Source organism: Sus scrofa, chromosome 8 (genome assembly GCF_054392235.1).
Source record: "Sus scrofa isolate SSC_HxYL_T2T_F1_AM1 chromosome 8, Sscrofa_HxYL_maternal_Yorkshire_Landrace_v2.0, whole genome shotgun sequence".
NCBI classification, from domain to species: Eukaryota; Metazoa; Chordata; class Mammalia; order Artiodactyla; family Suidae; genus Sus; species Sus scrofa.
The window spans coordinates 54,238,877-54,378,397 of NC_139390.1; the positions used below are offsets into that span (position 1 = coordinate 54,238,877).

The 139,521-nt window shown below is 40.7% G+C and overlaps 2 long non-coding RNA genes, 1 other non-coding gene and 1 pseudogene across 4 annotated transcripts; 1 reads left to right on the forward strand and 3 right to left on the reverse strand.

Annotated features, from left to right (window-relative positions):
- Nucleotides 1-38,083: 38,083 nt before the first annotated feature.
- On the reverse strand, nt 38,084-45,690 carry LOC146400473 (mitoferrin-1-like; annotated as a pseudogene).
- Nucleotides 45,691-50,716: 5,026 nt separating this feature from the next.
- Nucleotides 50,717-111,027, forward strand: LOC100519499 (uncharacterized). Its single transcript, XR_304874.4, has 3 exons — nt 50,717-50,961; nt 76,994-77,127; nt 110,795-111,027. It is a non-coding gene; the product is annotated as an uncharacterized LOC100519499 (long non-coding RNA).
- Nucleotides 69,931-101,677, reverse strand: LOC106504662 (uncharacterized). 2 transcript variants are annotated; one of them, XR_014812542.1, is made up of 6 exons: nt 101,611-101,677; nt 97,075-97,119; nt 85,754-86,019; nt 85,394-85,452; nt 84,277-84,356; nt 69,931-73,078 (listed from the first exon to the last, which is right to left on the reverse strand). It is a non-coding gene; the product is annotated as an uncharacterized LOC106504662 (long non-coding RNA). The 2 variants fall into 2 exon arrangements; XR_002346655.2 differs by lacking the exons at nt 69,931-73,078; nt 84,277-84,356; nt 85,394-85,452; nt 85,754-86,019; nt 101,611-101,677 and adding exons at nt 95,393-95,530; nt 100,935-101,020.
- On the reverse strand, nt 94,596-94,664 carry LOC146400474 (small nucleolar RNA SNORD2). The gene has a single exon (XR_014814199.1). It is a non-coding gene; the product is annotated as a small nucleolar RNA SNORD2 (small nucleolar RNA).
- Nucleotides 111,028-139,521: the final 28,494 nt, after the last annotated feature.

Sequence of the window (139,521 nt, forward strand, 5' to 3'; positions counted from 1 at the left end):
CTTGGGGATTCCTTCTCTTGAAGAAAAAGAGTTCTATCAAGATTTAAACACTCCTGCCTCAACAAACACAGACAACCAAGCAAAATTTAGCTCCCCAAAATTTAAATTGATGCCCTAGGGAGAAATAGCTCATGCTAACAGATGTTCAGTCATTTTAGTAATTTTTAGAATATTGGAATTTAACAGCAGTATATTATCTTCACCAATAACAACAAAAACGATGGGACCATAGGTCTAGGCATTAAAACAAAATTATCCCTAGTACATTATCCATAATATGACAATTGCAAAGAACTCATCAAGATGAAGCAAGGAGTGTTTTCTAATGAACGTAGCTATCGCATTAAATGAGGCTAATATGGGCCTTGAATTTTAGAACCGTTGAATTAAGCACCAGGTAATGAAAAGTGATTATCCTAATTAAGCAGAAGGAAAAAAAATAGAAGTATGACTATGGTTTTCTCCTTCACCCCTGAGATGCCCCAGTGTGTAAGCTTCAGAACTCATCCTATGGGAATTCTACCCCCAGAAAGAGCAAGTACTTCCTTTAATTCCCTGTAATATCAAATAGCACCTTCTCCTCTCTTAACTGCCTCAATTCTGCAAACCAAAGGAGGCCATAAATTATAAAGTTCCCTCATGGTAATGCTATGGATTCTTTTTTTGTTTTTTTTCTCCTCCCCTGAGGCATATGGAGTTCCTGGGCCAGGGATCAGATCTGAGATGCAGTTGTGATCTATGGTTCAGCTGCAGCAATGCCAGATCCTTACCCAACTGTGCCAGGCTGGGGATTGAACCTGTGTCCCAGAACTCCCAAGACATATCCCATACTGTTGCACCACAGTGGGAATTCCATGTGTGGATTCTTAAGAAGAAAGACCATACAGAGGCATACCAATCTTAAAGGAATCAAAAATGTGAGTTTGGGTCTCTGACTCAAAAGTCAACCTCCTCAAGACAAGCAGTGGGCTACATACTGGCTGGTGAGTTTCCGGCAGGACGATGCAGACCAGCTGCCTTGCCTCCCATTTTATCCCCATCTGCAAAGTCACTGAAGTCGTTTGGGTAAACCTCCAAAGTAAACAAGGAGGTATGGTCATCAAATAGAGATGTTGTATATTTCATTCTGGAACCTTTTTATGTGGTTAGTACATGAAAAATAGTCCTAGAAACAGTTCTCTCTCTCCTTCTATCTCTCTCTCTCTCTCTCTTTTTTTAAGAGAAGACAACTAAAATTTTCTAGCTCTTGTATATGTCAGCCACTATGCTAAGTGCTTTGACATTTGACATCTTATCTAATGTAATCCTCATAACCCTGTACAGTAGTGTTTCATTTTAATTTTACAAGTGAAAAAAAAAATAGAACCTCAGAGAATAGAAAAGGATAGAAGGTTGGTAATGATTTCTTGAGTTGCAGTTTGAATATCTCACCAACATCTATAAAAACAGCTGTATCAAGTATAAATGAATGGAAGATTTTTATTTTTTACATCAGGACTAGTGGGAAGTATCCCTCTAAGAGCAGCAGGCTGCCCCACCCTGTCCAGAGCTGGTGACATTCTCAGGACTCCTTAGCTCCTGGTCGCCATGGTTAACAGCTCCATCCCTTGGACTAGGCTGTATTTGAATCCTAGCAATAAACTTAGCTGGCTGCATTTTCTCAGGCAAACCACTCAACATGGAGTTTCTTTTTTTATTTTATTTTTTTACCACTGTATAGCATGGGGACCAAGTTACACTTACATGTATATTTTTTTTTCCTCCCTTTGTTCTGTTGTGGTATAAGTATCTAGACATAGTTCTCAGTGCTACTCAACAGGATCTCATTGTAAATCCATTCCAAGAGCAATAGTTTGCATCTGATAACCCCAAGCTCCCCATCCCTCCCACTCCCTCCCTCTCCCCCTGGGCAGCCACAAGTCTATTCTCCAAGTCCACGATTTTCTTTTCTGTGGAAATGTTCATTTGCTCTGTATATTAGATTCCAGTTATAAGTGATATATATGGTATTTGTCTTTGTCTTTCTGACTTATTTCACTCAGTATGAGAGTCTCTAGTTGCATCCATGTTGCTGTAAATGGCATTATGTCATTCTTTGTTATGGCTGAGTAGTATTCCACTGTGTATATATACCAAATCGTCCTAATCCAATCATCTGCCAATGGACATTTGGATTGTTTCCATGTCTTGGCTGTTGTGAACAGTGCTGCAATGAACATGCGGGTTCATGTGTCTTTTGCAAGGAAACTTTTGTCCAGATATATGCCCACGAGTGCAATTGCGGGCTAATGGGCCATTTACAGAGGTGGAGGGGGGATAGTATCCACATGGATGGTCTAGATACAGCCTGACATTGTTCTGCAAAATTGATCTCGGAGAGACAGCAGTGAGCAATGGCTTGGAGCGAGATCTTATTTTTCTGCTCAGGAATTGAACCTGGGCAGCCTGGATGAAAAACCAGGAATCCTAGCCACTAGACCAGCTAGAGGCTAGAAGCAGAATTGCCCTGATTCTTGCTCCCTGTTGAAAGCAAGAATGTTTCAAGGAGGCAAAGACTATAAAAACAGGTATAAAGTTTATTGTTAGAAACACAATACATGGAGTTCCCATCGTGGTGCAGTGGTTAACGAATCCGACTAGGAACCATGAGGTTGCGGGTTCGGTCCCTGCCCTTGCTTAGTGGGTTAACGATCCGGCGTTGCCGTGAGCTGTGGTGTAGGTTGCAGATGCGGCTCGGATCCCGCGTTGCTGTGGCTCTGGCATAGGCTGGTGGCTACAGCTCCAATTCGACCCCTAGCCTGGGAACCTCCATATGCCGTGGGAGCAGCCCAAAGAAATAGCAAAAAAAAAAAAAAGAAAGAAAGAAAAAGAAACAATACAACATGTGGGAGAGCACATAGAAAAGTAGTTTACTTATTTAAGTCAGAAACAAGGCAGTTATACACAACCTAAAGAGGATTGAGGGCGCAAGCATCGCCCTGAGTGAGGAGCATACCAGAAAATTATGTAGCACAGTTCTTCCAGGTATTTATTTACCTTTAGCTGATTCCTTTGTTTTATTTCTCACACTTGACTGGACACAGAACCCTCCCTGATATGCGTGTGCATATTTTGGCAAAGATGGATTCCAGAGCAAAGTGTTCTGGGATGTTATCATGACTTATTATGGCCTGGCACCCCCTCCCTTTTTGACTCCTGAGGAGTCTTATTGCACACGTGTAATTGGGGAGCTCTCCTTGACCCTAGGACTGATTGAGGTGGTCATCTTATTTTTCTACTCCCGCAGAACTCAGCTCCTGCCATTAACTTTCTCCTTGATGTGTCAGAGAGAGGCAAAGCCCAATTTGCTCAGCCTGACAAGTCCTAGCTATCCTCAGTCTAGGAGCTCATCTACCTTCTACCTCAAAATGACCAGTGAGCACTGTGTTATGTCAGCAGCTAGTCCCAAAAGGACCCCAGGGACAGGTGGGTGCCCCAGCCCTTTACACAGGCAATGGTCAGACACCCTCATCACAAAGTCAGTCGTCCTCAGGGCATTAGTTGGGTTTCCATCATTGACCAGTCCCCCAACCTGACCTTGGGCTGGTCCAGGGCTGTCTGAGGGGTGGCAACCCCAGTCTGTCTTGTGTCACCACTGTCAATGTGTTTATCTACCTCTGCCTTTGGGTGCTCTATGGGCCCACAACTGTTTGGCTGTTCCCCTGTGCACTTCGTGCCCCATGCTGAACATGCACCCTTTCTTGTTCTTTGTCCTCCTTTCATCACATCCCTTCCCTGTCTTGGCGCACTTTGGGGGAAGGACACTGGGAGAAAGAAGAACTCAAGTAATATCTGAAGATATGCTCTCAGTTCAGAAGTGTATGTAACAGGCTGAAATTAGAGTTATTTCTAACATTATAGGGGCAAGGAAAAAGGGAGTGCCAAATTCACTGAAGGATGATCACCACACCCTGGCAGTTCTCTTCTGTCTCCTGTACTTTGTGGTTAGTGCCCTCTAAGGAGGCTACTCTGAAATGAGTCTTTTATAGGTAAATGAATGACGTCATCACTCATTTAGAGCAACTGAATGACACCTAATTCTCAGGACAGACCCTACCATCAGGTCCCACCCCACCCCCAACACGACTACCCTCATTCATTTTTAATATCTGGTCAATGTTTTTCAATTTCTCATGACTGTATCAAATGATACTGGGAAATATGCTTTGCAAACCAAGTGCAAGCAAGATCTAAATTCCATCAAAAGAAATTGCCTCAAATAATGAAAATAGGAGCGTTCCCCTATGTAAGGAAGTGCTAGAAGCCCCATTACACCAGGGAGTTAGTAAAAGGCAGCAGATAGCCCATGGCAGTTCTTTGCTAACGAAATGCTGACGGCAATGGTGACTTGGATGATGATGATGTAAAGCAGGGTGGCAATAAAGGAATCAGCATTTCTGATCCTCATCACTGAACCAGGCCGAGCACTTCCTTTAAAACTCAACTCAGATGAAGGAAACCTTCTTATACCATTGGTAGGAATGTAAGTTGGTACAATCGCTATGGAAAACAGTATGGAGGTTCCTTAAAAAAATAAAAATAGAACAGTCACATGGTCCAGCGATCCCACTCCTGGGCCTATATCTGGACAAAGTTACAATTTGAAAAGATATGTGCACCCCTGTGTTCATAGCAGCACTATTACAATAAGAAACAATCTAAGTGTCCATTAACAAAGGAATGAATTAAAAAGATGTGGTCCATGTATACAGTGGAATACTCTCAGCCATAAAAAAGAACAAAATAACACCATTTACAGCTACATGGGTGCAACTAAAAGATTCTTATACTAAGTGAAGTAAGTCAGAAAGAGAAATACAAGTACTACATGACCACTTATATGTGAAATCCAAAATATGACATAAATGAACTTATCTATTAAACAGATTCACAGACATAGAGAACAGACTCGTGGTTGCCAAGAGGAAGAGGGGAGAGAGCGGGATGGTTGGGAAGTTTGGGGTTAGTAGATGCAAATCATTACATTTAAAATGGATAAGCCAAGAGGTCCTACCGTACAGAACAGGGAACTATATCCAATGAGATAGAGCATGATGGAAGACAATATGAGAAAAAGTATGTGTGTATATATATATATATATATATGACTGGGTCTCTTTGCTGTACAATATGAGAAAAAGTATGTGTATAGGACTGGGTCTCTTTGCTGTATTGCAGAAAGTAGCAAAACACTGCAAACTAACTATAATTAAAAAAAAAAAAAAAAAAGGAGCTCAGACTATATCCCTAAGTAGCCACCTTTGTTCTAAGTGCGCGTTGCCTTGGCATTCATGGATTCTATGTCTACTCCACCACTTTGTGACTTTTCTAAAGTTATTGCAGTTCTGCATATGTCCTGGCAAACAGGAAACTATGAGCAATATTTTTTAATCCTGCCAGTTAAACCTGGTTCAGGGTCTCTCAATCATAGGTGCTGCTTAGTAATAAAATCACCTTTGCAAATAGATGCGCATTGAGCACAAGTCTGATGTGAATAACAGCAGGCTGTGGAAGGTGCAAAGAGGAAGAAGACTTCATCTTCCCTGCACTCAGAAACTAACACAGAGGAGGTAAGAGTTTTGTGAATAATGAAGAGTCTTGCCATATGGGATGCGTGAGTGGTCATGCAAGAGGTTTGCTACAGTGATTACAAAGAAGACCCTTCCTTCACATTTGAAGGGCCAGAGAAAACTTCTCAGTGAATGAGTTAGAGTGTCTCTGAAGAACAAAGATGAGTTTGTTCCAAACTGAGCCTGAACACATGCGTGGGAGCCAAGAGTACATAGAGGCTCAAAAATATAGAGAAGTGTCATGCGGTGATGTACTCTGCAAGTGAGGAAAAAGTGTGGTGAAAGGTGGAATTTTAGGTGAAGTTATCATGGAAGATGTCAGAAGTCATACTAGAGAGTTGGGTTTTATTCTCTAAGACTCCATTCCCCAAAATTACTATCCAAGGAAACCTAGTCCCCCAAAATTGCTGTTACCCAACAGTTTTGTGGTGAGAAATTGGGGGAAAATAAGTATATTATGCTCCCTTCTTGAATGTTCTTTATGCATATTAGACCATTATAAAAATTCTGAGATGACTCATGGTAAAGATGTACTTATAAGTATATTTAACTCACAGTTTCTCAAGCACCAAAATTTTCTTAATTATTTTTTCCATGACATTTAGCACTTTATGGATCTAATTTTCAGGGCAATAAGTTTTGTGAAATGCTGCTAGGCCAAGAGGACCAATTATTTCCCCAAATGGAAATGAGTGATGGATTCTGATCAGTGTTTAATAAACTGCCATAGATGGACCATTTTACAAAAGGAATTTCAAGCAATAGACGATTATTAAGGAGATCTCTGAAACCAAGCAACCAACAGATGAGAACTGTAGGGGGTGGGCTGAGGGGTGTGGGTAAGGTAAGTTAGTATGACTTTTTCAAGCAGGATAAAATATACATAAAATGAAGCTGTCGTTATACCCATTTTAAGTGATGGTTTAGCGACCTCAAGCACATTATGACATTGTGTGATCATAACCACTAGGCAGCTCCAGACCTGAAACTCCAGACCTCTTCAATGTACCCTCCATCTCCTCAACCCACCAGCCCTTGGCAACCATTCCTCTGTCTCCATCTTTATGAATCCGACTGCTCTAAGTCACTTGCGCAAGCAGATTCACACAATACCTGTCCTTTTATGTCTGACTTATTTCATTTCATATGAGGTTTCAGGGTGACTCATTTTGAAAGGAGGTGGCCTAAGGTCCATGAAAAAACAAAGCAAAACAAAGAACCACACTCGACAATAGGCCTATGTAAGAATCACTAGCAAACACTCAAGAGATACAAGGCTAAATATAAAGCATTAAAGGGTATAAAGGCACAGAAACTTCCCTCAAGATCCCTTAACATCAGGACAGAAATGGGGGGGGGGCCTTCAGATGCTTCCCCACCTGTCACCCAGCTCCTTGGGAGAGCGGGTCACATTTGTTGTTTTCTGGAGACCTGTGGCCATCATCCAGGCCTTCAAAAGGCTCCACTTCTGTTTAAACATCCACAAGATGTCAAAAATCACAAAAGCTGTTGAAGGAGCCGAACGTCATCTGTTGTCAGAGACACAGACTGAGGGTCAGGCTTTCACTCGAGGTCACTTTTCAGGTCAGAAGCAGCAGAACAGAGTCTACTGAGCCTCAGATATTGGAGGAAAATGTAAATGCGTGCCCTGGGAAATTCTCATAGGGGAAGAAAACCAAACAACTGAAAACAAGAAGGAAGCTGAAGAAAAGGGAAGGGATTAAGGTTTATCATTTTTCTCTTCTCCTTGTCTCCTGAAATCATATTGTCTCAAACTCAGATCACTGCATATGGAGACAATGGCCAGACTGGTCCTAAAGCCTCTCTCCTCGGTCCTAACCCCTCATCCCACACCTGGTACTTGTGCTGGATCCCCACCCCCACCCCAAGGCAGGCAAATACTCCACTTACCTAAAACATCACCATGGGAGCTTTCCTGTTTTGCTGCAGCATCCCTAGTCCTCAGCTGGGTCCCTGTTGTCTGACAGTTGCAACATTTCCATCTGAGGCTGGTAATCAGCGGCACACTCCCTCCCTGGGGAAAACCACCCTTTTGGTGCAAATCACCAACTGCTGTCCATAAGTTGTCCTGGACACTTATAACCTTGGGGAGGGAGGAAAGGAAAAGGAGAGGACTCAGGGTCTGCATGCTCAGCTTCATATCTCACTTCCTCCCCAGGAGGACCCGGTACTGGTGGCTGAATTCTCTATGCCTCAATGTCCTTACCAGAACAGGACAATGACAGTGACTGGAGGTGTGTGTGGATGAACTGAGTGGGCAGTCCAGGCACTCAGAGCAACTGTGACCCCATGACACAGTGAGCAGCACCTGGCCTGGGCTAATGCCCACTCAGGAGCATGCATATCAAGATGTGGGTCACTCAGCAACATCTTGTGAGTGAACCACCAGTCAGTGCAAATGAAATAGTGATATCGCTAAAAGAAAGATTCTTGTGTTCAAACACAAGAGAGTTTATGAGAATGGAAAACTTCTGGGAGTTCCCATAATGGCTCAGCAGTCACAAACCCGACTAGTATCCATGAAGATGCACGTTCGATCCCTGGTCTCCCTCAGTGGGTTAAGGATCTGGCATTGCTGTGACTTGTGGTGTAGGTCACAGACATGGCCCAGATCTGGCATTGCTGTGAGTTGTGGTGTAGGTCACAGACATGGCTCAGATCTGGCATTGCTGTGGCTGTGGTGTAGGCCAGCACCAATTCAACTCCTAGTCTGGGAACTTTCATATGCCACAGGTTCGGCCCTAAAAACAAAAAAAGAAAAAAGAAAAGAAAAAAGAAAGAAAGGAAAATTCCCAAAATGTTTAAGGATGTCTATCATGTTTATGAACTACGAGAAGATATAAAGTTCTAATCCGCTCACTTTTTCTTCTAGTAATAAAATTGAGCCAAACAGAAGAAGAAAGAAAAGAAAAGAAAAGAAAAGAAAAGAAAAGAAAAGAAAAGAAAAGAAAAGAAAAGAAAAGAAAAGAAAAGAAAAGAAAAGAGATTGATGGGAAAGAAAGGTCAGGCATCCAGGGACAGCTCTTTTGTTTATTTGCTTTCTTGTGTAAACCCCACGTGGCCTCCCTGCAGATCCTTGCATCACAGGATTGTAAACAACACTCCTCTGAAGGTCAGTCCCGGTGCTTCCTCATCTTAGATGAAGCCCGGCTTTTCCCTGTGGACACAGCATCCCTTTCAAACTCTTTCAGGGAAAGTGGGCGGGCCCCAGAGCTGGTGATCAATTCAAAGAGATTCACACACACTCTGGTGCTGTTTGGTAAGCAATCACCTCCCCTTACCTGTCCCTGGCTTCTGTAAATGCTGCTGTTTTGTTTAGGTTCATTCAGTCTTTCCATGAATTTATGCCAACCTCTCCCATCTTGGCTGCTCTATCCCTTCCTCTCTCACTTGTCTGGACTGTCTTGTGCATGTCTCCAAGCCAGCCTTGTATTTCACTCTCTGATCTTCGCTAATATAGCTAAAACTACCATTGGGCCTGGGAAGTAGAAAAGAGCGATCTGCACAAAAAAGAAGAGTAAAACAGATGCACAGAGTGGGCCCTTGGGGTCTCCCAGCCCTCCATCCATCACTGACGCCAAAGGTAGTGCAGTATCTCCTCTCTCAGTGTCCAGAAGAGACCTCCATATCGTCCTTTAATGGTCCAAATTGAGTTCCTATTCTAACAGGAGGACACTCACAGGGGTTATTTACCTAAACATAAGGTGGCCTTTATTTATGGTGTGAAATCAGGTCTTAAAAAGTTTTTGTCTCACTGTGTTCCTTGGCAAAATGAGACTCTGGATTTACCTGCTTCCTGGAGCCATCAGAGAGAATAATTGATCAGAATGCTGAGTCTTGAAGAAGAAACTCAGGGCACTTCCCCTCACCATGTGGCCCGTGGTCTTTCACGAACACCAATGACTCTGCCACTTCTCACCAGCTCTTGAATGTAGGGTTGGGAAATTCCACTAGTGCTGGATTCAGGTTGACTCTTTCCTAACCTAAGTATCCCAGAGGGTTCAGGGACAATCTGAGCAATTCATGTGACATCTTGTGTGATTGAACCTGGATTGGGATGTGGGGTGTTAGAGACCCAAGTAATTGCATGTCACAGGCCTCTCAGACTTGGCCACAGGGTCTCAGCTGGAGTAAACACCTTATTTTAAGTATTCTCTCCATTACTTTCTAGTCCCTCTTATTGCTGATGCATCTATTTTCTTTCTAATTTTAAGAATTTAGCCTAAATTCTCTAACATTCATGTATTTATTTTTAAATTCTTCAAATAAACACTTTACAGATGGCGTAAACCTTGAATTTCTTCTTGTTTTCTTAAATGCTAGATTCTGTAATGGTCCCACCTCAGTAAGATCACTGCAGTATTTGACAAAGGATATTTTTGTGTGGCTTCTCTCCAAAGTTGATTCAATGATAATCCAGCCGCTGATAAAGAGTCAAAGCAGGAGTTCCATCATGGTGCAGTGGAAATGAATCCAACTAGGAAACATGAGGTTACAAGTTTGATCCCTGGCTTCGCTCAGTGGGTTGGGGATCCAGCGTTGCCGTGAGCTGTGGTATAGGTCACAGATGCAGCTCGGATCTGGCATTGCTGTGGCTCTGGCGCAGGCTGGTGGCTACAGCTCCAATTAGACCCCTAGCCTGGGAAACTCCATATGCCGGGGGGGTTGGGCCCTAAAAGGACAAAAAGACCAAAAAAAAGGAGAGAGTCAAAGTAGCACCAGAAAAGAACCAATCAAATTAAAGCCTCTATGTTCCCTTTCTCTGCTTCATCTTCCAAAGAGGACTTGACTCTCTTGGTGAAACAACCACTAACTTAGATTTTGTCTCATTTAAGAGTCTCCATATGTCATTTAAGAGTTTCTGAAATGACAGGGACATATGATCTTTGGATACTCATTCGAAAAGAAAAAAATTCAGTATAAACAAATTTTGATTGAGCTTGTGAAATCGTGCTCACTGCTGGAGGATGTCTTCCGCAGGACTCATCCCATCTCTTCTCTTACTGATTTCGTAGACCCTGGAACCCACCTCCAGTTTCACTCTTGCTCTCTGTCCACCTATGAGTGGCCATGTGTTTGAGGCCAGAGTGTGGTGATGGTTGTGTCACCACCAGATGCTACTTTGGGGGCCGGATGCCTGGGATCTGTCTTTACCTGCAAAACTGCTTCTCACTGGATATGGCAAAGATTACTAAGGAAAATGAAGTTTCACATTGTTTTATTTTCTGTTTTAAGTAACCCAGTGGGTAGCCAGTTAGAATTGGGGACGGGCATCATGAGACCCAGTTCAGTCCATGAGTTTTGGAAAGGAGGCAGCAGGGCCCCTCTCTGCCCTGCTCCCGCCTTTCTCTAGATTTTCACATACTCAGTGGTACCTAAAAAAACACATAAGGCCATCTGACTTCAATGGTATCTCAAGTTTGTTCACTTCACACTTGAGCCCTTGACCTTGCCCCATCCCCCAGCTAACCCAGGTCCTGGTCCAGAGACAGTTTCTGGATTCGTGCAGCTGATGTGCTTTCATCTCCGCAGGGCCCCAGGGGGACACCCGCTCTGCCTACCTTATCTGCAGAGAATATCAAATCATATTTCAGCATCTAACAATGGGAAAGACTATCAGTTTTATGAAAGTTGTAAATATTTTTTTAAAACCTGCCAAAGCCCATGCTCCCAGAACCCTCTGAGAGCAAATTAACCCATTCCTCCTTTTTCCTCTGCAGCAGCCTCCAGCTGGTCAGATCCCGAGACACTCCATACGGAGCCCACGTGGAAAGTGCCCTATGCTTCAAGTTAGCAGCTTCTGTCAGGATGAATCTTTCTGTTTATTCTCACTGGATTCATACTTGGCTCCATGCTAGAGGTCAAAGAGGAAATGACAGGTCTCAGGCTCAACCAGGAGGGCTGTGGCTGTGGGTAGCCCTGCCTGGCAGACACGCAAAGGCTACTCTGCGTTGTTTAGAGGTCTCTACCTGGGACCCAGAGGTACCTTCTGTCCCCACCCTAGTCAAGACCCCCTTCTCCACCCTCTGCAGCTTCCTCTGCCCCCAGCCCAGCTGCAGCCCTGTTCCTGTCCCTTCCACATCTCGCCCCCTGATGAGAGCCCCACAGATACAAAATGCCTCTCAGGAGTTCCCGTCGTGGCGCAGTGGTTAACGAATCCGACTAGGAACCATGAGGTTGCGGGTTCGGTCCCTGCCCTTGCTCAGTGGGTTAACGATCCGGCGTTGCCGTGAGCTGTGGTGTAGGTTGCAGACGCGGCTCGGATCCTGCGTTGCTGTGCCTCTGGCGTAGGCTGGCGGCTACAGCTCCGATTCAACCCCTAGCCTGGGAATCTCCATATGCCGCGGGAGCGGCCCAAGAAATAGCAACAACAACAACAACAAAAGACAAAAAAAAAAGACAAAAGACAAAAAAAAAAAAAAATGCCTCTCAACACAAGATGTTTCCTCACACCAAGTGTGAATATGCCACCCATCTGGAACTCTCTTCATCTTTTCTGCCTGGGAAACCTACATATTTTTAAGGACCAGGTCAAACACATGTGCACTCATCTCCCCCACGGGATCTCAGCCTTTCCTCCCTTCTCCACCCTCCTTAGCAGTCTGAATCCTGTCCCTGATCTGCCTTCCTCTCTCCATTAATGCTCATGATCACCCTGACTCTCCTTGCATCTTGACCCTCTCTCTGCAACAGTCAGTGCACAGTAAAATGTGCCAAAGGAGCCCACTTAGAATGTGAAGGAAGGGCTGATGGTGCCCTGGGAGGGGGGTGCAGCTTGGAGTCTGCATGCAGATTTTGGGACAGAAGGAAATCTGAGGCATGCACAAGGGGACACTGAGTGAAAGCCTCCCTCACAGTGATGCTTGGAGGTTGCCCAATTTAATCTTTTATTCATCCAACTGGTCAAATATCCACCCTTTGGGGACTTGAGGTCATGTTGCAGATCTGAACAATACCTTTACCACTGACAGTAGGAGGCTCTATCATGAAAAACAAAATAAAGCCCACAAGACTTGCTCATACTTGCATCTTCAATACTACTAAAAAATATAGAAGACAAATTAGAAGATTGGACCACTGGTGGTGGCATAAATGCTGGTCATGGAGATATTTACTTTTCCTGCCCCAGTGATGAATGATAGCCCTGGGACAAAGACCAGAAGCTGTGTCCCCACCACACCTACAACAGTTCCTGGGACACAACAGGTGTTAGGTGCAACTGGAAGAACCGATGGGTGTGAGGAGTCAGGCTTGCAGAGTCACACCCAGTAGTCCTGTGGGCAGAGATGTTGCCTGTTTTGTTCCTTGCTGTGGATTAGAGATTAAAGTTTAAGATGAGCCTGCTTAAGTAAATATTTGTCAAGTGAAGGACTGAATGGGGCCAGATATTGGAGGCCCCATAAACCAGGTTAGACTTTGGACTCCATCCTAATAGCACCTGGAAGCCATTAAAAGGCTTTAAGCTGGGAAGTTACATGACCAGACTTCAGGCTAAGAGATGGCACCAGTGGGGGAGGGAGGAAGGGCAAGTAGAGAAGGTCAGGGAGCTGTGGCCCAGAGCAGAGGCAGCATGAGTTAGTGGTGGTGGAAAGATGTGGACTAGTTCCCCAAGTTTGAAGAAGACTTAGAAGGGGATTACCGAGCAGCTGTGTGTGGCCAGGTAGAGGGCTCTAGGGCAGCTGCTGATTTGGAGCACGGGACCGCTGAGCGGGCAGGATGCTGTGGGTCAGATGCAGGATTGCAGAAGAGGGTTTTGCAGGGAAGACCATAGTTAAGTCATACATAGATGGTGAACTTCGGAGAGCTGTAAACATCTCTGTGGAGAAGTCTGGTGGGTGAAGATGACTCTGGTCAGAAAGTTATAACACAGATCTTTCCCAGAAATCCTGGCACAGCTAAGTGGCTGCCAGCCTGTGGCCTTGCAGGCCAAATTCTACCCCCAGACTTAGCCAGCCCAATTAAAACGTTTTTGTGTTAGCTGAAACCTTAAACATGAGAGGACTGAAACTAAAAATCCATATTTTCAACTTTTCTTCAAGAAGTTGAAAATCTGGTAAGATTGAAACCACATTCCTTCCAGTTGGGTGAGAAGAGGCTCCCCTCAGGTGGGTAGGTCCATCCAAATCATGGGAACCCTACCATGCCCCATGTTCTGGGCACTGCTGTCCCGCTGTGTGTGCTGTTTTTAGAGCAGAGCTAAGAGAAAAGTGCATCTCTCTTACCCTACAGTCTCTGTTGAAAGTTGGAAAACAAATGTTATTAAGAGGTCTGAGTATTTTATGGAGAAAACAAACCCTTATATTCATTCCTCATCACCCTTGGGTTATGTGTCTAGCACCTTCTGGCATTTGACACAGTGACCTCTGACATGGTTTCTAAAGATAATTTGAGCTACTGTCACCATATTCAGCTTGGAGGTTCATTGCCCAGAGACTCTGCAGCAGATGGTCCACTTTTAAGGCTGCAGTAGTCTGGGGGTCAGATCCTATTCTTCATTCATCTCTTCTTGGATGCCCTAGCAAGCTGCTTTAACACCCTTGTTCATCGGTGGCGAGTAATTTATTTATAATGTAATTGTATATATAGTCTTTTCTGATGAATACAGATTAAGCTGTTACTTTTGTGAGGAAGTACTCTCTGGGAGCCAAAATTTGGTCATGCTTATTCTAGCAATTATAGGGCTTGAGAATTCTCGAGAAATGTGGCATAGGTTTGTTTACAGAATTCTAAAACCTCCTCAGGTTGAACAGTGAAGCACAATTGTATATGAGGGTGAAGCATCGAATAGCACTATGAATCAAAAAACAAAACAAACAAACTAAAAAACCACCAAGAACTTACTCTACCTGGGCTCAGGTCCTAATTCTGCCACAAACTTGTCGTTGTTAGTCTTTGGACCAGTTATTCAACTTTTCTAAATCTTTCTATAAAATAGGGTTAAAAAATAGCTGAATAACCTACTTCTTGAAACAGTAAGGAACTAATATGTAAAATATTTTATAAGACCATATGTAACATTTTACAGATTTTAGTGGCAATTATATTTTATGATGACAATATAAAATATGTTAAATATGCCTCATATTCAATCCAAACTTTCATCAGCTTTCTTCTTGTTTATTAACAATCCATTGGTCGCTGAACTCACTGGTAAAAACCAAGGCATCTCATTGGTGGTTGATAAAAACTATATGTAGATATTGGAAAGAAGTATTTTCATGCTAAATTGTCCTTTGATAGGCATCACTTTTTGTCTTACCTTAATATTGACTTTACATCTAATAATTTGATACAGTTTTCTGGAAAGCCTGCCCCTCAAAGATTGGGAGATTGTGAAATTTACTAACAGATTGCAAACAACAACTAGCACTGCAAATAAAGCCTCTGCTGTCACAGCCATGCGAGCAGAGCAAGGGTGCCCCCTTGCGAGGATATCTGGCCAGTGCACCTCGCTGTGAATGTAGCACAGCTCAACTTCTTGGAGGGCTGTTCTCAACTCTGATTTGAGTGGATGAATTCTGCTGCTCTTAGTTTCACATGAAACTCGTGAGAGTCTTTGACCATGATCCTAGCTTGCCAGCAAGGCAATAAGAGGTTGACTTTTAACGGTAGTATTACCGGAGTTTACTTTGTATCCTCCACTGTATCTGAAATTTGTTGTTGGAAAAGCCAGGTTTTTGAAATTATAGTTTGTTGTTATTTAGAAAAATTTTATTAAATGAAAGATTCTTTAAATTCTATTGTGCTTTACAATTTTCAAAAGCTTCACACACGTGAGTTCATGTAATCCCATGATAACCCTTTTCCCCTCCTCTACCCCTTTGTTTCCCTCCCCCTTCCCTCTCCTGACAGATGAATGCCAGTTTGTTCTCTATATCTGTGAGTCTGCTTCTATTTTGCTATTCAGTAGTGTGTTGTATTTTTTAGAGTCCACATAGAAGTGATAGCATTTGTTTTTCTATAGAGAGAAATTTATTTAACTGATTTATTTCAGTTAGCATAAAATTTTCTAGGTCCACCTACATTGTTGAAAATGGCAGAATTTTATTCTTTTTTATGGCTGAGTAGTATTCCTGTGTGTGTGTGTGTGTGTGTGTGTGTGTGTGTGTGTGTGTGTGTGTGTGTTTACCACATCTTTATTTATTAGTATGAGGATGGACACTTAGATTGTTTCCATACCTTGGCAATTATAAATAATGCTTCTATGAGCATTGAGGTACCTGTATCTTTTCCAGTTAGCGTCTTTGGGTTTTGCTGGATATATGCCTAGGAGTGGAATTGCTGGGTAATATGAAAGTTCTATTTTTAGTTTTCTTGAGAAACCTCCATACTATTTTCCACAGTGGCTGAACCAATTTACATTCTGGTTCAACAGTGTAGGAGGGCTAACTATATTTTGGTTTGAGTTTCATTTAGGTTTAATAAATATATATACATGAATCATCATTGTTACTTTTAAGAAAAGATGTTAGGAACTAATACTTATATACTTACTAAATGCACGGCAATGGGCTTTATTTAAGTTTCTTATTATTTATTACACCAACCAGATATTAACGTCCCCATTTTACTTAGGAAAATGAGGGCTAGAGAGATTATTACTCGAACTCATGTAAATAGTAAATAATAAAACTGGAATTTAATAAATCTTTTGATCTTTTGAGTCTATTACTTTTTCAGCCTTATAAGGTAAATATATGCATGTATGCCTATATACTATTTCTGCCCTCAAAAGATTTCATCATCTAAGAGGAGTGATAATCTATAAACCAAGAATTCCAGCACATCAAGTTGATTGGTTTGTATAAGGTACTTTGGAAGCCCTTGACCCAGACTGAGGAAAGCAAGTACAGCTTCTGGGTGCAGGTGACACCTGAGTTCAGATGTGAAGGGGGAGTAAAGGTTCACCAGGTAAGGAAGCAAAAAGGTAGGATGTTCCTTTCACAGGCAAAATCCCAGATTCTATTCTGTGACTATTAAGATTATGTACAGGTACATCAAATAAACCAAAACATTAGTCCTTTCAAGAAGGTAAGGAATTCCTGTCATGGCTCAGCAGTAACGAACCTGACTAGTATCCATAAGGATGTGGGTTCAATCCCTGGCCTCGCTCAGTGGGTTAAAGATCCAGCGTTGCCATGACCTGTGGTGTATGTCACAGACACGGCTCAGATCTCACATTGCTGTGGCTGTGGTATAGGTTGCAGCTGCAGCTCCAATTTGATCCCTAGCCTGGGAACTTCCTATGCTGCAGGAGTGGCCCTAAAAAAAAAAAAAGAAGAAAGAAAAGTCTTGTTTCTCTCTCTTGCAAGAGAAACTAGGGCTTAATAGATTGTGGCTGTTATGGCAGATCTGTGGTGTCAAGACAGACAAGTTTCCACCTTTCTGCCCCACTCTCGTGGGTCAGGACTTTCCCGTCCAAGACAGCTCCTGGGAATTCATGGGCTACCCTACCACCTGAGCATTTATGAGAAGGAAAGGGGAAGAGGCACAAAAGGACACCTTCATTTGGTCTGCACCCTTTCCAATATCTTCTCATACATCACAGGAGACTGTAGACATAGGACCACAGCTAGCCATGGGGCAGGTGAAAATGCCTATTACTCTGTCCTGCAATGTGTGTGATTAAAGTACAGGGTCTGTCCAGGGAGGAAGGAGAAAATGAATCAGTGGGCTAGCAGCTTCTCCTAGACTCTGGTACCATCCTGGTGAAACCTTTTGGGGAGTTAATACAGGAGAATCAATGGATTTGCATGAAGGAAATAAAAGTCAAAGGGGCAGGGATATTGTTCAATGACCAAATGAAATTCTTAGAACATGTGTACATTTGTTCCAACTAATAATACCAGAACTGAGTACATGAAATATGATATTTGCTTAAAAATTAACAACTCTTACACATAGGCATTTGCTAGTAAACACAACCCCCTTCATTATCCACTATGAGGAAACATCCAGCCAAAGCAATTATTAGAATCCTGTTGATGTGAGGTTAAGACAGTGTGATTGACTCACAAAATAGCAAATCTTTAGATTGATACAGCTGCTTTAGTTTAAAAAAAAAAATCACTTTCATGTACTCTTTTTTTTTCATTTTCAAAGAATTTTCAGTGAGTTCCCCTCATGGCACTGCAGAAACAGATCTGACTAGGAACCATGAGGTTGCAGGTTTGATCCCTGGCCTCGCTCAGTGGGTTAAGGATCCGGTGTAGCCATGAGCTGTGGTGTAGGAGGCAGACACGGCTCAGATCTCAGATCCCGGAGTTGCGGTGCTGTGCTGTAAGCCTGCAGCTGTAGCTCTGATTGGACCCCTAGCCTAGGAACCTCCATATGCCATGGGCGTGGCCCTAAAAAGCAAAAAAAAAAAAAAAATCAGGATATGACACTAATCACAAATTTTAAGCATTTTATTTATTTTTTATTTTTTAAATTTTTTAACTTTTATTATAGTTGATTTACAATGTTCTGCCAATTTCTGCTATACAACAAAGTGACCCAATTATACATATATATACATTCTTTTTCTCACATTATCCTCTATCCTGATCCATCACAAGCGGTTGGATATAGTTAAATACATACTTAACAATATCTAAAGGAAAAGTCCAGACCTGCTAGTAATTTGTCTGGAACAATATATTTATACTTTCAGGATGACAACCCAACTACTAAGTCATTCTTTTTTTCTTTCTTTTTTTCTTATTTGTTCTTTGTTTGTTTTTTTCTTTTTTTTAATTTGTTTTTAGCTAAGTCATTCTTGATGTTGAATTACACCTAAAGCACCCAATCTGAAACCACAGACTGAGAGCAGCACTGCCTGGGAGACCTGGAAAACTGCTCCCCCAAGTTCGAGGCTCTGCACACAACCTGGCTGAAGGGTGAGGCCCTAGGCACAGCCTTATCACTCTCTGGGAGGCTGTGACACCCTCAGCCCAGCCATCTTCCTCAAGTGAGTGATGTCAGGTGGCCTATGAATCAAGCTACTAAAACATTGTCCTTTTTTTGTTAGACACAGACACTTTTAATAAAGCAAAAATGGATAAAGCCCTTGTAGTCACTTTCTACTGCTGGATAAAAATTACCTGAAAGTCAGTAGCTTAAAACAGGTTTTAGTTGCTGAAACCCTGTCACTTGCTGCAACATGGATGAACCAGTCACCAAATGACCAGGGGTGTGCAGTTCCACCTAGAGAGAGATTTAGAGCTGCCAGAGGATGGAAACAGAAAGTAGAGTGATGGTTATCAGGGCTGGAAGGAAGGGCAAAGGGTTGTTCAATGACTGTAAGTTTTCAGATTTGCAAGAGGAAACAGTTCCGGAAGTCAGTTTCACAACAATGTGAATGCATGTAACACTATTGAGCTGTTCACTTAAAAATCCTTAATGTGGTGAATTTTACACTATAGGGTTTTTTTTACAAGATTTTTTTTTTTAAAGAAACAACTTTTTAAAAAAGACTTCATGTACATATGGCAAAGATGATCTGAGTGATGACTAACCTAGTCTTCTGAATCTCCTTGTAGGTCTGAATTAAATTTTGTATTTGAATTTTTTGAAGAAATAAAAAAATAGAAGGAAAAAAATACCACCAATGTATTAGCCCCCATAACAGGTCAGAGCTTGGCGTGGCAAGACTGGACTCTTTCTGCAAGGCTGGAATCAGCCATTAGCTGAATGGAGTTCTCCCATGGGTACTACTCTGGGCAAAGTCCCCTGCTGTTCATTCTTTGTTTTTATTTAAAGCATCGTTGTTTTACAGAGTTGTGCCAATTTCTGCTGTACAGCAAAGTGACCCAGTCATACATGTATGTATGTTCTTTTTTTAAAAAAATTTTGTTCTTTTTACAGCCATACCTGAGGCATGCAGAATTTCCCAGGCTAGGGGTCGAACCAGAACTGCAGCTGAAGCCTATGCCACAGCCACAGCAAGACCAGGTCTGAGCCTCATCTGTGACCTATGTCATAGCTTGCAGCAAAGCCAGATCCTTAACCCATTGAGTGAAGCCAGGGATTGAACCTGAATCCTCACAGAGACAGCGTCAGGTCTGTAACCTATTGAGCCACAGTGGGAACTCCAACATTCTCTTTCTCACATTATCTTCCATCATGTTCTATCTCAAGAGACTGGATATAGTTCTCAGTGCTGTACAGTAGGACTTCATGCTTATCCATTCTAAATGTAGTAGTCTCCATAATTCTTGATCTGGATAGAATTCGGTGGCTACTCCCAGTTGCAGGTCGGGGCCCCATTTCCTCCAGGGTCTCAGTCATGGTCCTCTCTCATTCTGTATCACATGGTTCCCTCCATCCTTGAGCTGGAAGTGGTATGTCAAACACTTCTGATCCTTGGCCTTTCTGACTTCCTTTCTGTGATCAGCTGTGAACTGCTTTCAATGGACCCATGATTAGTCAGGGAACCGAGTGTCCCCAGTTTAAGGCCAACAGATAATCTAATCTCAGGAGCAAAACCCATCACACTCACAGTCCCAGGCATCACCCATCAGTGAGTGGGGGTGTCGGAATTCTGCCCCAGAGATCATCCGTTCTGAACTTGGTTAGGGAGGGAAAGGCAAAAATTTCTTCTGATAATAATTCTACAATGAACAGCAAATGGTTTAAGGCTGACTTTCCTAGGCAATCCATTACTGAAATGTCTCATTCCCAAAGACGCAAATATCTTTCTTTACTTTCCAGGCCTCTCTATTAAATGAAGTTTGAAATACCCTGGAAGAACTGGAGGAGGTGGCTTGAGACTTGTCACTTGGGGTTTTGTCTAATAAAGCAGGAGATTGAATTATTTATTGCATATTTTCAGACAGTGCCTTGAAGAACAGTTAAATATCTAATTATTGGATAAATGTCATTCTCAGAGTCCTCATATGATACCACTTGATAAGCCTGAAGAGGAGGTAGAAGAAATATTCTTGTTTTTGTTCCTTAAGACCCACCAGGTCTCTGACATTAAGCTTCCTCACACTGAAGCCAGTCCCTTCATAAGCCTCAGTTTCTGTTCCTTTGTCATTTTTATTCACTGTTAATGTATCAAACATACACACCTATAAAACACTCAACTTGATAAATGCAAAATGCTCCTTTTCTTAAAAAAAAATACATTTCAAAAGACAAAGATTAACTTTAAATATAATGGTAAAATAGCAATAAAATATTGATTCAATTAAAAGAAGAAGTTTGAATAAAAATGGCAGTGAACAGGCCATCTCAAACTTAAGGTGTTTTGTATCACATGGTAATTTCTATTGCTCTGGTATACTAGACATTGTGTCTTTAATCTGTTGTATTTGCAATGCAAGATAGCCTCAACATTATAATAATTAGTCAGTTTTCCCAAGGATTGAAAAGTGTTGCATTTTTCAATAGTACATTTTTTTTCTGTTAATAGTTGTGCTTATTTTTCACTCTTTATATTGGTTACAATATATATACTATTTTAATAATTTTTAAACAAAAAAATCTTTAAAAATATGTTGTTTAAATTAGTTCAAACTTTAAAAGTAGAAATATATCTAGAGGAGTTCCCGTCGTGGCGCAGTGGTTAACGAATCCGACTAGGAACCATGAGGTTGTGGGTTCGGTCCCTGCCCTTGCTCAGTGGGTTAACGATCTGGCGTTGCCGTGAGCTGTGGTGTAGGTTGCAGACGCGGCTCGAATCCTGCGTTGCTGTGGCTCTGGCGTAGGCCGGTGGCTACATCTCCGATTCAACCCCTAGCCTGGGAACCTCCATATGCCGCGGGAGCGGCCCAAGAAATAGCAACAACAACAACAACAAAAGACAAAAGACAAAAAAAAAAAAAAAGAAAAAAGAAAGAAATATATCTAGAAAGGAAACATATAGAAATATTTTCAATCTTACTGGTAATAAAATTCAAAAACAGTTAAGAAGGTGGTGCTAGAGTTCCGATTGTGGTGCAGCAGAAATGGATGCAACTAGTATCCATGAGGATGCAGGTTCGATCCCCGGCCTTACTCAGTGGCTCCAGGATCTGGTGCTGCGGTGGCTATGGAAGGCAGCTACCGCTCTGATTCCATCCCTAGACTGGGAACTTCCATGCCCCACAGGTGCAGCTCTAAAAAGAGGAGGAGGAGGAGCCACCTTTTTATTAAACAACTTAGTAGAGATATAATTCACATACCCTACAGTTCACCACTTAAATTTTACAATTCAATGGCTTTTGATATGTTCATAAAATTGTATAATGAGCTCCACAGTCAATTTTCAAATTTTCACCACTCCAAAAAGAAACCTCATATTTTTCACCAAACCACCCTGCCCTAGGCCACCACTAATTTACCTTCTATCTCTATAGATTTGCCAATTATAGACATTTGATATAAATGGAATCATATGATACATGGGTTTTTGTGACTAACCTCTTTAATTGAACAATATTTTCAAGTTCATCCATATATGAGCAGTAGTCATGTGAGAGTAGTGCAGGTGGTATTAATTTTATCCAATAAATTTTTTTGTCTTTTTAGGTCCACACCTGTGGCATATAGAAGTTCCCAGGCTAAGGGTTGAATCAGAGCTATAACTGCAGGCCTACACCACAGCCATGGCAACACCAGATCCTTAACCCACTGAGTGAGGCCAGGGCTCGAACCCACATACTCATGGATACTAGTCGGGTTTGTTACCACTGAGCCAACGGGAACTCCTTACCTTCTTGAAAAGACTAATATTTTAGTTTATTCAATGTACCTGTACCCTAATCTTAATTATCACAGAATAGAATCTGGGCTTTAGCATGTAAAAGGAACATCCTACCTTTTTCCTTCTTCATCTGGTGAACCTCTACTCATCCTCATTAACCACTGAGCCATGACAGGAACTTCCAATAAATTATTTTTTTAAGTTTACTGATGTGATGTTGGTGGAATGGCCTCTCTCTATGTCTAGTTTTACAAAGAATTTGATGATATGCACCAAGAGGTAAAGTAATTCATCCTTAACCTAATTTTATCAAGGTTCCTCTGAGCTACTTCTTTGTTTTCACAGAGATATTTTCATTTTATTTTTTGTTTATTTAAATGCACTTCTTTATTTTATTTTCAGTGTGACTGACCTACAGCACTATGTTAATTCTGGGGCACAACACAGATTTGATCTTTCTATATACTGCAAAATGATCACCATGATACATCTAGTTACTCTTGTCATTATACAAGGTTATTATAATATTTTTTACTGTATTCCTCACACTGTACATTTCATCCACAGGTAACTGCAAGTTTGTGCCTCTTTATGTCCCTCTCTTATTTCACTCTGTCTCAACTCTGGCAACTACCTGTTTGTTCTCTGAATTTGACTGTTTCTGTTTATTACATTTGTTCATTTGCTTAGCATTTTACTTTCCACATAGAACAGAACTCATATGGTTTATCTCTCTGTCTGACTTATTTTACTTAAGATAAGTACCCTGCAGGTCCAACTATGTTGTAGCTAATGCCATTATTTCATTCTTTTTTATGGTTGAGTATTCCATTGTATACATGTACCACATCTTTATTCATTCATCTATCGTTGGACATTTAGGTTACTTCCATGTCTTAGCTGTTGTAAGTAGTGCTGTGATGAACCAGGGCTGTACATCTCTTTTTGAATTAGCATTTTAATTTTCTTAATAAAAATACCTGAAAGCACAATTAATGAATTTTATAAAAGTTTTATTTTTAACTTTTTGAGGAAACTTTACACTGTTTTCCAGAGTGGTTGCACCAATTTACTTTCCCACTAACAGTGTAGGACATCCTCACTGATACTTGTAATTTCTTGTCTTTTTGATAATATCCATTCCGAAAGGTGCGAGGTGATACTTCCCTGTGATTTTGTTATGCATATCCCTGATTATTAGTGATGTTCAACATCTTTGCATGTGTCTCTTGGCCATCTGTATGTCTTCTTTGGAAAAATGTCTATTCAGGTCTTGATCTTTTAATCAAGTTACTTGTATTTTTTTAAATGTTGCATTGTATGAGTTCTTTATATATTTTGGATATTAACCCCATAATGTATATATCAGTGCAAACATCTCCCATTCAGTGGGCTGCCTTTTTATTTTGTTGATAGTTTCCTTCATTGTACAAAGGTCTTTAATTCCCATTTTTGCTTTTGTTTCCCTTGCCTGAGGAGACAGATACAAATACATATATGTGTGTATATATATATATAAATATATGTGTGTGTGATAATATGTAATGAAATATATATACATATTTCTACAAACATTATAAGAGAGTGCACTATGTTTTCTTCTGGAAGTTTATGTTTTCAAGTATTTAATCCACTGTGAGTTTATTTTTGTGTGTGGTGTGATATGAAAAAGTATTCAAGTTTGATTTTCTTCATGTACCTGCCCACTTTTCCCAGCACCATTTATTGAAAAGACTGCCTTTTCTCCATTGTATATTCTTGCCTCCTTTGTCATAGTTTAATTGACCATATAAGTACAGGTTTATTTCTGGGCTTTCTATCCTGTTCCACTGATATATACTTCTGTTTTCATGCCAGTACTATACTGTTTTGATTATTGCAGCTTTGTTATAATCAAAAGTTAAGGAGCATGATTACTCCAGCTCTGTTTTTCTTTCTCAAGGTTATTTTGGCTATTCAGGGTCTTTTGTGTTTCCATATACATTTTAAAATTATTTGTTCTAGTTCTGTGAAAAATGCCATTGGAATTTTGCAATGAACAGCATAAAATCTGTAGATTGTCTTGGGTGGTACAGTCATTTTAACAATATTAATTCTTCCAACCCAAGAACATGGTATATCTTCCTATCTGTGTTATCTTCAATTTCTTTCATCAGTGTCATAGTTTTCACTAGTGCAGGTCTTTTACCTTCTTAGATAGTTTTATTCCTAGCTATTTTACTCTTTTAATGTAATAGGATTATTTCCTTCATTTCTCTTTCTGATATTTTGTTTTTTATTTATTTACTTTATTTTCATTTTTATGTTTGCTTTTTAGGACTGTACCTGTGGCATATAGAAGTTCAGGCTGGGGTCATGTTAGGAGCTGCAGCTTCTGCCTATGTCATAGCCACAGCAACACTAGATCCAAGCCACCTCTGTGACCTACACTGCAGCTCATGGCAATGCCAGATCCTCAATCACTGAGTGAGGCCAGGGATCAAACCTGCATCCTAATAGACACTAGTTGGATTTGTTACCACTGAGTCACAATAGAAACTTCCTGATTTTTTTTTTTTTAGTGTATAGAAATGCTCAAATTTTTGTATATTAATTTTTTATTCTATATTATTACTAAATTCATTGATGAGCTCTAGTAGTTTTCTCATATCATCTTTAGGATTTTCTATGTGTAGTATCACGTCATCGGCAAACAGTGACAGTTTTACATCTTTCTTTTCAATTCGGACTCCTTTTATCTCTTTTTCTTTTATGATTTTCATGGCTAGGACTTCCAGTACTATGTTGAATAAAAGTGATGAGAGTGGACTCCTTGTCTTGTTCCCTATCTAAAAGGAAATGCTTTCCACTCAATTTTTTTTTTTTAACAAGTGGCCGCACCTGCAGCATATGGAAGTTCCCAGGCTAGGGGTCGAGCCACAGCCACTGTAGAAGCAACGCCGAGTAGTTATGTTGTGAGCCACACGGGAAGTCCATCAATTTTTTCTTGAGTATTTTTGCAACTATGTTCTTTTTTGACCTGTAATTTTCTTTCGTCTGTGTGTGTGTTGTCTTTGTGTGGTTTTAGTATCAGCATGATGCTAGTCTTGTAGAATAAGTTCAGAAGAATTCTTTCCTCTTCAATTTTTTTGAATAGTTTGAGAAGGATCAATGTTAACTCTCCCTTATATATTTTGATAGCATTCAATTGTGAAGTTGGTCCTGGACTTTTATTTGCTTTTTAGTTGTTGATTCAATTCATTACTGGTAATTAATACTCTTTCATATTTTCCATTTTCTTCCTAATTCAGTCATGGGAGATTATAAATTTCTAGGAGTTTATCCATTTCTTCTAGGTTCTTAAATTTATTGGTGTATAATTTTCCACATAATTCTCTTTTTTTGCTTTTTCCTTTATGATTTTTTTTTTTTTTTTTGTCTTTTGACCTTTTAGGGCCAAAGCCGCAGCTTATGGAGTTTCCCAGGCTAGGGGTCTAATCAGAGCTGTTGCCACTGGCCTACGCCACAGCCACAGCAATGCCAGATCTGAGCCATGTCTGTGACCTGCACCACAGCTCATGGCAATGCCAGATCTTTAACCCACTGAGTGAGGCCAGGGATTGACCCCACAACCTCATGGTTCCTAGTCAGATTTGTTTCTGCTGCACAATGATAGGAACTCCTCCTTTATGATTTGATGACTACCTTAGTACTATATTTGAATTCCTTTTCTTTTTTTTTTTGTTTTTGTCTCTATTATAAATTTTGGGGGGTTGCCATGAGGTTTATGTATAAATATTTATTATTTATATTTATATGATTATTTCAAGTTGATGATATCTTAATGTTTGACTGCATTCTAGCACCTCTACATTTTCACTCTCCTCCTCCACATTTAATGTTTTGATGTCATATTTTATATCTCTTTGTTTTGTGTATCCCTACTTATTGTGGATACAGATGGCCTTAGGATCATTGCCTTTTAATTTCCCCACTAGCTTTATAAGTGGTTGATCTACTACTTTTACTGTATATTTGTCTTTACAAATAAGATTATTCCTTTCATAATTTTAATATTTCTACTTTGGTCTTTTTTTTTTTCTTTCTACTTTGGTCTTTTGTTTTCCTCTTAGAGAAGTCTCTTTAACAATTCTTATAAATCCAATTTAACGGTTCTGAACTATGTTAGCTTTTGCTTGTTTATAAAACTCTTGAATTTTCCAACTCTGAATGAAAGCATTGCTGGGTAGAGTATTCTTAGTCATAGTTTTTTTTTTCCTTCCTTCACTTTAAATATATTGTATGACTCCAGAATTCCTGTTGTAGCTCAGCACGTTAAGAACCTGATATAGTCTCCATGAGGATGTAGATGTAATCCCTGGCCTTGCTCAGTAAGTTAAGGATCCAGAGTTTCTGCAAGCTACAGTGTAGGTCACAGAAGCAGCTCAAATCCAGCATTTCTGTGTGGAATAGGTCTGCAACTGCAGCTCCAATTCGACCCCTAGCCCAGGAACTACCATATGCCACAGGTGCAGCCATAAAAAGAATAAATAAATAAATAAATAAATAAATAAATAAATAAATAAATAGTGCCACTCCCTCTGACCTGCAGAGTTCCTGCTGTAAATTTAGCTCATAGTCTTAAGGAGCTCTGTTGTACGAAACTGGCTGCTTTTCACTTATTGCTTTTAAAATTCTTTATCTCTAATTTTTGCCATTATAATTACAATGTTTCAGAGTTCCCACTGTGGCACAGTGGATTAATGATCCAGCTTGTCTCTGTGGCAGCACAGGTTCAAACCCCGATCTGGTTCAATGAGTTAACGGATCCAGCATTACCACAGCTGCAGCTAAGATTCAATCCCTGGTCCAGGAACTTCCCTGTCCCCAGGTATGATGGAAATAAGAAAAAAAATTACAATGTTTCTTACTGTAGACTGTTTGGGATGATTCTGTTTGGGACTCTGTGCTTCCTGGACCTGGATGTCTGGTTAGGGAACATTCAGCTATTTTCTAACTAAAAAAATTTCTCTGACTCCTCTCTCTCTTTTCCTTCTGGGACCCCTATAATGTGAACATTAGTGCACTTTATGTTGTCCCAGACATCTCCTAAACTATCTTGTGTGTGTGTGTGTGTGTGTGTGTGTGTGTGTGTGTGTGTGTGTGTGTGTGTGTGTGTGTATCTTTTCAGGGTCACGCCTAAGAGCATATGGAAGTTTCCAAGCTAGGGGTCAAATCAGAACTGTAGATGCTGGCTTATGCTGCATTTGCGACCTACACCACAACTCACAGCAATGCCAGATCCTTAACTCACTGAGCAAAGCCAGGGATCAAACCTGGTGGATACTAGTCAGGTTCCTTACCACTGAGCCACAATGGGAACTCCTATCCTCATTTTTAAATTACTTTTCTTCTTTTTGTTCATCTTGGGGTCCTGGAATGGCTAGCTGTGGAGCTTGGGGGTCCTGGAGATGGTCTTAGCCCACTGAGGGGGAATGTCATGTCCTGGGGCACCTTGCTGGGAGGGCTGTTGGAGCACAGGACTGGTGCCAGCCTGAAGGTGGCTAGGAATAAGGACCCTGACTGCTTGGCGGGGGGGTCCTGGAATTGGTGCCAACTGACTGGGTTGCAGTGCTTATTGTCTAGAGAAAGAACTCCAAAATGGGCCTTATGAGCATTAGTGTCCACATGGTAGAACAGGCTCCCAGACTGGCTCCCTCAGCATCTGTTCCCCCAGGTGAATCCCAGTAGCTTCTTTCCTCTCTGAGAGCCTCCCTAAGATCCAGGTGGTTCTGACCCAGGCAGCCTCTGGGCTGGGAATCAGATCATGTGAGATTTTGTGTGGGCCCTTTAACAGCAGTCTCTCTTTCCCTAACCCCTCACCACCTCCACCAGCTCTCTGTACCCAAGCCCCAATGGTCTTAAAAGCCAGGACTTCTAGGGAGCCCAATGTGGGGCTCAGACCACTGGCTTCTTGGTGAGAAGCTCTGCTTTGTAAATATCCTTCTGTTTGTGGGTCACCTGCCAAATGTGTATTTGATATTACAGTCTATCCGCCCCTTCTACACATCTCACAATAGTTCCTTCTTTAGCTATTCGGTTATAGAAATCTTTTCTGCTCATTTTCAGGCCACTCTGATCAATAGTTGCTCTATAAATAGCTATAATTTCAGTGTGCCCAAAGAAGGAGGTGAGTGCAGGGTCCTCCTACTTCACTACCTTGGTCACAACTTCCTGATTCAACTTTTTCCCTGGCTTGTGGTTCCTGAACTGCTGAGCCCAGTTTAGCAAGAATCCCCCTACCAATTCTATGTAACCAAGCCCCTCAACCCTCCACTACCAATATGTATCAGATTCTCTTTCTCTCTTCCTTGATGTTTAATCAAGTTTCTCTCAGTGATTTTCCATCCACCAATTCCTTCCCTCTGCCCATTGGCTATAAATCCCCAGCTGAGGAGGGGAAATTGTCCTTAATTTTTAGGAATATACAATTAACTAAGGGTGAAATATTACAACATTTGAGATTTGCCCTAAAATTCTTTTAAAATTTGCTTTAAATTTTAAGGAGTTCCCATCGTGGCACAGTGGTTAACAAATCCAACTAGGAACCATGAGGTTGTGGGTTCGATCCCTGGCCTTGCTCAGTGGGTTAAGGATCCAGCGTTGCCATGAGCTGTGGTGTAGGTTGCAGATGTGGCTCAGATCCTGGGTTGCTGTGGCTCTGGCATAGGCTGGTAGCTACAGCTCCAATTCAACCCCTAGCCTGGGAACCTCCATATGCCGCAGGAGCTTCCCAAGAAATCACGAAAAGACAAAAATAAATAAGTAAATAAATAAATAAATATAAAATAAAATTTGCTTTAAATTTTAAAAGAAAAAATAGATGAACACATTTGGAACTCTGTTAATAATTTTATATATAGGTGCTCCAGTTATCTATTGTTTTTCAACAAACCATCTAAAAACAAGATCTTAAAGTAAGAGCCACCAATATTTTACTCACAGATTTGGCAGTTGCATCAAATCAACTGGAGGTCTCACCAGGGTCCATCCTGCAGTTATAGTTTGATGATGGCCTTGGGTCTGTCTTTGGGCAAATAGATGTAGTCAGATGGTGGCTGTACCTGGGTGGGTCTTCACGCAAGCATATGGGGGCTGGAAGAGGGGGACTCTTCTTCTCTCCTGCCCCCACCCCTTCTCTCTCTCTATCTCTATCTCTAGTGGTTTCCATCTTTGGTGGCCTCAGAGAAAACAGGTTTCTTCCATGGTAGCTGAGGCTCCCAGAGCGAGGTCCCAGAAGAAACCAGCATGAACTTGTGTTCTTTTCCACCATCTGGAAGTTACACACTTCACTTCTACTCCAGACAACTGGTCTCCTCAGGTCAAGTGGAAGGATCATAGCTTCCACCATTTGATGGTGGAGTGGTAAAATCACATAGTAAGAATAACATGGAAGATAGAAAATACTGTCCCATTAGCAACATGGATGGACCTAGAAATTATCATGTTAAGTGAAGTCAGACTTACAATGAGACATCAATATCAAATGCTTTCACTGACATGTGGAATCTGAAAAAAGGACAGACTGAACTTCTTTGCAGAACAGATGCTGACTCACAAACATTGAAAAACTTATGGTCTCCAGAGGAGACAGTTTGGGGGGTGGGGGGATGTGATTGGGTTGTGGGATGGAAATCCTGTTAAATTGGATCATGATGATCATTATGCAACTACAGAGGTGATAAATTCATTTGAGTAATAAAAAAAATTAATTAAAAAAAAAGAAAATACTGTCCCAAACATCTTAAAAATAACATCTGCCACACTAGGTGAAGGACACTGGAAATTGGTCATCATATTCTCTTTACTTTATAGATTTTTAAATTGTTGCTTTTTGATTTGAGAAAAAAACTAAAAAGAAATGCATCAAAATGTGAGCAAGAAATCTGTTAAATAATTTCCCATCCTCTTAAATTGCCTATAATGTATTAATTCTATAACTGAATAAAAATATAACTTAAAAGAAAATTTTCTCTTAATCCCCTACCAATAGCCCAAAATAGTCAGGATGTTCTAATATTCTAAAATTAAGACATAATAAATATTATCATTTAAAGTTACAGTCATTTCCTTATTTTTTTTTAATTTTTTTTTTTTTTGTCTTTTGTCTTTTTAGGGCTGCACCCACAGCATGTGGAAGTTCAGAGGCTAGGGATCTAATAGGAGCTGTAGCTGCCAGCCTACACCACAACCACAGCAATGTGGGATCTGAGCCATGTCTGCAACCTACACCACAGCTCACGGCAACACCAGATCCTTAACCCACTGAGCAAAGCCAGGGATCAAACCCGTAACCTCATAGTTCCTAGTTGGATTCGTTTCTTCTGCACCATGATGGGAACTCCCCCATCTCCTTATTTTTTAAATGCCTTTTTCTTTTTTATTGTTGTTTATTTTTACTATTACCTCTCTGGAGCAGAGAGGGTAAGATTTATATCCCAGCTTGGATGATTATAAGACTTTATTTAAAACAAGCATACAGGGACACTGGATGAATTAATTAATATGTAAATCATCTAGAAAATGGTGTGCAAAATTCGTGGATATGCTTCAATATATCTCATAGGGGAGAGTATACACAGGTTTTCTCAAATTCTCCATTGTGACTCAGAGGGTTATGAATCTGACATAGTGTTCATGAGGATGCAGGTTAGATCTCTGGCCTCACTCAGGGGGTTAAGGATCTGGCATTGCCATGATCTGCAGCATAGGTCACAGATGGGGCTTAGATCAGGTGTTGCTGTGGCTGTGGCATAGGCCTCAGCTGCAGCTCCAATTCAACTCCTGGCCCAGGAACTTCCATATGCCACAGGTGCAGCCATGAAAAGAAAACAAAAAGTTTAAGGATCACAATTATTGTTGCTGCTGAAAGAAAAAAAAAAAAAAAGCATAACTTTTTTTTTTCTAGTTACATCTATTCGCTGAAAACATAGATCACATTTCTACCTCTCTGATCAGTTATTTTCTCTTTATCACCAGCACTATATTCACACCCACCTGCATAAATTATACTCTCCATCTTTTCCCCAAAGCCATGAGATAAGAGATGACATCAAGTTCTAGCCATCCTTTTACTAAAACCCAGTGTATATTCTTAGGTATGTGATGCTGTCTTTAAATCTGAGTGTTTGAGGAAGCCTATTTCTGGATGCTATAACCCTCTACCCAATGACAGATTATCCTATATTTAACAGTAGATGCTACTAAAAAAATCACCAAATTGGCATTTTTTACCAGGTTCTCTATGGTTTTTTTTGTTGTTGTTGTTTTGCCAAGAGAATTTTAGTCATATTCTAAATCAGTTTTTTTCTTCTCAAGTTTTTGATACTCTGTTCAAATCATTGGCTCTACATCCTACTAGGTTTTCTAGGTTGAGCAGCATTTTGCAACAAAGGACTTCAGTCATTGATTTTAGTTATTAGTTTTCTCTTGTTTTGGAAAAAACAATCTCATTAGGGATAGGAAAATGAAACCATTGAGAAAAAAATGCAAGCATGCAGTTTCTGGAAATGAGTTCTAAGAGGCTCAGAAAGATGTCTCCCACTCACTTTGAGGAACTTCTTGAGCAAGACCATTCACTTTCTGCATTCCGACTGCTAAATTACCAATGCTTTGGGGGCTTCAAAGAAGAGGTTATTGATGCATAACACAAAGAATTCAAACACAAAGAGAGTGTGCTGGTCTACAATCTCGTAAATGCAATAGCAAAATCCAACAGTCTGAAAATTAAATGTTTTTTCCATAACTCATCTGGCACTGAAACATGACCTGACTTGGATTCATTTGGAAGTAAAACTTAACCTGTAGTATTGCGAGATTACTTTTAGTCATTTTTCATCCCTCTTGGTATAGTGTAAATTGTCCTAAGTTTTACTGTAGAAGGGCTAATATTGGATAATGGGGCCTGTCTTAGCCCTCCTCTGACAGTGTATATCACACAGGTATCTGTCTAAAACAGAGGATTCTGGGTGAAAAGCATTTCTAAATACATGAGCTTTCTCTAAAGAATTGTAGATCTAAGCTAACATTCATTTAATATATTTAATTTAAATAATTTCAAACATTAAAGCACTCCAATAACAATTTAACAATATAATATAGGAAAACATATAAGTTAACATCATAGAGGGTATGTTTTAATGAAATAACACTCTCTACTGAAGTTTTTTTTGGTTTAATTTGGGAGTTTATCATTTTTCCTATGATTTTTATGTTTCAATAGTAAGGGAATTTTTAGTTTTTTTTAAATTTTTTTTCTAGGTCAGTGTTTTTTGTTGTTATTTTTTTAACTTTTTTATTATTTTTTTTCAGCTGTACATGGTGACCCAGTTACACATACATGTATACATTCTTTTTTCTCACATTACATGTTCCATCATAAGTGCCTAGACAGAGTTCCCAGTGCTACACAGCAGGATCCCATTGCTAATCCATCCCAAGGCAACAGTCTGCATCTATTAACTCCAAGCTCCCAGTCCATCCCACTCCCTCCCCTTCCCACTTGGCAATGACAAGTCTATTCTCCAAGTCCATGATTTTCTTTTCTGTGGAAAGGTTCCTTTGTGCCTTATATTAAATTCCAGATATAAGTGATGTCATATGGTATTTTTCTTTCTCTTTCTGACTTACTTCACTCAGTATGAGAATCTCTAGTTCCACCCATGTTGCTGCAAATGGCATTATTTCGTTCTTTTTATGGCTGAGTAGTATTCCATCGTGTATATATTCCACATCTTCCTACTCCAATCATCTATCAGTGGGCATTTGGGTTGATTCCATGTCTTGGCTATTGTGAGTAGTGCTGCAAAGAATATGTGGGTGCATGTGTCTCTTTTAAGTTGAGTTTTCTCTGGCCCAAGAGTGGGATTGCTGGGTCATATGGTAGTTCTACATATAGATTTCTAAGGTACATCGATATTGTTCTCCATAGTGGTTGTACCAGCTTACATTCCCACCAACAGTGCAGGAGGGTTCCCTTTTTTCCACACCCCCTCCAGGCCTTGTTATTTGTGGACTTATTAACGATGGCCATTCTGACTGGTGTGAGGTGGTTATCTCATGGTAGTTTTGATTTGCATTTCTCTAATAATCAGTGATGTTGACCATTTTTTCATGTGCTTGTTGGCCATCTTTATATCTTCCTTGAAGAAATGTGTATTCAGGTCTTTTGCCCATTTTTCAATTGGGTTGGTGGCTTTTTTGCTGTTGAGTTGTATAAGTCCTTTGTATATTTTAGAGATTAAGCCCTTGTCAGTTGCATCACTTGAAACTATTTTCTCCCATTCTGTAAGTTGTCTTTTTGTTTTCTTTTTGGTTTCTTTTGCCATGCAAAATCTTGTCAGTTTGCTTAGGTCCCATTGGCTTATTTTTGCTTTTATTTCTGTTGCTTTGGGAGACTGACCTGATAAAACATTTGTAAGGTTGATGTCAGAGAATGTTTTGCCTATGTTCTCTTCCAGGAGTCTGATGGTATCTTGTCTTATATTTAAGTCTTTCAGCCATTTTGAGTTTATTTTTGTGCATGGCGTGAGGGTGTGTTCTAGTTTCATCGATTTGCATGTAGCTGTCCAGGTTTCCCAGCAATGCTTGCTGAAAAGACTTTTCCCCATTTTATGTTCTTGCCTCCTTTGTCAAAGATTAATTGACCGTAGGTGTCTGAGTTTACTTCTGGGTTCTCTCTTCTGTTCCATTGGTCTCTATGTCAGTTTTGGTACCAGTACCACACTGTCTTGATGACTGTGGCTTTGTAATAGTGCCTGAAGTCTGGGAGAGTTATGCCTCCTGCTTGGTTTTTGTTCCTCAAAATTGCCTTGGAAATTCTGGGTCTTTTGTTGTTCCATATAAATTTTTGGATTTTTTGTTGTAGATCTGTGAAAAATGTCATGGGTAATTTGATAGGTATTGCATTGGATCTGTAGATCGCTTTGGGTAGTACGGCCATTTTGACAATATTAATTTTTCCAACCCAAGAATATGGAATATCTTTCCGTTTCTTTGAATCCTCTTTAATTTCCTTGATTAATGTTTTATAGTTCTCGGCATATAAGTCCTTGCCTCCTTGGTCAGGTGTATCCCCAGGTTTTTGATTTTTTGTGGTGCAATTTTAAAAGGTATTGTATTTTTGTATTCCTTTTCTAATATTTCATTGTTATTATACAGAAATGCAGGTGATTTCTGAATATTAGTCTTATATTATGCTACTTTGCTGAATTTTTTGATCAGTTCAAGTAGTTTTGGGGTTGAGTCCTTAGGGTTTTCTATGTATAGTATCATGTCATCTTCATACAGTGACAGTTTTACCTCTTCTCTTCCTATTTGGATGCCTTTAATTCCTTTCGTTTGTCTGATTGCTGTGGCTAGGACTTCCAATACTATGTTGAATAACAGTGGTGAGAGTGGGCATCCTTGTCTTGCTCCAGATTTCAGTGGGAAGGCTTTCAGCTTTTCTCCTTTGAGTATTATATTTTCTGGGGTTTATCATAAATGGCTTTTTTTAAGTTAAGGTATGTTCCCTCTATACCCACTTGGGTAAGAATTTTTATCATGAATGGATGTTGGACTTTGTCAAATGCTTTTTCTGCATCTATTGATGATCATGTGGTTTTTGACTTTTCTTTTGTTAATGTGATATATGATGTTGATTGATTTGTGTATGTTGAACCATCCTTGTGCACCTGGGATGAATCCCACCTTGTTGTGCTGTAAAATCTTTTTGATATGTTGTTGGATTCAGTTGGCTAAAATTTTGTTGAGAATTTTTGTGTCTATATTCATCAAAGATATTGGCTGATAGTTTTCTTTTTTGGTGGTATATTTGTCTGGTTTTGGAATTAGGAGATAGTGGCATCATAGAATGCCTTTGGGAGTGTTCCTTTTACTTCAAATTTTTGGAGAAGTTTAGGGAGGATGGGCATAAGTTTCTCTTTGTATTTTTGGTAGAATTCACCTGTGAAGCCATCTGGTCCTGGACTTTTATTTGTAGAGAGTGTTTTTATGACATATTCAATTTCATTTCTAGTGATCAGTCTGTTCAGTTGATCTATTTCTTCTTGATTCAGTTTTGGCAGGCTGTAAGTCTCTAGAAAGATGCCCATTTCTTCTTGGGTTGTTGAATTTGTTGGCATATAATTGTTGATAGTATTCTCTCATGGTTTTTTGTATTTCTGCAGTATCCATTGTGACTTATTTTTCATTTCTGATTTTGTTTATTTGGGTTTTCTTTCTACTCTTCTTCGTGAGTCTAACCAGAGGTTTGTCAATTTTGGTTACCTTTTCAAAGAGCCAGCTGTTGGTTTGATTGATTTTGTCTATTGTTTCTTGAGTATCTATTTTATTGATTTCCTCTTTGATCTTTATGATTTCCTTCCTTCTGCTGACCTTAGGTTTTGTTTGTCCTTCTTTTTCTAATTCATTTGGGTGTTGGGTTAAGTTGTCCATTTGAGATTTTTCTTCTTTTTTGAGGAAGGCCTGTATTGCTATGAACTTCCCTCTAAGCAATGCTTTTGGGGCATCCCATGGATTTTGAGTGGTTGTGTCTTCATTATCATTTGTCTCAAGGTATTTTTTAATTTCCTTCTTGATTTCCTCATTGACCCATTGGTTTTTTAGTAGCATGTTGATTAGTCTCCATGTAGTCATTTTTTTCTCATTTCTTTTCCTGTGGTTGATTTCTAGTTTCATGCCATTGTGGTCAGAGAAGATACTTGAAATAATTTCTATACTCTTAAATTGGTAGATGTTAGATTTGTGCCCTAATATGTGATCAATTCTTGAGAATGTTCCATGCACACTTGAAAAGAATGTGTATTCTGATTTTTTTGGATGTAATGTCCTGAAAATGTGAATTAAGTCTACTTTTCTATTGTTTCCTTTAGGATCTCTGTTGCTTTATTAATTTTCTCTCTAGAGGATCTGTCCCTTAATGTGAATGGGGTGTTATAATCTCCTACTATGATTGTATTCCCATCAATTTCTCTATTTATGTCTGTTAGTATTTGTTGTACATATCTGGGTTCTCCTATGTTAGGGGTATATACATTGATGATTGTAATATCCTCTTCTTGAATGGATCCTTTAAGCATTAAGTAGTGTCCTTCTTTGTCTTTCTTGATGGCCTTTGTTTTAAAGTCTATTTTGTCTGATATGAGTATGTAACTCCTGCTTTCCTGTCTTGACCATTGGCATGAAATATCTTTTCCTATCCCCTCACTTTCAATCTACATATTTCCTTTGCCCTAAGGTCAGTTTCTTGTAGGCAGCAGATTGAATGTTTTTAGTTCCTTATCCAATCTGCCACTCTGTGTCTTTCGATTGGAACATTCAGTCCATTGAAATTTAAGGTGATTATTGATAGATGTTTATTTATTGCTATTTTAAACCTTGTTTTCCAGTTGATTCTATGTTTCCTTTTTTTTTTTTTTTTTTTGTCTTTTTGCCATTTCTTGGGCCGCTCCCGTGGCATATGGAGGTTCCCAGGCTAGGGGTCAAATCGGAGCTGTAGCCACCAGCCTACGCCAGAGCCACAGCAATGCAGGATCCGAGCCGCATCTGCGAGCTACACCACAGCTCACGGCAATGCCAGATCGTTAACCCACTGAGCAAGGGCAGGGATCGAACCCACAACCTCATGGTTCCTAGTTGGTTTTTTTAACCACTGCGCCACAACGGGAACTCCTATGTTTCTCTTTTCTTCTTTTTGTTTTTTTGTTTGGATGGTTTCTATTTATTTTATGCTTGAGTACTTTTCTTTTCAGTTTTTGTGAATGTAATGTTTGGTTTTGATTTGTGGTTGCCCTGTGTTTTAAGTATGTTAACCCCTTCCTATATCTGCTTGCTTTAGCCTGATAGTCATATAGGCTCAAACACATCATTAAAATAAAAAAATAGTCTATTTTTTTCTTATTTCCCTTGCCCACATTGTGTGATTTTGATATCTTTTTTTTAACATCTTAATGATTAGATATGTATGCTGGCTTATTTAAGTGACAGCTTTCTGATTGTGGTTTCCTCAATCCTAGTTCTTCCTCTCCTTTTTCTTTTTAAACTTAGAGAAGCCCTTTCAGTATTTCTTTTAGAATGGGTTTAGTATTGCCATACTCTTTTAGCTTTTGTTTGTTGGAGAAATTCTTTATTTCCCCTTCTATTTTAAATGATATTCTTGCTTGTTAGAGTATTCTAGGTTGCATATTTTTCTCCTTTCAGTGCTTTAAATATATCTTGCCATTCCCTCCTTGCCTGAAGAGTTTCTGTAGAGAAATCAGCTGATAGCCTTAGTGGGGTTGCCTTATAATTAACTCTTTGCTTTTCTCTTGCTGTCTTTAGAATCCTCCCTTTATCTTTAACTTTTGCCATTTTTTTAAAAAGATCATCCATCTATTTTATACTGTGTACTGGAACTTTTATATACATAATTTTTTCTCCTCTTTAATGTTTTCAGTCACTGCCCATTTTCTTCCTTCCTTTGTGATCTGATTCTAGGGGAGGAGCTGCTACACAGAAACAGAGAAGCCACTACACTCTCAGAAGGGGAGGAAGAGAAAAAGAAATTTCTCTATCCTCTTCCAAAATCTTTCCCCACCTTTCACCAGCTGGGATATCACTGCAAACGGCCCTTGGGGAAGCAGCTGTCCCATCCCCTACTCTTTCTAGGGCATCAGGGAGCAGAAGCCCCGTCCTACACATACACTGCCCCAATAATCTTGGTGCCAGGGTGAGGGAAATGGAAGCAGGCTGGGAGAGCCTCTGCACAATCCGAGCTTCCAGAATCACTGCTCACAGCCTGCTTCTTTAGTACAGAGTTCGATTCTCCAGCTTGTGCTTGGTAAGGAAGTACTTGAAGAACCCATAGATGGACCAGGAGATGGCCATGGAGAGCATCTGGTAGATGACCTGGGCCTGTATGCCTCTGAAGTAGCCAGGCAGCCCATTGAACTGGTACACTGTCCGGAAGGCATTAGCCATGCCCAACAGCTGACCGCTAATATTGGCCAGACTGAGGGCCATGTTCTACTGAGTTGGAGAGGAGGGTTGAGGAGGGTCTTGCAGATGTCCAGGGTGGTAGTGGCAGCTGCAGCCAGGGCCCCAACCAGCCTACCTGAGATGATGTGGGACTTTGGGTTGTAGCCCTGGTAAGGGTTGATCTGCTCCTGCAGGAACTCATAGGTGATGAAGCAGATGGACTGGAAGGGAATGTTCATGGTCAGCTTCATGGTGTAACTCTGGTAGAAGGCCCCCAAGCCCTCAGTCCCCCAAACTGTCCTGATGCAGCTAAGGGCTGACCAGTGCAGCGAGTGGTACATCTTCATGTGCTGTTTCACCACTTCTGCTGGATTCATTACTGCATCATGGAGCAGGGTGGCCATACTCCCAGCTATCCCTTTTAAAGCTTAGTTAGATGTTGCCATTGTAGAGACCTGTTGGACCAGTTTTTTAAAAAATAGTCTCAAGGAAGCTGCCCAGATAACTTTTTTTTTTGGAATCCAGCATTCAAAAGTTTTGTTTCTATTCAGGATTTTTTTTTCCCCTAGATCTGATAATGAATTGCTTTTGAGGGTAAAAAAAACAAAAACAAAAACAAAAAAAAACCCGGCAAAACCCATTCAACAATGAAACACCTCTGTCACTGATTTCCCCCCCACCACCACTTCAGAAAGCCAAAGAGGGGAATGAAAAAAGCACACGCGTATGTGTGTGCGTGTGTTTGGGTGTGTGTGCACACACGACTCTAGAGTCCTTGATTCATAAGCAAGCACAGCGGAGATGAGTCCTCAGGCTGCTGCGTCACGAGAGCCCTGGGGAAGGGTCTGTTGAAGGAGAGACCTTTCTAACTCCAGACAAATGCTTGCAAATACCATTTGCTAGGTGGCTATTCCCTTGATGGTGGAAAGCAGCATTTAAAGTCCTTTTCATGTTTTCATAGAAGGCAAAATACATGGCGTGTGCCAGACCCTCACCCATTATCATCACGTTGAAGCCTCACAAGGGTCTCCAGAAGCCTTCAGTCCATAAGATTTTCTTGAGGGCTCCGTAGACCCTTGTGTAACGGGCTTTGGGATCTGGATTCAAACTCTGCATTCATGTCTTCACTGAGTCTACCGGGTATATGACCCAGCGTTCTAGGATCCTTGCCATCGCTCCAGCTGTCATGTGGGTGGATAAGGAGGCTCTGAACAGCAGGTTCTTGCAGTCCTCTGACCTGGCGTCCCTGCAGCCGCCAATGACTCAGGTGTCCCCATCCATCCTGGGCCCCCCAGCCTGGCTCCAACCTCCAGCTCCCAGGGCGCTGGCACCAGAGGCTGCAGGAGGCAAGTGCTGAGGGGGAGGAAGTGAAAAACTTCACTTCTTTAAAGTGGGAACCACCTCCCCTGGTGCTGCGGTGCCTGACATGATGGTGGGCTGGGGTGGATCCTGCCATTTTTATTATAATATATCTTGTTGTGGGCCTGTTTGGGTTCAACTTGTTTAGGGCCCTCTGTGCTTCCTGTATCTTGATATAAGTATCCTTTAGATTTGGAAAGTTTTCAGTCATAATTTCTTCAAATATATTTTCAATCACCTTTTCTTTTTCTTCTCCTTCTGGATTTCCCATTATATGAAGATTGTCCTGCTTTATGTTATCCCACAGGTCTCTTATATTGCTTTCCTGTTTTTTGATTTGGTTTTCTGTCTGCTGTCCTGTTTGGGTGATTACCATTAGTCTATCTTCCACATCACTAGTTTGTTCCTCTGCATCATTCATTCTGGTCTTTACTGCCTTTAGCTCAGTTTGTATCTCTGCAAATGAATTTTCTAGTTTTCCTTGGCTCCTCCTTATATTTTCTAGTTCCTTTCTGAGGGTATCTGCATTACTGTTCATATCCTCTCTTAACTCCTTCAGTATTTTCACTATCTCCCTTTTGAACTCAAAGTCTGTCAAACTGCAGAGGTCTGTTTCATTGTTGACTGCTTTAGGTGAATTCTTCTGTTGCTTTAACCGGGAATGGTTCCTGAGCTTCTTCCTCTTGCTTGTGTTTTTCTTTTTCTCCAGAGCCTAAATGTCAGTGCCCAGCCCCCAGCCAAGCATCTCAGGCTGTGGTGTCTGTGCCAGTGGTTCAGATGATCTGTGCATCTCTCACTCTACTTTTAGGTTCTCAGACCTGCTACTGCACTTTCTTCTCCAGTGTCTTGGAGATCCCTCCGACTTGGCTGATCTTTCTGTGGGTTAGTTAGGTGGCTTCCCAGGGTGTGGGTTCCCTTTCTCTTTCAAAGCTCCCTCTCAGGAATGTTAGTTCCATCATGATTCCTTTTCTCTCTCTCTTTTTCTTTTGTTCTACCCAGTTATGTCAAGAGTTTCTTGCCCTTTTTGGAGGTTTAAGTTCTGCCAGCATTCAGTTGATGTTCTGTGTGAGTTATTTTACATGTAAATGTGTTTTTTTTATGTGTTTGTGAGAGAGGGTTAGTGCATCCTCTTACTCTTCCACCATCTTGTCTTCTCCTTTTTTCAAGATTATTTTTATTACGATCTAAAAATAGGATTTCCCATCATGGTTCAGTGGTAATCAACCTGATGAGTATCCATGGGTACTAATGGGTTCAATCCTTAGCCTCACTCAGTGAGTTAAGATTTCAGCATTGCCATGAGCTGTTGTGTCGGTCGCAGGTGTGGCTGGAATCTAACATTGCTGTGGCTGCAGCCTAGGCTGGCAGCTACAGCTCCTGTTTGACCCCTAGCCTGTGAACCACCATATGTCATGGGTGCGGCCCTGAAAAAAAAAAAGTGAAAAGAATAAAAACATCTGAAAAAGAAGAGTAATAATCATAGCTAACATTTATTGCACCCTGAAGACTTGCTAGGTGCTATTAAGCAATTTACATACATTATAAGTAATTCCTCTACAAAGCCAAAAAATAGGATTTTTATTGTACTTAATAAATAAGGAAGCTAAGGCACATACTGATTAAATAACACTCAAGGATACATTTACAAGAGGTTAAGAAGGAATCTGAATCTAATTGACCCAACTCTGGAGCCTATACATGAAACCCAATGGTTCTGTAATGATGAGAAGCTGACCCTGAGATGTATTATAGTATAATGTTGAGTAGTTTTGTCTCAAAAATAAACAGGCATGCTAAAACTGATGAGCAAAACCATGATAAGTGTTCAATTTTATAGCAACACAAAAGAGCATACAATTTAGTGGCTTAGAAAATTACTATCTCTAATAGATTTTATGACTTGACAGGGCTCAGCTGGCTAGTCCTTGGTGGGGTTTTTCATACAATTCCAGCTCAATAGTGACTGGAGCTGGAATCATCTGAAGGTCCATCTAGGCACATGTCCAAGGTGGTCCATTCATGCAGTTGACACCTGCTACTGACTGTTAACTGGGGGCTGTAACTGGAGCACTTACACTGCACCCTCCACATGACTTGGAATTTTCATGGGATTGTTACTATGTTCTGAAATGGAAGGTTCCTAGAAAAAGTGTTGTAAGAAACTGTAAGACATGACTTGGCTTCAGAAGTTCCAGAACATCTCTTCTTTTCTTTGTCTTTTGTCCTTTTAGGGCTGCACCAGCAGCATATGGAGGTTCTCAGGCTAGGGGTCTAATTGGAGCTGTAGCCGTCAGCCTACACCACAGCCACAGCAATGCCAGATCCAAGCTGTGTCTACAACCTACCACAGCTCATGGCAATGCCAGATCCTTAACCCACTGAGTGAGGTCAAGGATCGAACCTGCAACCTCATGGTTCCTAGTTAGATTCGTTTCCACTGTGCCACAATGGGAACTCCCCAGAACATCTCTTCTGCTGCATTCTATTCAGCACACAGGTCACTGAGTCCAGTCCAGAGTCAGGACAAGAGTAATGTGAACCCACCTCTTGATGTGACGAGCAACATATGCACCAAGAGGAAAGTAGTCAATGGGAGACATCTCTGGATACTATTTTCCTCTGATCACCTGCTGGTCACCACAATTTACATCTTTCTCCAGTAAAAGTGGACTTGCCACTACTCCCAAGGTCCCCAACAGTCTTCATTACTATGACATCAGTTGAAAGCTTGAGATCTTCTTATTTAAATTACATTCAGGTACAGATGACATAGTTCCTTGGGTACACACATATCTCATTTTATTGCATTTTGCTTTACTGAGCTTAAAGATATTGCATTTTTATAACAAATTGAAAGTTTGTGGTAACTCTGCATCAAGCAAATCTATTGGTGCCATTTTTCCAGTGGCATTCACTCACTTTGTGTCTCTGTGTCACATTTTGGTAATTCTTGAGATATTTCATGATTTTTCATTATTATTATATTTGTTAAGGTGATCTGTGATCAGTGATCTCTGATGTTACAATTGTAATTGTTTTGGCATTTCTGGCAATAAAGTATTTTTTTAAGATATGTACTTGTGGAAGTTCTCTGATGTCCTAGTGGGTTGAGGCTCCTGTGTTCTCACCACTGAGGCTCTGGTTGCTGCTGTGTGTTGTAGGTTCTATCCCTGGCCCAGGAACTTCCACATACTACCAGTGTGGCAAAAAAAGAAAAAAAAATCCAAAAAAAAAAAAAAGAGAGAGAGAGAGAGAGAGAGAAAATGAAAGAGAGAACCTGAAATAAACATTGCAACTATCTTTAAAAAAAAAAAAGATATGTACTTTTTTTAGGCATAGTGCCATTGCTCACTTAATAGACTAGAGTATAACATACTTCTAAACATAAGTTTTATGGCCACTGGGAAACCAAAAAAATCTATGTGATCCACTTTATTGCAAAATCTGCTTGGCTGTGGCTATCTGTAATTGAATCTGCAATATCTCCAAGGTGAGCCTGCAAAGTATGTTTTTCCTCAATCTGGAGACCTGTGCACTAAAGAGACAAGCTTTCTTCCCCTCCCCCCACGCAGCAGCATCCCTGCATGAGGTCATGATACAGGAATGGGAAAACCACAATAAATGTCCTCCTTAAAAACAGCAGGATGGGTATGGCTAAACTAGTCAGCATCTGGTCCAAAACAATTCTGAAATCCTGGCAGGTACCAGAGTCCATCCACTCCTTGGCAGTGGTTCTTCAGGACCTTGGGTTGTACCCTCTGGACTCTTTGCTCTTCATTTTGAGCCCATCTTCCTTTTCTATAAGAAATCATCCACATTTTACTGCTGAGTAGTTTCCTCAAAATGCCTCCTGCCTAAAGAAATTCGGGGACTTTTAGGTCCTTTTGAAACTTTTAATCCAAGAAGACTGTGCTTCTAACAATGCCTCTTAAAAACTTAACATGTTTCCCATTTCTTATGGGGGTTCATTCTTTTATGCAAAAGCCATGGCCAAAGCTCTTTGGGATAAACCTACTTCTCCACCTTGGCCTGAGAGTCAGGGCACTGTGGGAAAATGCCCATAAGATTCTCAGAAGTGCTACATTCCTGCCCAGGGTCTGCAAGGCACACCCATAAGTCCTTCTGAGAGCCAACTGCTGGGTGTAATGGCTACACCCTTGACTGCATTTCCACCCTTAGCAACAGTTTCGCCCTGACACGAGAGTTACTAGTAATGTCCTTGATGTGATTTTTACCCAGGTACTTCCTTACCTAGAGTAAATGTCACTCCCTGGGAAACTGGCCCATAATTTAAAGAGTACCTCTTTTTAGCTCATCTCTCCTAGCTAAGAGAAAAAAAGAGGCAGTTTTGGCATGGACTCTCCTTGGCCAAATCCATGAGTTCTTTTTCACTGGCGGCATTTCTGTAGGCAACATTGTTGCCAAATTTGCTAGAGCTCTCTTTCTCCAGCTTCAATAGAAATTTCCTAACTGTCCCTCAGGTTTTATTAACAGTGCCCCCAAGACCCTTCAGTATTTAGCTGCTGCGTGGTCCCAAAGCCAATGCCACCATTTTAGGTCTTTGTTACAACAGAATCCTAGTTACAGAGCATCTTTGTTGCATGTATCTAGTACTGTGTAACAGTTTAACCTAAACTTACAGGCTCAAGACAGAAATTTATTGTTACTTCTACTGGTCCTGTGGTTTCACAGGGCTCAGCTGTATGTTCTACTTAGGGTCACTCATATGGTTGCAGTAGACAGTGTCTAGTGTTGGACTTTTATATATATATATATATATATATATATATATATATATATATATATGTGTGTGTATGTGTATACATATTCATATATATTTTTAAAAAGATGTGACAGCACAGACAACATCAGATCCTTAACCTTTTGAGCTACAACAGGAACTCTGATAGGAATTCTTGAAAGAGAAAAAAATAAAAGAGAGGGGAGGAAATTATCAAAGAACTAATACAAAAACATTTTCCAGAATAGAAGAACATATAAGTTTCCAGACTGAAAAGTCTCCCTGAGGGCCCAAAACGATATTTGAGAGAAAAGAATGGCAGCCAGGAACATTGTCCAGAGTGTTCAGAAGGAATGATTCTTAAAGCTGAGAAGGAGAGCAGGATGGGCAGAGAGAATAGATCAGATTCAAAGGGATTAAATGGAATCAAGAATGAGAATGGCCTGTTTAACTGCTCAACTGCAAAACTAGGAGCCTTAATTCATGGGAGGTCAAGATTCTAAAGTCTGAGAGATGATAAGGCCAACATGGATGTCTACGGCGAGTGCACCAGGATAAGTGCATGAGGATGATTGCTGCACTACTGTTTGTATAAGCAAAAATTCAGAAGAACCTAAAATCTATTAGTAGCTGTGAAATCAATTATAGCTAATATATATGACTTTAAGTAATTATAACAATTACACAAACAAATATACAAAATTATAACACTTTACAATGTTCTGACTATTTTTATTTTATTTTTTAAACTATTTTTTGTTTGTTTTATTTTTTTTTGTTTTGTTTTGTTTTTTTTTTTGTCTTTTTGCCTTTTCTAGGACTGCTCCCTCAGCATATGGAGGTTCCCAGGCTAGGGGTCTAATCGGAGCTGCATCTGTGACTTACACCACAGCTCACAGCAATGCCAGATCCTTAACCCACTGAGCAAAGCCAGGGATTGAATCTGAAACCTCATGGTTCCTAATCAGATTCGTTAAGCACTGAGCCACGACTGGAACTCCTAAACTTTATTTTTTTTATTAAAGTATAGTTGATTTACAGTGTGTTGTGTCAATTTCTGCTATACAGCATAGTGACCCAGTCATATATATACATATATATACATTCTTTTTCTCATACTATCTTTCATCATGTTCTATCCAAAGAGATTGGATGCAGTTCCCTGTTCTATTTATTCATTTTGCTTTTTTAGGACTGCACCCACAGCATATGAAATTTCCCAGGCTAGGGGTTGAATCAGAGTTGCAGCTGCTGGGTTATGCCCCTGACACAGCAATGCCACATCTGAGTTGCATCTGAGACCTACACCGCAGCTCACAGCAATGCCAGATCCTTTAACCCACTGAGCGAGGTCAGGGATCAAACCTGCCTCCTCATGGATACTAGTCAGATTCTTAACCCACTGAACCACAATGGGAACTCCTGTTCCAACTATTTAAAACAATTTACTCAACAAATGTTATTAAAGGATGAAATTAATTATATGTACTGACATGGAAAGAATTACATTATATATTATTACGTTTCAAAAAGTAATCTTCCAAATAATAATGTATGTATGAGATAATTTTTATTAAAGAATACATAGATAAGGGATAAATGAACTTATAGATGTACAATCATGGATAAAATAACTGGAAAGAAAGAAAGATCTCCATGTTATCAGTGACTATTTTGGAGAATAGTACTTAGAAGTTTACCTTTTATTATTACCTTGTATAGTTTCATGGTAGTTGGGTTTTTCCTTATAATGTGCAAATTAATTTTAAAAGACTATGTATTTCACTTATTTGTGATGATAGTACCATCTAGTGGTCTATGTCAAGTTAACTTTCTAAATAACTTTAAAATAATGTGATTTTTAATATTTTAATATCAAAATAAAAGCTAATAACTGCAGCACAGGAAAAACTTCTTTTAATGTGACACTTAAAAATAACAAACCTTGGAGTTCCCATCATGGCGCAGCGGTTAATGAATCTGACTAGGAACCTTGAGGTTGCAGGTTTGATCCCTGGCCTTGCTCAGTGGGTTAAGGATCCAGCGTTGCCGTGAGCTGTGGTGTAGGTCTCAGATGTGGTTCAGATCCCGTGTTGCTATGGCTCTGGCATAGGCCAGTGGCTACAGCTCTGATTAGACTCCTAGCCTGAGAACCTCCATATGCCGAGGGACCAGCCCTAGAAAAAGGCAAAAAGACAAAAAAAAAAAAAAAAAAAAAAAAAAAAAAAACCTTCAGAATTCCCATTGTGGCTCAGCAGAAACAAACCTGACAAGTATCCATGAGGATGCAGTTTTGATCCCTGGCCTTGCTCAGTGGGTTAAGGATCTGGCATTGCTGTGAACTGTGGTGTAGGCCAGGAGATACAGCTCCAATTCAACCCCTAGCCTGGGATTCTCCATGTACCATGGATACAGCCCTTAAAAAAAAAAAAAAAAAAAAAAAAAAAAGACAAACCACCCCCCAAAACCTCATGTTATGCTAAGTGAAATAAGTCAGACATAGAAAGATAAATACTGTATTTCACTTACATGTGGAATCTAAAAAAAAAAAAAACAAAAGAAAACAAAACAGAAACAGACTCATGGCTACAGAGCTTAAACTGGTAGCTGGCGGTTGCTTGTGGGAACAGACTAAAGAGGTGAAGGAGATTAAGAGGTAAAAACTTCCAATTACATAAGAAATAAGTCATGGGGATGTAATGTACATACGGAAGCATAATTAATATTCGTGTAACAACTTTGACGGTTTCAAATGATAACTGACATCGTGGTGATCATTTCATAAAGTAGAAAATTGTCAAATCATTACGTTGTACATCTGAAACTAACAATATACTGTATGTTAATTATAACTCAGTTATGGAGTTCCCATCGTGGCGCAGTGGTTAACCAATCCGACTAGGAACCATGAGGTTTCGGGTTCGATCCCTGCTCTTGCTCAGTGGGTTAACGATCCGGCGTTGCCGTGAGCTGTGGTGTAGGTTGCAGACGCGGCTTGGATCCCGCGTTGCTGAGGCTCTGGCGTAGGCCAGTGGCTACAGCTCCGATTCAACCCCTAGCCTGGGAACCTCCATATGCCGTGGGAGAGGCCCAAAGAAATACCAAAAAGACAAAAAATTAAAATAAAAAATAAAAAATAAAAAAATGATTAAAAAAAATAACTCAGTTACTTTTCAAAGAAAAGGGGTGAATGGCCTTGAATTGATAATAGGTTTGAGCTGTAAACTGATCTTGAGTTGTTAATTGTCGAAGCTGGATAACTATACCTTGGTACCTGTTTGAGTATATATTTTAATTTCTCAGCTATCGAGTTAATAATAATTTTAAAAAATAAAAAGAAAAAACATTATAACTTCATTTAAAAGATTTTATATCTTATGGAGTTCCTGTCATGGCTCAGTGGTTAATGAATCCAACTAGGAACCATGAGGTTGCTGGTTCGATCCCTGACCTTACTCAGTGGGTTAAGAACCCGGCGTTGCCGTGAGCTGTGGTGTAGGTTGCAGACGCAGCTCCGGATCCCGAGTTGCTGTGGCTCTGGCATAGGCTGGCAGCTACAGCTCTGATTAGACCCCTAGCCTGGGAATCTCCATATGCTGTGGGTGCGGCCATAGAAAAGACAAAAAGACAAAAAAAAAATTATATCTTAGAGTAATCTATCTGCAAGATATATTAAATGGAAAAACGAAAATACATAAAAATATGTGTATGATAATCTAGCAAAGTATTTTTGCATATTTGATTGCATATGCATAAAATATCTCTGGAATCCTCATACACACCCTAGTGAATTTGGTCGTCTTTAGTGAAGGTAAGTAAGTGGCTAAAACAGCGATGAGAGCAAGAACTTTGTGTATGTTCCCTTTTGAACCTTTTGAATTTTAAACTTTTATGCAAAATGTAAATTAAAAACAAAGTCCAAATGAAGTCCGTATCTAAAGAGAATTTGCCCTGTGTCACTTTCAGAGTAACAATGTTATAAACACATTCCTAATCTTTATATGTCTTATCTACACCATGTGTTAGTAGGATTTTCCTTGAAATAAAATAAAGAGGTTCACAGAATCAAATAACCTCTTTATGGTCCAAGTCCAGAACCCAACTTAAACACTTTGAGAAAAGCCAAACCACAAGAATTTCTCTTCTCTGAGAAAAAGTCACAGTTTGCTTCCCACCCTACATCCTCACCAGGGTTTAAGGGGCCCAAGTTCTCCAGGTCCTAATAGGAGGCCAGGATTACCTCATCTTGAGAGAATGTTCACTACTAAAGGGAGCAAGTGTCAGCACCAGAAGAGAAGGCCCTGGTCCCTGAGATCAAGTTCATCTTCAAGAGCAGTGATCTTTGACCAATCTATTACTCAGAGTCAACTTAGAGGAATCAACAAAAGCTTACCTAGCTACCAGCAAGTCACAGTCAGTGTACCCATGATGTTCTCCAGGTACGCAAAGATGCTTAGTGATGGCAGTAACCTTCTGAGGGTTAAGAGCTGGGTGAACAGGAGTTCCTGTTGTGGCTCAGCAGGGTTAATATCCAGACAGAGTGTCCACGAGGTTTGATCCCTGGCCTCACTCTGTGGGTTAAGGATCCGGTGTTGCTGTGGCTGCGGTATAGGCCAGCAGCTGTAGCTCTGATTCAATGCCTAGCCTGGGAATTTCTGTATGCCACAGGTGCAGCATAAGAAAAACAAAAGAGAGAAAGAAAAGAAGAAAAGAAAAGGAAAGAAAAGAAAAGAAAAGAAAAGAAAAGAAAAGAAAAGAAAAGAAAAGGAAAGAAAAAGAGTTAGTGAACAACATGACAAGATTGATTAGTATATTTGAATCATCTTGCAGATTTCAAGTGCTATCTTCAGCCCATGCTTTTCAAGAGTTTTACCAGCAACCAGACAGAGGAAACAATATGCTTATCAAATCTGAGAAAGACTCAAAGCTGTGAGAGATGCTCCATCCGTTACACAACAAAACTAGAAACTAACAAGATAGAATTTAGGAGACAGAAATGTAAAGACTTACACCTATTTTCAAAGAAACCATCTCAGCTACTGCAGGATCTGGTGTTGCCATGGCTGTGGGGTAGTCCTCAGATACAGATCCCATTTGACCCCTGGCCTCGGAACTTCCATATGCTGCAGGTGCAGCCCCCCCCAAAAAAAGGAAGGGACTGCCTCCAGAAGCTGTATGTCCTTCCATGCCAGAGAGCCTGGGTGCAGCTGTCCGGCATGGAGATGTTTGCAGGTCACAGGTGGCCCTGGTGAGAGCTTCCAGTGCAATGTGGAAAGTGGCTGGGCTGCCATAGGAGAAAGCACTTAGCCTTCCCTCACAGTGTAATGGTTGCTCTAGGTTTTTATCAGTGCCTCTCAAACTGAGGAACATAACTCCTACCTGTAACTTGCTGGGGACTCTGGTGGTAAAAGTACAGCCGAGGAGGGAGGAGGCTGAATTGGAACCCCGCAAAACGTGGTTTGTGGGAGGGCCCTGAGTTGCCCTTGCCTTCTCAGACATCTGTATGGTACTCTTGACATTTTTTTTTCTTTCTTAGGGCCACACCTGTGGCATATGGAAGTTCCCAGGCTAGAGGTTAAATCAGAACTGCAGCTGCTGGCCTATACCACAGACCTACAGCTCACAGCAATGCCGGATCCTTAACCCACCGAGCAAGACCAGGAATTGAACCAGCATTCTCATGGATACTAGTCGGGTTTGTTATCAATGAACCACAGTGGGAACTCCCTATTCCTCGCATTTTGAGAGAGATCACAGACTTTCATTCACAGGACATATAAACTCTAGTGTCTCTTAGAATAACTCCCTCCACCCAAAGACCTCATTGTGGGAATACTTAAATGTTGCTGTAGTCTTCCCAGAAGCGTTGCTCTTATTCCTGCATTAATTTATTCATTCATGCTTTTAAAGTTAAAAAAAAAGTATATCAAATAAGAGAAAATAAAGGAATGAGACCTCCTGATGAAATAAACAGCAAAAGGGCTACTCAAAAGAGCAATAAATAGCAAGGCAAGCTGACAGCTATCTGTAAAGTCCCAAGATAAACAGTGGTTGGAAAGTTAATTGTTTACCAAACTCCTGTATGTTCAGCCTGGCTTATCCTTAAAAGAGGCTATAGAAATTGACCTGTGTTCAGTCACGTCACTCGTAAACTACCAGTTGCAGCTCTGGTGCGTGTCAGCCTCGGGCCGGCTCTGCTGGCTCAGAGCTGTATATATGGGTGGTGTTTGCAGAGGGTGTGATAGGAAAAGTCGATAACTGAATTTCATTCATACCATTTCCTGTTTCCTTCTTCAGACTTCAGAAGGTTCCCCCCCACCCCTTAGGAATACAGATTCTCCTTGGACAAATTCTAATGAAAACTCCCTGCTGGGAGATTACTAAACTTTGGTTTATGAAGTGGCATCAGGAAACGCCTGAGTTTCCATGGTCTGGTAGATAGAGTGCAGTGAAATATTTATTAACGGACACAACCTGTCCTGTCTTGACCCTGAGACACTGCAGCCTCTGTCTGATCAGGCTCATGGGTTTCTGCCTAGCCTCTGCCAGGGACAGAAATAATTCTGGTAAGTCTTTATAAAATCCTCATGCTTTTCATCTCAAAATGAAACTCCTTTTTTATTAGCCCTTACTGACCAGTATTATACTTTATCACCATAACTATCAGATTCCACATACTGTTCTTTCCTGGAGATATTTTTTAAGTAAAAGAAATCCAGCTTAAAAGAAGAAAACTACACTTTGTAGAACAGTCCCTCCGAATATTTTTCTCCTCCTTTGCTATGATTGGTTTCTTTGTGCTAGGTGTTTTGTTTTGTTTTTTTCCCCAAATTAGAAGATATGTATTTTTTCATTTAATTCCAAGGTGGAATTAAGCAAATTAAATGGAAACACAAGATTTCTCTCTGTTCTCCGACTTTACTAGTGTTGAAAGATGGTGCTGTATTTTGGTGAAGGCAAGAAATAATTTCAAGAGAAATATTTCTGAGGAACACAGTTAAGTAATGATTTATTTATTTTTAATTTAGACTGAAAGCAGAAAAACATCTCCTTCTGAGTATTTTAAAGGCTTTTTGTAAGCTAACTCTCATAACATAAATCTGTAACCAACATAATTTTGTTCTAGTTATTCAACCAGCATTCTGAGGTAAAATGCCATGGGATATGCCTCAAAATTCAGATTGGATCACACTGATATTGATGGCCTATTGTATAATAAGCCCAGAAAATCCACCTGGGCTCACAGAACAATTCTCTGTTGAGACTGAGTAGTAATTACATTATCAACAATAAAAACAAAAATTTTCTGGGATTCAATAGTCATAATTAATCTATACAAACACACACAAAATGCTGTTTTTCTTGTCTACAAGCCCAAGTCATTTTATCTAGGATTTAGCAGCAAAGACTCTTTATTATGAACATTTTCAAACATATAGGAAAAAAGAAATAATTACACTGAGAAAACCCAAATACCTACCATACAGATCCCTGCAGATTCCACAATGAACATTTTCCTATATTGGTTCTTTATATATTATCCAGTATCTATATATCTATCCACAAGTTTATCTTTACTTTCATGATGCATTTTAAAATTGCAGATCTCAAAGTTCTTGTTGTTGCACATTTGGTTAAGAACCAGACAAAGTACCCAGGAGGATGCAAATCTGATCCTTGGCCTTGCTCAGCGGGCTAAGGATTAGGCTTTGCCTCAAGGTATGGTGTAGGTCGCAGGTGCAGCTCAGATTCAACCCCTAGCCCAGGAACTTATAAAAAAATTAAAAATAAATTTGCAGATCTCAATTTATAGTGTTTAAACTGTACCCCTAAACACTCAGGGAAACATAGTGTTAACTTAGGTTTAACTAGTAAGAGTTGTTTTTCTTTTTCCTTGAGGTAACATTCATGTTCAGGGAAATGCACAAATCTTTAGTGTACCATTTGATGTGTTCTGATAAATACATACCTTGGTGTAATCCAAGCCCCTGTCAAGATGGAGAATGTATCCCTCATCCAAGATCTTAAAAGGCTTTCACCCCTGCCCAGTCAGTCTCCCCCCACCCCTAGGGGCAAACATTCTTCTTCTCTGTACAGTACATGAACATGCTTTTTTTTTTTTTTTAGATTAATTCATGTTTTCGCTTGAATCAGTAAGTCAGCTTTTTCACTTGTGGGTATCCACAATGGTATCCATCGCATGAATGCACCACAATTTGTTTATCCATCTTTTGCTGATGGACACTCAACAACCCATTTAGGGCTTTTAAAAACAAGTCTGCTGTGGACATTCTTACATGCATCTTTCTCTGGACCTTCGTTTGCAGCCTCTTGTGTAAACACCTAGGAGTAGCATTGCTGAGTCGTCATGTACTAATAATTTCAGTTTTCCAAAACACTATCAGAGCCTTTCCAAAGTGAACACATCACATGATCTTCCTCACTTCAGTTATTTCACATCCCTGCTCATTTTCAGGTGGTCAGCCCTTGTAATTTGCGTTATTCTGGTGGTTGGTGAATGCTGTCTTGTTTTGACTTTATTGGGTTGACCTGATGACTAACTCCGCTTAGCAATTTCCCACGGACTTACTGGTCATCTGTGTATCTTCCTTTATTTAACATCTATTCAAATATTTGGCTCATTTTTTTAAAAATTACGGTGTTTTTTTTTTTTTGATTACTGAGTTAGAGGAATTTTTATAAGTATATATTGCAGCTGCAAGTCCTGTGTCAGGTATATATCATGAATATATGCTTTCCCACTCTGTGGATTGCCCTTCATTCTCTTATGGGGGTAGTTTGATGAGTACTAGTTTTCATTTTGGTGACGTCTAATTACCTATATTATGTATGGTTATTAATTTTTGTGTGCTATATAAAGTCTCCTTTGATTCCCAAATTGCAAAGATATCTTCTAGGTTCTTTTTTCCTAGAAGTGTTATCATCCTACTTTTTTAGATTTATTTTTATTGAGGTAACATTGGTTTATAGCATTATATGTTTCATGTGTACAACATCATGTTTCTTCTATGTACCCTGCAGTGTGCTCACCATGGTAAACTTAGTTTTCATCTGTCATCATACAATTGACCTCCTTTACCCTTTTACCCGCTTAAGCCCTTCCCGCTCCCCTCTCCCTTTGGTAATCACTACTCTATTCTCTGTATTTATGCATTTGTGTTTCTTTGGCTTGGTTTGTTTATTTATTTTGGAGTTTTTGTTTGTTTATTTACATTCCACACATCAGTGAAATCATAGAGTATTTGTCTTCCTCCATCAGAGAAGTGTCCATCCATGCTATAACAAATGGTATTATTTCATCCTCTTTATGGCTGAGTAATATTCTCTTGTGTATGTGTATACAGACAGACACACACACACACACACACACAATCTCACTTTTTTATTCATCTCTTGATGAATGCTTAGGTTGTATCCATGTCCTGGCTATTGGAAATAATGTGTTGAACATGAAAATGCATATATATTTTTGAATTAGTGTTTTTATATTTTTTGCATAAATACCCAAAAGTGGGATAACTGGAACTGATGATAGTTCTATTCTTAATTTCTTGAGGAACCTCCATACGGTTCTCCACAGTGGCTGCACTACTTTACGTTCCCACCAATAGTGAATGAGAATTCCCTTGTCTCTACATCCAACATTTATTATTCCTTGTCTTTTTGACAGCAGCCATTCTGATAGGGGGTAGAAACTATCTCATTATTGTTCTTATTTGCATTTCCCTGATGATTAGTGATGTTTAAAACCTTTTCACTTGTCTGTTGGCTATCTGCATGTCTTCTTCAGAAAAACATCTATTCAGTGTCTCTGCATTGAGTTGTATTTTTAGTTGTTGAGTTGTATGAGTTTGTACGTATTTTGGATATGAATCCTTTATCAGATATATTGTTTAAAAATATATTCTCCCATTCAGTAAATTTTTGTTGTTGTTGATGGTTTTCTTGCTGTGCAAAAGCCTTTTAGTTTGATGTAGTCCCATTTGTTTATTCTTGCCTTTGTTTCCCTTGCCTGAGGGGATAAGTCTAGAAAGATATTGCTAAGACTGGTGTCAAAGAGAGGATTGCCAAAGGTCTTTTCTATGAGTTTTATGTTTTCAGGTCTTAGCTTCAAGTTTTTAATCCATTTTGAGTTAATTTTTTGTATATTGTGAGACAGTGGTCTAGTTTGATTTTCCTGCATGTGGCTCTCTGGTTTTCCCAACACCATTTATGGAAGAACTGTTTTTTCTCCAAAAAATGGCAAATTTTTCTCTTTGTCATAGACTAATTGTCTAGATACATGTGGGTTTATTTCTGGGCTCTCTATTCTGTTCTCTTGATCTATGTATATTTCTGCCACTACCATGCCATGTATTATAGCTTAGTGATATAGTCTGAAATCAGGGAATGTGATACTTCCAAGTTCGTTCTTTTTGATTCAGGATTGCTCTGGCTATTCAGGATTTTTTATAATTCCATAAATTTTTAGATTTTTCAATTCTATTTCTGTGAAAATGTCCTTTGGATTTTTATAGGGATTGCATTGAATCTGCAGATTGCTTGAGGTAATATGGATACTTTAGCAATGTAAATTGTTCCAATTCATGAGCATGGAATGTCTTTCCACCTATTTGTATCTTCTTCAATTTCTTTCAAAAATGTCTTCTAGTTTTCAGTGTACAGGTCTCTTACCTCCTTGGTTAGATTTATTCCTTGGTATTTTATTCTTTTATGATTGTAAATGGAATTTTTTTCTTAATTTCTCTTTCTGCTAGCTCTTTCTTAGCACATAGAAATGCAACAGTTTATGTGTTGATTTTGTATTCTGAAACTTTATTTTTTTATTATTTTTACTAGTTTTTGGTTGGGCATTTAAGGTTTTCCATACATAAAATTATTTCTTCTGCAAATAGTGACACTTTTACTTCTTCCTTTATAATTTGGACTCTTTTTTTCTTTTTCTTGCCTAATTTCTCTGGCTAGGACTTCTAATACTATGTCGAATAAGAGTAGTAAAAGGTGAAATCCTTGTCTTGTTTCTGATTTTAAAGGGATAGCTTTCAATTTTTCACTGCTTAGTATGATGTTAGCCATGGGTTTGTCATATTTTGCCTTTAATGTGTTAAAGTATATTCCTTTTATAAGCACTTTATTGAGAGATTTTATTGTAAATGAGCGTTGAATCTTGTCTAATGCTTTTTTTGTATCTATTTAGAAGATCATATAGTTTTTATCCTTCATTATGTTAATGTAGTATATTACAATTATTGATTTGTGGTTGTGGAACCACTGGAATAAATCCCACTTGATCATGGTGTATTATCCTTTTAATGTATTTTTGTATTCAGTTTGCTAATAATAATAATAATTCAGATTTTTGCATCTATGTTCATCAGATACATCAACCTTTAATTTTCCTTTTTGTGTTGTCTTTGGTTTTGATAATCAGTGTGATGTTAGCCTCACAAATGAGAGGACATGTCCTCTTCTCTCCAATTTTTTAAAACAGTTTGAGAAGGAAAGGTTTTAAATCTTCTTTGAATGTTTGGTAGAATTCATCTGTGAAAACTTCTGGTCCTGGACTTTTGTTTTTGGGAGATTTTTGATTACTGTTTCAATCTCTGTACTAGTGATCATTCTATTCATATTTTCTATTTCTTCATGATTCAGTCTTGGGAGGGTGTAAGAGTCTAAGAATTTGTCCATTTCTTCCAGGTTGTCTAATTTGTTGACACATAGCTGTTCATAATAGTCTTAATCCTTTATATTTCTCTGCTATCCACTGTTATTTCCTCTTTCATTTCTGATTTTACCATATCCTTCTCTTTTTTTCTTGATGAGTCTAGCTAAAGATTTGTCAATTTTATTTATCTTTTCATATTTCTTAGTTTCATTGATCTTTATCTTTTTAATCTCTGTTTATTTCACCTCTGATATCTATTTATTCCTGTGCTTCTACTGACTTTGGGCTTCACTTTTTCTGACTTTTCTAGTTCTTTTAGGTATTTATTTGAAATTTTTCTAGTTTCTTGAGGTAGGCTTATATTGCTATAAACTTACCACTTATACTGCTTTTGCTATACCCATAGATTTTAGTATGTTGTATATTCATTTTCATTTGCCTTTAATTTTTTATTTCTCCTGTAATATGTTCATTGACCTAGTAGTTGTTTAATAGAATGTTGTTCAGTCTTCACATATTTGTAATTTTTCCAGTTTTCTTCTTGTAGTTGACTTCTAAGTTCATACTATTGTGATCAGAAAATATGCCTAGGAGTTCCCTTGGTGGCGCAGTGGTTAATAAATCCGACTAGGAACCATGAGGTTGCAAGTTCAATCCATGGCCTTGCTCAGTGGGTTAAGGATCTGGTGTTGCCATGAGCTGTGGTCTAGACGTGGCTCAGATCCCATGTTGCTGTGACTGTAGTGTAGGATGGTGGCTATAGCTCCAATTCGACCCCTAGCCTGGGAACCTCCTTATGCCGCAGGAGCAGCCTAGAAGTGGCAAAAAGACAAAAAAAAAAGAAAAGAAAAGAAAATATGCATGGTAGGATTTCAGTCTTCTTAAATGTATTGTTTTATGTCCCAGCATATGGTCTATCCTTGAGAAAGTTCAATGGGCACTTGAGAAGAATGTGTATTCTGCTGCATTTGGATGGAATGACCTGTACAATTCTATCAAGGCCATATAGTCTAGTATTTTATTTAAGGTTGCTGTTTTTGGGAGTTCCCATCATGGCGCAGTGGTTAGCAAATCCGACTAGGAACCATGAGGTTGCGGGTTCACTCCCCTGGGCTTGCTCAGTGGGTTAAGGACCTGGCGTTGCCATGAGCTATGGTGTAGGTCGCAGATGCGGCTTGGATCCCACGTTGCTGTCACTCTGTCAAAGGCTGGAGGCTACAGCTCCTACTAGACCCCTAGCCTGGGAACCTCCATATGCCCTGGGAGAGGCCTTAGAAAAGGTAGAAAAAAATACAAAAAAAAAAAAAAAAAAGGTTGCTGTTTTCTTGACTTTCTGTCTGTATGATATACCCATTGATGTAAATGGGGTGTACATGGAATGCAGTGAGTGAGGGGAAGAGAAGTAGGAGAGAAAATCACAGACAAAAGGGAACCAGACTACATAAAGTCTTCTAAGAGGCTGATATAAGGATGGTAGTTTTTTGCCTGAGTAGAATGAGAAGTTATAATAGAACTTTGAGCTGATAAATGTAATATGATGATTTTTCTAATGCTGTTTTAAAAAGAGACTTAAGAAAAGCAAGGGAAGAATGTAAGAGATCAGTTAGGAGCCTAGTTCATTAAACCTGACAAGACCTAAAAGTGCCTCACTTCAGGGTGGTTGCAATAGAAGTGATGGAATTCAAAATATACTTTCAAGATAAATCCAACAGGATTTCTTGATGGAAGAAGATATGGAGTGTGAAGGAAAGAGAAGAGTCAAGGATGACATTAAGAATTTTGTCTGAAGCAACCAGCAGCTATTATCAAATGAGAAAGGAAGTTCTGTGAATGGAAGTTGTAAGTGAGATAAAGCAGGAATTCAGTGTTTAACCTGTCGAGTTTGAGAAATGGTATACATAGTTCCAAGGATGAGTGAGATCGTTGTCTAATGAATTCCCTTTCTTTTTGTCTGTCTGTCTGTCTGTCTTTCTGTCTGTCTTTTTAGGGCCACACCCTCAGCATATGGAGGTTCCCAGGCCAGGGGTCAAATCAGAGCTGCAGCTACTGGCCTACACCACAGCCACAGCAAGGCAGGATCCAAGTTGTGTCTGTGACCTATACCACAGCTCACGGCAATGCTGGATCCTTAACCCACTGAGCAAGGCCAGGGATCAAACCTGTATCCTCACGGATACTAGTTGGGTTCATTACCACTGAGCCACATTGGGAACTCCTAATGAAATTTCTTGGGAGTTCCCATTGTGGCATAGTGGTTAATGACTCCGACTAGGAACCATGAGGTTGTGGGTTCGGTCCCTGGCCTTGCTCAGTGGGTTAAGGATCTGGGGTTGCCATGAGCTGTGGTGTAGGTTGCATACTCAGCTCGGATCCTGCGTTGTGGCTCTGGTGTAGGCTAGCATCTACAGTTCCGATTAGACCCCTAATCTGGGAACCTCCGTATGCTGAGGGAGCAGCCCTAGAAAAGGCAAAAAGACAAAAAAAAAAGAAAAAAGAAATTTCTTAAGTTCCTTGCAGCTTAGAAATATTGTTGTTACATATTTTCTCTAAGCATAATTGCTCAGCTATGATAAGTTTTTATTGCTATCCTAAGCCAGAGGGTTAAAGTGCTTTGGTTATTTTCCTGCCCATTTAGAGACCTACCATATTATCATGGGTGGTATTTGAGTGCTAATTCTTCAGAAAAAAATTGCCACAGGATTTATTAGTAATTGGGATATATGTCACAGTATAACTTTATCAGAAAAATATTCCTGTGATTTTTCTTGATACAAAGAAATAAACTGTAAGTGTCATTTTAGGAGTTCCACGTGACAAATAGCTTTCTTGAATTGACTTCAGTTCTTCACGTAATCATCTTATCTTTATTATTAAGCCATCATCATTATCACATATTATTTACAAACTGCTTTTGAACCTTTGCAAGCCTTATCTTCTAATTTACAGAACTAATTGTAAAGATAGGCATAACTTCTGCTCTTTGTAACCTAGCACTCTAGGAATCATAGCATTGACTCACACGGCCAATTACTCATGCTGATAATAGAGGCTGTAGCTGCAGAGAGTGAAGTCAGCAGGATTCTGCCACAGCCTGTGGCCCACCAACACACTGATGCCTGAGATTTGACAGTAACCTCCACCCTGGACATCAGATTCAGTGAGTGAAGTGTTTGGTGTTTTGTCTTGTCTCTCACTTGCTGGGCTACAGGAAGGGTTAACAGTAAGGAAGAGAACTCGAAAGATCCCCTCCACACCAGACTCTCCATCCCCAACACTCTTGCAGAACACACTCTATAGGGCTGAGGAGTCACAAAGTGGGAAACTATCTTTGATGTTAAACAGGAACTTTGCAATGGGAAGCTTACATGTGGGAAGTGATTACAAATATGTCTGCTTTAAAATAGCAGCAAGCATGGCATGCCCTCCCAGTTTTAGGGCACCCAAAGCCTGGTGATGAACCAAGAATCAACCTGGTAGGCAAGTCATTGGAAGTATAGATATAAGATCCTAAATAAAACTTTCTTGGAGTTCCTGTGGTGGTGCAGTAGTAATGAACCCAACTTGTATCCTGGACTTGATCAGTGGGTTAAAGATCTGGCATTGCCATGAGCTGTGGTGTAGGTCATGGAAGCAGCTGGGATCCTGCGTTGCTCTGGCTGTGGTGTGGTATAGGCCAGCAGGGGCAGCTCTTAATTGGCCCCTAGCCTGGGAATTTCCATATGCCTCAGTTGTGGACCTAAAAAGCAAAAAAACAAAACAAAAACAAACAAACAAAAAAAAAAACCCTTCCCCTATTTTAACAAATATATGAGACAACCAAAATGATTGAATAGGAATTTCCATCGTGGCGCAGGGGAAACAAATCCAAGTAGGAACCATGAGGTTGCAGGTTCGATCGCTGGGCCTCGCTCAGCAGGTCAAGGATCTGGCATTGCCGTGAGCTGTGGTATAGGTCTCAGATGCAGCTTGGATCTGGCATTGCTGTGGCTCTGGCATTGCTGTGGCTGTGGTGTAGGCCTGCGGCCACAGCTCCAATTAGACCACTGTCCTGGGAACCTCCATATGCCATGGGTACAGCCCTAAAAAGACAAGACCAAAAAAAAAAAAAAAAAGAAAAGAAAAAGAAAAAATTGAATAAATGTCTAATTCAACCAAAAGGATTGAAAATATCCAACGGCACAGAGCCCACAACAAGTTTTTGTTGCCATGAAACAAAATATAAAACATTTGCATTCAGGAGTAAAGATTCATCTAGAACCTATCAGGTTGAAAAATTGTGGAGCCTTCTAGCTATGGGTGATTCATGGGCTCTGCACTGCCTGAAAGAGTGAAGTGCTTTGAAGAACAAGCAGAGGAAAGTCTAAGTTCCCTGCACCCAAGCTCTCCTTAGGCAAAAATGGAGCTCAAATGACCCTGAGCTGAAAAGACTTTGGGGATCTATTATTTTTCAGTCACAAGGGGATTCTGATTGTTTTTGCTTAGGGAATGAATTCCGAGCCAGAGACAAAAGGACTGAAGAAAAAAAATGAAAGTTAATATTAGCATGAACTTGAGTTAAACACAGCATATACACACTTAGGAGGGGAAAAAAATCTTAGGAAATCTTAGAGAAATGCAAATTTGGCAATGCTGCTTTCAACAGTATAAAGCCTAAACAATTCACTGAGAATGTCAAAATAAAAACACACACCCTTTCATGATTTTTCTTTTCCAAAAATCCAATAAATATAAATTTTACAATAAACAAAAGTTATATTAAAATCATCCTTTAGAAACCCAGAAAGTGATCTTAAATAAATTTAAAACCTAGAAATATATCATAGGGGTAAGAATAGTCTCTTTTAAAATACATATAAAAAAAATACATATGAAACTAAAACCTGATAATTTTTAAAGATAAATAGAGACAGATTAAGAGTTACCACTGTGGCTCAGTGGGTTAAGAACCTGACTAGTATCCGTGAGGATGAGGTTTGATCCCTGGCCTCACTCAGTGGGTTAAGGATCTGGTGTTGCTGTGGCTGTGGCGTAGACTGGCAGCTGCAGCTCCAATTTGATCCCTAGCCTGAGAATTTCCATCCATAAGAAAACAAAACAAAACAAAAAGTAAAGAAATTGCTTTTTTAAAAAAATAAAGAACAGATCTACAAAGGTAAATTAGACTTAAGAATTTCAGGATGGGGATAAATCTCAATGCCTAATTTATTGAGCATCCACCAAACATAAGGAACTACTCGGAGTACTTCATCTCATTTGATCCTCCCCAAAACTCCAAGAAATGGACTCCTGAACTTGTAGACTGAGCCAATCTAATGATCACAGTGTGTGTAGTATGTTCCTGTGGAATAGATAACCTTGTTACAAAGAGTATCTTCACCAACAATTTAAATGCAGGCAGAGGCAGCTCTGGAACAGTGTTTTCTGGACTTCTCTATGAGAGAGGAATAAACTCCTATCTTAAATTTAAAAAAAAAAATGCAGGCATGGAAGATCCAGTCACTGAACTTGTGGGAGACATACAGCTGAAAGAATTTGCAACTATGTGGGATGTTAACAGAAGAATCCCAAAGTCTTAGAAGGAGAGATGGGCTGAATCTCATCATAAATTTAGTCACACCAGCAGGTGGGAGCTCCCTCGACCAGGCATAGAGGCAAGGCCAGCTTTGCAGCTCCACAGAGGGCTGGGCAGTGACGCAGAGCTCCAGAGGGAACGGCCCAGGACTAGAATTTTATTTCAAGAGAAGCCCCTTGTGGGTTAAGCAGACGAGTGGTGTGATGGGATTTCTGTTTACAGCAACCGACCGTTCCTGTGCAGAAGGGTGGCAGACGTGGAGTATGGGGAGGGGGGGGTAAGAATAGTCTAATGACCCATTTCCCTCCAAAATTGAGATAATATCTGGGTTTAATTGGTTTCTGGGGATTGCCTAAGTACCAGTCACACTCAAGGTGCCCACGCTTTAGTTGTAAGTGACTTAATCACCTGGATGAGCTTAAATGTGACATGACATACAGTGCGATAAAAGGAGTAACATTTATTTTTATTACGTAAAAATGTACATGCTTTATCCACACTCTGCTACCAAGTAATAATTGCAGTTAATCCAACCCCAGGGGACAAGAGATTCACTCACACACCAGGTGACCTGAGGGTACAAAAGTGTTGAGAGACATAAAGACTGTAAGTACACAGCCCAGGAAGAAGCTCAGGTTGTATAGCCACCTTTTTTTCCAGATACTCCCACAAAGGAGATGCAAGAGTGGTGAGAGCGCAGTGAGCTTCATCTTCTGAAGGCATCATCTTTACCTTTAGACAGTAAATTTTAACTTTGGGACCCAGAAGAGAGCCATAGGACTAGCTCTTCTGGAATAGAGAGCATGGTGGTGGAGGTGCCCTGGTTAAAGCTGCTCTGACCCCACAATCCACAAGATGGTAATTAGGTTCCATGTCTAAGAGCACAGATGTTACTGAACCCCAAGCCCTTGGTGCAGAAAGCAAAACTCTGGCAGCAGGAGTTTGCAGCAAAGTAAGGGTGTGTTGCAGGTGCCAAACAAGGAGAAGGCAGGGAGACAAGTCTCAGATGCATGCCCCCCTGGTCTTTGGGTTGAGGGTGTTTTGGAACAAAGAGGCTGGATTAATCACCATCTTGTGATATTTCCGTGACATTTCTTAATTTAGTTTAGGGAATCAGGATGTCTCTGGTTTAAATTCTCTGGCCAGGGAGTCCATAGCTGGGGGGTTTGTGAGATCAGCCTTCCCTGGAGAAACAACTTGCATTTGTAAGTTAATGATGATACCCAGAGTAGCAATTTTAGTACATTAATGATGTTATTGACCACAGCAGTAGTCACCTGCCTCTGGTTGATTAGTGGTCAGTGAGCACAGGTTTGAGGTCAGAGGGGACAAGAAAAGGAATGAAGTTTTGTAGAGAGAGGTTAATAATAAACTCAGTAAGGGACTTCCGTTTTAGGTGGACTAGGTTTCATGGATATCTAAAAATATATATCAACCCACTACATCCTTCACTTAACTTTCAATTGCTGCTGAAAATCCAAAGGTGATTACCTTGTGTTTGTTATACCTAGAATAACAGCATCGAATGTGAGCAGCTAGAAATAACCCACAGTATATGATCTATATATGCATTAGTGGATTCTTCCTTTTAGGAACACCTGCCTTAAAATCAGTGAATAGGAGTTCCTGTCCTGACGCAGGGGAAATGAATCCAACTAGGAACCATGAGGTTGCAGGTTCGATCCTTGGCCTTGGTCAGCAGGTGAAGGATCCAGTGTTGCCGTGAACTGTGGTGTAGGTTGCAGACGAGACTCAGATCTGGCATTGCTGTATTTGCGATGTAGGCTGGCAGCTATAACTCCAATTAGACCCTTAGCCTGGGAACTTCCATATGCCGAGGGTATGGCCCTAAAAAGACAAAAAAAAAAAAAAAAAAAAAAAACAGTGAATATTCTGGGCAGGGGACACAGCTGGAGTGTGGGAGACTTTTGTGTAGGTGTGCGTTGGACACCACAAACTGTCATGAAACCTTGGAGGACCTGAATAATTCCTCCTCATTTCTCACTCCAACCTACAGCACTTTGTCACTGCTAGATGGAACCATTTCTTTTTCTTTTCAGTTTTTTGCTTTAATTTTATTAATGAACAGTCCTCATAAGATACTGGCAGTAAAAATGATTTTTTTGTCTCTGAGCTGCTTTATCAGACTCCATATTCTCTGAAAAAGCACATGCATGATCCATCTAATTTTCAAATGTTGAAGGGTTGTGGGACATATGAGAGTTTACTAAAGCTCAAGGATGTTTAAGAAATCAGTATTCTCTGCAGTGGAACTCACATGATTCCATGGATCTTTTTTCTGGTTTTAGCTTCACCTTCCTCTCTGTTCCAATTGCTAGACCCTAATGTGGGATAAGTCAGAATCCATCCACCGTTATAGATACTGGACATACCACAGAATAACATAATCAAATTGATGTTAAGAGTCTGGGCGGTATAATACCGCCCAGTCTCTTAATGTTAATGTGATTTGACCAGTTGTGTCTCTACTAACAGATAGACCTGGGGTTTTGGAAACACAAAGATGAGGGGGAAAATCAGTACTCTTAGAAAAACAAACAGAATCTATCCACCGTTATACATACATACTGGACGTGCTACAGAAAAACATAATCTCTTCTTCCTACACTGATTTCCCTAAACCATTGGGTCTGCCCAGTTGTGTCTTCTTTTATTTATTTATTTATTTATTTATTTATTTATTTATTTATTTATTTATTGTCTTTTTAGGGCCACACCCACAGCATATGGAGGTTCCCAGGCTAGGGGTTGAATCAGAGCTGTAGCTGCCGGCCTACACCACAACCACTGTAATGCTGGATCTGAGCCACATCTTCAATCTACACCACAAGCTCATGGCAACACCAGATCCCCAACCCACTGAATGAGGCCAGGGATTGAACCCATGTCCTCATGGATGCTAATCAGGTCCATTAACCACTGAGCCATGATGGGAACTCCCATTTGCGTCTTCTTAATCAGTGTTAGACAACTGTGCCCTGTGTCATCTCAGTCTTTATGAGCCTGGATTTAGTGTGACAGGGAATGGAGAACAAGAAGCAAAGGTGAGGCAGCATCCATTTTTTAACAATGCAGTGGCAGCCATAAGTAGTAATTAACCTCTGATCCCTACCCCAGACATGGCCAGATCCCAGAAAGGGTTAGGAGTGGGACCAGAGAGGGACAGGCTTTTCAGTTAAGGTGGGTTTAACTCTGTTAAAAATAAATTTTTGAAGATTAACCACTTATCTATTGCATCATTTGCAAATATTTTCTCCCATGCTATAGATTGTATTTTTCCTTTGTTTATGTTTCCTTTTCCTTATGTTTTAAGTCTAATAGATCCCACTTTTTTTCATTATTCTGGGAGATGGATGTAAAAAGATATTGCTGCAATTTATGTCAGAGAGTTCTGCTTATGTTTTCCTCTAAGAGTTTTATAGCATCTGGTCTTACATTGAGGTCTTTAATTCATTTTGAGTTTATTTTTTTGTGTGATGTTAGAGAATGTTTTAATTTCATTCTTTTACATGTAGCTATCCAGGTTTTCCAGCACCACTTATTGAAGAGAATGTCTTTTTTCATTGTGTAGTCTTGCCTCATTTGTCAGAGATTAGTTGACTATAGGTACCTAGATTTTTTTCGTAGTTTTCTTTTTTTTTAATATTTTTTTTTCTTTTCCCACTGTACAGCAAGGGGGTCAGGTTATCCTTACATGTATACATTACAATTACATTTTCCCCCCACCCTTTCTTCTGTTGCAACATGATTATCTAGACAAAGTTCTCAATGCTACTCAGCAGGATCTCCTTGTAAATCTATTCTAGGTTGTGTCTGATAAGCCCAAGCTCCCGATCCCTCCCACTCCCTCCCCCTCCCATCAGGCAGCCACAAGTCTCTTCTCCAAGTCCATGATTTTCTTTTCTGAGGAGATGTTCATTTGTGCTGGATATTAGATTCCAGTTATAAGTGATATCATATGGTATTTGTCTTTGTCTTTCTGGCTCATTTCACTCAGGATGAGAGTCTCTAGTTCCATCCATGTTGCTGCAAATGGCATTATGTCATTCTTTTTTATGGCTGAGTAGGATTCCATTGTGGATATATACCACATCTTCCGAATCCAATCATCTGTCGATGGACATTTGGGATGTTTCCATGTGCTGGCTATTGTGAATAGTGCTGCAATGAACAGGCGGGTGTATGTGTCTCTTTTAAGTAGAGTTTTGTCCGGATAGATGCCCAAGAGTGGGATTGTGGAGTCATATGGAAGTTCTATGTATAGATTTCTAAGGTATCTCCAAACTGTTCTCCATAGTGGCTGTACCAGTTTACATTCCCACCAACAGGGCAGGAGGGTTCCCTTTTCTCCACACCCCCTCCAGCACTTGCCATTTGTGGATTTATTAATGATGGCCATTCTGACAGGTGTGAGGTGATATCTCATGGTAGTTTTGATTTGTATTTCTCTTATAATCAGCAATGTTGAGCATTTTTTCATGTGTTTGTTGGCCATCTGTATATCTTCTCTGGAGAAATGTCTATTCAGGTCTTTTGCCCATTTTTCCATTGATTGATTGGTTATTTTGCTGTTGGGTTGTATAAGTTGTTTATATATTCTAGAGATTAAGCCCCTGTCAGTTGCATCATTTGAAACTATTTTCTCCCATTCTGAAAGTTGTCTTTTTGTTTTCTTTTTGGTTTCCTTTGCTCTGCAAAAGCTTTTCAGTTTGATTAGGTCCCATGGGTTTATTTTTGCTCTAATTTCTATTGCTTTGGGAGACTGACCTGAGAAAATATTCATGATGTTGATGTCAGAGAGTGTTTTGCCTATGTGTTCTTCTAGGAGTTTGATGGTGTCCTGTCGTATATTTAAGTCTTTCAGCCATTTGGAGTTTATTTTTGTGCATGGTGTGAGGGTGTGTTCTAGTTTCATTGCTTTGCATGCAGCTGTCCAGGTTTCCCAGCAATGCTTGCTGAATAGACTTTCTTTTTCCCATTTTATGTTCTTGCCTCCCTTGTCAAAGATTAACTGAGCATAGGTGTCAGGGTTTATTCCCAGATTCTCTATTCTGTTCCATTGGTCTGTCTGTCTGTTTTGATACCAGTACCACACTGTTTTCATGACTGTGGCTTTGTAGTATTTCTTGAAGTCTGGGAGAGTTATGCCTCCTGCTTGGTTTTTGTTTCTCAGGATTGCTTTGGCAATTCTGGGTCTTTTGTGGTTCCATATAAATGTTTGGATTGTTTGTTCTAGTCCTGTGAACAATGTCATGGGTAATTTGATAGGGATTGCATTGAATCTGTAGATTGCTTTGGGTAGTATGGCCATTTTCACAATATTGATTTTTCCAATCCAGGAACATGGAATATCTTTCCATTTCTTTACATCTTCTTTGATTTCTTTGATTAAAGTTTTATAGTTCTCGGCATATAGGTCCTTTACCTCCTTGGTCAGGTCTATTCTGAGGTATTTGATTTTGTGAGGTACAATTTTAAAAGGTATTGTATTTTTGTAATCGTTTTCTAATGTTTCATTGCTGGTATACAGAAATGCAACTGACTTCTGAATGTTAATGTTATATCCGGCTACTTTGCTGAATTTATTAATCAGTTCAAGTAGTTTTGGGGTTGAGTCCTTAGGGTTTTCTATGTATAGTATCATGTCACCTGCATACAGTGACAGTTTGATCTCTTCTCTTCCTATATGGATGCCTTTTATTTCTTTTGTTTGTCTAATGCTGTGGCTAGGACTTCCAAAACTATGTTGAAGAGCAGTGGTGAGAGTGGGCATCCCTGTCTTGTTCCAGATTTGAGTGAGAAGGCTTTCAGTTTTCCCCATGGAGTATTATATTTGCTGTGGGTTTATCATAAAGGGCTTTGATTATATTCAGGAATGTTCCCTCTATACCCACTTTGGCGAGGGTCTTGATCATGAATGGATGTTGGACTTTGTCAAATGCTTTTTCTGCATCTATTGAGATGATCATATGATTTTTGACTTTTCTTTTGTTAACGTGGTGTATGATGTTGATTGATTTGCGTATGTTGAACCACCCTTATGAACCTGGGATGAACCCAACCTGGTCATGGTGTATAATTTTTTTGGTATGTTGTTGGATTCGGTTGGCTAAGATTTTGTTGAGAATTTTTGCATCTATATTCATCAATGATATTGGGCGATAGTTTTCTTTCTTGGTGGTATCTCTGTCTGGTTTTGGCATTAGGGTGATGGTGGCATCATAGAATGTCTTTGGGAGTATTCCTTCTTCTTCAACCGTTTGAAAGAGTTTAAGGAGGATGGGCACCAATTCCTCTTTATATGTTTGATAGAATTCACCTGTGAAGCCATCTGGTCCTGGACTTTTATTTGTAGGGAGTGATTTTATGACCTCTTCAATTTCATTTCTAGTGATCGGTCTGTTCAGTTGGTCTGTTTCTTCTTGATTCACTTTCAAGCAGGCTGTAAGATTCTAGAAAATTGTCCATTTCTTCCAGATTGTCAAACTTGTTGCCGTATAGTTGTTCATAGTGTTCTCTTATGGTTTTTTCTATTTCTGCTGTATCCGTTGTGATTGCTCCTTTTTCATTTATAATTTTGGTTATTTGGGTTCTTTCTCTCCTCTTTTTAGTGAGTCTGGCCAGGGGTTTGTCAATTTTGCTCACCTTTTCAAAGAACCAGCTCTTGGTTTTACTAATTTTCTCTATTGTTTTTTGAGTCTCTATTTTATTGATTTCTTCTTTGATCTTTATAATTTCCTTCCTTCTGCTGACTTTAGGACTTTTTTGTTCTTCTTTTTCTAATTCATTTAGGTGGAGGGTTAAGTTGTCAATTTGGGATCTTTCTTCTTTTTTGAGAAAGGCCTGTATTGCTATAAATTTCCCTCTGAGCACTGCTTTCGCAGCATCCCATAGATTGTGAGAGGTTGTGTCTTCATTATCATTTGTTTCAAGGTAGTTTTTAATTTCCTTCTTGATTTCCTCATTGACCCATTGGTTTTTTTAGTAGCATGTTGTTTAGTCTCCATGGAGTAGGTTTTTTCTCTTTGCTTTTCCCATGGTTGATTTCTAATTTCATGGCATTGTGGTCAGAGAAGATACTTGAGATAATTTCTATGCTCCTAAATTTATTGAGGTTAGCTTTGTGTCCCAATATGTGGTCGATTCTTGAGAATGTTCCATGAGCATTTGAGAAGAATGTGTATTCTGCTTTTTTAGGATGTAGTGTCCTGAAGATATCAATTAAGTCTAACTTTTCTATTGTTTCCTTTAGGATCTCTGTTGCTTTATTGGTTTTCTGTCTAGAGGATCTGTCCATTGATGTGAGGGGAGTATTAAGGTCTCCTACTATGATTATATTCTCATCAATATCTCTCTTTATGTCTGTTAATATTTGTTGTATGTATCTGGGTGCTCCTATATTTGGGGCATATATGTTGACGATAGTAACATCCTCTCCTTGGATGGATCCCTTAATCATTAGATAGTGTCCTTCTTTGTCTTTCTTTATGTCTTTTGTTTTAAAGTCTATTTTGTCTGATATGAGCATTGCGACTCCTGCTTTTCTGTCATGTCTATTGGCGTGAAATATTTTTCCCCACCCTTTCACTTTCAATCTATATGTATCTTTTGTCCTAAGGTGAGTTTCTTGTAGGCAGCATATTGAAGGTTTTTGCCTTTTTATCCACTCAGCCACTCTGTGTCTTTTGATTGGGGCATTCAGTCCATTGACATTTAAGGTGATAATTGATAGATGATTATTTATTGCCATTTGAACCTCGTGTTCCAGTTGATTCTATGGTTCTCCATTCTTCCTTTCTTTTTTTTTTTTTTTTTTTTTTTTTTTTGGTTGGATGGTCTCCTGTTATTTTCTGCTTGAGTGTTTTTTTTTTCTTTTTTTTTGCAAATGCAATATTTGGTTTTGGCTTGTGGTTGCCCTGTTTTTTAAGTATGCTAATCCCTTCCCATAATTGTGTGTTTTAGCCTGATGGTCCTGTAAGTTCAAACACTTCATTACTATATTAAAGTTAAGAAGAGAAACATACAAGCAAACAAAAAGGGTTATTTACTTCCTAACATCCCTTGCCCACATTTTATGGTTTTGATGACTCTTTTTTATTTTTTTCTTTTTAATTTTATTTTGTTTGAAGCATGTTCATGATTAAATCTGTATGCTGGCTTATTTGAGTGACTGCTCTCTGATTGCGGTTTCCTCAGTCCTAGTTCTTCCTCTTCTTCTTCTTTTTTTTTTTTTTCTTTTTTCTTCCCTTTCCTTCCTTTCTTTTTGGTTTAGAGATATTTCCTTTAACCTGGACTTTGTGTTGCTGAATTCTTTAAGTTTTTGTTTGTTGGAAAAAATTTTTATTTCCCCTTCTATTTTAAATGATATTCTTGCTGGATAGAGCATTCTAGGTTGCATATTTTTTCCTTTTAGCACTTTAAATATCTCCTGCCATTCCCCCCTGGCCTGTAGTGTTTCTGTAGAGAAATCAGCTGATATTCTTATGGGGGTTCCCTTGTAGGTAACATTCTGTTTTTCTCTTGCTGCCTTTAGGATCCTCTCTTTATCACTAACTTTTGCCATTTTTATTATGATGTGTCTTGGTGTGGGTCTGTTTGGGTTCAGTGTGTTTGGGGCCCTCTGTGCTTCTTGTATCTTGAACCCAGTATCCTTTAGATTTGGGAAGTTTCCAGTGATAATTTCTTCAAATATATTTTCCATCCCCTTATCTTTTTCTATTCCTTCTGGAATTCCTATTGTGCATAGATTGGCCCACTTTATATTATCCCATAGGTCTCTTATATTGCTTTCCAGTTTTTTGATTCGGTTTTCTGTCTGTTGACTGGATTGAGTGATTTCCATTATTCTATCTTCCATATCACTGATTCATTCTTCTGCATTATTCATTCTGGTTTTTACTGCCCCTAGTTCAGTTTGCATCTCTGCAAATGAATGTTCTAGTTTTTCTTGGCTCCTCCTTATATTTTCTAGTTCCTTTCTGAGGGTATCTGCATTACTGTTCATATCTTCTCTTAATTCCTTCAGTATTTTCACTATTTCTCTTTTGAACTCCAGGTCTGTCAGACTGCAGAGATCTGTTTCATTGTTGACTGTTTTAGGTGAGTTCTCCTGTTGGTTTGACTGGGGGTGGTTTCTCAGCTTCTTCATCTTGCTTGTTGTTTTCTTTCTCCTGAGGGAGTTGTACTCTCCGTGATCGGGCAGTGTTTGCCTTGTCACTGCCGTGGAATATTTCCTGAGGTCTGGGGTTGTTGGTCAATCTTTTTTGAGGCAGTGTGGCTTTTCTGGAGTGTTGATGGGGCTAACAGTGTTTCTTTGAAGCAAAGGAGGGCTTCCTGAGGGCAGACAGGACTGGGAGGTCCACACCACGATGGTAGCAGATTTCACTTGGTCATGCAGAGCTTGCTCTGGTGTTTTTAGGATGTGGGGTTCTTGCAGGGGGTTGGCGGTGTTGGGCAGCTGTTCCTCAGGAGTGCAGCACCCCTGGGGGCTGTAGCAGCTATCTGGGTCACTGAGAACCTAAGAGGCTCTTCCCTAGGGCAGTCCAACTCAGAAGGACGGCCTGAGAATGTAGGCGGATCTTTTCACAGTCTGGCCGAGCTTGTTGCAGCTTTTCTGGGCTGCAGGGGCTCTTCCAGGGGGCTGGTGGTGCTGAGCAGCTATTCCACAGGAGTGGGGCACCCCCTGGGGGCTTTGGTGGGTAGCAGGGCCACTGGAAACCCAAGAGGCTCCTCCCTTGGGCAGCCCAACTCAGAAAAACTGTCTGAGATCTTTTCCCGACTCGGCCAGGCTTGTTGCAGCTTTTCTAGGCTGCAGGGGGTCCTGCCTGGAGCTGGCAGTCCTATGCAGCTGATCCACTAGGGCACCCCCTGGGGGCTTGGGTGGGTAGCAGGGCCATTGGAAACCCAAGAGGCTCCTCCCTGGGGCAGCCCAACTCAGAAAAACCATCTGAGATCTTTTCCTGACTCGGCCAGGCTTGTTGCAGCTTTTCTGGGCTGCAGGGAGTCCTGCCTGGAGCTGGCAGTCCTATGCAGCTGATTCACTAGGGCACCCCCTGGGGGCTTGGGCAGGTAGCAGGGCCATTGGAGATCCAAGAGGCTCCTCCCCGGGGCAGCCCGACTCAGAAAAACCATCCAAGAATTAGGCAGATCTATTCACAGCCTGGCTAGTCTTGTTCTAGCTTTTCTGGGCTGCAGGCCTTTTCTCAGGGGCTGGTGGTGTTTGGTGCTGCTCTGCGGAAGTGTAGCCCCTCCAAAGGGCAAGCAGGCCTGTGCAGGGACAGCCCCTATGGTGGTAGGCTTCAGGCAATTGTTGAGGCCAGCCCTCCTGGATGGCAGGCAGCCCCAAGTCTGTTGAGAGCGTAGGGGGTGGCGGGGGTGGGGGGAGGGAATGCACTGGGAAGCACAGCTTTCAGCTAGCTAGCGGACCTGTAAGCTTGCTGTGGCGTGGGGGGTATTCTGTGGGGACCCACCCCTTCTTCTCTCCCCTCCCCACCATGGGCACAGACCAGGCTCTTCTCCCAGGTTCCCTCTGATGTGGCTTTCCACTTCCCCGCCCCTAGAGTATTGTTCCCTTCCTCTGCGACAGCTTTGTTTTCTAGTCTCCCAGGCAATCTCTGCCCAGTCAAATTGTTTCTGGACCTCCCAAGCAGTTTCCGCTCTGCCCCGCCCCCCCAGCCTGTTCTCAGGGTCTAACCTCTGGAGCCAAGATCTCGATGCCCAGCCCCCACCCAGGCATCCCCTGGCCCTTTCTCAGGGACTAACCTCTGGAGCCGAGGATTCGGTGCCCAGCCCCCACCCAGGCATCTCAATTTTTGGTGACTGTGCCCGTAGTTCAGATGGTCCGTTCGGTTCTTGATCAGCTTTTCCGTACTCCAACTTACTGCTACACTCTTCTCTGCATCTGGAGATTCTTCCAGTTTGTTTGATCTTTCCCCCGGTAGGTGACTTTCCAGGGTGCAGGATCCCTTTCTCCTCCGCAGTTCCCTTTCGGGAGCACCCGTCCCACTTGGATTCACCTTCTCTCACTCTCCTCTTTTTCTCCCGTTCTGCCCAGTAATGTCACGAACTTCTTGCCGTTATTGGAGTTTAGGTTCCTCTGCCAGCGATTGGTTGCTGTTCTGTGCTAGTCATTTATTCTGTAGATGTGTTTTTTTGGTTGTGTTTGTGGGAGAGGGCGAGCGTGTCCCCCTACTCCTCCGCCATCTTGTCCTCTTGAGAGTCTATTTCGTAGTTTTCTAACCTGTTCCATTGATCTTTATTTCTGTTTTTGTTCCAGTGCAGTACTGCTTTGATGACTATAGCTTTGTCATATAGTTTCTCAAGATTGCTTTGACTATTTAGGTTCTATTTAACCTTAAACGCTTTTGCACAGCAAAGGAAACCATCAGCAAAATGAAAAGACAACCTACAGAATGGGAGAAAATCTTTTCAAATGATGCATCGGACAAGGGATTAATCTCCCAAATATACAAACAGCTCATATAGCTTAATATCCAAAAAACAAAGAATTCAATCAAGGAATTCCCATTGTGGCTCAGTGGAAACAAATCTGACTAGCATCCATGAGGACACAGGTTCCATCCCTGGCCTTGCTCAGTGGATTGGGGTTCTGGTGTTGCCATGAGCTGTGGTGTAGGTTGCAGATGCAGCTCAGATACCACATTTCTGTGGCTGTGGTGTAGGCCAGCTGCTACAGCTCTGATTTGACACCTAGCCTGGGAACCTCCGTATGCTGCAGGTGAGGCCCTAAAACATTAAAAAAAAAAAAAAAAAAGTTCAATCAGGAAATGGGCAAATGACCTAAATAGGCATTGCTCTAAAAAAAATAGAGATGATCAACAGACACTTGAAAAGATGCCCAACATCACTAATTATTAGAGAAATGCAAATCAAAACTACAATAGGGTGTCACCTCACACTAGTCAGAATGGCTATTATCAAAGGGTATACAAATAGTAAATGCTAGGGAGGGTGTGGAGAAAATGGAACTCTTCTATTCTGCTGTTTGGAATGTAAATTTTTGCTGCTGCCATGGATAAAAGTAGGGAGTTTCCTGAAAAAACTAAAAATAGGAGTTCCCGTTATGGCCCAGTGGGTTAGAAACACAACACAGTGTCCGTGAGGATGCAGGTTTGATTCCCAGCCTTGCTCAGTGAGTTAAGGATCCAGATTTGCCTCAAGCTGTGGCATAGGTTGTGAATGCAACTCAGTTGCTGTGTTACTGTGGCTGTGGCTTAGGCCAGCAGCTGCAGCTCCAATTCAACCCCTAGCCTGTGAACTTCCTCATGCCACAGGTGCACCTCCCTCACCCAAAACAACGAAACCTAAAAATGGAATTACAAGATGATTCTGAAATCCCACTCCTGGGTATACATCCAGAGAAAATGATAATTCAACAAGATAAATGCACCCCGATTTTCATTGAAGTGCTATTCATAATAGCCAAGGCATGGAAACAAATTAAATGTCCATCAACAAAGGAATAGATAAAGAAGACATAGTACATATATACAATGGAATACTACTCATTCATAAAAAGAACACAATAATGCCATTTGCATCAACATGGATGCAACTAGAGATTCTCATACTAAGTGAAATAAGCCAAAGACAAATATTATGAGACCACTTGTATGTGGAATCTATGTATGTGTGTACAAATAAACTTATTTCTAAAATAGAAGTTGACTCATGGACATAGAAAACTTATGGTTACCAAAGAGGAAAGGGGGTGGGAGAGATAAATTAGGAGTTTGGGATTAACAGACATACATTACCATAAATAGAACAGATGAGCAACAAGGACCTACTATATATCACAGGGAACTATAGTCAATATTTTGTAATAACCTATAAGGGCAAATTTTCTGAAAAAGAATGTATTATATTATACATATACATTTTTATATATTATATATTAATTATATATAATGTTATATATGACTGAATTGCTGTGCTGTATGCCTAAAACTAATACAATACTATAAATCAACTACATTACAATAAAAATTTTTTTTAATTTTAAAAACTAAATTTTATAAATTATTCTTCAAAAATAACAAACAAATCTGAATAACAAAAAAGATCATAAGGACAAGAGATAGACTAAAAGATAATAGAATTTTAAAATCCAAAGTAGGAGTTCCCTTCGTGGCGCAGAGAAAAGAATCTGACTAGGAACCAGATGAGGTTGTGGGTTCAATCCCTGGCCTCACTCAGTGGGTTAGGATCTGGCATTGCCATGAGCTGTGGTGTAGGTCACATACATGGCTTGGATCTGGAGTTGCTGCAGCTGTGTCATAGGCCGGCAGCAGTAGCTCTGATTTGACCCCTTGCCTGGGAACCTCCACATGCCATGGGTGCAGTCCTAAAAAGCAAATAAAATAAAGTAAAATAAAATAAAATCCAAAGTATATAATGTGTGTCTGCAAATCAGAGAGAAAATGACAAATGCCATTTTTAAAACTGGGCAAAGAATATGGACAAGATATTCACAGAGCAAAATGTATAAGTGATTAATCAACACATGACAAAAAAAAATGTTCAACCTCACTAGAAATCTGGAAAAAGTCAAATTAAACATGACATTGTACTTTTAACTTCAAATTTGGGGAAAAAAATTAAAGAGGGAGAACTGGGAGAGGATTGGGGGAAAAGTTCTCACATTATGGTATTGGAATGTTTGTAAATTCTATGGAAATTTGTGAAGGAAAATTTCAAAGTTGTAAGGATCTGGCATCCTTACAGTCATACTTTTATAAACCCTTCCTAGAGAAAAATATACCTATGTACCAAGTTGTATTTCCAAAAAATCTTCTTTGGAGTTCCCATAGTGGCTCATCAGGTTAAGAATCTGACTAGTATCTATGAGGATGCAGATTCAATCCCTGGCCTCGCTCAGTGGGTTAAAGGATCCATCATTGCCACAAGCTGCGGTGTAGGTCGAAGATGCGGCTCAGATCTGATGTTGCTGTGGCTGTGGTGTAGGCCAGCAACTGCAGCTCTGATTTGACCCCTAGCCTCGGAACCTTCGTATGCTGCAGGTATGGCTGTTAAAGGCCAAAAATAATTAACTAAAATACATTCAAAGGAACCTGAAACCTTAAGTGAGAAACCCCAGTAAACTGATTCCCCCAAATAGATGGTAAATAAAGAATCTGGGATGAGTTGTACTGGGAGGTTGTGAAATTGCTTTCTCTAGGTTTTCTTAAAATTGTAACATTCCCACATATGTCCACAGTAGTTTAAATATTTTACATTTAAGTAGCAACCTGAAAGACAGAAAGATGGAGATCCCCCTTGTGGCTCAGCATGTTAATAACCCAACACGGAGTCCATAAGATTGCAGGTTCGATCCCTGACTTCACTCAGTGGGTTAAGGATCTAGTGTTGCCGCAAACTGTAGTGTAGGTCACAGATGCAGCTCAAATCTGGTGTTATGGTAGCTGTGGGGTAGGCCTGCAGCTGCAAACCCCTAGCCAGGGAATTTCCATATGCCACAGGTGCAGCTGTAAAAAATAAAAGAAAGTGAGAGGTTACTTCCAACTAGATAAAGTTATAACTTCCCTGCGGTTGAAGTGCAATTTCCTTTCTACATACCTGAGATCTTTATTTTTTTTTATTTTTTGGCTGCTCCGTGGCATGTGGAAGTTCCCAGTCAAGGGCCTGAACTCAAACCACAGCAGCAACCCACACCACAGCAGTGACAACAGGTCCTTAACCCACGGAGCCACAAGAGAACACCATGAGCTGTACTTATTGGAATCTGAAATTGGAAGTTCTCATGGTTGAATTGTTAGCACATTAAGTCTTTATTTGGGTTGGGGATGATCTAGCCATTCTGAAGATTATGGTTTCTTCACTAAAAATTACTTCAGTGTAGACCTGCCACCTGGTTAGCAAATGCCAGGTAGGTAGTTCCAGGCACATGAACAAAAAAGGTTTTGCTCTGACCTGGGTGTGGTCGATGAGATAAGATTTCAATATTACCTTTTTCCTCATGAAATGGAACATACCAACTCCCAGAGTTTTGCCCCAAAGCTCCCAAAGGTGACTGCCATTCAGACTGCAAGTTTCTCTTCTATCTACCCAGTAGGGTCCAGATTCAATTAAACCAAGAGTCATGCCAAATTTCAAGCCAGTCATGCCAAATTTCAAGCCATGAATGCACACTCTGCTTTTGCTAGTGCCCCATGTACAGTTCCAGGTGCACTGAAGTATTTCAACAGGTTGTACTAGATCTCATTCTAAGGTTAATAACTACTCAACAGGCTTTCTTGGGACTAAAGTATGCTAAGCCAATGTCTGGTTTCCCTTGCAGGTGAGGAAGGAGGTGGCATTTCATGGAGCTTCCATTTACCAACCTGGAAATGGCATTCATTTTACTGGCTTTTGTGATCTTTTCCTTCTTTACTCTGGCCTCCATCTACACTAACCCAGATGACAGGAATGAAGGTAAAGAGAGCGAGCTTTGCATGGTAGACTTTATTTCCTTTTCTCATCTAGTCATCTTTCTTTATGGTTTGGTTTGGTTTCCTTTCTATTCTATTTGTGCCAATGAGTTTGTTTAGGGTTGTGTGTGTGGGGGGGTGTACATGTGTGAAGTGAGGAGAGTTTGCTTATTAAATAGACTTAAATATCTACCATGGCACTTTACCACTATTATTAAGAAAGGTTTGTAAAGATCATTCACATGACTTTTAATCCTAGAATTTGGCAGCTCTTATGACCTAAATTATACATCTAATTTCTCTTTCACCATCATCCCATCCCTGCCCCTTATGCCTGTCCCCCATCAGAAACTTACAATGTGCAAAAAGCCCAGTGTCCTTCAAAGTTTTTAAAGGGAAATTTTCACAGGATAAATGCAAATTCTCAAGAAACAAATTCCATCATAGTATGTGTATATGGAGAGTGTGTGTGTGCCTTTTCATTCAATTCTATATGGGAAGGGAAAGGATGAAAGTTTTTTCTATGAGTTCTTGTTAAAGCCCACGCTTTTGAAAAATATGTAGAAGTATTTTAAAAACTCAACACAGTAGGTTTGCTCATTGCCAACAATAACAGCTGTTAGTGACAGGGTATAATTTAAATAGTTGTACTTGGAATTTCATTGTCACTCAGGGCTCACCAATTTCAAGCAAAATTAATGGTATCTGACCATTTTTAGGGCAAAAATTATATATATATACACATGTATATATACATACATATATACAGATATAGATATACATACATATATGTATATGCTAATGAAATAGTACATATTTGTAGAGAATACGATAAAATCATAAAAAGAAAGTTGTGTTTTCTAAAATTGTGATACCTGTCCAATCAACGTTTGGCTGTAAAAGAGGTGCTCTCTGTGAAATACAATATTGTTCTCTGTGTGGTAAACATACAGCACTTACAGAAGTGGGAAAAAAAAGCCACAGTAAATAGACATTCCAGTTCATGCGGACACACGGATTAGGAAGCTTAACTGGCATCGGTTTGTCTTTTTATGCTTCATTTTGTGTTAGTTTAAAATGGATTTGGCTGAAAGAAAGAGTACAACCAAAACAGCAGTTACTGTAACAAGATAATCACAACTTTCTACCACACAGAAGGGGGGCCTGGGGGTAGTAAGGTCCTGGCTTACATGCACTACACCTAGACCCAGGCCACAGGGCCCAGTTCTCCCACCTTCCACTGTGGCTCCCTTATCACCATCAACAGGCTGTCAGGCCTGTCCGCTGTCAGGGGTACAGGCCAGTCAGCCAGGGAAGGAAGAGGGCAGGTTTCTGTCCTTAAGGCACTCCTAGAACCTGCACTCCTGGAACCTACACCTGACACCTCCCTTTGGCCGGAATTTAGTCCAGGGCCTTACCCAGAGTGAAGCTGGCAAATGTGGCTGTCATTCTCAAAGGAAAGCACTGAGCTGACACGTTGTGTTTGGGTTCCCAAAGGGAGAGGGTTACAACCAGCAATGTCTGCCAGACATGTAGACCCCTAACCAGGCATTTACTGTGAGGCTGGTCATCATTAAATTGGGGGACATTTTGAGTTCCTATTGTGGTTCAGTGGTAAATGAACCCGACTAGTATCCATGAGGATGCAGGTTTAATCCCTGGCCTTGCTCAATGGGTAAAGGATACGGCATTGCCGTGAGCTGTGGTGTAGGTAGAAGATGCAGCTCTAATCCCACGGCGCTGTGGATGTGGGTTAGGCTGGCAGCTATAGCTCCGATTCAACCCCTAGCCTGGGAACATCCATATGCCACAGGTGTGCCCTCCCTCCAAAAAAGACAAAAATAAATTTAGGGACATTTGAACTAAGGGAACATCTGACTGACTGATGCTTAACCAGAGTTCAGTAGCACAAAGACACATCAAGCTGGGCACCCATCACACACCTAGAAGATATGCATTTCTGGGTGTCACACCTGTCTCTAAGCCCCGCCCCAGCCTCATTATTCTAGTTTCCATATCTGGTTAAGAAGCACTGATCAGGAGTTCCTGTTGTGGCCCATCATAAACAAATCTGATTAGGAACCATGAGGTTGCAGGTTGGATCCCTGGCCTCACTCAGAGGGTCAAGGATCTGTGTTTCTGTGAGCTGTGGTGTAAGTCAAAGACGCAGCTTGGATCTGGCATTGCTGTGGCTGTGGAGTGGCCCGGTAGTTGCAGCTCCAGTTGGACCCCTGGCCTGGGAACTTCCATATGATGTAGGTGCAGCCCTAAAAACAAAAACAAAAAGGCCTAAGGGAAATTACCTGACTGAACAAATTAAATGTACATGTAGAAGATGAAAAATAGCTATAATTTAACTTGAAATGACCCTTAAGTCCAACAAGGAATTGAACAGAACTGATCATTGGCCAGAATTTTCTCAAGCCCTTCAGAGGGTAAAAGTAGAACCAAGCATTTAATAGGGCCTTTCTTAAACCTAAGAGGTGGGGCCCTCTATCCTCAACTGCTCACATGAGAGCAGAGACTCTCAAACTCTAACTACACAAAAATCACCCAGAGATTTTATGAAACAGTAGGTCTGCATGGGGCCTGAGGTTCTGCATTTCTAACAAGCTTCTGAGTGAGGACAATAGTCCCATAGACTAGCCAGCCACTGATGTGACACTCCCAGGCCCAGGGGCCAAGCCCACCTGTGTGCACAGGGGAGGGAGTTTGGCCGCATGGCTGGGTGTCTGAGTGCCAGCCAGCAAGGCCTTATGCTGCAGGGCAGAAGCAGAGCAGGAGGGAGCTGAGGCCCCCACTGCAGCCTGGCCTCAGGTCCCCACATGTCCTGAAGCAGTAGGCTGATGTTTAAGAAAATATATCAGGTGTTTCCATTGTAGCACATGGGTAGTGAACCCGACTAGTATCCATTAGGAGCAGGTTCAATCCCTGGCCCACTCAATGGGTTAAGCTGTGGTGTAGGTCACAGATGGTGCTCAGATCTGGAGTTGCTATGGCTGTGGTATAGGCCAGCAGCTGCAGCTCCAATTCTACCCCTAGTCTGGGAACTTCCATATGCTATGGGTGCAACTCTAAAAAAAACAAAAGAAAATACTTTACATGTTCAGGTGAGCTGAGAGTATTTTTTTTTTAGGAATAAAATTTATTCTTATTTATTTACTTTTATTGGAATATGGGTGACTTACAATGTTGTATTAATTTCATATGTATAGCAAAGTGATTCAGTTATACATATATACATATATCTTATTTTTCAGATTGTTTTCCTTTATAGGTTATTACAAAATACTAAATATCATTCCCTGTACTATACAGTAGGTCCTCGTTGGTTGTGAGAGTCATTCTTTAAAAATAAGAATATTTTAGTGTTACAAGATTTCTGCAGCTCTTAATAGTTTGTAAAATCCACTATCTCATTTGCAATTAACATTCTCAATTCTCTTAGTCTGTGCTTTTTTACAAGGAAATAGTCAAGACAGCTTTCTTTGTTAAAAGAGGGTGTAAAGTATGAAAAAGCCCTGAAATATTTCAGAATTTTTTATTTATTGAGAAACTGACCAAGAACTCACATTCCCCCCCCACCCCATGCTGTAAGGAGTCTTCAGTGAAAGCTTTCAAAGACTGTCAGTTCAACTCTTCTCACTGGAAGAAGTCTGGCTATTTTGATCCCTAACTAAATTTACATAGATTTGACCTTTGACCTTTCAGAGGTATTTAAGTATGTTGCTTTTGTTCTGGACCATAAAATATATTTTAAAATTTAAGGTGGAAACTTCAAATATAGCACTTGTTTGCAAATTTGAGTCCATTTGAGAATTCAGTTGCTATAGAAAACCATATAGGCCCAAAGAAACCTTGACTGAGCTATGGAGTTTTTCCACCACCACCAGGATCAGAAGCACTGCCCTCTGGACATTCCAGTGGCACCAGCAGATTCTAGCATTGCACAGGTATCCAAAATTAGTCATACCAGGTTGTTACTGCTTTCCTTTGAGAAATGTAGGTGCTTATTTCAAGGCTCTATTGTCTACCTTCAAATTAGTACAATGAAATATTTAATCCTTATAGAATTAATGTAGATGGTTCCTTTCCAAAGTAGCATTAAGAATCCACTCAACTTTAAAAAATAATAATAATAATTGTCTCATCTTGATGACTTGATAAGAAAAAGAAAATTTACATAATGCTAGTGGGACTTGGAATGAAACAGGGCTAGTTTTTCCCAGCCCAGAACACTGTTTATGGGATACCTGTCTCATCTGCATAAAAACAATGATGAATGGTTATCAGGTGCCTTCCACATAAAAGGCCAGATGCCAAGCACTTTAGATATTTTGTGTTTAATCTTAAAGTTTCTTCACAAGAGAGGTCATAATAACCTCACTGTTTTTGAGTGAGGACACTGAAGCTTTAACCTTGACCAGGACCACTCAACTGAGTGAAGAACCCAGGATCCAGAACCTGGTGTACTTTCTCTCCAGATACCCTTGAAAAAGATACTTGCTTTATTTAAAAAATAATAATAATTGAGGTAGAGTTGATTTACAATGTTGTGTTAGCTATTAGCTTTTGCTAATTCACAACAAAGTGAATCAGTTTTATATATACATACACCTACTCTTTTTCCCGAAGAGGTTATTACAGAATATTGTAATAACCTGTGCTATACAGTAGGTCCCTATTAGTTACCTCTCCTTTTATAGTAGTGGGCATGTGCCAATCCCATCCTCCCAAACACTCCCTTTGTGTGTGTTTTTGGGCCACACTTGAGGCATATGGAGGTTCCCAGGATAGGGGTTGAACTGAAGCTACAGCTGCCAGCCTACACCACATCCACAGCAACGCAGGATCCCCAACCCACTGAGCAAGGCCAGGTATTGAACCCACGTCCTCATGGACACTAGTCGGGTTCGCTAACTGCCTAGGCATGATAGGAACTCCAGGATACTTGCTTTCTAAAAAGTGCATATACTTCCCTTTTTCCCTACGAAGAACTTAAATTGGCTAAAAATACAAAACAAGATAAAACTAAATCTCCAATAAGTAGATTAAAAAATCCAGGTGAAGGGAAAAGTAAAGTTAGGAAAAATAAAAGCAATAAAAGCAGGTGGGCTTGGTGAGGCGAAGGCCAGCATCCCAGTCAGGGAAGAATACAGCTGTGTTATCAGCAGTCCTGTGTTGTTGTCCTGCTCTGCAGTTGGTAACTGTGACTTTCAGCAAATTACAGAAATTCTCAAAGCCTTTGCTTTTCAATAATGGCACCCACCCCATAAAGTTGAAGTGAAAATTACATGAAATAAAGCATACAAATGCAGAGGGGTGGCTGCTATTGGAGTTTTGTCTTTTGAAGTCTTCATGATTGGGAGTTTAACAGAGCAATGAGGGTCACCCTAAAGTAAGGGTAAATATTTACGGCAGAACCAAAAACATTTGGACTCAATTAGACAATCCACACACTGGGTTTAAAACTTTTGTTTTAAATATCCAGCAGGAGTGCCTGTCATGGCACAACAGAAACAAATCCGACTAGGAACCATGAGGTTTCAGGTTCAGTCCCTGGCCTCACTCAGTGGGTTAAGGATCTGGCATTGCCATATGTTGTGGTATAGATTTCAGACATGGCTTGGATCTGGCATTGCTGTGGCTGTGGCTGTGGCATAGGCTGGTGGCGACAGTTCCAATTAGACCCCTAGCCTGGGAACCTCCATATGCCTCGGGTGCGGCCTTAAAAGATAAAAAAATAAAATTATAAATAAATATCCAGCAATACAACATATTGAATACTAATCAACTACAAGTGACATCACATACAAAAGATAAAGGGTTAGGACTCCTGGAGCCGCTCAAGCAAAGACATCGATTAACAAATGAACATTGATACCTCCTTGTAGTTTTGATTTGCATTTCTCTAATAATTAGTTAATGATGAGCATTTTTTCATGTACCCACTGGCCCTCCCTATGTCTTCTTTGGAGAAATGTCTATCACTTATATGTGGAATCTCAAATAGGGCACAAATTAACATATCTGCAAAACAAACAGATTACAGGCATAGAGAACAGACGTGTGGTTGCCAGGAGGAGAGTGGAGGAAATTCGATGGATGGGGAATTTGGGGTTGGTAGATGCAAACTATTATATATAGGATGGATAAGCAATGAGGTTCTACTATACAGCACAGGGAACTATATATCCAGTCTCTTAGGATAGACCATGATGGAAGATACTATGAGAAAAAGAATGTATATGTATCTATGACTGGGTACTATGCTGTACAGCAGAAATTGACATAACACTGTAAATCAACAATACTCTAATTAAAAAAATACCCTAAAAAATGAACATTGATAGAGTTAGACCACCTACCAAATGAAGAAGAGTGGGATAAAGAACCTCAGAAAAGAATAAAGTGAATGTCAGAAGATTGAGAGACATCTCAGAAAATTAACAAAGCCTTGAATGTTTTTTTGCAAGTGGTATTCTCCATAAAATTGTGCTGTGATGGTCAGAAGTAAAAAGAGTGTTGTACGAAGCTCTGACACAGGCAGTGTGTCAGAGAAGTGATGCCTCTGAATCAAAACAAAATCCATTCTTTGTGCTAAAATTAGCTAACAGCTGCAGTTACAAATTGCCTCTTACTAAATAAGATACTATACATTTAGTTTCATTATTTTGTTTGACCTTTCAAGATCACATGCCATTTAAAATTTTTTGGTGGGGTTCTATTAAATTTTGCTCTGAAATTAGATTCACTTTAAATGATGATTTCTGGTATTAATTACTCTCGAATTAAAAAGTTTCTTGTTACAGAATTATGTGCTCAACAATGTTAAACTACGTAAATTATTACCAAGAAGTTAGCTGGGTGCAGGTTCTTGTAGGAAGTGGGTCATAAATTTGGTCCTCCACTCTCTTTAAAGCCAACTTAGAGAAAAAAACTGACAAACTGAAGTTTACAAGTTGAGTTCTAGGTTTAGAGTTAGTAACTTCCCCAAGCTTTTATCTTTCAAAATCCCCTCACAGTTCATCCTGGGAAAGGGTTCCCTTTTCCCCAGAGGGCACGGAAAAAGCTGGCTGTCCCTTCCTCCTTCGGAGCCACCAGAGACTCTGTTTACCAAGGACAAGGACAAACGCAAATCTTTCCCCTTCACCTGAACCTCTGGCAAGGACAGCTGGCTCCTCTTCCCTTGTCTCACAAGTGACTTCGGTGAGATTAGAACTGTTTGTCCCCCTGAAAGGAGCCAGACACAGAAATCAACTCTTCCTACACAGCTCAGCTGATGAAAAGACCCTGGGGGACAGAACAATCCTCAGGGCAAAGCACCCCTCCCCCTTCCTCTGGAGGGCTCTGCTCCTCCTTGTGATGCTAAAGGGAAACCAGACCCATCTCAGATCTGGGCGATCCCCTGCCCAACAGCCCAAGTAAAGTCAGTGGCACTGCCTATGATAAAATGCAATCTGCTTCCTGTCCACAATAATCCAATAGGTGCATGATTTAAAAAAAAAAAAAAAAAAAAAAGGTGCTCTAGTTTCTAACCAGAGCACTATTTCTAGTGTGGAGGAAAGAAGTGCTCACTAAGTAAAGAACTTGGCTCAGTGGTTTTAAATTTTTTTTGGCTGAAATCCAAGTCCAGATGTCCTGCCCACACATGCACCCAGGTGCTCGCAACTGAATTTCAAGAAACAGTACTTAGCCTCACCACAGGTAAGATACTACAGCACTTCGTGTTCTGTTCGGGTTTTTTCTTTCTTCCCATTTTTCATAAATGCTGATTTCAATTTACCTAATAAACTGCATGACCCATTAAGTTCTAATCATTTCTCAGGTCTGAATTCAGGCAATAGCACCAAGCAGAGTTGGGAAGGTCATTTTCACCAGATAGGCGTCAGTCCCCCAGGCAGAAACCTCCACTGACTTACTGTTGCCTGGAGAATAAAGCAAAAATCCCCGAGGAAACTGGCCTTCTTCCAAGTGGGAAGTTTTACAATGCCCTCCACCTGCTTTTCTACTTGAATCTTCCTCTTCAAGCCTAAATCCAGTCCCTCTCTTCTGTAATCACTCTTACCCCAAGTGAGCTCTCTCCCTATGGAACTTCTATAGCACATCTTTTATACATCAGTAATATGATCACTAATATGACACTGACCTCTATCACCTTAATCAGCCAAGGCTGGTGCTGAGACTGTTTCCCAGCCCTGGTCACAAGGCCAAGCAGCGAAGCAGGCATATCGTAAGGGGGTGGGGGAGGATAAGAGGGGAGTACTCACCCTCACCCCTTCCTTGACCCCCAGCAGAAGTGCAATAAGACACCGAGCTACTCTTAATTCTGTGGAGAGAGAGTTCAGTGAGAATCAGTACACCCAGCCTGTGGTCATGGGTGAAAAAATATACTTATTACCTTTGTACAGGAAATGCAACTATAAAGTCAGAATTCCATTATTTGTTACTGAAATTGGTTCGCCACTCAAAATATGTTTTAATTACATGTTGTTTACAAGAAGACACTATTTGGTGTAAAACTGACAGCACTAATGGCCTGAACCTATCCAGAACCCATACTGGGCCTTGAACCCAGCCTAAACCCAGATTGGGACTTAAACTCATGGTTTTAAATTAGAATCACTCACCCGGTGTCTGGACTCACTGAGGTTCAGGTTCTTCATGCCTCCGCGCAGAAGGAATTCAGCAGGAGACAAAGTGATAGGCAAGAAATAGATTTATTATGATAGGACGCTTGTGAGAAATGCAAGTAGGCAGGCACGGAATCTCTACCCCAAGGATCCGGTTGGCTACAGTGTTATAATCCAAGGGGAGTGGGGCTTGGAAAAACCCACCTCTTCCTTTCTGGGAGTAGTAGCTCCTCCTAGGTATCCGATAAGGTGTATATTCAGATCTGCAGAAGGGCAATCCCCAAATTCTTGTCCTTGGTCTGAATCTGAATGCAGGCTCCTCCCATCCCTCCCCCCAATGACCTGAGGCAATTCTCACACCTCCACTAGTCAAGCGAGCCTGCCTTATTCTGATGGCTTTTTTGAGCAATTTATTAACTTACAGTGATCTCCCAAAGTCCCCTAGATTTCTCTATCTATGATCCTTTACTGGATTCTACAACTACCTATGCCTACTCCATCCCTATCAGGTGTGGACTGTGGATGAAACATTGACCAGTCTCCAGTACTGCCCTTAAACTTTGGAGATATGAAGTAAGTAGGTAAAAGGATAAAATCATCATTCTTGTTCACATCAAAATAAAATTCTATACTTATACAAATTTTTCCTAGAAAAAAAGTAAGCCACCAAAAGCAATGTTTTTAAAGAAAACAAGAAAAGCCACTGTGTAAGTCCCATGGAACTTCAGCTCCCAGTGCAAACATGGGTGTGTCTTAGTCCCTGCCTCTTTCCAGCACTTTCAACTCTGCCTGGAAGAGAGGTGCTTCTCTGAGTGAATTGATAAATACCTAGAGCAAGTTTCTTTAGAAGGCTCAACAGAAGTCCACATCTTATTAGCATAACACATAGTCTCTCTCATTCATTCTCCAGCTTTTCTGGCTCCTACTAATGAAACTGACAGCACTAACAGCCTGAACCTAGCCAGAACACAGATTGGGACTCGAACCCATGTGCCAGGACTCGAACCCGGTCTAAACCCACAGTTTTGTTTCTTTTATTTTTATTTATTTATTTTTTTTTTCTTTTCTAGGGCTGCACCTGCAGCATACAGAGGTTCCCAGGCTAGGGGTCCAATCAGAAACTGCCAGAGCCACAGCAAAGCAGGATCCTTAACCCACTGAGCGAGGACAGGGATTGAACCCACAACCTCATGGTTCCTAGTCAGATTCGTTAACCACTGAGCCATGACAGGAACTCCATTGAACCCACGGTTTTAAATTAGAATCACTCACCCTGTGTCTGGACTCACTGAGGTTCAGGTTCTTCATGTCTCTGCACAGAAGGAATTCAGCAAGAGACAAAGTGATAGGCAAGAAATAGATTTATTATGATAGGACGCTTGTGAGAGATGCAAGTGGGCAGGCAAGGAACCTCTACCCCAAGGATCTCGTGGGCTACAGTTTTATCCTACAAGGGGAGTGGGGCTTGGAAAGCCTGCCTCTTCCTTTCTGGGAGTAGCAGCTCCTTCTTGGTACCAGGTAAGGTGTGTATTCAAATCAGCAGAAAGGCAGTCCTCAAACTCTTGCCCTTGGTCTGAATCTGAATGCAGGCCTCGTCCCATCCCCTGCCCAATGACCTGAGGCAATTCTTGCACTTCCGCTAGTCAAGCAAGCTTGCCTTGTTCTGATGGCTTTTTTGAGCAATTTATTTACTTACAGTGATCTCTCAATGTCCCGTTTCCTTTGTTATCTGTGGTCCTTTATTGGGACTTCTAAAACTACCTGTGCCTACTCCATCCCTATCAGTAATGGCTCATGTTATTTTGAGTATTCATGATTGAATCTTCCTGTGACACTTATGAGGTAGATATTCCTACTGTACTGTATCTAAAATCCCAAAAGAATACCACTTGGAATCCTGTTTGCAAACAAGATCCTGTCCCATGAACTCGTGAGTGAAAGAATTGTGGTGATGAAGTTGGTTTGTGTAAGGAGATCACTTATATGTGGGATCTAAAAAAGGATACAAATGAATTTATTTGCAGAACAGAGACTCAAAGACTGAAAAACTTACATTGACTGAAGGAGCAGGTGGGGAGAGGGATGGACCAGGGGCTTGGGATTGACATATGCACATGGAAGTATATGAAATGATTGGCCAAGGGGGATCTGCTGCACAGCACAAGGAACTCTACCCAATATTCTGTGATACCCTGTGTGGGAAAAGAATCTGAAAGAAAATGGATGTGCATACATACATAACTGAAATACTTTGTTGTACAGTAGAAATTATCACAACCTTGTAGATCAACTATACTTCAATAAAACTTTAAAAAATGAAAATAAATAAAAACTTCCAAAGAATACCACTTGGAATCCTGTTTACAAGCAGGATCCTGTCCCATGAACTTGTGAGTGAACAGAACTGCCCTGATGAAGCTGGTTTGTGTGTGAACTATTTATAAACCTCCTTCTTGATAACTCAGTAATACGTGGCACATACGCCCTCTGAATAACACAACTCAATAGAGAGGCCATCCATGCATTCGATGTGTGTTGGATCACCCTTCTGTAATGTTCAGATTTGATGAACCTCAGTTAATAAAGATAATTAGGATGGGCATGCCTGCTGGACAGAAGAAATGGAAGCCCTTCTAAGCTGATGCTGCAGCTTCACAGTGTTCAGTTCAAAACCAAGGAATGATAAAGTCAATGGAAAACTATTCTTCACAATTCAAGAAGATAAAAGGAAGCAGTGTGCTGGATGACACGCAGATGGAAATCCACAAAACCTTTCACATTTGACATTGGATTTCTTCTGTCCAGCAGGCACACCCATCCTAATTAGCTTTATTTGACTGAGGTTCATCAAACCTGAACATTACAAAAGGGTGAGCCAACGTACATCGATAGCATGGACAGCCTCTCTACCTCTACCCCTCCCCCCCAGCTCCCCCCTCCTTGTACCATAGAGAAGAGCGTGTTGTGCAGTAGCAGCTATTTCTCACCCCAGTTATACTGTCCACCTGCACACCAGCCCTTCTTTGAAAGTCGCCTGCTCTGATGACCAATAGGAAGTGATAAAATGTAAGTGACCCATAAGGAAATTGTAAGGATGTCCTGTGTAAGTAATGATTCTGCATCAAAGGTATGTCCAGCCTCCGGACAAACAGTGGCACCCACCTCCTACCTCTACCCATCCCCCCTCCAGGGGGGGCACTGCCAGATGTGGGGCTGTGAGAGCTGCCAGGTGAGAGCCTCGGGGGCTCCATCCCTGATAGTCAGAGCCAGAGAAAGTGAGAGAGAGAGAGAGAAATTAAGCCCAAAGCTGGTGATCCCCCTTCCTCATAAAGATTTTTTTAAATTATCTTGAAATCCTTTGGTAAGATTCTAAACTTTTGCTAAGAATTTCTTTGGGTTTTCAGTTGCTGTTTTCCGCCTGTGTCAATGTGAACAAAGGACCCTCCCCTTCCTACCTAAAGAGCCTGGATTTAGGGTCAGTAGAGAACCATGGTTAGAATCCACAGGTTAGAGCGTGGTAGGAATGGGTTGACCGCTCCCTTTCCACTCACTGCAGTGTGACCTGTGCAAACTGCATAAAAAAGCTCCCAGTCTCACTCCATCTGAGTGATAATAACTACCTACATTGGGCTGCTGCCACTAAAATGTGATAAAATCTTTAAAACAAACATTACCCACTTATTTTAAGAATTAAATCCTAGCTGCTGCCTTCATTATTGTATTCAGACCATTCAGACTGTTCTTTGGTTTGTAATCTGCTGTCTGTAGTTTGAGCCTGTTTGAGTCAGCTGAAATAAAGGGAAATACTGTGGCCTCAGTTGATCGTTTACGTTTCTCAATAGAATATTCTTTAGGCATTTCTCCTGTGCCTGCTGCTTATTTGCTCCATAGAAGCAGGGTTATGTGGAAGGAAATCTCATTTCTATAGTGACTTAAAAGCTAGCGCTAATTTTGATTTCATCATGGTTTCTGGTTTCAGTTTGGTTTTCCTGGTGACACCAGGTGCCTGTTGATAGTGAGAAGTCTTTGCTGAGTACCTGCTTCTCAGCACTGTAACAGATGAGGCAGTTCAGAAGAAAAGACACCTCTTTGACCCGGAAAGACTTGCTGTTTGGTCAAAAAAATGTTTTCCCGGAGTTCCCGTCGTGGCGCAGTGGTTAATGAATCTGACTAGGAACCATGAGGTTGCGGGTTCGATTCCTGGCCTTGCTCAGTGGGTTAAGGATCCGGCATTGCTATGAGCTGTGGTGTAGGTTGCAGACGCGGCTCAGATCTGGCATTGCTGTAGCTCTGGTGTAGGCCGGCGACTATAGCTCCTATTAGACCCCTAGCCTGGGAACCTCCACATGCCGCGTGAGCGGCCCTAGAAAAGGCAAAAAGACAAAAAAAAAAAAAAAAAAAAGTTTTCCAAGCACAGTTTTGTTTTTTTGTGGGTTTTTTTTTTTTTTTTGGTGGTGGTGGTGGGGGTTGTTTGGTTTGTTTGTTTTTTAGGGTTGCACCTGTGGCATATGGAAGTTTCCAGGCTTAGGAGTCAAGTTGGAGCTTTAGCTGCCAGCCTATGCCACAGCCACAGCAACGGGGGATCCAAGCCACATCTATGACCTACATCACAGCTCGGGGCAACACCAGATCCACAACCTACTGAATGAGGCCAGGGATCAAACCCACCTCCTCATGGATGCCAGTTGGGTTTGATACCACTGAGCCATGACAGCAATTCCCCCAAGCACATTTTTGAATTCAGGAATTTAGGTCCTTAAGGGAACACTGAACAAATGCGAAACTGGGTTTGTGAAGAGCAATCATTACAGCCCAGTCACCTCTTACAAGGCCTATCGGGGCCTCTGTGGTTACCTCCCTGGACAGCTGGTCCCAGGTACATCACTATGGACCAGATGGCTTGCTGCCCTGGCCACAGTCTTTCCAGTATTCATGAGGCAAAATTCTTGCACACTGCTGTGAACATGTGATCTTTCAGTACTGATCTGGTGCTAAGGAATTCCTCTTACTGCTTACCCACGCCCTGCTTTGACCATATTGTGCCATCCCATGGTTGGAGGAGAGGCCCATTTTATATGGTGATTAGAATTCACCAGGAACCCTGAAGGGCAGGCTGGGGCACATTTGTTACCCGTCCTTAACTTAGATGAGCAGTTTTCAGGCAAGGAGTAACTGAAGCAACCTCACAAGTATTTTCATCCACCTGCAATTCTCGTGCAGTGAGATAGATGCTGCGGTAGATACTCAATAGATACTTGTTTAAAAAAATAACCAGAACACTGAGGGCCTCAAAACCTGTAATGGAATTAGCCTACACAGACTTGTGGATTTCAAGCTGTGCCTTGAGGGAAGGAAAACATACGGATAATTATAGAGTTAAGGAAACCTGTTAAGTGGTAAAGGCAAAAAGTTAGAAAGCCACAAGCAGTCAACAGGCCAACTTAGCCAGAGCAGACAGGTCACACACGATAGCCTGAAACTGCCCCCAAACTAGAGGTGATATTAGAAAAGACAACTTTGGGAGCTCCTGGTGTGGCTCAGCTATAATGAACCTGAATGGTATCCGTGAGGACTTGGGGTTAGATCCCTGGCCTCACTCAGTGGGTTAAGGATCCGATGTTGCCATAAGCTGGGATGTAGGTCACAGAAGTTTCTTGGATCCCATGTTGCTGGGGCTATGGCTTAGGCTGGCAGCTGCAGCTCCAATTTGACCCCTAGCCTGAGAACTTCCATATGCCAAAGATGTAACCCTCAAAAGACAATAAATAAATAAAGTAGATGGGTCATTATCCCTAACTGAAATGAGGAAATGACACCCAGGAGCGATAGGCTCTTGGTCTGGGTGCAGAGAAATCAGACATGGATGTGCAGAGTGGGATTAACTCAGAGCTAGACCCAGGACTGAGGGTGAGTTCCGAATTCACATTCACGCCTAAATTCAGGAATCCCTGAGCAGAGGCCACCCATCATTGTGTGTGACAACAGTGATGTTTTATGAAGAAGTAAGCCCCACCACCACACCCGAGAAAATGTAAAAGGAGGAATGCCTGGTACTAAGAAAGCCGGAGTAGAAACCACACCATCTTCTGAGCTCTCTGAAAGCCTTGTTTGCAGTTACCTGCATTTGAAAGGAAATGACCTAAATTGGACTGTAAATTAAATGTCTCTGGTCCTGGGGAAGTTCAGCACTAGGACAGGTGTAAGTGAAACAGTGTGGTCCTAAGAACTCTGAGGGCTGTGCTAGCTAGTTCCAGTTTCTCTAGGAGTCAGAGTCAGCTTAGCACTTTTGGTCACCCTGGGCTGTTTCCGGGCTGTGTGAGTGAACTACTGGACATGCTGGACCCATATTCACAAGGTAAAGGCCATTGGCACCAGGTTTCCAGTTAAGCTGTGGGGAGTAAAATGTCAAACTGTCTGGATCCCAAATTGGGCTCCTCTGTCATTACGTCATAAATGTGGGAACTCCTATTAGCAGAAGACTAGTTAAGATCGCTGGGCAGTCTTGCAGAGTCACTGTTAATACAGAGTTTCAAGACTAGTTTTCTGCGATTCTTTTGTTCCCATTGCACACCAGGAGCTTTGTGTGCAGGTGAGAAGGCAGGGCCCAGATAAAGAAGGCGTGGTCACAGCAGAGGTGGGGCCCCCTATCTTCTCCTGCTACCTGGACTCTGGGAGCATGATGGGGCAATACAGATGCTTATTTATTGCTGAGGGCAAACTTCTAGTTCGTTGTGCATTAAATCATAGGCTTCCTTCCTCATCCACACTCCTGATTTAGGGACACGGGAGGTGGGTTTAATATCTGATGAAAGTAATATGGAAAAAGAAGGAAAAGGAGCAAGTAAGCATTTAATACTAGGTTGCTAAAGATGGGAATAACAGCAAATTTTGGAGCAGGTAGTAAATTGGTTCCTCTCTGATTTCTTGGAAGTACTTCCAGCAGCCAGCCAGTAGAGGGAAACGTTTGACAAACACTTGCCTCTAAGAAACAGTCTTGCTGTGCTTTGCTCAGGAACTGCTACTGTGGAGTTCACTGCTTGCCAGACCCTGTCCCCGGAGGACTGGGGGCATCCGGACTTTGTCCCCTTCCTGTGAACTCCCAGGAAGGCAGGCGCGACTTGGACAGATAACGCCCTAGTTACAGGTGGAAAGGGAATGGTTTCCCCTCCTCATCTGCCTTAGCTCCAGTCCCTGACTGGCTGGTCCTGAAGACCCTGAAGATCAGTGTGTCTAATACTGATCTCCCTTAAGACAGAAGCTGTAAAGGATCAGCAGCTCCACCGTGAGGCAGAACGAAGGGTAGCTCCATGGCATTAGTAACTTGGCACTAGCTGTTCAGTCCTTTGTTTACTCAATACCATTTTTGTAATCTCAGAAAAGGTGCATTAAACTATAAAATACAAAAAAAAAAAAATTAACCAAAGCAGACAAAACTAAGACCACAATGAGATATCACTAAACCCCTACTAGAGGAGTTCCCTGGTAGCCTAGCAGTTAAAAGATCTGACATTGTCACAGCTGTGGCTCAGATCACTGCTGTGATGCAGGTTTGATCCCTGGCCCAGGAACTTCCACATGCAGTGGGCACTGTCAAAAAGAAAGAAAGAAAGAAAACAAAACCAGAATCACCAATTAAAGCAGCTAAATTAAAACAAACAAATAGAAATACCAAGTGCTGCCAAAGATACGGAACTGGATTGCTCACATGCTGCTGGTGGGAAGGCAAAATAAACAGTGTAGCTGCTCTGGGAAATAGTTTGGAATTTCTTATAGATAAACACACACTTACCATATGACCAAACAGTCCTACTTATAGTACTAAGTTCAGTTGAAAACTTTCGTAATTGCTCCAAATTGGTAACAACCAAGTTGTTCTTTAACAGGTAAATAGATAAAGACTAAAACACATTCATACGGTGGAATTTTGTTCAGCAGGTAAAAAAGAATGAACCACTGAAAGAATATACGCCACAGTATGAATGCATCTCAAGGGCACAGTGCTAAGCTAGCGTTTCTAGCCTTAGCACCACTGATGTTTTAGAAAGAGGTTCTTTGCAGGGGGTGTTATCCCTGTACTGTAGGAGCAAGAAAGCATTTAATACTGGGTTGCTAAAGGTGGGCCTCTTCCCACTAGATCAGGCGGCGCTCCTCCACTCCTCCCAGACTTTACAACAAAATTTGTCTTCGAATCTGCCACACACCCTCCGTGGGAGACAAGATGGTGCTCGGTTGAGAACTACCAAGCTAAGCGAAAGAAGCTAAACTCAAAATGTTGTGACTGGAGTTTCCATTGTGGCACAGCACAACAGAAACAAATCCAACTAGGAACCATGAGGTTGCGGGTTAGATCCCTGGCCTCGCTCAGTGGGTTATGGATCCGGAGTTGCCTTAAGCTGTGGTGTAGGCCGCAGACGCGGCTGGGATCTGGCCTTGCTGTCGCTGTGGAGGGCAGCTGTAGCTCCGACTGGACCCCTAGCCTGGGAACCTCCATATGCCGGAGTGCTGACCTAAAAAGACAAAAAAAAAAAAAAAAAAAAACCCACAAAACAAAAACGTGACTATATGATTCCTGTACATGACATTCTAGAAAAGAAAACTGTAGGGACAGAAAAGTATAGAATAGTGGCTGCCAACATTAGGGTGGGAAGGTTTGCCTACAAGAAGCAGCACAGGGAAATTCTGGAGTGAGAGTCTTGTTCTATATCCTGATTTCCAGGATCCTTTTGTCTTTTTACTTGTCAAAACTTAGGCAACAAGCCACCAAAAAAAAAAAAAGGTGAATTTTACTCTATGTAAATTAAAGAATAAATTTCATTTTGTTTTATTTCCTCAAATAATCAAATGACCAGCAATGAGTATTTTCTTCATCTCAGGTCAATTCTGAGAGAAGATTGCCATCATTTCACTAAAAAATAAAGTTTAAAAGCATACAAAAAACACTCCTTGTCTCTAAATCATTTAAAATAAATACCATAGTTGAGATAGACAAACTTTAAAAGAATAATATTTTACTTATCATTGAATGACATAGTTCTGAATTTTCATGTAAAATATCAATGAACTTAATGTACAAATGCCAATATAGCATAAAAACAGTACTGCAAAGTTTAACTAAAGTTCTTTATCTATGAATAAGTGCATCTCTCAGTACATATAGGGAACTTTAAAAAACATAATAGCTTGCTTATAGTAATCATTTCTAAAAATGAATTTATTGACTATCTTGAATTAGTTTCTGAGTGGAAACTGTTTACCAATATATAAAAGTATATTCTTCAGTCTTTTATAGAAAAAAGTGCTGTACCTCTTTTTAATTTAAATTAAGTTAAAGTAATTAATTTTTCACCTGTACAGGCATTTTCACTGCACTTAAATGCACTTCTCTATAGTTTCTTATACAGAAAAACCTCAGAAAATGTAAAACAGAGAAGAAGTTTTATGACGTACTTTTTTTTAATTGGGGTATAATTGACATATAACATTATATTAGTTTCAAGTTTACAGCATAATTATTCACTATTTGTACACATTGCAAAATGATAACCATAAAATGTCCAGTGACAATGTCACTGTACATAGAAAAAACTTTCTTCTTGTGATGAGGACTTTTAAGATCTACTCTCTTAGCATCCTAATATTTTTTAAAATTAAGTAGCAAAATATTGCTTAGGAACCTGGAAATGACGGATTCCAGGCCTGATTTCCCCTGATCCGAGCAAAGTGAATTCTGCGGCTCACACACCGCTTGCTGAAAAGGGAAGTAAGACTTCTGGCCTGGAAATAAAAATTAGAAGTAGATCTCAGTAGGAAGAAAGTAGGGGGCGGAGGCCCAGCTGGGGCATGAAACAAAGAGTGTAGGAGCTGTAAGGGAACGTGGAGACCCCTCACCACTTCCTAGGCAAGACTGCCTTTGAGTTACAGACCCGTGACTGCATCATGGCTGCCTCCCTGCCCAAGCTCGGACACAAATAACCCTTGAATTTGCTGTTGGCAAATCTGTTAGATGCCACTGGTTCTTGATACTGGAAAATGTCCCAGATCCAGATAAAGTTTTGTTTTGTTTTGTTTTGTCTTTTAGGACAGCACCCTAGGCATATGGAAGTTCCTAGGTTAGGAGTCTAATCAGAGCTACAGCTGCCAGCCTACGCCACAGTCAGAGCAACTCAGAATCTGAGCTGGGTCTGCGACCTACACCACAGCTCATGGCAACACTGGATCCTTAACCCACTGAACAAGGTCAAGGATGGAACCCGAGTCCTCATGGATACTAGTTGGATTCATTTCTGCTACACCACAGCGTTAACTCCAGATAAAGATTTTATAATTCAGAAAAGGACATTTGGTGGGTACGAGAAAAATTTCAACAGATGGCAAAATAAACAGGAACAGGTGGAATTTAGCTACTCTGTAATGAATTTCACAAGAATGGAAATCCAGCACTAAGCCAGTAAAGGGGAGAAGGTAGTTTGTTGAATCCTATTTAAGAGAGGACAAAAGATGCTGAGCAAAAAAATATCTGCAAACAGTTACTTTCTTGGGTGTTGTGATGTAAATAAGAAAAGCCTGGTTTGGGAATCCTGCATCCTATGTAGGCGCCTGGGCATTGCAGGAACCAGGGTGGGACAATTTCAAAGGGATGTGCCTCAGCTGGGCTTATTCAGCAGATTTTACAGATGCTCTGGGCACTTGTGGAAAAAAAGTCTTTGCTATAACCAGTTGCTCCTGAAGAGTTTTTTGTTTGCTCCCAAGGGGTGGGTTGGTTGTTTGTTTGTTTGGGGGTGTATTTTTTCTTTTAATTCTCTCAACTTGCTAATAGTCTTACAACATTTAGTGAAAGAAGAGAAGATTTCTTCAGTACAGAAGAATTTAAAAATCACTCCACAAAAAAAAAAAAAAAAAATTGGAGTCCCCACTGTGGCTCAGTGGTTAACGAATCTGATAGGAACCATGAGGTTGCAGGTTTGAATCCTGGCCTTGCTCAGTGGGTTAAAGATCCAGCATTGCTGTGAGCTATGTAGGTCGAAGACGCGGCTCGGATATGGAGTTGCTGTGGCTCTGGTGTAGGCTGGTGGCTATAGCTCCGATTAGACCCCTAGCCTGGGAACCTCCGTATGCCAGCGGCCCTAGAAAAGGCAAAAAGACAAAAAATAACTAAAAATAAATAAAAATAAAAATCACTCCAAAGTGGGTTTTGTTAGCTATTTTTTTGGCTTCTGTGACATTATCTCAAAAACTTAATTAACTGAAATTCAAGTCCATCATCAAACATCTGCCAGCCCCAGTCTCCTCCCCTGTATGATGGAGGTAATACCACTTACCCGCCTGATGTGAGCATCCAGTAAGATGGTTCACTCAAGCGAAACCTGGAAAAAATACAAATCATATTCATATTCAAATTGTATTCAAGGAATCATTTACATAGGCACTAAATAATATTTCATTCATTTATGAGATAAATTCTTGAGGTTTAGATCTGTGTATTTTACATAAGCTTGTTATAATGTCTCTTTAACAAAAGGAAACTTTTGTTTCAAGAATTATAAAAACCCAGACACTTTCTTACAGTAGAAGCAGACTATCATTTGGAGCAGATTATTAAATATCATGACTACAAATAGCCCAGAACTTCTCAGCCCCCAAGTCTTGTCCTAAACTTCAAATTCCAGATAGTAAAAATGACATAGTGTGAGAGTTGTGGCTGTCCCTAACCACCACATAAACTAGTTTCCTGTTTGAGATGGTCAAGATATCAAGAATTTTTTCAAAAGTATTTATGGGAGTTCCCGTCGTGGCGCAGTGGTTAACGAATCCGACTAGGAACCATGAGGTTGCGGGTTCGGTCCCTGCCCTTGCTCAGTGGGTTAACGATCCGGCGTTGCCATGAGCTGTGGTGGAGGTTGCAGACGCGGCTCGGATCCCGAGTTGCTGTGGCTCTGGCGTAGGCCGGTGGCTACAGCTCCGATTCAACCCCTAGCCTGGGAACCTCCATATGCCGTGGGAGCGGCCCAAGAAATAGCAACAACAACAACAACAACAAAAAGACAAAAGACAAAAAAAAAAAAAAAAAGTATTTATGTACAGTAAACCAATATCAAATTTACAACTTAAAATTATAACCTTAAGGAAAAATCAACTTTACAGAAATTGAGGAAAATAATAGAATTTATTTTTATGACACAATAAACTTAATCCTAGTTGCAGGATATTTGCTCAGTAAACCAACCTCAACCACCAGCAGTTACAGTTTTGGTGGCTCTACTTCCACTTCCAAGTAGTGGGTTAAATTAGACTCTCCCTGGTGATGGTGAAAATCCCCATTTGGGAGCCACCTGGAGGCAGTAGCTGGGGCCCAGCCCATGTTATGGGTGAGTCACACGTCTGGGACATCTTTCAGGAAGTCTTGACAACTCTCTGCTTTATGGGTATTTAAAATTCTGCCACTCAGGGGTCAGAATTATCGGCAGAAACTGTAGGATTTAGCAATACAAAAACAACCACAAAAAAGAGATTCATAGAAGCTCATTTTTGAAAATGTGTTTTAGTTCAAATGTATATTTTCTTCTAGAATTTTAGGATTTTCTTCTGGCATTCTTGGGCCAAAAACTGGTTAGCTAGGAAACGTTCTCACACTTCAGCTACTCAAGTTTTTTGTGCCTTAATGTTAGTGTCAGTCTTCTTTAGGTCAAGAATCCAGCCCAACCCAAGTCAGCAGCTGAACCTTCTTTGCCCAGAGGCCTTGTTACTGCCTCATTTGCACACCCTGACTCTCTATTTATTTCAGAGGCTTGGAGCTTGCTTGGCATAACCCCATTGTTTTTTAAAGAATAAATAAGTGTGTTTGGGGTGCAAAGATATATAAGAAAATATCGTTTGACTTTAGCGCAGAAACCAATAGGAATCAAAGCTCAAACTTTGTTCTTGGAATCCCCAGTGAAATCATGAGGTTATAATGGACAGCAACAACTCTTGGCACAAACTCAATAACATGTTCCAGAAATATTTGAGGGCTGAAAATAAAGACAAAGACGTGATGGTAAGTCTTACTCTCAGGGAAATGTGGTTCCATATTAATACTTTTTAGTTCTCTTTGTTGACATTTTAGAGTTTTCATTAAATAATTCTAACACTAATTTTAGGAGTTCCCATTATGGCTCAGTGGTAACAAACCTGACTGGTGACCATGAGGATGTAGGTTCCATCCCTGGCCTTAAACTCAGTGGGTTGAGGATTTGGTGTTGCTGTGGCTGTGGTATAGGCCAGCAGCTGCGGCTCCTATTCATCCCCTAGCCTGGGAACTTCCATATGCCACAAGTCAGCCCTAAAAAGCAAAAACAAACAAACAAAACAAAACAAAACAAAAAAACACTAATTTTTAAAAGTAAGATATTGACTGGAGTTAATGTTAGCATGCCCTGAACAACACTAGGAAAGGCACAAAATGGTGCACTGAGACTTTTATAACTACTTCGAGGTGTTTTTTGAGAAGGTAAATATAGTATTTATCTGGTATTTTAATTGTCCTTCCTTTCTCCTTCCCTTCCTTCCTTGCTTCCTCCTTTCCTTTTTTTCCCCTTCATTTCTCTCCTATTTTCCTTTCTTTCTTTACATCTTTCCTTTGGTTCTGACTTAAAAATAAGCTTTGGGACCTTTTTTAAAACCCAAACCAGTGGAGAAAGTCAGGCTTGGTGTCATGCTTCCTGTGTTCTTTCTTCCCTAACATTGATCCTCAGCTGTCATGAACTAGACACTTTACTTGGATAATGGGGACTCTAGATCTCTTAACCCCAGCCCTCCAACCCCCACCATTTCAAAAGTGCATTTTACATAAACATGCACCCTCTTGGCAGCCCAAGAATTAGGTCTGTTTTTTATCCCATTCTGTTCTAGTCTAATTAGTGCCTTACGTTAACCGCTCAAGAGAATGCCTTTGAACACAGCATCAGGTTCTGGCTTAGACACATGCTTGTTCTTTCCCATCCTTGGCAACGTTATCTGTGTGCAAACGTACATGTCCTAGGGTAGCTATTCTGGCCTGAAGCACCGTCTCCAGTCTAGGCCCCAAACTGAGTTCCTTCTAGCCCTTTTCAAAGACTCTTCCCTCCACCCATCCTCGCTCTTGTGAGGATTACCAAAACCTGGATTGTGTAAGTACCTCTCAGGTGTCTTTTCAACTCCTTGCTTCTGTTAGGAAGTAATGTAAACACCACCAGTGAGAACCACTGGTCCTGATTTGAGAGAATTTTCTACTAGTATGTAATACTTGTAAGTCATTGAGAGCTGAATATAATTGCTCTGTCTGTTTAAGCTCCCTGGAGCTGATTCTTCTGTTAAATAACACGGTTTACAAGGATAAATAATGCCTTTCCCTAAATATCTTATATATATACTTTGTTTTCCTATGTGGAAAATCTGTGGAAAATATTAAAATTTCCATTGTATGAAAAGAGAAACTGAGTCACAGAAATCAGTGACCTAGGAGTTCCTGTTGTGGTTCAGTAGTTAGGGAATCCAATTAGGAACCATGAGGTTGTGGGTTCGATCCCTGGCCTCGTTGCTGTGAGCTATGGTATAGGTCGCAGACACAGCTTGGATCCCGAGTTGCTGTGGCTCTGGCATAGGCCAGCGGCTACAGCTCCGATTAGACCCCTAGCCTGAGAACTTCCATATGCCTCAGGTGTGGCCCTAGAAAAAACAAAAAGACCAAAAAAAGAAATTAAAAAAAAAAAAGAAATCATTGTCTTAGCAATAATACTGATGGAAAAATATTGCAAATCAACTCACTTCTAGTGTCTAGTCTTAATCCACAAAATTCCTCTTCTCTCAAATATCAAGTCCATTTTTTTGAGCTAGATTAAGAAAATGTATAATATTTTATATCCCTTTTCCAGAAAATTTAAATCACTTTAAAATAGTATTCTGTGGTATCCTTATCTCTTTCAGTATAAAATCCATCATTTTAGAAAGTAAAAAGTTTGGATTTCATGGCTTAACGTGAAAATTTGGACAGTTCTGAGACATTAATGAACTTTGGGAATTAGGAAGTAAACAAAACAAACAAAACCCCAATTTGTATGCAATGCTGATATTCTTGCTTGGAAAATTTTATTGACCTGAGGACCAAAAATAAGATAAAATCTTGGAAGAAACCGTTCCTGGAATTTCTTTTCTTGAAACACACCTCGAGAATTGGAAATTGATTTAATTATCATAATAAGTTTTTCAGTCAGCTTCAATGCCAATCTCCAAATGCTGGTGCAATTCTGGGATGTGCCAAGAGTTCTTGGAAGGTTCTGGAATTCAGAAGTAGGTCTGTCAGGATGCTAGTACCAAGGGAGCAGAAGGAGAATCAAAAGCAACAGAGGTTTAACAAATCCACTCAGCCCTAAAAGACAAAATTAATTAATTAATTAATTAATTAATTTCACTTTTATTCATATCTACCAAAATATTTGTCAACTCCAAAAGGAAAGTCACTGGTCAGGGGCATGATATTCTTGGTGTATAATTGTTATCAAGTTAAACTTTGGAGTCTTGCTCCTACCTCTATTTGGAGTTTATTTATTTATTTGGTCTTTTTTGTCTTTTTAGGGCCGCACCTGTGGCATAAGGAAGCTCCCAGGCTAAGGGTCTAATCAGAGCTACAGCTGCCAGCCTGCACCACAGCCACAGCAATGCCAGATCCTAGCGGCCCCTACACCCAGCTCACCGCAACACCAGATCCTTAACCCACTGAGCAAAGCCAGGGATCGAACCCTCAACTTTATGGTTCCTAGTCAGATTCAATTCCACCGCACAACGGGAACTCCCTATTTGGAATTTTTGGCTGAAAATGAATGAAATGCAAATCAATTTACCTCAAGGTTGTTATTGGAGACTCAATCGTTCTTCAACTGATGCTTTTTCACCAAAGCGTTTGCATCACTGCAAAGCATTTCTGGAACTCAGAGATGGGCAATGTGAGAAGATGGTTCTTATTCCTGAGAATAAGTTCTTTTTTAAATCGTTGATCCTTCTCTGACAACATCTGAAGTTAATGTTTGTCCCTCTGATTCCCTGCTCTCCAATCCCTCTTCAATGTCTCCATGAGACTAGGGCCTAAGACTTTTCTGCAGAATGCTCCTACACATGCAGCAAAGGATGAGGAACCCACTTCTGCTGAGAAGGGCACTCTAGACCCTCAAACACCCAAGCATTCACCTGCAGACCCTTTTTGCAGGGTGTGTATACTTCTCTCTCACAATAAATACAAGGCAATCACATAAGCAGGAAACACAGTTGTTGGTAGGCTGCATGCAGTGTCCGATTTTGCTTTTTCAAAGTAAAACCCTTACTTTAAAAAATATTCATGAGAAGTTCCCATTGAGGCTCAGTGGTAATGAACCCGACTAGTATCCATGAGGATACAGGTTCAATCTCTGGCCTCGGTCAGTGGGTTAATGATGTGGTGTTGCTGTGACTGTGGCATAGACTGGCAGCTGCAGCTCTGATTCGGACCCCTGGTCTGGGATCCTCCATATGCCACAGATGTGGCCCTAAAAAAAAGAATCTTTACAGGAAATTTGACAAATTTATAAGCTACAGGATTTCTTTACCTGGTATCACTCACTTGAATGATACTGTAGTTCAAAGATCTTTTTAAACGGATTTGCACTCAAGTATTAAAACAACTCTGAAAATTGAATTAGTTGCCTATTTTACAGATTTCAAAATCCCTATTAAAGTAATTCAATAAAGATGTCCACATGAGTCACTTTAGGTGACTTCACTGAATACTTGTGAATTCCTATGGTTATAAATGAAATAATTAAGCATCAGGTTTGACTCATTTTAGTAACTATGGTTTCTGAAAAATGTAACACAGAAAACCTTTAGGTAACTAAAATAAATTTTATGTAAAAACTAAAAAGACATTTCCTATTTTCACTTTATGAACTATTCAGGAGTAGATCTTACTCAACCTTTAGGATATTTACAGTTAATAACTTTTACTCAAAAGACCTTTAGAAAAAGTCTATTTTAACTTCTAGATTCCATGCTGAAAAGGACACATAGGTATATACTTTTCATGTGAAAAAAATCCCAGTTAAGTCATTTCCAGAAATTAAAATTAAAGGCTTTAACAACTTTTAGAGTAACATTGACCCAAAGGAAGATACATATGGCCAAACAACAAATAGTAGAATTATCTGTTAATTAAGCATGTATTATTTCCACCCATTTTTATTATAACTTTATACTTACTTCTAATATTACTTGACTTGTTTTCTCTATTCTCAATAGGTTTACTACATTTAACTAAATTAATGTTTGCCATTTAAATTGTTGTTGAAACATTTAATTCTGTTAAATACACAAATTTATTTCCTATTATGAAAAATGGTATAGGAGTTCCTGCTGTGGCTCAGTGGTTAATGAACCCAACTAGCAATCATGAGGACATAGGTTCAATCCCTAGCCTTGCTCAGTGGGTTAAGGATCTGGCGTTGCTGTGAGCTGTGGTGTAGGTTGCAGATGCAGCTTGGATCCCATGTTGCTGTGGCTATGGCATAGGCCAGTGGCTACAGCTCTGATTGGACCCCTAGCCTGGGAATTTCCATATACCTCGGGTGTAGCCCTAAAAGACAAAAAGACCAAAAAAAAAAAAGAAAGAAAAAGAAAAATTGTTTGACATTATCATCACTGTTTCAAAATTTTATTTTAGTAGTTCAGTCATTTTTTTAATTTTTAATTTTTTCCTTTTTTTTTTTTTTTTTTTTTTCTGCACCCATGGCATATGGAAGTTCCTGGGCCAGAGATCAAACACTCGCCACAACAATGACCCCAACCAATGCAGTGACAACACTGGATTCTTAACTGCTGAGCCACCAGGGAACCCCAGGAGTTTAGTCATTCTTAGTAAACTAATTAGTTTATACTAGTTGTCTATGATAGTTGTTCTCAAACATTTTGGTCTTAATACTGTCATTTGCTAAAGATTTCTTGAGATGTGGGACATTTGATGCTTCAGGTCTTTACTACACAAAGTGTCGTTGGTCAGATATGCATTGACCAGTGCTTCTTAAAACTTTATTTGACTCATTTAAAGATGGAGTTAAAATGCAAATCTTGACCTAGCAGATCTGGATGGGTCTGAGGTTCTGCATTTTCACTAAGTTTCCAAGTAATGTAATAGTGCTGGTCCACTACACATTGAAATGCATGGTTTGGGATTGTCATTAATCTATTCCAAAACAGTTTGTTAAAAGTTGTCTGAAAAGAGACGTCATCAGAGATCTTGTTTTCTTCAAAAATGTGTACAACCCATTAATTAAAAAGAGAAAGAGGAATTCCCTGGTGGCCTAGTGTTTAAGGATTTGGTGTTGTCACTGCTGTGGAATGGGTTGGATCCCTGGCCCAAAAACTTCCACATACTCTGGGGACAACCCCCTCCAAAAAAAAGAGAAAAGGGTATTTCAAAATAACGTAACATTTATGCAGCAGTTTGCCAAATTTCTTCACCTTTTGGGAAGCCAATTTGGTTTAGCTTTATGTAAATTTTGTCAATTATTTTCAGCAATTACTTTTAATTTTTAATTTTTTAAATTGAAGTATAATTGATTTACAGTGCTTGTTTCAGGTGAACAACATAGTGATTCAATATTTTTATAGATTATACTCTTCATCATAGAATGTTTTACATGAACTTTTTTTTTCTTATAATTTTTTTTTTTTTTTTGTCTTTTTTTTGCTATTTCTTGGGCCACTCCCGCGGCATATGGAGGTTCCCAGGCTAGGGGTCGAATCGGAGCTGTAGCCACCGGCCTACGCCAGAGCCACAGCAACTCGGGATCCGAGCCGCATCTGCGACCTACACCACAGCTCACGGCAACGCCGGATCAGGAACCGAACCCGCAACCTCATGGTTCCCAGTCGGATTCGTTAACCACTGCGCCACGACGGGAACTCCTACATGAACTTTAAAGAAAGGAACAACATGAAAACAAAAATTCCTAAAAGATAGAGAAATTAGCCAAAATTTGGCTTAAGTTTCTGGCATTTTAAAGTACTGAGTTTCTTTACTTAGCATTTTTAATTGGTGAAGTCATCGTCTGAATTGTGACTAAGGAGACCATTTGGTTTTGTACAAAAATCCCCCCAGTGACTCCTCAAAGCCATCTACAGATTCAACACATCCCTATCGAAATCCAATGGCTTTTTTTTTTCTTTCAGAAATAGAATTTATCCTAAAATTCACATGGGATTTCAAGAACCCAAGTAGTGAAAATGACTTTGAAGAACAGATCTGTGGCCTCTTGGAGTGGCCTGTAGGGAGCCACCATCTTGCTTTGGCCTTCTTTCCTCCTGTTCAGAGAAAGAGAAAAATTCTCCAGTGTTCTTTCTCATAGGGACATTGATCCTATTGGATTGGGCTCCACTTTTATAACTTGATTTAATCTTCATTACCTCCCTGGGGCCTCATTACTAAATACAGCCACACTGAGGTTTAGGGTTTCAATGTAGGAATTTGGGGGAACACAAATATTCAGTCCATAACACACTGTACAAAAAGTTAACCCCAGATTGAAGACCTAAATGTAAGGCCCCAAATTATAAAACCCCAAGAAGAAAACACCAGAAAAATGCATCATGACATTGGACTTGGACATGGCAATGAAAACAAAAAGAGGCAAATGGGACTACATTAAACTTTGAAAGTTTCATGTATCAAGGAATACAATTAACAGAATTAAAAGGCAAAGTATGAAATGGGAGAAAACATTTGTGAATTGTGTATCTGATAAAGCATTAATATTCAGAATATACAAAGAACTCCTACCACTCAATGACAGAAAATCAAATAATCCAATTTAAAAATGGGCAAAGGACTTGAATAAACTTTTCAGCCAAGATATATAAATGGCCAATAAATGTGAAAATCTGTTCACCATCACTAATCATCAGAGAAATGCAAATCAGAACCATAATGACATGTCACCTCACACCCATTAGGATGGTTACTATTAAAAAAAAAAAAACAGAATAGCAAGTGTTATTGAGGACGTGCAGAAATTAGAACACTTGTGTACTGTTGGTAGGAATGTAAAATGGTTTAGCCTCTATGGAAAACAGTATGGAGACTGCTCAAAAAATTTAAAATAGAACTACTGCATGATCCAGCCATCTCATTTCTGAATATGTATTTGAAAGAATTGAAAGCAGAGTTTCAAGAGATATTTGCACACCTGTTTTCATAACAGCACTATTCACAATAGCCATGAGATAAAAGCAAAGCAAGTGTCCATCAGTGGATGAGTAGATAAACAAAATGTGGTGAAGACATGCAATGGAATGTTATTCAGCCTTGAACAGAAAAGAAATCCTGTCACATGCTACAATATAGATGAACTTTGAGGATACTATGTTAAGCGAAATAAGCCAGTCACAAAAAGACAAATATTATATGATTCCACTTATAAGAGGTATCTAAAATAATAAAAATCAAAGGAACAGAAAGTTAAATAATGGTTACCAGGGGCTCAGGTGAGGGGAAAAATGGAGCTTTTTTTTAAAGGGGGGATGATTTTCAGTTTTTCAAAATGAAAATTTCCAGAGATCTGTTTCTCAACAATGTGAATATGCTTAACCCTACTGAACTGTACACTTAAGATGATTAAAATGGTAAATTTTATGTTATGCATAAAGTTTTTTAATAAAAATTTACAGATAGCCTCCAAAGATCAAAAAGCTCTTCTACATATTTCATCTCATACATCTGCACAATGATAGAGTAAAACGTGCTTAGAAGTGGAAAACTAAAGGAAGGAGAACTTATATTCCCCAAGTCACTTCAATCTGTAGCATAGTTTGGACTCCTACTTTTCCAAATCTTTAGTGTACTGCAAAAATTTAACTTCACCTTTACCAGAAGGAACACATTGAGTGGACTTTGGATAAAAAGAGAAATTGAGAGATAGAGAGAGACAGAGAAAAAGAGAGAGGAAAGAAGGAAGGATCTATCCATCTATCTATCTATCTATCTATGTGTTTGTATGTATATATACTTATAGTTAAATCTGGAGAAATATATATATATATATTCACACATATATATTTAATCTGGAAATGTATACAATGCTAAATGATATTTATCTTAACAAGATAAATTCTAATGAGTGAAATTGGAAAATGAGAACTTTCATTCTATTTTTTTTTTTTTTTTTTGGGTCTTTTCTTTTAGGCCCGAACCCATAGCATATGGAGGTTTTCCAGGCTAGGGGTCAAATTGGAGCTATAGCTGCTGGCCTACGCCACAGCCACAGCAAGGCCAGATCCAAGCTGTGTCTGCAACCTACACCACAGCTCTCAGCAGCACCAGATCCTTAACCCACTGATCAAGGCCGGGGATCGAGCCTGTGTCCTCATGGATGCTAGTCTGATTCATTTCCACTGAGCCACGACAGGAACCCCGAGAACTTTCATTTCTTACTTCAAGTATTTACAATGAGAAAACATAATAGCACGATTACTCAGTACTAATAAATCTCTGTTTCTACATTGCAAGTTCTGAATTCATCTAATTGTCCAAAATGTAATTTTTAATGGAGGCAACATGGTATCATGACTTCAAATCAGAAAGATCCAGGTTCAAATCACAGATTTGCTCAGTAGTTCTCCAGTGATCTTGTGGTTAGGACTCGGTGCTTTCACAGCTATGGCAGGAGTTCAATCCTCACTGGTGTTCTGGGAACTGAGATCCCATATCAAATCACTGCAGGCTGCAGCCAAAAAAATAAATAAATAAATAAAAATAAAAAATTTTAGCTTTGCTCTCTGACTCCTTGGATAAAATGCTTCATCTCATTAAGCCTCAAATTTTTCATCTATAAGAAGTAGTTATTGAGAAGAGCAGATACCTAATAAATATATATTGTATTGTAATCTACTTTATACACCTGAGCTTGAGCGTATTATAAGTAATCAGTAGTTAATTATAAGCAGTGAATAATGCATCTGATAACTGTTTACTGATTGACTGACTTGCCAGAGCTATGAGGTAAGGGTGACTAAAACACACCTCCTGATCTCACCCGAGGCATAGGCCAGGCTGGGGCAACACTTCAGCCCTTCTTGTTCAGTTTCCCATCCCATGCCCTCAGCCACACTCCAGAAGCACCTCCCTGAACTCTTTGTGGCTCGGTGATCTCCAAGGGAACTTTGAGAGGGTAGCAATGTTCTCATACACCCACAGGCATATCTGGCTTGAAGGACAGTTCTCAACAGGCTGAGAGCTAACTGCCATGATTCCTGACCTGACAGGTTCAAAATATAAAGGAACTGGACTCATTCTCTCTGAATAATCCTTGCAAAGTCTAACATAGTTTCACAATTTTTACCGTTCCCTCTCCTTTCGACCCACTATGTGTAAATTAGAGCCTGTGACATCACTTACTCTTTCTCTGCATTTTTCGAAATCCCAAATTTATTCACAGTTGCCAAAAGCATTACTGTAGAGCAGACTCTAAGTCTGAATTCCTTCAAGAGAAGTGTGAGCACACACCTCTTGCTACTCCCATCCTATCTCCCTCTTCCTCTGCAGCTTGTGTTGGGGGCGCCAGCGCTGGGTCCTTGACCTCTCCTCCAGCGACACATGTCCTGGTTCAAACACCTCCTGTAGGCTGATGGCTCTAGATTTACAAACCCCTCTCCCCTTTTTTTACACCTCTTTTATGTTCAGCATCTCTACTCCACAGCCTAATTCCTGATATTGTTCCCAAACACTTCCACCTAGAAAATTTCCTTCCAAGTAGTTTCCACATTTCCAGTAGCTCAGGACAAACCACTCCTTCCTTCTTGCTCCGCATCCACACTCAGTAAATCCACTCAGCTTGAGCTTTAGATGTGACCAGAACTGGGTCATATCTTACTAAGCTTGCCCTGCCCCCATCCCATCTCTCACTAAGAGAAGGACACATAATCAAGCACATCATCCCCTGGCTCAAAACCTGTCGTGGCTTCCTATTTCTCTCAGAGTGGAAGCCAAAATCCCTACAAGGGCCCATGGATCCAAGAGTCTTCTCCCAGCCTTTGATCTCCATGCTATCTATCTCCATGCTATCTCCAGAGCTCCAGAGTCCCAGGACTTTTCTGTGGCCTTTGATCTCCTGTCCTGTCTCCCCCCTCTGACTGCATGGCCACTCTGGCTGAGTCTGCCGCATAGGCCCTTTCACTGGGCATGCTCTCTGCCTGGGCCACTCTGGCAGCTGAGGTCCACAGGCTCCCTCCTGAACCTCCTTCAGGTCTGTTCTCACTGTCACCTCCTCAGCAAACTTTACCGCAACCATCACTTTTCACTTCAGTCTCCTCCCCTCACTATTACTGATCCTTTTGGCCAAGTTCTACTATTTTTTTTTTTTTTTGAATGTAGCATTTACTAATATACCACACACTTTCTTATTCATTCATTCATTCATTCATTGCTTTTTTATGGCAATACCTGCGGCATATGGAAGTTCCCAGGCTAGAGGTGGAATCAGAGCTTCAGCTACCCGCCTAGCCCACAGCCACAGGAGCGAGAGATCCAAGCCTCAACTGTGACCTACACCACAGCTCAGGGCAGTGCCAGATCCTCATCCCACTGGGTGAGGCCAGGGATCAAACCCACGTCCTCATGAACACTAGTCTCTGAGCCACGGTGAGAACTCCCACATTTTTTATTTATTTTCTTATCTTGTCTTTCTCTCCCTGCAAGAATGTGCTTCGAAGGGATGTGGGGAGAAGGAAGCAGGGATCTTTGTCAGTTTTCTTCACTGGTGTATATCAAGTGTCTAGAACAGAGGCTGGGGGTTGGGAGAGGTGCTCAAAATAACTGCTGGATGAATGAAGGAATCAATGAATGAAGATGCATTCTGTGAATTCGCATCTGCCGTAAATAATAAAAATGGATGGTATGAATGATTAGATGCCTCAGAAGTAGAATTTCTAATCCATAAGGGGCTTTAAACCTTACACAATATGGCTCATTGACAAATTTAGGAAAGAGCAACTGAGAAGTAAAAAGATTTATATGCGGGTTGATGGCAAAGGACAACATCTGGCCCTTCGGGTTTGATGGGCTTCCCCAGTCCTCTCTGGTTCTCTTGCCTGTTCCTTAAGTTCAGCTGCAACTTCTTGAGCCTTTGGAGGACAGTCCTAATTTTATCTGAGTTGTGTTCAACTTTCTCCCGTGTTGACCAGTGCCTAAAGAGAGGGTGTTTCTGCTGTGGTTCAGCAGAAACGAATCTGACTAGTATCCATGAGGATGCAGGTTTGATCCCTGGCCATGCTCGTGAGTTAAGGATCCAGCATTGCCATGAGCTGTGGTGTAGGTCCCAGATGCAGCTTGTATCCCTCATCACTGTAGCTGTGGCATAGGCTGGCAGCTGCAGCTCCAATTCCACCCCTAGTCTGAGAACTATCTGTGTGCCGTGGGTTCAGCCCTACAAAACAAACAAACAACAAAAAAGTGTCTCGACAGCTCACACACTCGCACCCAAAGACCAGACCAAAGGACAATGACCCCAGTCTTCTGGGTCAGGGCACAGGACCTACTACCAGTTGTCTGAAGCACTCAGCCCTCCTCAGCCTCCTGTCCTTATAGATGACCTGCATCTTGCAGGAAGTTAACTTCGACCTCAACCTAAGTGCCTGTATAGTTGGGAGGCAGTTCACAGCTTACAAAGAATGTTGTCAACCTTGGTGGTACCCAGCAAACCATCACCTGGAAGTACCTGCTTGGTGTTCGGGTCTCTGCTGTCTCTCTGCCTTATCCTGTACCCCAGGCTACAAAAGATCTTATCAGCCTTTGTGGTACCCAGCACACCATCACCTGGAAGCCTCTTCTCCTTGTGCTGGTATCTGCTTTCTCTCTGACCTGTCCTGCTCTCCAGGCACAGCTCTTTTCCTCAGTCAACAGGAAAACCGTGTGAGCGCACCAGTATCCTCTCACAACCAAAGCTGGTTCCTTCTCTTCCAAATTGTTAAGCCCAATCTTTTTTTTTTCTCAATTCTTTTTTATTACAGAGGAAGAATACCAAGTAAAGGAAAAGAAAAAGAAAAGGAAAAAGTCTGGGAAGAAGAGAAATGTCTCAGAGGAAGAGCACAAAGTGGAAGCTGTTTAGTTCCGAGATACTGCAGGGGGCGATCCAGACATAGCCGTTTCCTACTGAGGATGTGGAGCAGCGTCCACAGAGCCATTGAGCCTCCGCAAGCCAGGCAGGGGTGATCAGACAATTAAAAGATGTACTTAACTGTCAGCCGTAACCGTCATGACCCTTAATGAACTGAATACTGGGGAAAAGGGTTTTGTAACATTTCTGTGACTCATCTTTATTAAAAATATTTTTATACTTATTAAGAGCAATACATCATGCTAGGCATAGTGAATTATATAAGGAAATATGTTCTAAGTGGAGCCCAAACAACATGTGTTAAAATTTGCTGATAAAAAACCAATACGGTTTAATCACTTTGTTTTTAACCTGGACACTCACGCAGTAATCTTCAAACCTTAATTCTGACACACCATGGTGACAAACTACAGTTAACGGTATTACTGCTTCTGGATCTGAAATAAACATGGAAAAGAAGGGACACTATATATTTTTATAGGCTTAAGGCAGAAAAAATGGAAGTGTTTACATCAAATGGAAATATTATCATTGTGTTAGTGGGTTTTAAAACACCAGTGTTTAGGGGTTCCCGTAGTGGCACAGGACTAACAAACCAGACCAGTATCCATGAGGACTTAGGTTAGATCCTTGGCCTCACTCAGTGGGTTAAGGTCTGGCATTTCCATGAGCTGTGATGTAGGTTGCAGATGAGGCTCGGATCTGGTGTTGCTGTGGCTGTGGCATAGGCGAGTTTGACCCCTAGCCTGGAAACTTCCAGGTGCAGCCCTGAAAAGACAAAAAGAAAAAAGAAAAAGCCAGTGTCTAAGTTCTCCAAAGCAACGTGGTTTAAATGAGTCTTTTAAACTTCTGGTCCTAGTAGTGTGCAAATTTAAATGTGAGCACCAGGGAAATTTGTCATTCTACGTCTATTTTTTTTTTCCTAAAGTTAAATTTTCTGTAATTATCACATAGGTATTAAATCATCACAGTCAGTGCTGATAGCATTGCAGGGACAGGAAGGAATCCGTGCTGCTGACAAAGACACCTCACTGCCTCTAGTAAGGACCGTAGTGTAGGTCTCCATTGCTGCTGGCTGCTAGGTTCCAGTCTCAGAAAAAACCCAATTCAGCCATGCTTGTCCTGCCTTGTACATTTCGCTCTCAAGCAAAACTTAATCCAAGTGATTTCCTGTCATACATACATATGCATATTACTGTCAATATATTGTCTAGCAAAGTTACACAAGCAGTCCCCCAGGGGATAAATCAGAATATCAAGAATTTAACAGCTTCGGTTAGAGAGGGAGAGAGCAGATGCTTTGAAGACAAACAGAACTGGGGAGTTCCCTTGTGGTGCAAAAGGTTAAGGATCTGGAATTATTGCAGTGGCTCTGGATGCTGCTGAGACAGGTGTGTGTTCGATCCCTGGCCTGCAAAGTGGGGTAAGGATCCAGTGTTGCCAAAACTGTGGCAGAAGTCAAAGCTGCAACACAGATTCAATCTCTGGCCCCAGATCTTCACATGCCTTTGGTGTGGCCAAAAAATCAAAAAACAAAAAATAGTTGGGTTTGAATCTAGCTTTTCCTTATTACATGTCCTTGGGCAGATTACTTCATTTCTTTGAGCCATGTTATTCTCCCTGGAAAATGAAGATTAAAAAAGACCTTCTTTGCTGCATTGATGGATGGATAAGAAATAATGTGTGTAAAATGTGTAATTCACTGCCTGGGATGGTTGCCCAAGGAGGTCGGCTGTTATTATTAGAAAGCATTAATATTCCCTCACACCTTTAAGTTTCCTTAATATGATTATTCGGGAAAATAGAAAAATATGCAACATGATTCAAAATACTTGGATGTTGCACAGTTTAGCTCCTTACCCATCATACACAATATTGCACTGAAATGGGAAGCATTTAGCAATCAATTCATAATATTTCAGGCCAGATGGCAAAGCAGGGACATGAGACAAAATCTTCCATGGAAGTTCCCTTCTGGTGTGGTGAGTTAAGGATCTGGATTGTCATTGCTGTGGCTCTGGTTTTGGCTGTGGTGCAGGTTTGATCCCTAGCCTGGAAACATCCACATGCCACTGGTATGGCCAAAGAAAAAAGAAAGAAAGAAAAAAGAAAAGAAAGGAAATCAAACTTTTCAACATGTTTATAGAATAACTGCCAAACCCTCAGTCTGTCAGTTTATTACCTAGAGCATAATCAATCCACCAAGTCAATTCAAGGTGCCTCAGAAGCAGCCATACCCCTCACGGCCTCCATTGTGTAGCAGAGAAATTACCCTAAACATGAGAAAAATGCCATTTCATGTCTGCATAAGGAGGTAAACAAACTGTCTCAGATACATAGCATATTCTTAAAATTTATCCCCTCAGGCACACTTTTTTTTCACTATTTTAACAAAATTTCCATCTGTCACTTTTTTTTTAGCATTCTATCATTTCTTTCAGGTTTATATCCAGAATCATAGTAAATCAAGTGAGGATTTTCTGAGTCTCCCAGACACTGGAAGGTATTGGAATTCTCTCGGGAAATCCTGTCCTCATAGCTTCCCATACTGGATGCTTGATGAAAGAATTGGAATAAGATAGGAAGTTTGGAATGTATATTGTAACCCTAAGGCCTCTTGAAATATACCTACCACATACGTCTCCTGTTTTGGCGTGCAATTAATATAGGTTTAAATATATGCTTGCCTTCCGAAATTTATTACAAATATATAGCAACAGATACCTTATATTTTTTCCCTAATAAGAATGTTATAAATAGACTGTGTCAAACTCTAATTACACTTAAAAATTTTTTTCTTGGAGTTCCCGTTGTGGAGCAACAGAAACGAATCCAACTAGGAAACAAGAGGTTGCAGGTTCGATCCTTGGCCTCACTTAGTGGGTTAAGGATCCCACGTTGCCGTGAGCTGTGGTGCAGGTCACAGACTTGGCTTGGATCTGGCATTGCTGTGGCTGTGGCATAAGCTGGTGGTTACAGCTCCGATTAGACCCCTAGCCTGGGAACCTCCATATGTCTTGGGTGTGGCCCTAAAAAGGACAAAAGACCAAAAAAAAAAAAAAGAAAAAAGAAAAATTTCTTGATGTAACAGCCATTTGCAAGCAGCCACATACTAAAGAAACAACTCTGCTTCTTGTCATAGCTTTTCCTTGTGTGTCTCAAAAAAATATGTATATATAGCTGCTTCTATTCAAACAGGTTTTCCATTTTGTGAAGAGTTTAAAAGACAGTAAAGGAGAGCTAAGAACTGGAGAAATATGCTGGATAAGAGCTGTATTTCAAACCCCTATTCCTGACACAATCAGGGCTCACCCTGCGGTTAATAGGTTACTCACCTGTCCACTCAGAAAAGAAGCCAAACAGAGAAAGATGTTTGCTCAGGTAAGAGACTGAGTCCATCAAGAAAATAAGAGGAAAAGATAGGAGAGAGAGAGACTTAAAGAAGATATAGTGTTCCCTGCAGGTAAATATTTTATTTTGTTTCACAATGGGTAGGAAACAATCTCCTGTTTGTTATTTTCCCAACTATCAGCAGTTTAACTGATCAAAGACGAGAGTATTTTATTTCTTTTTATCTGATTTGGGAAAAAAGGTCAAGGGCAGGAATTCTGGGTCACTCTGTTCCCCAGAAAATCTTTGCATTTCAGGCACTCATGACAGTGATAAAATACACAGATCAAAATGCTACCTGTCCCTTTATCCACCCAAATAAAATAATCATTTTCTAGTGATTTGAAAGTTGAAGTAAATTTTTCTAAGAGTCAAACCCACAATGCATTATTTGTGCTACCTGGAAATAAAGAATAACTAAAGTTTACAAATAGTACAAAAGCCAACTTTACTCAATGATTCTGAGCTTCTCTTAAATGTAATCTATTATTTAAAGAGCTAGCCAGAAACTAGACCAACTAGCTTTAGTTTTAACTTTTTCCTCTTTCAACCCTAAGTCCTTCTGGAAAAAAGATACAAGAAGTACAATGAAAAGACTACAAGGCTTGCAGAAAATAAAAATGGGAAGGAAAATGTGAAAAGGCAAGTGAGCTGTGTTTGTTCTCAGACTAGACTAAGGCTGTCCTGTGTAAATCAGAAGTGACCCTTCACTGGCCAAACTGCATTCGTGCCCCCTGGACACCATGTGCCGTGCTGGTGTGAGTGGTCCTCAGTCTTCTGCCCACTGGTTTCCCGCCAGAAATTCCATGTTGCCTGTGCCTCACAATGAGAAACATACCCCATGCTCCTTGCATTGATTTTCCACCCATTGCACAAAACTAACAAATTCTACTAGAAGGGCTAAGGACTTGTATAAAATACTGTTGGGGGAGTTCCAGTTGTAGCTCAGTGGGTTATGAACCTGACTAGTATCCATGAGGATGTGGTTTCAATCCCTGGTCCTACTCAGTGGGTTAAGGATCCAGCATTGCCTAGAGCTTTGATGTAGGTCACAGACATGGCCTGGATCCCGTGTTGCTGTGACTGTGATATAGGCCAGCAGCTGCAGCTCTGATTCGACCCCTAGCCTGGGAACTTCCATATGCCATGGGTGCCACCCTAAAAAGAAAAAAAAATACTGTTGGCATCAACTAAGTCATGAGGACATCAAGCCCTGGATGGGTTAGGGAGCTAGAAAGAGAACACAGGATGCAGAAGCTGTGCCTCCAATTGAAGGGCAGGGCTGGGGAGGCAGAACAGAGGGGCCACAGACCTAGTCAAGGCTGGGGTGGGGAGGACAGCTGCCCTGCCACCATTTCCAGGGGCATAGCTCTGTCCTCTCCTAGGACCAGTTGACTTCAGTCACAAGACTTTTTCTAGAGCCCACAGCTCTTCTCATCTATGGTTTGCAAAAGAGTTAACCATACAGAAAAGGATTTCAGTGACTATTTTCTCAAATCTCCCAAAGGTGACAGCTGGCTGATACCATCCAATTGCATGAGAGACTGGCTCATTCATTACCTTAAATGAGGCCTTAAGAAAGCTGCTGACAAACAACTGCTTCAGGCACAACCCAGTCTTTGCAGTAGAAAGTCTTTATCTTCTTACCAAAATATTGAAGACCACCTAAATATCCTTTGGCTGGAGACTTAGTCAAACATATTAGGGCACAGGAGTTCCCATCTTGGCACAATGGAAATGAATCTGACTAGGAACCATGAGGTTGCAGGTTCCATCCCTGGCCTCACTCAGTGGGTTAAGGATTAGGTGTTGCCATGAGCTCTGGTGTAGGTCACAGACGGCTCAGATCTGATGTTGCTGTGGCTGTGGTGTAGGCGAGCAGCTGTAGCTCCAATTGGACCCCTAGCCTGGGAACTTCCATATGCTGCAGGTGAGGCCCAAAAAGCCAAAAAAAAAAAAAATATATATATATATATATATATATATATGTATATGTATATGTATATATAAATATAAAGGCACATCCATCTCTTCCATACACCAGTGGAATACTGTGCAACCATTACAGAAAGAATGAGGTACATGTCCATGAACTAATATGGCAACTCTTGTTTATTTATTTAATAAAACTTTATTGAGCACTTACTATAGGCCAGGCACTGTTCTAGGCAAAGAGGACATTGGACAAAACAAAGTTCCTACTTATGTGGGACACCAACAATAAACAAATAAGAATGAATGGTTCTACATTGTGTCAATGGGGTAAAACCAAAGGTAAGGGGGTGGGGGTGGGGACCCAGGATTTTTCCTAGTTTATTTAGGATTGTCAGGGATGTTCTCTGAGCTAAGGTGGCATTTGAGGAGATATGAAGGAAGTGAGGACTCAGCCATGAGAGTACCTGGGGAAAGAAGCATCCTGGGGTAGAGGACAGGCACAAAGTCCTAGTGATGGCACATTTCAGGCACAGCCAGGAACCCGGGTGGCAGCTGTATGGGTGATGAGGACAGACAGACATGAATGAGATCTGAGGTCAGCAGAGAAAGCCATGGTGTTCATCAAGGCAAAGAACCAAAGAATGTGACTTTCATTCTGAGTACAATGGGGAGCCATCAAAGGGTCCAGAACACAGGAGTGACAGGTCTGACTTTTTTCCCAAAGGATGATAGTTGAGTAGCATGTGAGAGAAGGCTAGCAACAAGGAGTTCCCACTATGGTGCAAGAGGATTGGTGGCATCTCTGGAGCACTGGGACGAAGGTTCCATCCCCGGCCTGGCACAGTGGATTAATTGTCCCCAATGTTTCCACAGCTGCAGCATAAGTCGCACCTGCAGCTCAATCCTGATCCCTGTCCAGGGAACTCCATATGCCACGGAGCAGCCAAAAAAGAAAATAAATAAATAAATAAATAAATAAAGGCTGTTCTTTAACAGCAACAAGAGAGGACACTGGCTCAAAAAAGGTGCTAAAAGAGGAAGTGGTGAGATATATTTAGATTTTGCATATATTTTAAATGATATCAAAACGTCATTGCTGATTACATGTTAAGAGTCCTGTGTGCTCTCATTTGTGCTGTAGAGAATAAGTGGGGATGGTATAGGTACATTATTCCAGGTAAATATACAAAACCGCTGGAAGAACACATAAGATGTTGATGGTTTCCTCCTGATACGAGAACTATGGGTCTGAGGGTGTGTGGGGGGAAGTAGTGGGAAGGAGGCTGGCTTTTCAATGTACAGCTTTTTTTTTTTTTTTTTTTTTTGGCTTTTTAGGGCCAAACCCACAGCTTATGAAAGTTCCCAAGCTAGGGATTGAGTCAGAGTTACAGCTGCTGGCCTATGCCACAGCCACAGCAACATCAGATCTGTGACATGTCTGTGACCTACACCACAGCTCACGGCAGCGCCAGCTCCTGAGCGAGGCCAGGGATCGAACTTGCATCCTCATGGATGCTAGTTAGAGTCGTTACTGCTGAGCCATAATGGGAACTCCCCCAATGTACAGCATTTTGTCTTTTGAACTTTGACTGTGTGATGATTTTTAAAATCAATTACTTAAAAATAAAATGATTTTTAAAATCAATTACTTAAAATAAATTTTTAAAATTAAAATAAAACTCTGACCTATGATTTGCATGGACTACATTGTCACTTACTAACATTTCAAATGTGACTCGGGGAAACAGCAAAAATGTCAAGTCAACCCCCAGAAGTGTTCTTGGATAGTTCTCCCTTCAAGTTCATTCTTCTACTAAGATAAAAAGAAATCCAACTTTAGTTACCAAATATAACCTTTATTCCCTTAGAATTTGCCACTAACTTCCTGTTGTAACTCTCTTCAACTTTGGACAGTCCTAAGTTTATTTTCATATAATTTATCTTTTAGCTACCTACTATTGTTTCCTAACACTCAGAAATTCACAGGAGTTTCTGCTGTGGTGCAGGGGAAACAAATCCAACTAGTATCCATGAGAACACAAGTTCAATCCCTGGCCTCCATCAATGGGTTAGGGATCTGGTGTTGTCATGAGCTGTGGTATAGGTTGCAGATGTGGCTGAGATCTCATTGCTGTGGCTGTGGTACAGGCCGGCAGCTGTAGGTCCAATTCAACCCCTAGCCTGGGAACTTTATATGCCTTGGTGCAGCCCTACAACACAAAAAATAATAATAATAATAAAAGGAAAAATTCACAAAACTTTTCATGGTACATGGAAAATAAAATATACACCCAAATTTGAATAGGGTTAGTGAAGACTTTAAAGTTTGGGAAAGTATTATTTCAACATGAGAACAAGTCAGAGTAAATGATAAATGCTGAGTGATAGAAGGACAGCATTTATTTACCCTTAGTACACAGAATGAACCATTCAGGGTGAGCTATGCTATGCTGTGGTAACAAAAATATAAAAAAAGAAGAAAAACCTTAATGGCATAGAATAAGCTGTTATTTGTCCTGCAATAGTGGAATGTGAATGACAGTGTGGTTTGTGGGTGAGTGAGTGCTCAAGGTCCCAGTGGGAAATCAGAGACATGGCCACTCCAACACCTGTCCTCCCTGAGAGGGAAGGAGGGCTATGAGGGAGAGGTCTTTATGGAGCAGATCTGAAAAGGCAACATTCCTCCCATTGATCCTCTGTTGGCCAGAACAAGTCCCATGATATATTATTATAGCTTCAAGGGCGCTGGAAATTACATTGATCTGGGTGCCCAAGACAAAAAGAAAATGGCTCCATGAACCTATCCTATCTCTGTCCCATTGAAGAACCAAGAAAACACACAATTTAAAACAAATACACTTCAGTAACAATTTTTTTTTTTTTTGGTCTTTTTAGGGCCACACCCATGGTATATGGAAGTTCCCAGGTTATGGATCTAATCAGAGCTACAGCTGCCATCCTACACCACAGCCACAGCAAAACAGGATCCAAATCTCATCTGCGACTTACACCATAGCTCACAGTAATGCTGAATTTTTAACCCACTGAGCAAGGCCAGGGATCAAACCCAAGTCCTCATTGATACTAGTTGAGTTTGTTACCACTGATTCATGACAGGAACTTCCTCAGTAAGGACTTTAGTTGGTGCTGCCAAACTAAAAATACCCTGGTTTATTACTAAGATCAGATGCCCACATGTGCTTCATGAGGGTATTCTGGAATTCTACAACTTATGTCTTTTTTTAATTATGTCTTTTTCTAGGAGTTTTCATGGCGTAGCAGAAACAAATCCAACTAGGAACCATGAGGTTGTGGGTTCCACCCCTAGCTCGGTGGGTTAAGGATCTGGCGTTTCCATGGGCTATGGTGTAGGTCGCAGATGCAACTCAGAGCCCACACCAGCTGCTGGTGGTGTAGGCCAGCAGCTGTAGAAGCAATCTGACCATTAGCCTGGGAACCTCCATATGCCACAGGTGCAGCCCTAAAAAAGAAAAAAAAAAAAAAAAAGAAGATGGCAAATATAAACTCTTTTAATATTTAATCTAATCCTTATCAATTTAACAAAGAATGATCATGAAAAATAGTGCATAGTGTTCCTACATTCATATACAAACTTCCATATGGTATTCTGAATTGTTCACTTTTTGCACATGTGCATTATTTCCTTAAGTAAATTCCAAACATCTTACAAAAATATGCAGTTCTTTACTTTTCTTCTACAACAATGCTTTTCATATAATCTGTATTCAGTTGCTTTTAGCTAAATAACACAGAGCTATTGTTTATCTATCTCAAAGGACCTCTCCTTTCTTTTTTTTGTCTTTTTGCCATTTCTTGGGCTGCTCCTGTGGCATGTGAAGGTTCCCAGGCTAGGGGTCGAATCGGAGCTGTAGCAACTGGCCTACGCCAGAGCCATAACAACGGGGGATCCGAGCCCTGTCTTCGACCTACACCACAGCTCACAACAACGCCGGATCCTTAACCCACTGAGCCAGGCCAGGAATCAAACCCACAACCTCATGGTTCCTAATTGGACTGCACCACAATGGGAACTCCAGGACCTCTCCTTTTCTAAGTTACACTTCAACATTTACTTTTATCACATAAAATATGAGTCATATGCATTAAATTACACTTGTTTCAGTTGTACATTAATTAAGCATTTATTGTACACCTAAATTGTGCAGATATTGTGGCAAGTTCTAAGAACACACTAAGAAAGAGACAGATGTGACCCTACCCTCATGGAATTGAGAGCCTTTAAGAGAATAAATGTATATTTATAATATATTGTGATAATATGTATGCTGTCAAAAGTACAGTAAATTTGGGAGTTCTTGGGAAAGGAAAAGAGAATCAGGAGAACTTACTATAAAAGTTTTGCCTGAAATAATTAACATCATATCAACACACAGACTGGGTTAAGGGAGGTCCCAAGAAGTTATCATTGTAAAGCCAATCTCATTTATTCCCAAGGAACCTAATAACTTATTCTAAGATATGTTTTCAGTGTTCTCTTCTTCCAGCAAAATTACAGATTCTGCTGACAAGTGAGTTCTTGAGTTTGTCTTGTCTGTTTGTTTGTAAGGTTATGACAGGGATTTGCTGCTCAGCTAGTTCAAGAATTAGACCACTCTACATGTTTTAAATCTTATAATCAAAGAGCTTGAATACTAACAACTTGATATGGTTATGCTTTCAACTCGTGACTATCTAAATTTCTTAAAGCACAATTAGTTGCTTAAGTTTAAATGGTCAATCATTAAAAGTGGATTTGCAATTTAATTTCTCAAAAGGTAAAACCTTATAGACAGACTTCCATTTTTAAAATATCTCATCCCATCCTATCATAACTGAATACCCAAAAGAATGTATTTAGTTCCTGTTAGTAGATTTTATTTTATTTTATTTATTTATTTTTTTTAGGGCCACACCCATGGCCTATGGAAGTTCCCAGGCTAGGGGTCCAACTGGAGCTGCAGCTGCTGGCCTCCTTCACAGCCACAGCAATGTGGAATCTGAGCCAAGTCTGCAACCTATTCCACAGCTTGTGGCAACACGGGATCCCCAATCCACTGAGAGAGGCCAGGGGTCGAACCTGTGCCTTCATGGATATTAGCTGGGTTCATTATTACTGAGCCACAACAGGAACTCCAATTTTTTTAAAATAATTTAATTAACACTGTGGTGCCACCAAAATTAAAAACTGTGTTTGCCACTGTTTTATGCCCTTTCCCCACAGTATATGATGTCTCTGTTAGTTTGCTAGAGCTGTCATAACAAAATATCAGACTGTGTGGCTTTAACCAACAAAAATGTACTTTCCGGCCAACTGGAGACCAAGTCCAAGGTCAAGGTATGGACTGGGCCAGCTTCTCCTGGGGGCCTCACAGAGGATGTCTCTCTCTGCCCCTTCACAAGATCGTCCTCTTTCTCTTCCTGTAGGGACACCAGCTGTTCTGGACTGGGGCCTCCCTGTAATGGCCTCATTTTGACTGAGTCATTTATTTAAAGGAACTGTCTTTGGATAAGGTTACATTCTGGTTTGGGGACTCAGCATATGCATTTCAGAGCATGTGGTGGGGTGGGGGTGGGATGCAATTAAGCCCATAACAGCATCCTAAAGTGGTTTTCACATCCAAAGATAGGGGACTTCTAAGTAAATTAATTCTGTTTCCCCCCTCCCCAAAGGCTTACAGGGCTCCCAAAGGCCATCTGTAAATAAGTGAATGGTTACATCAGAATCCTATAAAAGAAGCATTTGAAAAATGGAAATGTTCAAGCCTCACTTCCTTCCCCCACCCCTAGAAGTTTGATTCCATAGATCTAAAGTGAAATCTGGGAATTTGTATTTTTGCAAAATCCAGGAGGCTCTATTATGCTGCCAAATTTAAGAAGCCCTGTTTTATAGAATTTCTCCCTCCTTGAAACAACAGTGCAGAAAAATATTTGTAGGAATATGCCACTGCTCATACAAGACCTCAAAAATGACAAGCAAATTAGAGGCCAGCTTGCATAAGACTCTAAACATTAAACTCAGGAGTTCCCTTTGTGGCTCAGTAGGTTAAGAACCCGACAGTTTCCATGAGGATATGGGTTTGATTTCTGGCCTCGATCAGTAGGTTAAGGATCCGGCTTTGCCATGAGTTGTGGTGTAGGTTGCAGACATGGCTCGGATTCTGAGTTGCTGTGGTTGTGGTGTAGGCTGGCAGCTACAGCGCCAATTCAACCCCTAGCTGGGGAACTGCCATAGGCCACAGGCATGGCCTTAAAAAAAAAAAAAAAAAATTAAATTCAGAAGCCAAAACTTTTTTTTTTTCTTGTCTTTTTAGGGCTGCACCCGAGGCATACAGAGGTTCCCAGGCTAGGGGTCTAATCAGAACTGTAGCTGCCGGGCTATGCCACAGCCACAGCAACACAGGATCCAAGCTTTGTCTTCGACCTACACCACTGCTCAGGTTAATGCCAGATCTTAAACCCACTGAGCGAGGCCAGGGATCAAACCCGAAACCTCATGATTCCTAGTCGCATTTTTTTCCTCTGCACCACGACAGGAACTACCCAAAACATTCAGTAATCAAATTATTAATGAAATAAGATTTCAAATTACCTTTCATTGAGGAAAAAAGCATTCCCCCAAGGAGAGGTAGAAACTGGCTCAGAAAATCATAAATTAAAAAATGTGTAGGTATGGATGGAAACGCACACACTCAGACCACAAATAGATGTTTATGGGAGAAGCAGTGAAAGCTTCAATCTCAGAGATTTAAGATTGGGGTTTCTGGGCTCCCCACCCAGTTCTTTAGAAAAATTCTGTGTAGGATTTTAGGATCTTAGGCAACTATGTGTTTAGGTGGTGGAGGATTGCTTGAATGAATACCTCATCATATCACCCAGGATCTTTGAAAGATCCTGAATGCAGGGCAGAGTCAGGAAAAACAGGGAAGCCTGGCTGTAGAGGCCCCTGAGGTGGCCGATGTGGGGGATCAACCAGTATCTTCTGAACAAAGGATTCAGGACTGATCCTTTCATGTCCTCGGACTAGAAACACGGCTGTGGGGAAGGGAAAGCGTGTAGAGTTCAAAGGGAAAAAAAGAAGAAAATAGCAAAACAGGTTACCTTTTCAACAGATTCATTTTAAATAAGAGTCTGGAAAGACAGGATGACCTTGGAGTTTCCTAGAAAGAAACAGAATATGCTTCACTGTCCACCTAACAGTCCAAGTCTTGGAAGCAGTTCCATTCAGGAAACCCAAAGAACTTCTTTTTTTCCTTTTTCTTTTTGGTCTTTTTTTTAGGGCTGCACCCTCAGCATTTGGAAGTTTCCAGGCTAGGGATCCAAACAGAGCTTCAGCTGTTGGCATATACCACAGCTACAGGAACGTGGGATCCAAGTTGAGTCTGTGACCTACACCACAGCTCACAGATCCTTAACCCACTGAGCGAGGCAAGGGATCAAACCTGTGTCCATATGGACACCAGTCAGGTTCGTTACCACTGAGCCACAACGGGAACTCCCTAAGTTTTTCTTAAAGGCACAATGAGAGAACCCGGTGATGACTGAAACTGACCAAGACTTGTCATAGCAAACACTTTTCATTACAAAAAAAAATGCCTTTACACTTAGGGAAAAAAAACAAAACACACAAATACTTTGTTGTTGCTGCTATTCTTGCTGTGGTTTAGTTAACAAAATTCTAAACAACTTAGACCACATTGAGAACAGATGTTAGCACCCTGTAGGCCAGTTTATACAGATTTCTCAAATGTGAGTTTTCATTAATGCTATGGGTCAAGTAAGAGTAATCTTACCCATTATAGCATAATATTGTGTTGTAAGAAAAGAGATCTGGAGTTCCCATTGTGGCTCAGAGGAAACGAATCTGACTAGTATCCATGAGGATGCAGATTTGATCCTTGGCCTTGCCCAGTGGGTTGGGGATCTGGCGTTGCCATGAGCTGTGTGGTAAATTGCAGTTGTGGCTCAGATCACGTGTTGCTGTGGCTGTGGTGTAAGCTGGCAGCTACAGCTCCAATTCGACCCCTAGCCTGGGAACCTCCATGTGCCACGAATGTGGCCCTAAAAAGCAAAAAAAAAGAAAAAAAAAGAAAAAAGAGTTCAGAAAAAAGGATAAGTAATTTTAAGTGTTCCAATTAAACTATTTCTATAAGTACAAAAATATATCTTGCCTGGCCTAATTGTATAAGAAATTTAAAATTAACTGTCTAAAATGAAAGCCTCGATTAATCTTAATTTCTCAGTATAATATGTTGTTGGATATACACTGGTTTGAGTTGGATATGTTTTTTCCAGGTTTCCTAAAGTGAATTACAACATTTCACCTCTTGTGCATTAAAAATTGGAAACTTCATATTAAAAACTAGGCTTGGAGTTCCCACTGTGGCACAGTGGGTTAAGAATCTGACTGCAGTGGGTTGGGTTGCTGCAGAGGTGGTGGTTTCCACCTCCAGCCTGGTGACTCGGTTAAGGATTCGGCATTGCCATAGCTGCAGCTCAGATTTGATCCCTGCCCAGGAACTTCCATATCCTGTGGATGTAGCCATAAAGAAAAAGATAAATTAATTAAAAAAAAATTTTTAAATGTTGGCTTCATGCTACCTGTCCCCCAAATCACACTCATTTCCACCTCATCTTCAGTTCTCCTCCCATCACTCATCAAGTTACTTTCCTTGGCCTTTTCATATACTTTTAAAACCAGAGACCTTAGAAATCTAATCCATCCACTTCTCCCTCCTCTGGCATGACCACCTGAGTCCCAGACACACTGACCTCTCATCAGACTCGGGGGTGGGGTGGGGGAGGGAGAGCCCCCAGCAGCACTGGCTCTCTCCCCTTTGTTCTTCACTAGACTGACCTTCTCAGAAATTTGTCAGCACTCATTCAGGTTTCAGCCCTCCCAGCATCCTCCAGGCCTCAACAGACACACCTGGGACTCCCCCCTGACTTTGTACCACATTCACCATAAAGCCCTTGCATGGCCAGCAAATCCCAGCCAACCCTGCCTGTGAGGCCCCCTCTTTCTTTGCAGACATGAACCGCTTCACACCAAGTCTCTGCTGACCATCTTTAAGGCCCTGGCACTCCCCTGCCTATGTCCACCTCCTGCTTTCATTTCCTTCTGCCCCAAATGCTCTTTCCTCTCTCTTTGCCTGACTCATCCTGCAAGGGACTTTTTCCAGGGTTGCCAGTGCTGAGATTTCACATAAATCCCTGCTAAATTCCATTTGAATTTCCTGCTGACAGGCTGGTCTTCATGAAAGCCTACTCCAGCCCCACTGACTATAATGGCACTTTCACACAGTTGGTATAAAACATGACTGTCCCTGCTGTACAGCACAGGGAACTATATATAACCACTTGTGATGGAATATGATGGAGGATAATGTGAGGAAAAGAATGTATATATATGTATAACTTGGTCACTTTACTGTACAGCAATAGTTGACAGAACACTGTAAATCAGCTATAGTAAAAAAAAAAATTAAGTTATATGTGGCAACACCCCCAAAAAAAGACTGTGTTCAAAATGCTTTTTTTTTTTTTGGTCTCTGTTTATATTTTTTTTATTTTTTTTATTTTTAGGGCCACAGCCACGGCATATGAAAGTTCCCAGACAACCTCCCCATCCTTTGCATAGAAGTAAATCTAATGTTCACACAGGGTAGGTATTTAATTTGAGATACACCTGCCTCTCTATCCTGTGAAGGAGCAGTAGCATGATGGCCAACCTCTGCTAGATTCATGTGTGGGACCAGGGGACTGGACCTCCAGGCCGTGTGCCAAGGCCAAGCAGGGCCAATTGTGAAATCTGCCCGTCATCACACTGCACCACAGTGAGGAGACAGCCCTCTTGTCGTTTGATCACCTGAATTGGAAGTGCACCTAAAGAAACCACGCCCCCATCCCCCTGAAAAACAGGTGTCCTCATGGATATCAAGGAGGGGATGAGGTGGGGTTGGGGGTTGAGAGGAAAAGTTTTCTTTCTCATCTGCTGAAGCTTTTCCAAGAACTAAAAGCCCTCTGATGTCTTATCAATGTTTACTTATCTTTCTTAGTAATGATGGTGGCAGGGCACAGTAGTTAAATAAACCTCATATTATTGTTTCAGTGTCTCTTAAATGAGTGGCAAAAGGTCTGGGAATTTGGTCAACAGACCCTACGTTTTCCTCAGTAATTTAATGAACACTGTTTAAAGCAGCTATAGGGACTGGCAGTAAATTGACCTGTAAATTTATTGAGAGCTTCTGAGTATTGCTGTGGAGTCCTGTCTTAAAGAAATACCTCAAATAATGAGCTTGGTGGTGAAATAATCATTTTTTGACTTTTATGAAAGAACTGTGATCATTTACTTCTTTGAAAGTATAAACTGAGTAAAACATCATTGAAAACTGGGTTTATCTGAACCTAGAAACACATTCTGTTTTATCTTTAGTATAAAATGTGGAGAGAGTTCCCGTTATGGCGTGGCAGAAGCCAATCTGACTAGGAACCATGAGGTTGGGGCTTCGATCCCTGGCCTCACTCAGGGGGTTAACGATCCAGCATTGCCGTGAGATGTGGTGTAGATCGCAGAAGTGGCTCAGATCTGGCATTGCTGTGGCTCTGGAGCAGGCCGGCAGCAACAGCTCTGATTAGACCCCTAGCCTGGGAACCTCCCTGTGCCGCAGATTCGGCCCTAAAAAGTAAAATAAATAAGTAAATAAATAAAATATGTGCAGTTCTTCTGAGGCTCAGTGGGTTACAGAACCAGCATTGTCACTGCTGTGTCTCGGGTTTGATCCCTGGCCCAGGAACTTCCACATACAAAAAGACAAAAAAAAAAAAAAAAAAAAAAATTAAATATCTTTAATTTCTTTTTAATTCTTGGCTTTGATAATTTATCAAATAAACTGTCATGCCCTTTTTGTTGTTTTTTTTTTTTTTTTTTTTTTTTTGTCTTTCTGTCTTTTCTAGGGCCACACCCGAGACATATGGAGGTTCCCAGGCTGGCTAGGGGTCTAATCGGAACTGTAGCCACTGGCTGCAGCCAGAGCAACTCGGGATCCAAGCTGTGTCTGCAACCTACACCACAGCTCACGGCAACACCAGATCCTTAACCCACTGAGCGAGGTCAAGGATTGAACCTGCAAACTCATGGTTCCTAGTCGGATTCGTTAAGCTCTGAGCCATTACAGGAACTCCCGTGCTCTTTTTCAATTGGCAAAATGATTGTTTTAAAATGAGATTTGTGCAGATTTCTGATTTAAAAAAAAAAAAAAAAAAGGATACGAAGTCAAATCTGATAACCGATAAGCTGATAACTAAAAAAAAAAAAAAATCAACAACTCCTGGGAGTTCCCTGGTGCTCCAGTGATTAGGACTTGACATTTTCACTGCCTGGGTTTGTTCCCTGGCCTGCAAAATAAGATCCCATGTCAAGTCACTGCATGCTACAGCTGAAAATAAAAATCAAATCAAATCAAATCAACAACTTCTGGAATAAAAATGTCAAATAGCTAATGAAAATAAGAGCACTGAATTGTAACAAAAGAAACCACATCAACACTGAGGTATTTAACCTCAGCTGCAGCTCACCTTGCAAAAAACTTGTCATTTTTAAAATCATACATGGGAGTTCCCGTTGTGGCTCAGCGGAAACTAATCCAACTAGAAACCATGAGGTTGCGGGTTCGATCCCTGGCCTTGCTCAGTGGGTTAAGGATCCATCGTTGCCATGAGCTGTGTTGTAGGTCACAGACAGGTTCCAATTCCACACTGCTGTGACTGTGGTGTAGGCCAGCAGCTATAGCTCCAATGCAACCCCTAGTCTGGGAACGTCCATATGCCGTGGGTGCAGCCATGAAACAAAATGAAATGAAATGAAATGAAATAAAATCATCCACGAAGCTGAAAAAATAATTTTAAAAATATAAAGAGCCATTAAAATGTGGTTATTATCATCAGGTATGGTAATGACAGAATCCTTCTAAAGACATTTCTCTTAACAGCATTTGCAGCAACATGGATGTACCTAGAAATTGTCATGCTAAGTGAAGTTAGTCAGACAATGAGACACCAATGTCATATTATATGTGGAATTACATGTGGAATCTAAAAAAAGGACACAATGAATTTCTTTGCAGAACACATACTGACTCACAGATTTTGAAAAACTTATGGTTTCCAAAAGAGACAGGTCGGGGGGTGGGGGGATGGGATGGGGATTTGGGATGGAAATGCTGTAAAACTGAGTTGTGATGATGGTTGTACAACTATAGATGTAATAAAATTCATCAAGTAATTAAAAAATAAAACATGGAAGAAAATTTGGGGTGGGAATAAAAAAGACATTTCTCTGATTACTTTGAGGGATAAAGCAGTTTAAAATTTTTCAAATAATAACAAATTAATCATTTTTAATCATGCCAAGATTAGGTATTTTACCTACCATTTCAGGCTACTGTCCCTAACCCTAACCACACTCTCACTTTGCTATTCAATCTTGCAAGGCCTTAATGTGAGGGACAAGAAATCCCATGTATGATGTGGAATTGTATTATGGCTCAGCAAAGGGGGAAACTTCAGATTACTTATATAAAATGCATTTGGAAAGAATACAAAATTAAAACATTATGTTATACCTTGTATTTGGCTGTTTAGTAGACTATTAAAAAATAAAAATCTATAGGAGTTCCCGTCGTGGCACAGTGGAAATGAATCCAACTAGGAACCATGAGGTTGCAGGTTCAATCCCTGGCCTTGCTCAGTGGGTTAAGATTCTAACATTGCCGTGAGCTGTGGTCTAGGTTGACGATGTGGCTCAGATCTGGCATTGCTGTGGCTGTGGCTGTGGCCAGTAGCTGTAGCTCCAGCCCTAGCCTGGTAACCTCTGTATGCCACAGGTGTGGCCCTAAAAAGCAAAAAAATAAATAAAAAATAAAATAAAAATTAATATTAATAATAAAGTAATGGTGGAGTTCTTGCTGCGGTTCAGCCTGTTAAGGACCCCATGTTATCTCCATGAGGACGCAGGTTTGATCCCTGGCCTTGCTCAGTAGGTTAAAAATCCAACATTGCCACAAGTTGCAGCATAGTCTGCAGATGTGGTTCAGATCTAGCGTTGCTGTGGCTGTGGCCTAGGCTGGCAGCTGCAGCTCCAATTCTAACTTCCATATGCTGCAGGTACTGCCATAAAAAGAAAATAATAATAACAAAGTAATGGCAATATGTACACACATATAACTTAATCAGGAAATCTGTTGTCAAAGTGTTTCCTGGTTTGTTACATGAAAAAAACTTTTACTTTCATGTATTCAGTTACAAAGAGAACAAGCACATATTCACATCAGCCAGGAAGTGTTGTGTATTCAGGGAATATAGAAACAAATAACTGTAATTCCTGAATTCCAGGATGTTCTAGTCACTTTATTTCTCCTAATAGTAGATGCTTTAATACCATGTAACCACTGCACATACAGGGGCTGCTTTAAGCTCCTCAATAACACAACTCATACTACAAACATTCCCACAAAAATTCAAAGCACACTCAGAAAAACAAGTAGTCCTCTAGTTTAAAACTATGCTCAGTATGTGTGGAGGCCAGAAAAGCCCCATAAAATATGGATGAAAGGATCTCTCATTTTCCTAAAGGTGAGCCTCAGGTGGGGAGCGTCTGCTGAGCTTCAATAGGTGAGTCAACCTCTCAGGGTTTTGTGGGGAGGGAGGAGGAGATACATTAAAGTTACTAAATGGCAAAATTTCCCAATCTAGATTTAAATTAGGTTTAATATTTTAAAAAGAGGAAATGCTGCTTTTCAGGGGAACTGGCTTTAGAGGTAAGGCAGATTCTAGAAGAGTTCAGAAGAGTCCAGAAGATTGGTCACTAATTAATGTGACACCCCAAACATCCCTTCAAAATCAGAGAAAACAGGAAAAATTGTGGTGCATTTAAGGGCCTAATTTTTTACCAGAAAGAAACATTACATGGATCATGAACTAAAGTTGCAAAACACTTATTTTTTTTATAAAAACATCTATTTCTCCAAATGTGAAGGACCAGGGAGGTCTGAGACTGACTGCTATGCCCTTCTGGGAAACACATTCCTTTCCAGAATACTTCACACTCTAAAAACCATCTTTTTCTTCTTTTTCTTTTTTTTTTTTCCTGCTTTTTAGGGCTGCACCTGCAGCATATGGACATTCCCAGGCCAGGGGTCAAATCAGAGCTATAGTTGCGGGACTACACCACAGCCAAAGCAATGCCAGATCTGCAACCTACACCACAGCTCAGGGTAACACCAGATCCTTAACCCACTGAGCAAGGACAGGGATGGAACCTACATCCTCATGGATACTAGTCAGGTTCATAACCCACTGAGCCACAACAGGAACTCCCCAAGCCATCTTTTTAAGAGTATTTTATTATTTAAAATAATTTTTATTATTTTATGTATAAGAAAATTATGAAGTGCCTGCTGTTTTTAAAGCCATGGACAAGTTACTGCTTCTCTCCCAGTCTTTTTTTTCCTGTAGGGAAGATGAAGGCTATAACTCATAGCCAGATCCTAACACTGTTGGGAAGTTCACAAGCTGCCAGTCTCAGTGACTGGCCCCCAGGAGAAGGTCAGGGGATGGTGTCCATTATCAGTATCCATCCTGTGAAATATCTTGATAGTTTTTCTACACCCATGGTTTGAATTCAGATTCCAGGGCATTTTTGGTTTGTGCTATGTAAATTCTTTATTACTTCTTTACATCAAAAAATGGGAAAACAGAATTCTTCTTTAGAACTGTTTCTTAAGAATTCCCATCGTGGGCTCAGTAGGTTAACAAACCCGACTATTATCCATGAGGATCCCGGTTCAATACCTGGCCTTGGTCAGCGGGTTAAGGACCCAGCGTTACTACGAGCTGTGGTGTAGGTCACAGATGCAACTCAGATCCCACATGGTTGTGGCTGTGGTGTAGGCTGGCAGCTAAAGCTCTGATTTGACCCCTACCTTGGGAACTTCCATGTGCTATGGGTGTGGCCCTAAAAAGAAAAAAGACCAAAAAAAAAAAAAAAAAAAAAGAGAGAGAGAGAGAGAGAGAGAGAAAGAACTATTTCTTCATTGTCTCTATGAAATGCCCTTACCTTGTCAAAGTACCCCTGAATCACTCAAATGCCAGAGAATTTAAACACCTTTCTCCATCCCCATACATCCTAAGCAGTGCAGAAAGATTTGACTTTTTGGTTAAGTGATATAACTTCTTCTATTTTTTTTTAGGGCTGCACATAACAGCATATGGAAGTTCCTAAGCTAGTGGTTGAATTGAAGCTGCAGCTGCCAGCCTACACAACAGCCACAGCAATGCCAGATCTGGGCCCACGTCTCAGACCTGCTCCAAAGCTTACAGCAATACTGGATCCTTAACCTACTGAGCAAAGCCAGGGATCAAACCCTCATCCTCATGGATACTAGTCAAATTTGTTACTGCTGAGCCACAATGGGAACTCCTTAATGGTATTACTTCTAAGACCTGGAAGTATGAGAGCAGCTGGAAAACACAAAGGAAAGAAACCATGCAGGAGACAGGCTTGACCAGCAATGTTAACGCCAACCTTACTCAACCCTGTTCCATCAGCAGAGCAGCTATGGGAAATACATTATATAGGTGTATGTACGGATCAGGTCAGCAAAGTCATGGATTACAGGATAGGAAGAACTAGGAGCAATATGCCTTTTTAACTAAGTTGACCACTTCCCAAGCTAAACTACAAGACTGGTTCTATTAGAGATGTAGTTATTCCACTGGATGTGGCCAGGACTTTGTTTACCTTGACAGTTTCGTGTCTTCCCAGCAGTGTTTTCATCATTAGAGATGCTCAAATTATTCAGATTAAAACTAGGCCCTGCTCTGAGTCCAAGAAAAACAATGTCAAGGGATGTAGAAGAAAACCAAAACCAAGTACCTACAAACCTATAAAACACATGAGCCAGGAAACAGACAAAGCAGTCTCTTCTTCTTCATTTTTTTTTTGTCTTTTTAGGGCCGCACCCATGGCATATGGACGTTCCCAGCTGCCGGCCTACACCACAGCCACGCAACTCTGGATCCGAGCCGCATCTGCGACCTACACCACAGCTCATGGCAACACGGATCCTTAACCCACTGAGCAAGGCCAGGGATTGAACCTGCATCCTCATAGATACTAGTTGGATTCATTACCTCTGAGCCACAATAGGAAGTCTTCATCCTCTTCTTGAAATAATGGTCCTAGTAACACAGTGGAAACATTCTGGTGCTATAACCACACAGGATTGGTGTTCCCTCCTGGTAAACAGGAGAACTATGAAGGAACTGGCATTGCCTCGAAGTGATGCAGAAAACTTGTAGTAACTTCATACAAATATTTTCGGCACAGTTCTTGTACAGGCTTTGATGAGGTAAGAATTGAGCTCAGCATCCACCTGGGATGCATTAGCAAGCCTCACCCACGCAAGCCACAGCCAAAGCACATTTTATACTTATTTACAGGAGAAAGAACTGCTGATAATAGATAATTTCAGCCAGAAAACTACAGCCCTACAAAAGGTCCCCTGCTTATTTAAGCGTCACACATGGCTGAGTTTTGTTGGCAGTCACTGAGCTTGCTGAAAGGTCCTGGGGATGGGACTTTATGGGCTGGAACCAAAAGGAAAGTCTGAAAAGTTACAAGTGCAAACAAAAAATGCTTTGGTTCTTTCCATGTTGTGACTAGCATTTCAGTTCCACATTTGTTCCCTCAAAATCTACATAAAGCCAAGTCCTAATGAGCACTGCCTAGAAAGAAATACAATTTTAGAGTTTACTGATCTTCTAATTTCTTCAACTTGTTAGAAATTCTACTCACCTGAGCCTAGAGTAAACACACTCTGGCTTTGACTTTTTTGTTCTCCAGGCAATTAGAAATAGAGAACAAAGTTTTAGCAAAATCTGTTTTTGCTTTATGAGAACAAAAATCACATTAACTTTGATATAAAAATAGGAGGAAAATAGGGAGAGCTTAACCTCTTATGTAAAAGTCTGGGATGATCTTGTGGAAACATTCCATGGTGTTAAGAAATATTCAGTGAAATTACTTTTTCTTCTTTCTCCATCCCCTCCCCAGCTGTTCTTCTATGCGCTTAAAATAAGACTGGATACTCAAGGTCACATTCATATTTTTGTTCTCTAAAATTTGAGGATCTTATTTGGAAGTTTGCTCTAAACTAACTATACAACTGTGTTCTTATTGAAATTGCACCGTGTGCCTTAGGCTGTAACTAAATCCATGTTCAGTGCCGCCCTGATATGCAAATAAGGTTTCTATTTATTCTATTTGGTCCTGGTCCCTTCCTTTCAGACTCCTCAGCCAGGCTTACTCCAGACCCAGGATTCCAGCTTTTCTTTTTTTTTTTTTCTTTTTGCTTTCTTCCTCTTACCCCTAAGTAACAATCCCATCTAAAACTGTCAAGTAAATTAAATTATCTGAGTTTTTCAAAATAAGTAGGGGTAAGTGTGAATAGCGCAAATCCGTTCAGCCCAAACTAGCCACTTCGTTCCATCTTACACAGTTTTCACAAAACCTTCTGGCTGGGTGGGGGTCGGGTAGTGGGGGATGGGAGGTGGTGACAGCAGGGACCTCAAGGGATTAGCTTACTTTCTTCTCTGTTCATCTTTGATTAGCCCTCCTAAAGATTCCTTGACAGAGCTTCTCCATTGTAGATCTTTTGGTACCTATAGGAACTAATCTGTGTTTTACAAGACCACTTTGGTTTCAGAGACTAAAGCTAAAGAAGTTTGTTCTGCGCTGTGATTAGCAACTTTCTCATTGTAATAAGAATAGAGATGGCATTCAGTAAGGGTGCAAATTTACATCTTCTTTCACCTTTCCCCTGGGACCCATCCACTTAAAGAGGGAAAGAACTGAAGGAAGACATGTCTGGAAAACCATTTTTTCTCCCAGTGAACATCTAATAGTTACTCCTAAAGCCAAAAGATTTCAGTCAAGCCTTTCTGTGTATATATGCCCCTACCTTAATTGAAATTGATATTAACGCAGTGTTACCATAATTCCTTGAAATGAGGACTAACATCAATGGGTTCAGCAGGGGAAAGGAAATCTGCCCTAGAAAGAGAGCGAGCCATTTTCCCGAAGTTTCTGATTCATTACCTGGTTGGAGGAAGGAAGGAATTACTGGCAGGAATAAATAAATCATCTGTTGTTTTATTTTGGAGTGGAGATTTTTTTTTTTCTTTTAAGGATATTTCTTTACAAATACCCTCATCAGTGTGCAAATGTGTTATATGTTTTTATATATTATAACAAAAGATTGGAGTTCCCGTTGTGGCACAGTGGTTAACAAATCCTACTAGGAACCATGAGGTTGCAGGTTCGATTCCTGGCCTTGCTCAGTGGGTTAAGGATCCATCTTTGCCGTGAGCTGCAGTGTAGGTTGCAGATGCGGCTTGGACCCAGAGTTGCTGTGGTTGTGGCGTAGGATGGTGTCCATAGCTCTGATTAGACCCATAGCCTGGGAAGTTCCATATGCCGTGGGAAGCGCCCTAGAAAAGGCAAAAAGACAAAAGAAAAAAAAAAAAAAGATTGAAAGCAGCACAGTGGTGTCCTGGAAAATGGTGGGGAGAGGGTGGAGTGGGCAAGGAGGAGGGTATTTGCCAATTTTCAGGTTATAAATACTCCTACCCTGGCTGGTTTCAAGCTACCAACATGATGTGAGCTAGACACAGAGTTAGGAAGCCATGTGACAGTGAGCTCCAGGGAGCTGCTACAAACAACCTTCAACACACCACCAGAACTGTAATAATGTGCATAAGACAAGCCTTGTTTCAATAAAAGGAGCTACATTTGTACCACATTGTAATGCCACAGGCAACATTGTGCAACCATCAGAAGGATGGGATGGAAATTGCTAACTATAATAGTTGAGGACAAAGAAAACTACTCTTCCAGGTCCTTCTGGCTGGTCCAAGAATTAGAATGACAAGAGACAGATTAGCAAATTAATTTCATTCTTATGGAAGCCCCCACACACATAAGAGGTTTAGGGACAGAAAGGTGACATGAGGTATATACACCCTCCAGAGCTAAGGAATAGAATGGGAAGGCGGGGACGCTTCCAAGGACAGGTGGGTCATTCACAGGACAGTAAGAAGAAGAGCAGATGTTGGGTTATTCGATGTTTTCCCAGCCATATAGATGGGGCCTCTTAGAGAAAATGTTATCTCCCACAATAGTTTTCTTCTAGGAAAAAACCCCAATTTAAATTCTTCTAGGTAGCTGGAGGGAGGGGCAGTAATTTCCCTTGAACCCACAGGGTTCCAGTTGCCTTTAGCTCAAAATAATCCTCATGCAAAAATGGCCCAGTTGGGGATGTGTCTTCTGAACTCTTCCTCTATTAATATACGTATAGTGTATTATATGGATAGATAATACTGTTTCCTCTTCATCAAAATGTGGAATGTTCCTATAAAACCTTTTGTAAGCCAGTGTGGAATGAAGTGAAGAATTATAAACTTAGGGGACATCTTCCTTCTTTTTTTTTTTTTGTCTTTCTAGGGCCACACACATAGCATATGGAGGTTCCCAAGCTAGGGGTCTAATCGGAGTTGCGGCCGCTGGCTTGTGCCAGATCCACAGCAACGTCAGATCCGAGATGCATCTTTGACTTACACCACAGCTTATGGCAATGCCAGATCCTTAACCCACTGAGCAAGGCCAGGGATTAAACCTGCAACTTCATGGTTCCTGGTCAGATTCGTTTCCACTGCACCACAAGGGGTACTCCAAGGAGACATCTTTCTAAGAGATGCACAAAACAACTCAAGTTAAAGCGCAGACGCTTAGAGAGGCTGTTCACAGCGATGGCGGCTGAATGCTGAGAAGTCCAGACTCTGAGTGCATTTCTGCCAAGGAGCTTGGCGTGTCACTCCTGCTGTCCTTGGTGTCGCTGCCTCTGTAAAGTCTCCTGCAGAACAAACGCTGAACACTATTTTCCCTTTTCTCCTTTTTTCATAAAAGCAATCACCCTCTTCAGATGTCTTTTGCTTAGCCAAACAGGTAGGTCTTTCATAAAAGCTAAGTGGCATAAAGCAAACTTTCGAAAGGTGGAAGAGGAGTTCCCATCGTGGTACAGCAAAAGGAATCCCACTACTATCCTTGAGGATGCAGGTTCTATCCCTAGCCTTCCTCAGTGGGTTAAGGATCTGGCATTGCCATGAGCTGTGGTGTAGGTTGCAGACAGGGCTCTGATCCAGAGTTGCTGTAGCTGTGAGTAGGCAGCAGGTGGAGCTCTCATTAGACCACTAGCCTGGGAACTTCCATATACCATGGGTGTGGCCCTAAAAAGGCAACAAAAAGAAAAAATAAAGCCAAAAAAGGGGTGAGGGAGCTGTACCATGAACAGAAGTTCAGGGTAGATTTTATTAAGTAAGAAAAAATAAAATTCTTTGTAATTGTCATATCTATAACACTGATACTGATGAGGAAAAATCATACATTTCTTTATGGCAGGACAATTAAACTAAGGATGGAAATACATATAACATGCCTCCTCTCTGCGCGGGGTGGGGTGGGGGAGGTGCTTCCCCTGTGTGCAGGTGCGCTTATGTTACATAGTAACCAGGCCTCCTCAGGGCAGGAGGGTGTAATCAACCTTTGGAAAGAATGGTCCCTGTCTTCTGTTCACCATCTTAATGTTAAGATTATTTTTTCGGAGTTCCCGTCGTGGCGCAGTGGTTAACGAATCCGACTAGGAACCATGAGGTTGCGGGTTCGGTCCCTGCCCTTGCTCAGTGGGTTAACGATCCGGCGTTGCCATGAGCTGTGGTGTAGGTTGCAGACGTGGCTCGGATCCCGCGTTGCTGTGGCTCTGGCGTAGGCCGGTGGCTACAGCTCCGATTCGACCCCTAGCCTGGGAACCTCCATATGCCGCGGGAGCGGCCCAAAGAAATAGCAACAACAACAAAAGACCAAAAGACAAAAAAAAAAAAAAAAAAAGATTATTTTTTCTTGTCCGGTACAAGAGGTCACATTGACCTAAAGTCTCACTGTATAAAGCTTACTTGAACAAAACATCTCTGATGAATTTTATGTATAATGTTAACCTGTCTATATGATACATAATTCTTTGCCTCAAAAATGCATAAAACTGCATCCATTTTTAACTCCTGACCAGTGAAACCTTCAGAGCTTCTGAGTGTCTGTCTCCCAGGTTATAATCCTCAGTTTGGCTCAAACATTTTTCTCTTTTTTTTCTTCTTAGCTTGCTTGTTAATTGGATTCTCACTGACAATACAAAATATGTATTATATAAACATTAAAAGTGGCTAACTTTAAAAAAAATTTTTATGGCCACCTATGGAAGTTCCCAGGCTAGGGGTCAAATCTGAGCTACAGCTGTAGGCCTACAACACAGCCATAGCAACATCAGATCCAAGCCACACCCACAAACTTGTCACAGATTGTGACAACGCCAGATGCTTCACCCACTGAGTGAGGCCAGGGATCAAACCTGCATCCTCACAAGCATATGTTGGGTTCTTAAACTGCTGAGCCACAGCAAGAACTCTATAAGTGGCTATGCCACAGCTGTGGCAATGCTGGGTCCTTAACCCCCTGTGCCACAGTGAGAGCTCCAGTTCTAACAAGTTTTTGTTATATCTTCAAGAGCTGTGCCATCCTTTTAAATGTTGTCCCCTGCCCCCTCCCCTCCTGTCTCAATATTGTGTTTACCAGTTGTTTAGATTATTATGAGGAGGGAGATTACAGAAAGCTTCCTGTTCTTTTTATTTTTTTTTTAGTGTTTTTTTTTTTTTTTTCCATTATAGCTGGTTTACAGTGTTATGCCAATCTTCTACTGTATGGCAAGGTGACCCAGTCACACATACATATATACATTCTTTTTTTCACATAAACTTCCTGTTCTAAATCAACATTTCTGTAATGTATGAACATTTACCACATGTGTTATTTATTCATAAAAGGTGAAATTATAAAAACCAACTACAGGCATTTGTAGCAACATGGATGGACCTAGAAATTATCATGCTAAGTGAAGTCAGTCAGACAATGAGACACCAACACCAAATGCTATCACTTACCTGTGGCATCTAAAAAAAGGACACAATGAACTTCTTTGCAGAACAGATACTGACTCACAGACTTTGCAAAACTTATGGTTTTCAAATGAGACAGGTTGGGGTGTGGGGGGGATGCACTGAGGGTTTGGGATGGACATGCTATTAAAATTTGGCTGTGATGATTGTTGTACACCTATAAATGTAATAAAATTCATTAAGTAGTCAAAAAATTGAAAAATAAAAATTACTTACTAAAAATAAATACATAAAGAGTTTGAAAAGTAAAAAAAATTTTTAAAAATAAAAAAAATAAAAAAACAACTACATCTTGGAGTTCCCTGGTGAGTCAGCATGTTAAGGATCCAGCATTGTCACTGTTGTGGCCCAGGTTCCATCCCTGGACCCAGAATTTCCACATTCCACAGGGACAGCCACTAAAATAAAATAAAATAACTGCCTCTTTGCCTCTTGCCAAAAAGGAAAATAAAGGGCCAAGAGGAGGAAATTCAACCCTCTACCCTTTGGGGTTCTTTTAGCTGGTCTCAGAATTAAATTGATATGAGACAGATTTAACAGGGGAAAATCAAACAAAAGTTTAATAACTGTACACATGGGAGAGACCCAGTAGAACAGAGTAACTCACCAAAATGGTCAAAGCCTTCACCTTCAATACCATCTTCAGCTAAAGACAAAGGAGGATATTGGGGGTGGAGAAAACCACGTATGGGAGGGTAACCAGGAAAGCACAGGAAACAAGGGTGATTTTGATGCAGATTTAAGTCCTGTGCTGTCTCCACTGATAAGAGTTTCTAGAGATGTGATCCTTCTTTCTGGTATAAAGGAGGAGACACCTTACAAATGGAGATTTCCTTTACAAACGTAAATATTTCTCCCCAAAGGGCAACTCCTGCTTGGTCCATCCCAAGTCTGCTGTCCCTCAGAAAATAACCACCTTAAAATAATGAATATGCCAAAGAGACACATTGCAGGGCGGTGAATTCTGCTCCCCTACAACTTGTTAGTGAAATTAGCTGGCATCAGTTCTTGGCTCTATTAGATCAACTACTAATGAATGTATTTGTAGGCTACACAGACACACATACATGATGGCCACAGATACTTAACATTATTAAAGACTGTGCATCAGGCCCAACATGGAGTCACTTAGGCTAAGTCCCACATCATCAAACTGCA